General features: G+C 31.7%; 30 protein-coding genes and 4 pseudogenes across 31 annotated transcripts; 14 read left to right on the forward strand and 20 right to left on the reverse strand.

The window, feature by feature from the left end:
- Positions 1–7,977: 7,977 nt before the first annotated feature.
- LOC126549179 (histone H2B-like) lies at positions 7,978–8,472 on the reverse strand. Its single transcript, XM_050197741.1, has one exon. It carries the CDS (start codon positions 8,400–8,402, stop codon positions 8,022–8,024), a length of 381 nt encoding a protein of 126 aa, XP_050053698.1. The 5' UTR covers positions 8,403–8,472; the 3' UTR covers positions 7,978–8,021.
- Positions 8,473–8,776: 304 nt separating this feature from the next.
- LOC126549188 (histone H2A) lies at positions 8,777–9,242 on the forward strand. Its single transcript, XM_050197748.1, has one exon. It carries the CDS (start codon positions 8,817–8,819, stop codon positions 9,192–9,194), a length of 378 nt encoding a protein of 125 aa, XP_050053705.1. The 5' UTR covers positions 8,777–8,816; the 3' UTR covers positions 9,195–9,242.
- Positions 9,243–10,787: 1,545 nt separating this feature from the next.
- On the reverse strand, positions 10,788–11,224 carry LOC126549192 (histone H4). Its single transcript, XM_050197751.1, has one exon. The coding sequence runs from the start codon at positions 11,142–11,144 to the stop codon at positions 10,833–10,835; it is 312 nt and encodes a 103-aa protein (XP_050053708.1). The 5' UTR covers positions 11,145–11,224; the 3' UTR covers positions 10,788–10,832.
- A 155-nt stretch (positions 11,225–11,379) lies between these two features.
- On the forward strand, positions 11,380–11,897 carry LOC126549175 (histone H3). The gene has a single exon (XM_050197737.1). It carries the CDS (start codon positions 11,439–11,441, stop codon positions 11,847–11,849), a length of 411 nt encoding a protein of 136 aa, XP_050053694.1. The 5' UTR covers positions 11,380–11,438; the 3' UTR covers positions 11,850–11,897.
- A 3,025-nt stretch (positions 11,898–14,922) lies between these two features.
- LOC126549172 (histone H1A, sperm-like) lies at positions 14,923–15,657 on the forward strand. The gene has a single exon (XM_050197734.1). The coding sequence runs from the start codon at positions 14,979–14,981 to the stop codon at positions 15,603–15,605; it is 627 nt and encodes a 208-aa protein (XP_050053691.1). The 5' UTR covers positions 14,923–14,978; the 3' UTR covers positions 15,606–15,657.
- A 2,173-nt stretch (positions 15,658–17,830) lies between these two features.
- Positions 17,831–18,356, reverse strand: LOC126549176 (histone H3). Its single transcript, XM_050197738.1, has one exon. It carries the CDS (start codon positions 18,278–18,280, stop codon positions 17,870–17,872), a length of 411 nt encoding a protein of 136 aa, XP_050053695.1. The 5' UTR covers positions 18,281–18,356; the 3' UTR covers positions 17,831–17,869.
- A 1,709-nt stretch (positions 18,357–20,065) lies between these two features.
- Positions 20,066–20,560, reverse strand: LOC126549196 (histone H2A). Its single transcript, XM_050197756.1, has one exon. It carries the CDS (start codon positions 20,496–20,498, stop codon positions 20,121–20,123), a length of 378 nt encoding a protein of 125 aa, XP_050053713.1. The 5' UTR covers positions 20,499–20,560; the 3' UTR covers positions 20,066–20,120.
- A 286-nt stretch (positions 20,561–20,846) lies between these two features.
- Positions 20,847–21,340, forward strand: LOC126549182 (histone H2B). Its single transcript, XM_050197744.1, has one exon. The coding sequence runs from the start codon at positions 20,920–20,922 to the stop codon at positions 21,295–21,297; it is 378 nt and encodes a 125-aa protein (XP_050053701.1). The 5' UTR covers positions 20,847–20,919; the 3' UTR covers positions 21,298–21,340.
- Positions 21,341–26,710: 5,370 nt separating this feature from the next.
- Positions 26,711–27,205, reverse strand: LOC126549183 (histone H2B-like; annotated as a pseudogene).
- A 282-nt stretch (positions 27,206–27,487) lies between these two features.
- Positions 27,488–27,984, forward strand: LOC126549185 (histone H2A). The gene has a single exon (XM_050197746.1). The coding sequence runs from the start codon at positions 27,552–27,554 to the stop codon at positions 27,927–27,929; it is 378 nt and encodes a 125-aa protein (XP_050053703.1). The 5' UTR covers positions 27,488–27,551; the 3' UTR covers positions 27,930–27,984.
- Positions 27,985–29,108: 1,124 nt separating this feature from the next.
- Positions 29,109–29,557, reverse strand: LOC126549191 (histone H4). The gene has a single exon (XM_050197750.1). It carries the CDS (start codon positions 29,475–29,477, stop codon positions 29,166–29,168), a length of 312 nt encoding a protein of 103 aa, XP_050053707.1. The 5' UTR covers positions 29,478–29,557; the 3' UTR covers positions 29,109–29,165.
- Positions 29,558–32,393: 2,836 nt separating this feature from the next.
- Positions 32,394–33,128, reverse strand: LOC126549173 (histone H1A, sperm-like). Its single transcript, XM_050197735.1, has one exon. The coding sequence runs from the start codon at positions 33,070–33,072 to the stop codon at positions 32,446–32,448; it is 627 nt and encodes a 208-aa protein (XP_050053692.1). The 5' UTR covers positions 33,073–33,128; the 3' UTR covers positions 32,394–32,445.
- Positions 33,129–36,153: 3,025 nt separating this feature from the next.
- LOC126549174 (histone H3) lies at positions 36,154–36,670 on the reverse strand. Its single transcript, XM_050197736.1, has one exon. The coding sequence runs from the start codon at positions 36,610–36,612 to the stop codon at positions 36,202–36,204; it is 411 nt and encodes a 136-aa protein (XP_050053693.1). The 5' UTR covers positions 36,613–36,670; the 3' UTR covers positions 36,154–36,201.
- A 2,124-nt stretch (positions 36,671–38,794) lies between these two features.
- On the reverse strand, positions 38,795–39,274 carry LOC126549184 (histone H2A). Its single transcript, XM_050197745.1, has one exon. The coding sequence runs from the start codon at positions 39,232–39,234 to the stop codon at positions 38,857–38,859; it is 378 nt and encodes a 125-aa protein (XP_050053702.1). The 5' UTR covers positions 39,235–39,274; the 3' UTR covers positions 38,795–38,856.
- Positions 39,275–39,574: 300 nt separating this feature from the next.
- LOC126549178 (histone H2B-like) lies at positions 39,575–40,073 on the forward strand. Its single transcript, XM_050197740.1, has one exon. It carries the CDS (start codon positions 39,649–39,651, stop codon positions 40,027–40,029), a length of 381 nt encoding a protein of 126 aa, XP_050053697.1. The 5' UTR covers positions 39,575–39,648; the 3' UTR covers positions 40,030–40,073.
- A 2,568-nt stretch (positions 40,074–42,641) lies between these two features.
- LOC114130143 (histone H1A, sperm-like) lies at positions 42,642–43,391 on the forward strand. The gene has a single exon (XM_027995048.2). It carries the CDS (start codon positions 42,706–42,708, stop codon positions 43,291–43,293), a length of 588 nt encoding a protein of 195 aa, XP_027850849.1. The 5' UTR covers positions 42,642–42,705; the 3' UTR covers positions 43,294–43,391.
- A 1,857-nt stretch (positions 43,392–45,248) lies between these two features.
- Positions 45,249–48,573, forward strand: LOC114130141 (synembryn). Its single transcript, XM_027995047.2, has 12 exons — positions 45,249–45,383; positions 45,594–45,766; positions 45,847–45,986; positions 46,102–46,220; positions 46,418–46,616; positions 46,679–46,790; positions 46,867–47,048; positions 47,140–47,272; positions 47,349–47,586; positions 47,652–47,796; positions 47,855–47,974; positions 48,055–48,573. The coding sequence occupies exons 2-12, from the start codon at positions 45,686–45,688 to the stop codon at positions 48,194–48,196; spliced, it is 1,611 nt and encodes a 536-aa protein (XP_027850848.2). The 5' UTR covers positions 45,249–45,383; positions 45,594–45,685; the 3' UTR covers positions 48,197–48,573.
- Positions 48,574–51,001: 2,428 nt separating this feature from the next.
- On the reverse strand, positions 51,002–53,106 carry LOC114130145 (mitochondrial dimethyladenosine transferase 1). Its single transcript, XM_027995050.2, has 5 exons — positions 52,831–53,106; positions 52,526–52,722; positions 52,311–52,468; positions 51,438–51,591; positions 51,002–51,373 (listed from the first exon to the last, which is right to left on the reverse strand). Exons 1-5 carry the CDS (start codon positions 53,104–53,106, stop codon positions 51,112–51,114), a joined length of 1,047 nt encoding a protein of 348 aa, XP_027850851.1. The 3' UTR covers positions 51,002–51,111.
- A 17-nt stretch (positions 53,107–53,123) lies between these two features.
- On the reverse strand, positions 53,124–53,387 carry LOC114130146 (cytochrome c oxidase assembly factor 3, mitochondrial). The gene has a single exon (XM_027995052.2). It carries the CDS (start codon positions 53,385–53,387, stop codon positions 53,124–53,126), a length of 264 nt encoding a protein of 87 aa, XP_027850853.2.
- Positions 53,388–55,332: 1,945 nt separating this feature from the next.
- On the reverse strand, positions 55,333–60,667 carry LOC114130147 (heat shock protein 75 kDa, mitochondrial). The gene is made up of 15 exons (XM_027995053.2): positions 60,414–60,667; positions 59,795–59,866; positions 59,628–59,701; positions 59,333–59,551; positions 59,095–59,258; positions 58,848–59,031; positions 58,621–58,783; positions 58,445–58,558; positions 58,239–58,308; positions 58,016–58,163; positions 57,571–57,698; positions 57,316–57,506; positions 56,989–57,220; positions 56,862–56,934; positions 55,333–55,521 (listed from the first exon to the last, which is right to left on the reverse strand). The coding sequence occupies exons 1-15, from the start codon at positions 60,529–60,531 to the stop codon at positions 55,420–55,422; spliced, it is 2,052 nt and encodes a 683-aa protein (XP_027850854.1). The 5' UTR covers positions 60,532–60,667; the 3' UTR covers positions 55,333–55,419.
- A 4,417-nt stretch (positions 60,668–65,084) lies between these two features.
- On the reverse strand, positions 65,085–73,788 carry LOC114130139 (alpha-crystallin B chain). Of its 2 annotated transcripts, XM_027995044.2 has the most exons (4): positions 73,378–73,788; positions 73,080–73,106; positions 68,500–68,701; positions 65,085–65,896 (listed from the first exon to the last, which is right to left on the reverse strand). In XM_027995044.2, the coding sequence occupies exons 1-4, from the start codon at positions 73,563–73,565 to the stop codon at positions 65,702–65,704; spliced, it is 612 nt and encodes a 203-aa protein (XP_027850845.1). In that variant the 5' UTR covers positions 73,566–73,788; the 3' UTR covers positions 65,085–65,701. The 2 variants fall into 2 exon arrangements, with proteins under 2 accessions (XP_027850845.1, XP_027850846.1); XM_027995045.2 differs by lacking the exon at positions 73,080–73,106 and having other exon boundaries at positions 73,378–73,783.
- Positions 73,789–84,595: 10,807 nt separating this feature from the next.
- Positions 84,596–87,346, reverse strand: LOC114130144 (alpha-tocopherol transfer protein-like). The gene is made up of 6 exons (XM_027995049.2): positions 87,148–87,346; positions 85,836–85,992; positions 85,515–85,767; positions 85,338–85,448; positions 85,116–85,224; positions 84,596–85,004 (listed from the first exon to the last, which is right to left on the reverse strand). Exons 1-6 carry the CDS (start codon positions 87,260–87,262, stop codon positions 84,853–84,855), a joined length of 897 nt encoding a protein of 298 aa, XP_027850850.1. The 5' UTR covers positions 87,263–87,346; the 3' UTR covers positions 84,596–84,852.
- Positions 87,347–92,730: 5,384 nt separating this feature from the next.
- LOC114130140 (histone H1-like) lies at positions 92,731–93,670 on the forward strand. Its single transcript, XM_027995046.2, has one exon. The coding sequence runs from the start codon at positions 92,865–92,867 to the stop codon at positions 93,579–93,581; it is 717 nt and encodes a 238-aa protein (XP_027850847.1). The 5' UTR covers positions 92,731–92,864; the 3' UTR covers positions 93,582–93,670.
- Positions 93,671–98,399: 4,729 nt separating this feature from the next.
- LOC126549180 (histone H2B-like) lies at positions 98,400–99,049 on the reverse strand. The gene has a single exon (XM_050197742.1). It carries the CDS (start codon positions 98,974–98,976, stop codon positions 98,596–98,598), a length of 381 nt encoding a protein of 126 aa, XP_050053699.1. The 5' UTR covers positions 98,977–99,049; the 3' UTR covers positions 98,400–98,595.
- A 301-nt stretch (positions 99,050–99,350) lies between these two features.
- Positions 99,351–99,822, forward strand: LOC126549186 (histone H2A). Its single transcript, XM_050197747.1, has one exon. The coding sequence runs from the start codon at positions 99,391–99,393 to the stop codon at positions 99,766–99,768; it is 378 nt and encodes a 125-aa protein (XP_050053704.1). The 5' UTR covers positions 99,351–99,390; the 3' UTR covers positions 99,769–99,822.
- A 1,005-nt stretch (positions 99,823–100,827) lies between these two features.
- LOC126549194 (histone H4) lies at positions 100,828–101,732 on the reverse strand. Its single transcript, XM_050197753.1, has one exon. The coding sequence runs from the start codon at positions 101,595–101,597 to the stop codon at positions 101,286–101,288; it is 312 nt and encodes a 103-aa protein (XP_050053710.1). The 5' UTR covers positions 101,598–101,732; the 3' UTR covers positions 100,828–101,285.
- Positions 101,733–103,103: 1,371 nt separating this feature from the next.
- On the forward strand, positions 103,104–103,624 carry LOC126549189 (late histone H2B.L4-like). Its single transcript, XM_050197749.1, has one exon. The coding sequence runs from the start codon at positions 103,168–103,170 to the stop codon at positions 103,537–103,539; it is 372 nt and encodes a 123-aa protein (XP_050053706.1). The 5' UTR covers positions 103,104–103,167; the 3' UTR covers positions 103,540–103,624.
- Positions 103,625–105,255: 1,631 nt separating this feature from the next.
- Positions 105,256–110,608, reverse strand: LOC126549197 (histone H3-like; annotated as a pseudogene).
- Positions 105,878–106,328, forward strand: LOC126549193 (histone H4). Its single transcript, XM_050197752.1, has one exon. The coding sequence runs from the start codon at positions 105,970–105,972 to the stop codon at positions 106,279–106,281; it is 312 nt and encodes a 103-aa protein (XP_050053709.1). The 5' UTR covers positions 105,878–105,969; the 3' UTR covers positions 106,282–106,328.
- A 2,409-nt stretch (positions 110,609–113,017) lies between the features above and the next one.
- Positions 113,018–113,591, reverse strand: LOC126549190 (late histone H2B.L4-like; annotated as a pseudogene).
- A 619-nt stretch (positions 113,592–114,210) lies between these two features.
- LOC126549177 (histone H3) lies at positions 114,211–114,743 on the reverse strand. Its single transcript, XM_050197739.1, has one exon. It carries the CDS (start codon positions 114,672–114,674, stop codon positions 114,264–114,266), a length of 411 nt encoding a protein of 136 aa, XP_050053696.1. The 5' UTR covers positions 114,675–114,743; the 3' UTR covers positions 114,211–114,263.
- A 219-nt stretch (positions 114,744–114,962) lies between these two features.
- LOC126549195 (histone H4) lies at positions 114,963–115,304 on the forward strand. The gene has a single exon (XM_050197754.1). It carries the CDS (start codon positions 114,963–114,965, stop codon positions 115,272–115,274), a length of 312 nt encoding a protein of 103 aa, XP_050053711.1. The 3' UTR covers positions 115,275–115,304.
- Positions 115,305–116,730: 1,426 nt separating this feature from the next.
- Positions 116,731–117,208, reverse strand: LOC126549187 (histone H2A-like; annotated as a pseudogene).
- A 344-nt stretch (positions 117,209–117,552) lies between these two features.
- On the forward strand, positions 117,553–118,017 carry LOC126549181 (histone H2B-like). The gene has a single exon (XM_050197743.1). It carries the CDS (start codon positions 117,575–117,577, stop codon positions 117,953–117,955), a length of 381 nt encoding a protein of 126 aa, XP_050053700.1. The 5' UTR covers positions 117,553–117,574; the 3' UTR covers positions 117,956–118,017.
- The last annotated feature ends 26,162 nt before the right edge of the window (positions 118,018–144,179 follow it).

Below are 144,179 nucleotides of genomic sequence, written 5' to 3' on the forward strand. Positions count from 1 at the left end.
AAATTTAGAATAAAATTTAATATTATTTTATTAAATTATTTACTTTAATAAAATATTCTATGATGACTTATTAGTTATTACATTTCGAAAACTATTGTTATTAAATTGGACTCATCCTTCATAAAAATAAAGATTATCTTATATCTATAATAGGCTATAGCCGTGTAACTCAATTCTCAAGGTTAAGAGTTACAACAGTTACATAAAATTGGTTTTATAATTTGTAGTTTTGACAATTTAAATAAACTAAACAAAACGCGTTTATTATACTATTTATACTGTCCTGTTTTCAAAGTAAAAAATCTGTCAATCCTATTATTGCATGTATCAAAATAGGTACTTATATCAGGGTTGTATTTATAATTTTGCCAACTTTACACAAATGTTACACTTTGTACCTATTCATGAAACGCCACTCTTACTTTAAAGTGTTAGTGTAAGCCCGAAGCCGTAAGGTTATCATTTTTTATTTTACTTATTAAATCAATCCAAAATGTTTTATATAATTTATGTGAAACATCTTACCATTTCTCCAGGGGAAACTACCAGTCTTCACATCATGTTTTTTTCAAGAAAGCTGAAATACCACGCATATTAGGTATTATAAATATACAACGATCAACTATTTGCGTCCCTACGTCATACGTTGATAAAGTTAAAATTAAAGGACCATGAAACAAAAAAAAATGACTATGGTTCAATTAATAGATAATTAGTTAATATAACTAACAGTGGTACTAAAATGTGTATACGTCGATTTATTAAGGCGCTAGAGCAAAAGAGAGATTGCCGTGTGACGTCACAAGATCACACGGCGCGGCGGCGGCGTATACTTTTACACAGGAATCGCCGAAGCGGTCTTTGTTATTTTTTTATATTTTTTGTTATATTCAACAAAAATTAAAAATTAAGACAATTATCATAAGTCTGTGGGTCTTAATAAATGTTAGTGTACGTTTTGTCGTTTTACTAAATTTAAACGTACGTAATTAATTTTTATTACCTTTATTAACTATGATATTAGAATTTAGAATAGAAATTGATGTAATATTATTTTGATATTTCACATAAATATATACTTTTATATAGATGATTAGATGAATATAATATATTTATTGTTCTAAAAACTAAAAATAACACTTAACATTTTGAATATAATTTATTACAAAATAACATAACATAACATATAAAATTAAATTGTAAATCTCGAATATCTTTTAGACCGTATTTCTTCAATATTTGGTCTTGGTATTGGAGCTATGGACTTAGGAATTTCAATTTCTTCTGGTATTGTTATGATATTATATTCGTTTGTTTTTTTTTTGGCCAAATCGAGTACTTTTTCCATAATTCGTTTTCGCCAATCATTATCAGTACGCTCATATACATTTTTTATTGTGTATTTCCCTAACGGTTTCGAGTATACCATTTTATCACCTACTACTTGTTTATTTGTATTGTAATTATGGTCCAATATAGCCATGATGGATCTTATGTACATGCCTCTATATTTCAGATGAATTCGTTTTGGCATATATTTTAGCCTTACATTATGATAAGATTCCAAGCGGCCAGTATGCACAAAATGTTTTGCATGTGGCAAATCTTTTATAAAATCTTTGGCAGTTATAATTTTTTTTAATGCATAGTATGATTCATTATCGGATTTTAACCATAATTTTTTATTTATTTCTTCGTCTGTTAATGGATCATGATCGCATGTTTTTGTTACTCCATTTTCTTCCCATTCATGTTCATTTTTTATGTGATGTAGTAGAGACGTGAATTTTTCAACTAATAATTGACCGTCACCTTTGCAGTTTTGTGAAGCCCACCAAAGATGATTATTAATACTACTTTTCCATAAATATGCATCTTCATGTTTTTTTTCTAAGGTTTTCATTTTTTTCATCAAACTTTTAGATAGGTGCCACACATCAAATTCATGTTGTATTTCAGGATGTTGTGTTCTAATGTAAAAGCGAATTCCTTTATGACGATCAGTAAGAAACAATTTAATATTAAAATTTTGGTTTTTGGTCAGATCATCAAGTAATAATTCACAACCTTTTCTTTCTAAGTCTCCTTTTACCATACCTTTTTGAACAAGTTTAAAGTCGACTATTTTTCCACTACGTAAATCCATTACTGAATAGATACAATACTTGGCGCAAAAGCCTGGTGAGTCATACTGCCCATCTCCGGCTAACCAAATATCATTTTCTGAATTTTTAATACTGTCAATAGTACTTTTCTTTTGATTTTCCCAAATATTACAGATGACTGGTCCAGTATAACACTTAATTATTTTATCATAAACCGGACGAGAAAAAAATGATAGTTTTAATGAATCACAGAAAGCTACCATTTGTGTGTACAGAATTCCGGATAAAGTCAAAGCAGATCCAATCAATATATTTCCTAATGGACGTTTATTACTCTTATTTTGTGAACGCCAAATTAATTTATGGTTTCTATCACATATAGTTATAACAGATAGTAATGCACCTTGGATATAATGTTGGATGGATACAACTGTTGAATTACATTGACGGCAACGATTAAAAAGTGGCAATAAACAATCCCAAAATACAAAAAAACAAGAATTATCTTCTATATTTGATGATGGTTTTTGCTGTGTCTGTTTACATTCATAAATTTCTTCTTCTTCATATTCTTCTTCTTCTTCTTCTTCTTCTTCGTACTCTTCGTACTCTTCTTCTTGGTTTTCTATTTCAAAAGATATGTCATTTGTAGGCTTATAAAATGTGTAGCATTCATTGCCTAAATCACACTGTACTCCTTTATCATTCAGATTATCACTGAAGTAAATACAATTTGGATCATCAATATCTAGTACACTATCATCTTCGGAATCAGATTCATTAAAATTGTTTATGAAATTGTCAACTTTTAATTTTTTTACCGATGTGTTTGTTGAATTTTGTTTTGATATAATATTTTCTTCGTTTCTTTTTCGGGATATTCTTATACTTCGAGGTGTTTTGGGTCTAAAATCATCGACTTTGTAAATAGTTGGAATAGAATCGGAATTTAAATATAACCTTATTTTTTCATTTGGCAGTAGCTGTTTTTGTAGTTTACTCGATTCTGTAAAATCTTTTTCTTGAAAATGTTTTGAACATATTCTAGATCCACTACCCGGGACAAAATCTTTACGTTTACAAAACACTAACCATTGTTTAAATCTAAGTGGTGATTCATTTCTTTTTGGAAAACTATAAAAATGTATATTTTCAGATTGGCTGCAAGTTGCCCTTTTCTTATCATTATTTGAATTGCATCCAAATACAGAACAAAGAACCATTTTACCCCTAAAATAAATTACACCATTTTGTTTTAATGTGAATAATTTTTAATTTTAATGTATGTACTTTAATATCAAAACATAAAATATAATATAATATTAACCGATATATGGTTATAACTTATAACTTATAGGATATAAAGATAATATTATAAAATAGGAACATACCTATATATTAAAATATATATATATGAATATTTTATATTTAAAAATTTATTTATAAGAAGTGTTCTCATTAATATTACAAAAATTGAAATATTTATATTTTATATAATAGTTTATTACATAATTATGTATGATAATAAGCTTATAATATAATATGTTTACAGTGTACATGATTTATAACCAACATAACAACCGTCTTGTTCCGGATATTTCTGCCGAATTTTATTTACAACACACGATGGAATAACAATACGATTACCTATATAAAACCAAAAATTTAATCAATTGTATTTATACGTTCCTGAACATATTTAAAAGCATTAGTTAACATATTATTGCATTATATTATCAGTGGACTTATAGTCATCCTACCTTTTCCTATAGAATTCCATGAGTTTATCCAATAAGTAAATTGTTTATAACAAATATACCTCCACATCTTATTTGTTGGTTGTGATGAAGATAACGTTTTTTTTTTGCTTTTATTTTTCGATTTAACAATGATTTGTTGTCGTGTAATATTGAGAACCTAATAAACGTAATACAAAAAATAGAGGACAAAATTAAAAAACTGAATCTACTTTGTATTATGTAGGTACCTAATCTATGACTTACTTCTTCATCTAAAATAATTTTTGAAAATGAGCTTATCTCCGTTATACATGTTTTTTTGTTACTATGTAGTAGTAATTTATGTAATTTTTCCAACTCAAAACAACAAATACACTCTTGGTCAGTACTAAACCTAATACATTTATTACATAAACACCAATCGTTTACATTAATTTTTGAACGACCCTCTAATTGTTCTTGTATATCGGGTTCATTTCTACCAGGCTGAATATCAGCCATATCAATATCGTTCACAGAGGGCTCAAAACTATATGGACGTATTGACATATTTAAATATTTGTAATACACTGTCAAAAACAAATAACAATTTTTATAAAACATATTTTGCTTATATGAGAACACTTCTTATAAATTATAATATAATATAACATAATATAGGTAAGTACTTATACTTATTTCAACTTTATATAAAATATATATGTAATTATCAAATTATTATTATTAATAAATAAAATAAAAATGTTTATAATTTATAATACATTAGTACATTACTTTACCTCGTAAAACAAAATTCCAACGATGAAAATTCGAAGTTTAAAAATATGTCCGTTTACAAAGACGTATAAACGTAAAATGCGGTTGATCGACGTTCGTAAACATAGAATAAGTCTTATTTTAGATAAAAACACAATTAACCAAATAGAATATTTGTATAGGCATGTCTATTCATTGTTGTGTTTACGAAGTTATTTATAATATAATTGAATATAACAAAAGTTATAAATAAATAATCTAGACCGCGTTGGCGATTCCTGCATAAAAGTATACGCCGCCGCCGCGCCGTGTGATCTTGTGACGTCACGCGGCTATCTCTCTTTGGCTCTAGCGCCTTAACGAATCGACGTATACAAATTTTAGTACCACTGTTAGTTATAGTAATTGACTAACTATTCATTAAGCCAAAATCATTTTTTTGTTTCATGGTCCTTTAACTCAAATTTTATAAATCGGAAAGAACTACTGATGACACATTATCGATTTGCTATAAAACACAATAAGTTATCGTTATGGAACATTGAATATTTCTACGTATTGATCACGGAGTAAAATATATCTCAGTATGTGGTATTTACCAATAATACGATATAATATAATATAAATATTATCATGTAAAAAGCGAATAGGTAATTATTAGTTCCATGAAATCTTTGATCCGAAAAAAAGCGAACCCATTATCAAGTTATTAAATAGCAACACCATAGATTGTATTGGTACAATAAATATGATAACGATTTAACCTCTATCCATTTTAATTCTTTTGATGTACCTAATTTAAAAAATACTTATTGTTACCTGATAGGGACGAGACTTGAAATTGTTTATTCATTATGAATACCTATTATTATTTATTTATTTTACATAATGTTGTATTAATATACTAATACATAATGATCTACTCAATGACAATGCATACTACAACTTTACAACTACTATACGTCCTGATCTTGTTATTTGTGTTTAAACTTAAAATTTCAACCAAAATTCCATAATTTGTTGAAGTTGTATGCAGAATTGGTACATAGCTAATAATTAATAAAGCTGCTTCACTAAATTTTTCATCCATTATCGTTTTGATTATTATTGAGTTTTTTTTTGTAATTTGGTTACTATATTATCCTAAGTAAGAATGATGTACATTTATGTAATTTATAGATTATGATGTAGGTATTTCAATATTTATCTAGTGATTATACATTGATACTATATTTGCGCATACAAATTACAATTTAGAAGAGAATATAATTTATAAGGCAAAAACACTCGTTTTGTTATACTACCAAAACATGCAATTGAAGACTGTCTTTTTGTTTAAATAGATTCTGCCCAAAAACGCCACATTATTTAAAATTCTATATTTATAAATTTATAACACATTATTTTAATTGTACACATTCATTATAACTTATAAGAAATTAAAAACTTTTTCTAAAATTAACATTTTCATTTTAATTATGTATTTGTATGAATGTTTTTTTAAAACTCGTTTGGTTTTAGCTTTGGTATAACTCTTTTTCTTAAAATTAACTGTTAAGTAGCCCCTCTCTACAGTTATCACTTCTTCTGACATTTCAATTGTAAAATTTGTCATACTCCCATGATTTAAAGTGAAGAGCATAAAGATATTGGTATTTTGGTAGGTAAAATAAATTAATAAAAAAATAAAAAATAAAAAAATAAATTCTTCTTTCCCGTACTTTCAATAATATTAATAAATTATACCCTGCAATATTAGAGCAAATAATTCAACATTTTTTTAAAGCTATTGTAATCATGAATGTCACTTCATTGAATTTATTTTGAATTAAAAATCTAATACTATAAAACTACATAAATAAAATTTATTGTGTTTTATTGTTACTTTGATAGTTGATAGAAGTTAGGTTTTTTTATTTTTATCATATTGTATGATAAATTATATAATGCATTTAAAATTGTTATTCTTTTACTTTGTAACATGTTGTGACTTAAGGTACAAACTACAAACACATTTGAAATTTATTTTTTCTCTGGATCATCAGTAAATCATGATATAAATTACAAATAATAAATATAAAATGAATATGTGCTGCCATCTATAAACTTGCGTTTCTTCATTCAACTGTGATAATAATATTATGTAAAATAAATAGGTATAATATATAAAAAAAGGTACATATTATTTTGTATTACAATGCCAATAATATTATGTAAAAAAAAAAATAATGTATATATAGGTATACCTAACATTAATTTCATAGTCGTTTTCTTGAATCGAAGTATATATTTTTATAAAAGGTTTTTAATCTCTTTTGAACGGTTTTGAGTTTTGAAGAATTTGTTATGGACACAGAGCAAGTTCTATCGACAATTTTTTTTTTGTTTTTGGTAATCAATGTCCAAACCGATGGGCGTTTTCTTCCATCCTCCAACTAAATGGTAAAATCAAATGTTCCGTGAGACAATAAATTCTACTAACTAGTTACTAATGAGTAATGACCAATGGCACACAAACACAACATTTGATAACAACAGTTAATACTATTATAATATGATAGAAATATTCATTATCATAATAATTAAATATTTATAACAAATATTATTTTATTACATCGGAAGTATTACCATAAATTAATTTGTAGGTTGTTAAAAAAAAATCAACTTAGAAAAGACGCGACATTTGCAACATCTTTTGTTTGACTATTTAGCGATACAATATAGAAATATTTTGAAATATTCTTAACGGATTAATGACACTTACTTTAATTTATATTTTTGAAAAAACAATATCCAAACAACTCATATTTTTAAACATAAATACTATAGAAAACGGCAGCGAGCTTCACCTGATGGACGGATCACTCATCAGTCTATATGGGATCCATAGTGTACCAATACCACTACATCAACTATTTAAGAGACCACTATAATACACCCTACTAAATAAGAAAAGCCAACTAGATAACTCTAAATATAATATAAAAGTTGGATGTTGCTACCACAAAAGGGTTGAAATCCTGTCATAGAAAATTAATATAAAAGGTATGTGATTCACGTAATTATTAATTATTATAATAGACCAGTAATTACTGTGACTTGATTATCGGTATGATAAACATTATTAAATATTAATTAATTCGGTTGATCTCAGGAAAAATTGTTTTAGGAGGGCGTATATTGTTACAATGTATAAGGTGTTTTGAAAGTAATTGATAAGACGGTAAGATCAGTTTTGGTGTTTTAATAATTATTCTTATGAGCCAATAATTATTTATCAGCATAATACTCATAATCAAGAAATATAAGGCGCTTTAACCTTTATAAGTGGTAAGTAAATTTATCAGACAGTGTGGAAAGTGAAAAATGTTGTGGCCCTGAAAAGGGCCGTTTTAGTAACGTGATAATTGGTCAAAATAAATTATTTGGAGCTGGTGTATTTGGTCACTGCCTTAGTTCCTTCACTGACGGCGTGCTTGGCCAATTCACCGGGCAACAAGAGACGGACGGCGGTTTGGATTTCCCGACTGGTGATGGTCGAGCGCTTGTTGTAGTGGGCAAGGCGACTGGATTCGGCAGCGATGCGTTCGAACAGATCGTTGACGAAACTGTTCATGATGCTCATTGCCTTGGAGGAGACACCGGTGTCGGGATGTACTTGTTTCAACACCTTGTAGATGTAGATGGCGTACGATTCTTTCCTCTTTGGCTTGCGCTTCTTGTCGGATTTGGCGATGTTCTTTTGAGCCTTGCCGGACGACTTCTTCATAGCTTTTCCTGCGGATTTTCCTCCTGGAGCCATTTTGATTGGTTTTTGGTTTAGGGCGTTTGTTCACTGTACGAAGGTAGATACACGAATGATACCGGTGGAGTGAAAACGACGGTATATATTGCTAAAACTAGGTGATACGTCGTTCGTTCATTGGCCATAATGTAACAAGTATGACGGAACAAACAGTACTCAACATCGTTTACAAATGTAATAAAAATAGTACTTTCTTCACAATCTAATATCATGATAATGATGATCAAAAACGACATGGTTTTGTTGTAGTTGCAATGCATTCGGTGTCATTTTATAGCGTCATACTGTTTAAAATTGTCCAATTGAAATAATATTTTCCAGTTCTCGACTATATAATGCGCTGTCGTGGCAGTTTCAGCACACACAGTTTACGTACGCATTACTGATCAGTCGTATATCGAAGCTACTATCATGAGCGGAAGAGGCAAAGCAGGCAAATCCAAAGGAGGTAAATCCAAGACCAGGTCGTCCCGTGCCGGACTCCAGTTCCCGGTCGGTCGTATCCACCGTCTGTTGAGAAAAGGAAACTACGCCGAACGTGTCGGAGCCGGAGCACCGGTATACTTGGCCGCCGTCATGGAATATTTGGCAGCTGAAGTTTTGGAGTTGGCCGGTAACGCTGCCCGTGACAACAAGAAGTCGCGTATCATCCCCAGACATTTGCAATTGGCCATCAGAAACGACGAGGAATTGAACAAATTGTTGTCCGGTGTTACCATCGCCCAAGGTGGTGTATTGCCAAACATCCAAGCTGTTCTTTTGCCCAAGAAGACCGAAAAGAAAGTCTAATTTTCTGTTACTCCACTATATATCTCTAATAAAACGGCCCTTTTCAGGGCCACCAAATCACATGCACAATCTCTTACTTTTTATTTTGTATTTTCTCATACTGTTAACTGTTGAGTGTGGTTTATACTATTAGTGTAAACTATAATTGTATTATTAGATCATTGTAAACATAGTATACCTACCCACCTTGTAATTAAGTCATTAAGGTAAGACCATATTATCTACTCATCTATTTTTAGTACTCAGAGGCGTGAAAATCGAGCCTCACGATGATCATTGTGCATGCACAATTTTACTTATTTAATAGTCGCGTACTTACACATCTGTGTGTGTAACTAATGTTATCAAAGTTGAAAGTATCAATTCAGAGGCGACGTTAAAAGGTGGCTCTCTGACGTCATCGAAATAATGCCGCCGCCTGAAATATGAGGGTAAACAGGGCGATTCGCCAGAAATGTTAGAGATATTTTTCTTTTAACGAGTGATTTATTTAAATACAAAGTTTTTAAATTATTGAATATTATGTTATACTTATATATCCATATTTTCAAAATACATTTTGTATGCCATTAATAGTTATTTGGCAAAATGATATAAATTTTTTCAAAAGAGAACCGTACTTTTTACTGTAAATACTAAATTATTGAGTAGATGGCATTTTTAAATTTTAAATAGATAAATATATGAGTCGAGATTCTAGCAAGTATGTAGTTTTCAAGTTATAAATGTTTATAAATAGTCATTGACAAACATTTTAAAGGTTTAGGGGCAACGATGCTTAGAAAAATAATATAGTAACTGCATTTATAGGTATAAATTAACTAATGAACTAATATTGTGTAAACATTGTTAAGTGTTAACAGGGTTTGATAACCAATAAGTACCTAAGTAATTATACTAAACATTATCCATTTTATATTTGAAGTAAAATCATTAATGTTTTGTTTATGATCTGAGTGGAGTGTACTTAGAAATACTTACTAATGACTTACTAATATAGATGATCGAGTATAAAATTGGTAAGATGATGGTGGGCGGTCAACTTCACGGACATATTGTTAAGCTCAGGTTATTATATTAAAGGTACCTATTACAGGAAAACGGTGCCTATCATGATGACCAAACTATTAGGCATACTTCTCGAAGAATGTTTACAATAAGTTATTATCATGATAATAATTTATACAGGTATTTGCTTGCATCATATTCGGCAGTGTATTAAAGTAAATGGTGGATTGTTGTTCAAAAACTAATCAGAAAGTATACCTCGAACCTTTAAATACCTTTAATAAGTACCTAAAATTATGTGTATAATTATGGGTCCTGCTCGTATATTCTAAAAATAAAAATCACTAACCAACAAGCGGGTGACATTTATTTAAATGGTATTGCATAGACAACCTCTTTCTACCTATATTGTAAATTATAGAATAAAATACAATATTAGTGTTTAGTACCTCGATAAAAACTTTACCCGACACAATTGAAAAATGTATAAAGCATAAGTTTGTACAACTACTACAGTGGTTAAATTTAAATAACAACGACAGGAAAGTGGAGTTTCTTAAAATTAATGATAATATTTGGTGGCCCTGAAAAGGGCCTTTTTAAAGGATTGTGTGTGTGTGTATGAAGCGTTTAACCTCCGAAACCGTACAAGGTACGTCCTTGACGTTTCAGAGCGTAGACGACGTCCATGGCGGTGACGGTCTTCCTCTTGGCGTGTTCGGTGTAGGTGACGGCATCACGGATCACGTTCTCAAGGAATACTTTTAAGACTCCACGGGTTTCTTCGTAGATCAAACCGGAGATACGTTTCACTCCTCCACGACGAGCTAACCGACGGATGGCGGGCTTAGTGATTCCCTGGATGTTATCACGCAAAACCTTACGATGACGTTTGGCGCCTCCTTTTCCAAGACCTTTTCCTCCTTTACCGCGTCCGGTCATTTTGATTTTATGTAGTTTCCAACTTAGTGTTGCAAGACTTGCTGCTATGAACGCTGAACGTTGACTGATGCCCGGTTCACAAACGCCGTTTTATTTATGCGTTTTACGGCGCGCGCACGGCCAATCGAAGTGCACCATTCCAATTCTCCCACCCATCGGTTGTCGTTCACGCGCCGGCCAATGAGAACCGCAGATACGAATACGTTTCGTGTATAAATACTGGTGGTTTTCGTTGTGTCGAACAATCAGTGTTTTACAGTTTGACCGAGCAACAGCTACTATCATTATCCAGAAATGGCACGTACCAAGCAAACCGCCCGTAAATCCACCGGAGGCAAGGCCCCAAGGAAACAGCTGGCCACCAAAGCCGCACGTAAGAGCGCACCAGCCACCGGCGGAGTGAAGAAACCCCATCGTTATCGTCCGGGAACAGTCGCTCTCCGTGAAATCCGTCGTTACCAAAAGAGTACCGAACTGTTGATCCGCAAATTGCCGTTCCAACGTCTTGTCCGTGAAATCGCCCAAGACTTCAAGACCGACTTGCGTTTCCAGAGCTCCGCCGTTATGGCTCTGCAGGAAGCCAGTGAAGCATACTTGGTCGGTCTTTTCGAAGACACCAACTTGTGCGCCATCCACGCCAAGCGTGTCACGATCATGCCAAAGGACATCCAATTGGCTCGTCGTATCCGCGGAGAACGTGCTTAAACAATTATTATTATTATTATTATTATTACCTTAAAACGGCCCTTTTCAGGGCCACCACAAATTTTAAATTTATGCTTAACGTCCTCTTTGCCGTTATCATTCTATTCTCGATCATCACTTTTCTTTAATATTTTTTAATGAAACATAACTTATAAAAATACAATACCACTTAGTGCAGCTTACGAATTGTGTTTATTAACCGACAACATAAATAACGTAATAAATAATACCAACTTATTATAATATAACTAATTATTCATTACTACTATTGACTGTTGTAATTTTCAAATCGAAATCAGACATAAAATTACAGCTGACGGGTTTTCAATTTTTCATGACATCTTTTCATCAGTGGGGGCGCCTGAGTCCTGGTAGTTTTATATAAATAGTAGTACGACCAATTGGTTAATAAAATAAAAATTTCAAATATCACTGATATGGATGACGAGACAAGTACTTGGACTTCACAATCATAGCTGTCGGTCGGAAGTTCTTTAGCTATTAATCTATCATTAAACGTAGATATCGAACATTTCGGTTCAAACTTGTCGCGATGTAAATACAAAATCGCAGGTTGTCGCCGAAAATATCATTCGAATCAATATCATAATATTATTACCTATCATTCGATTATAATATAATCGATTTTATTTCAATAATCGAAATATCTTGGTTATGTTCATCCTTAATAATAAGACAGTTATAATACGGACAACACTTTTTTTTCACGAATATTATAAATACACTTATTAAATAACGAATACCAAATTTCATGAAGATAGGATAATTTGGTAAGAAGTTATAAGGTTGTAGGGTAGTCAATACAATAACCAAACTAATAGCAACCAAAATTCCAATCGTAAATCTCAAAATGTCTGTTTGAGCACCTTTTTATTGACAAAAGTGCTACTTAAACCTTCAGCAGAGTGTGGGGTATAACAGTAAAAAATTTCAGCCAAATCGGTTCAGTAGTTTTCTCGGTTAGCGCGGTCGTAGAAAACCCCTTACAATTGTATATAATAATATTCGTCATATAAAGATAGGTCGATAAAGATATGGACTACAAGGTCTATGGTTGCATATAAAAAAAATATCAGCGTTGATAATAATTTTAACTATGAAGATAAGTAAAAATAAATATAAAATATTATCGATTTAGTTATTGAATCATTTGAAACTTGAATTGACTAACCCTGGGCATTTCAATACCCATTAACTTTATGACTACTGACTAGGTCCCTCACTCTCTAGTGGTCTAATACTTCCAATTTGTATTTAATTTTACTGTTGAGACACTGCCATATTACTACAATTTTTTTAAACGCCGTATTATTTCTTAGTTTAGTCACAGATTACTAGGTATCAAAAGTATGGTCTGAGAAAAATGAAAAACATAAAATACTAGAATTTTTTGTATTACATTTTATATACTAAGTTATATATTATTGCAACTTAACAGTACCTATTAATTTAACTTCTATTATAATATAAAAATGTTGATATAATATTTTTCAAATATTCAGCTTTCTATTATCATTGGAGCACGGATTTGTATGCACTAAATGTATCGAAATATGCCAAGTAAAAAATATGCAGTAAAAATCATAAAAATTGTTTTTATTTATAGAAAATTCACAAATTAAACAACTTACAATCATTTTATTAATTACTTAAATAAACTAAGTATATAAGAAATTGTAGTTTAATATGCAATATATTTCAAATTTTGTAAAAATATACAGAAATATACAAATAAAATTTCACCATTAAATTAAAATTATTATGGTTCGTGCGGATAACTGAAAAAAAATCTAAAAAAGGAAAAAATATGCAATTGCATAGAAATCCGCGCTATAATACTATCATTAATAGTGCCATTATCGCACTTGTAAGTTTATGTACCTACCTTGGAATACCCATGGGTAGTGAATGGTTAATGAGTTGAGTTATCTTTAGAGTTCACGTAATACTTATGTTTGTTTTATTAAACATAATCAATTGTGTTTTTACAAATTTGGCTACGATTCTACCAGAAAGTCATAAAAACAGTTCAGAAAACAAGGCACAAAACAGACCCCTAATTCTATATATAATAATTTTATTATAATTTATAACCCGTGTCCAATTCCACAGAAATCAAAGATGAACATTTAAAAAATGTGTTTCAAATCATTAAATTAGATCAGTCACGGATTTTGTAGTGAACAAATAATGTTTTGAATTATTCTGCAATAAATATAATAGGTACCTATTTATTAATAATTTATTATTATGTACGGCACTAAATTAAATTATTGTCTGGATTGGAATTTAGCTGCATTATAATAAACTATTACAATAGTGTTGTCTAGAACAGAAAAATGTTTATAAATTAATTTTAATGAAAATATATTATACTTGGTTTTAAGGCGTACAACCATTATAATGTATCAGGTACTAAACGATTGGTGTTGTAAAAAAAAGTTATATAGGTAACTACCTATTTTGTTTATTTAAAATCGAGTTTTGACCAAAATCCTTTTATAGTGTATAATTATAATTATTTTTTTAAGTTGAACACTATTAAGACTAGATATTTTATAGGTAAAGTCTGCCACGTAACATTTCAATGGTAGAAACGTTAATGACGCCGTGCCGAAAGACTAACCCAAAATCGTCAATTTTGAAAAGCCACCGTTCGTCGACATATGGATCGATTGTCAATCTGCAAACACCCAGGTGTTGGGAAACTCGTATAGAATGTGTTCAAAGGGGTTTTGTACATTTTAATTCGGTTTCAGTCATACGGTAGACCATTAAACATGGTGTACGAAAATCCGGTCGGAAGCGTGTGAATAACGATCCATGGTGGTTTTTTGATACCGGATAGCGTTGAAAAAGTTATGAGATATCATTTGAAATTTAGTTGGCTTTCCGGAGAACTCAAAACGAGATTCGTACGACGATTATTTGCCGAGAAATCGCGAAAAACGTTTGTACAACCGTAACCGCGTCGACGACGCGAATCACAGTGGTTTACTAGTCGGTACGGTACGGTGTATATAGTCGCGTACCATTTCGTTCGATAGCCATACGTAAATCTTTAGTGTTTTCTGAGATATTACAACTTACAAAATCAACTACGCCAACATGACAGACAACGTCGTCGTTTCCACTCCAGCACCAGTTGCCGCATCGCCAGCCGCGAAGAAATCCCCGGCCAAGAAGAAGGTGACTGCTGCTTCTAAAGCGAAGAAGCCCGCAGCGACCCATCCTACCACATCGGTGATGGTCACGTCTGCGATCAAGGAGCTGAAGGAGAAGAAAGGTTCGTCCCTGCCGGCCATCAAAAAATACTTGGCAGCCAACTACAAAGTCGATCCCGCTAAGTTGGCACCGTTCATCAGGAAATTTTTGAAAGCCGCCGTCGCTAACGGCACTGTCCTCCAGACTAAAGGAACCGGAGCATCTGGACACTTCAAGCTGCCAGTGGCCGAGGTTAAACCTAAAAAGAAAACTGCTGTGGTCAAGAAGAAGAAGCCAGTCGTTAAAAAGGTCAAAGCCCCGGGAGCTACAAAGAGGAAATCAACGTCCGCCAAAAAAGTAAAACCCGCAGCCGGCGAACCAGCAGCTAAAAAAGTCAAGAAAGCAGTTGCTGCTAAACCTAAGGCCACCAAGCCGAAGAAGTCGCCTGCTAAACCAAAAAAACCGGCCGCTGCTAAACCCAAAGCTAAGAAGACTCCAACCAAGAAAACCGCAGCCCCCAAGAAGAAGTAAATTATTGCTGTTAATTGCCTTTTGCCCTTTAAAACGGCCCTTTTCAGGGCCACCAATTTACATAACATTCTAAATTTACCTAATAAAACAACCCCTTCAAACGGAGATCGAGAACACTAGCAAGCGAACGCGTTCTGTTGTATAAATTTTGTTTTACTCTAATTTACTGTTGCTCTCCCCCTTGGTTGTGTGTTAAGCAAAGTGCAGTAACTTGAATACCATTGAGTTAGCATTGTAGGTACATCGATTATACACATTTTCTATACTAGTGTTACTTGTAATTTGTATTTAATCGTTTTATATTTTTCCGATTATAAATTATTTGCTTATGTATTCGCAAATTTTTGTAGTGAACGTTATTATTTTTTATACAGATACTAACCGTAAAATTTAGTTACCGCATTTTCACCTTGTAAAAAAAAAAATAAACGGCATAATGTTGCAAAGTAATAACTTAAGGGAACTTTAATAAAATTCATATAATAGGTCAATCAAAGTATACTGCCCTCCTAGTTTAAATTACTTTGTTAATTCCCTTGTTTAGTGCACAATGCACCTATCGAAATATCGTGCTTATAAATAAAATTAAATAAGGTATAAATCTATTTTGTTTTTACTGATAAGACGTGTGATAGTAATAAACATATTAGTTAAATAATTAACACAATATAATCAAATGGTAGTAGTTAGTACCACGGTATCTGATCAATCTTAATAAATGTTTCTGTTCATAACTTTTGGCCTAGGTATGACGTTTTAGGTATGATTATTACTTATTAGGTATTATGTACATTGAGAGATTATTTTACTAATGGAATAAGCAGTATCTCCGTTGTATATTCTCTAAGAATGTATGTACATACTGTGTTTCCCTAGTATTTGACAATATTTTGGTCGTATCGAAATTTTATAATGTTTTTTTAAAAACATTTCTAGTAGAGTTACGGTGTTTTTCCCGAGGAAATAAAGACACAAAATTATGTAATCATACCGGATATGAATTAACCTCAATTTTGAAACTTCGGCACTTTGCTTGTTCCACTGAGTACACTTTGTACTTTATTATTATAAATTGACACTGTAATGGATGTGTTGAGCTGATGAAACATTGTTATGTACTATGTAATAAATTGATGTTTTTCGTCGTTATTACATGCTGTACGAATCAGAACATTTTAAAGAGTCTAACGATAATGTTCCAGCTCATGTTGTGCAGTAGTATGATTTCCAGATGTTTTCAAAAAAGACAGGAACGTGAGAGGACTTGTATGGATCATAAAAAGCATGTCATTTTGAAGGAGATTAAAATTTACAATCTTAGGTTAGATAGATAATTTCACTTAAAGTTTTTAATTTTTATATTATTTTTTATTATTGGTCGTGCCGCACATAAACATAAATTTGTTATTTAAAAATCATATTGTAAGACATAAATAATAATTATTATTACTGATATAACTGTATCAGTAAATAGTCGGAAACTATATTAAATAGTCTTACTTTTGAATACGTCTTTGTATTTCAGTATTTCTCACTTATCATTCGATTATTTATATTGTAAACATTATAATAAACCAGTTCAAAGCAATGTTAAATGTCTGTTGTTTAGTATTATTCTATTTTTCAGGTATCGATAACTATAGGCGCGCGAGTGTGCTATTATGAAAGGGGACCCGTACCGTCGCATCGATAGACCAAGTTGGTGAGATAATAATATTACAGTTCTGTATTATTGTTAATTTTTATAAAGTCTATTGTGGCATCGCGACAAACATGTCATTCCGTCGCCTGATTTTATTTCATATGACTATATGAAAGAATAAATACTAAATAGTACGTTATTTACAATCCACATATTATCATATCATTTTTCGAGAAGCTTTTTTTTTTATTATTATTTAGTATAATAGCGTAGTATTAGTATAGCGTTAGTATATTTAGCGAATTAAAAATGATTGTTGTAATTCATTCGGCGATAAGTAGGTACTGATATTATCATTAAACATTTGATTATTCCCCATCATTAGTTGGCGAACCGGCAAGTTAGTATATTATACTTATATTACATACAACTATACAAGTTTTATCTGTCAGGTTAAAATTTTTTGTTACATAATAATATTATAGTAACATTAATTAAATTTTATAAGTATTTAAATTATACAACCCTAAACACGGTGATGCTTAATTTTAAGTCTGATAGTATTTGACAATTTGTAGTGGCCCTGAAAAGGGCCGTTTTAGGGGATTACCAATCAGACGGTTTAAGCACGTTCTCCGCGGATACGACGAGCCAATTGGATGTCCTTTGGCATGATCGTGACACGCTTGGCGTGGATGGCGCACAAGTTGGTATCTTCGAAAAGACCGACCAAGTATGCTTCGCTGGCTTCCTGCAATGCCATAACGGCGGAGCTCTGGAAACGCAAATCTGTCTTGAAGTCCTGGGCGATTTCACGCACAAGCCGTTGGAAAGGCAATTTGCGGATCAACAGTTCGGTACTCTTTTGGTAACGACGGATTTCACGGAGAGCGACTGTTCCCGGACGGTAACGATGTGGCTTCTTCACTCCGCCGGTAGCTGGTGCGCTTTTACGTGCGGCTTTGGTGGCTAACTGTTTCCTTGGGGCCTTGCCTCCGGTGGATTTGCGGGCGGTTTGCTTGGTACGTGCCATTGTTGGGTGATGATTGTGTGTTGCTCGAACGAACTGTAAAACACTGATGGTCCGTTGCAACGAAAACCACTAGTATTTATACACAAAACGGATTCGTATCTGCGGTTCTCATTGGCCGGCGCGTGAACGACAACCGATGGGTGGGAGAAATGGAATGGTGCACTTCGATTGGCCGTGCGCGCGCCGTAAAACGCATAAATAAAACGGCGTTTGTGAACCGGGCATCAGTCAACGTTCAGCGTTCATAGCAGCAAGTCTTGCAACACTAAGTTGGAAACTACATAAAATCAAAATGACCGGACGCGGTAAAGGAGGAAAAGGTCTTGGAAAAGGAGGCGCCAAACGTCATCGTAAAGTGTTGCGTGATAACATCCAGGGAATCACCAAGCCCGCTATCCGTCGGTTAGCTCGTCGTGGAGGAGTGAAACGTATCTCCGGTTTGATCTACGAAGAAACCCGTGGAGTCTTAAAAGTATTCCTTGAGAACGTGATCCGTGATGCCGTCACCTACACCGAACACGCCAAGAGGAAGACCGTCACCGCCATGGACGTCGTCTACGCTCTGAAACGTCAAGGACGTACCTTGTACGGTTTCGGAGGTTAAACCATCATCCGCCACACACACACACACCATCTTTTATAATAAAAAGGCCCTTTTCAGGGCCACCAAATGCACCAATTAGTCTTTTTTTTTTTTATTATTTGTTTTAAATATTTCAATAAGCAAACTATACATATTTTCGTTGCTTCGCTCCGCTACTAAAGTATTCTTACTCATGTTTACACGCTATAGTATAATACGTATTTAAAATTTATCTTATGTAACTGTGTATACTACAGACGGACCAAATTATTATGTTATTAATTATTATAAGGTTATATCTACCTATGTGTATCGTTTTAGTAATTTTAGCAAACTGATTGGCCGAACAAATACATTCGGATAAATTTTGATTGCCTAATGCTTACGTTGGTGTTAGTTCGTGGTTAATGTTTTTGGTGTATAGATGATACTCCTGACATATCTCTTCCATATTTGTATTTTGCACCACCCTACATTGATTTTTTTTTTTTAGAAATTTTATTAGAATTTTTTTTTTTTAAAGACCCAATTTGATTTCCTTTTTAATTTTGGACCAACTCATTTATTCACTGATACTATTTCTTCTAACGAAAAAATATCGAATCGGTAAACGGATGGATAATTATTTAACATATTAATAACTTTATTTTTCATTAGCTTCTAGAATCACAAAAAGCTTAAATCTTTTTTGATTATTCGTTACTATTTTTATTTATTTGTATACTTTGTTTTTGTGAATTGTTTAAAAAAAAACCCTCTACCACAATCTTTTAGCATTTCTGAACAATGAGAATATTATATTAAATGTTTTAATAAGTTTTTTTTTAATGAGCTATTAATAACTCATATTTTGTATTCTTTTTTTTTTTAGTGTAACACAAATTTATTATATTCTGTATAATATTGTGTTCTATGTACAAAATTATATTTATTTGAAAAATAATTAATTACATAAACGTAAGTTTGTGAAATAATGCAACACAGACCGGTGTGAGTTAACAATTTTATAATACCTGGTAAATGTACATAATGTCTAAAAGGCCCACGATTGAAATTTTATGATAAAAACAAATTCACAATTATTTTTACGTTGTCTGGAACGCAATATGATTCAAATAAAATCATTAAAAAAAAAAAAAATCAGTAATATCTATTAGAAACAGGGCTATGATATAACAAAAATATTTAATAAAATTGGTGGCCCTGAAAAGGGCCTTTTTAGTAGAAAATAGGAAGAATCACAGTGGAAAAATAAATTTAGACTTTCTTTTCCGTCTTCTTGGGCAAGAGAACAGCTTGGATGTTTGGCAACACACCGCCTTGGGCGATTGTCACTCCGGACAACAACTTGTTCAATTCTTCGTCATTTCTGATGGCCAATTGCAAATGTCTGGGAATGATACGAGATTTCTTGTTGTCACGGGCAGCGTTACCGGCCAACTCCAAAACTTCAGCTGCCAAATATTCCATGACGGCGGCCAAGTACACTGGTGCTCCGGCTCCGACACGTTCGGCGTAGTTTCCTTTCCTCAACAGACGATGGATACGACCGACCGGGAACTGGAGTCCGGCACGGGACGACCTGGTCTTGGATTTACCTCCTTTGGATTTGCCTGCTTTGCCTCTTCCGCTCATGACTGTAATTTCGTTCGACGACTGTGTTGAACTGTATTTCAAAACTGAATGATACTCTAATCGGGCTGGACGTTGCTTATATAGCCGTGAATTAGAGAACAATACTGCGATTGGACCGATTCGACCGTTATGACGACACTACACAACACCGTGTTTGCTTTACAACTACTACTAAACGGTGTTGTTTTTTATCAACATATTGATGATGTTGTTAGTGGAGAAACTATTATTCTTAACGATAACACACACGCTGATGAATTCAATTTATTCTGTTATACTCGATAAATTTTCGACCAATGAACAAACGACGTATAGCGCTTGATTACTAATATATACCATCGTCTTTCCGTGTCAACGCATCATTCAGATATCGTCTGTCAACCGTTACGCTTACAACGAAAACGCAGAATAATATTCTAAAATGGCTCCAGGAGGAAAATCCGCTGGCAAAGCAATGAAGAAGTCCGGCAAGGCGCAAAAGAACATCACCAAATCCGACAAGAAGCGCAAGCCCAAGAGGAAAGAATCGTACGCCATCTACATCTACAAAGTGTTGAAACAAGTACATCCCGACACCGGAGTTTCCTCAAAGGCCATGAGCATCATGAACAGTTTCGTCAACGATCTGTTCGAACGCATCGCCGCCGAATCCAGTCGTCTTGCCCACTACAACAAGCGCTCGACCATCACCAGTCGGGAAATCCAAACCGCCGTCCGTCTCTTGTTGCCCGGTGAATTGGCCAAGCACGCCGTCAGTGAAGGAACAAAGGCAGTGACCAAATACACCAGCTCCAAATAATTTGTGTTGACCACTTCACGTTACTAAAACGGCCCTTTTCAGGGCCACCACTTCTATACATAATTACCTACCTCTATAAGACGACTACCTGAATACCTGATAAATCATTATTTGATGATATGTATTATATCTATTGCTCTCGTAGTATTATAGGCACTAGGCAGTACAAAGTAAAATTATTCAAGTTTTATTTTATCCTCTGTCATTTTATGTTAAAGACTAAAGTAAATAGTATTATTCATGTCATCTTCTAAAATATTAATTATTTATATTTTTTTCAATATTACCATTGTTGATTTTTTCCAGTAAATCGCTTATAATGGGATATTCGTTAATCCCTTACCATAATTCATTATGAACAATTTGAAAAACACAATTAGGTACTCATACAGTATTAACCTAACCTGTGAGTCACAATGGTACATAATTTTAGGTATAACCACAAAGACGACAGTTGTAGGCAAGCTTAACCAGTAATAAACATGTTTATTTATCATTTTAATAAATTCAAATAATAATAATAGTTACAAATTTTATAAAACCCAAAATACCTACTTAGTTATCTAGTGTTTGAACTTAAAATAAAAAAATTTTTTTACCAATAATAACACGATAGATCAGCAATTTCGAAAAAGGTGATTTCTTCTTGATCCAATACAATGAATATTTTGTTAAAATTTCATCATCAAATACTCTAGTTATTATTATTCGTACACTATTTCCCAAATCTTTATTCCCAACTAATAACGACAACTTACTAACCTATAAACAATAATATTTATTTTTTTAGTTACAAACCGTATCTGATAAATTATTATATTTACCAACGACATTCTGAAATCAGTATCTTGAATTTTATTTTCAATAGCTAAGAGTTCGTGATGATTTGTTACTGGCATAAATGATTCAATGTCAAAAATAACTGCAGATATAGGAGTAGATAATGATTTTGTTTGAATATTATCCATTAAAACTTGTACATTTGATTGAGTTATTTGATTAACATTAACTAAACCACTAATGTCATATTTTATGTGAGTTAATGTATTTATCACAAAAGTTTGAAAATCTGAAAAATATATTAGGGACTTATTTAAAAAAATAACAGTTCACTTCATTTTTTAATAAAACAATTTAAAAGTCACCTGATGTGGACATGTTAATACAGCGATTATCTCCTGCAGTGCTTAGGTTTACATTTTCAATAGTAGGAACTTAAAAAATTGTAATAAAACATAAAAATACTAAAAATACATAACTTAATAATTATAATATTTTAAATTTAATAAAGTACTAAAATTATAATAATATTGATGTTAGGAAATTGCTGTGTGGGTATATTATTATAATATTGAATACAATTTAATTTAATCCTAAATAAAACGGCTGCATACGAATTGTGTCCCTAATATAAAAATTGCGATTTGTGACATGCTAATTGCGTCCCGGGTTTTCTATACCACTATACTTATTGCGTCCCGCAAAATACCTACATAGTAGGAAGCATAGGTAGCATACACCAATGCTTTATAAGTATATTATTCGATTCATACTTAATAGAATTTAAAAATGAAACTTTTATTATGCATTTTTTCAACTTTTTTGGTTTTTAAAGAATTATTGGTATTTTTTTTTATATATTTGTTCCTTGGAATTATAAAATTTTTAAAAATATACATTAAATATAAATTGTTTTAAATGTTTTATTCTGTCTCATAAATTAGTTATTTTTATTTTTACGAAGACCGGTTGATTGTATCATTTGTATCTATCTATACCAAATCAGTGGCGTATTTAGGATTTTTTTCTAATTCAATGCAATGTAATTTGTATGCAGCCGTTTTATTGCCGTGTGGGTATGTAGTTATCAAATGTTATAATAAGTTTTTTTTAAATTAAATTTCACTTATAAATGCCAGTGGACTTACCAAAATTTGAAGTTCCTCTAGTGAAACTGGATCGATAGGGTTTTTCTTTTTTCTGTAGTTTCGTATGTTTCGTTTTAATGAATTTTCGACCGGCATCCTTGCCTTAGTATGGCATCTATAATTGTGAATTGTGATACCGCTTCAGTATACATCTTCGACGGATTAGCTCCAGAACACTTAGCAGTCTAATTAATTTTGTTTATGGCTTTTGTAATCTCGATTTTTGATTGTACAGCAGGATGTTCATGTTGAACTTCGAGAATGGGGTCTGTTTTATTTAATGAGGTATGGAGAATAGCTGGACAATTTAGAGAACTCCTTTTATTAGATTTCCATGTGTAATAATTTTTTCCTGCGTGTTTCATTACGTACATATAGCCATTGAACGCTAATTTGTCTTTGCCTTTATTTGATTCTAAAATTTCCATAATTAATCACAAAAACTTTAATGTTTTAAAATTGATGTTTTATTAGACGTGTACACTATGTCATAACTAAATAGGTAGGCAGTCAACTAAATAATAACTATAGCCACTACTCACTAGCTGGTAATACCTATATTATATTATTATTAACTATAACAAAATGATGCACATGTATGATGTATCTGTATTATCTAGAGTTTAGACAGTCTAAATAAGTTAGATTTTGTATCAAAATCCTATATGATATGTACAATATAATGTAATGAACAACGTAAGCTGTAGATGCCTTTTTTATCTTAGTGGTATCTCTAATAATATAAAATATTATCTTTATATGGTTAAATACTTATGCATTTTATACACACCCATACACACACACACCCCAACAATACTTTCCTAAAACATACCTAGTATACAGTTATTTACAGTTTATACTTATATTCTATTCTACTGACAAATATTTATTTGATATTTATTTTATACGCTATATAAAACTAATTGGTGTCTGATTAATGATTATAAGTGAGTACTCGTAGAGTTGGTAGTCGAATTTTAGTGTTCACTTAATTCGAATAGTGTCGTAAAAAATGCCAAAAATTAAACCGTCCGACCGTTGTCGATTACGCGCTTATGTACAATTTTTTCAAGTTTAAGTAATAACAATATTATTCATACACAATACTATTATCATCCCGTGGTTGGAATGCATTGTTGAGGGGCATAAACAAGAAAATAAATTTTACGAAATATGTCAAAATCGTAAAAATGTACATGTAATTTTGTAGTTGATAATTCATGAAATTGTTTGTAAATTTTATTTTATTTTTAGATTCTGAACGAAGTGATGAATGTATTGATTTTACAATGATGTGTGTTTTTTTTTTTTGTGTCTGTGTACAGCATAACTAGTCAACAATACAATACAAGGTTCCTTGTGAGTTGTTTTTATTGTAGCTAAAAAAAATTAAAAATCGTTAGTCACAATTTTTTTTTATAAGAGTTTATAGTTCAAATTTTTACAAAATCTGTCGAAAACTCGAAAATTTGAAAGTAATTTTGAAGTTGAAAAATCATAAAATTTTTTTCTTTTATAACTAAGTTTTGAAAATTTGGTACAAGGTTCTCCATACATTTTTAAATTATACCCTTGGCTGACAAATCATCTTCGTTCAGAATCGTTTTTCGTATACAATGATACCTATCATTGCATTCAAATTTAACCTACCCTAGTCCGAGGTCAACCCCAACCCCTAATGTACAGCAGAACGGTACCCACTTGCCCGCTTTTTTTTATTTTTTACCGAGTGTTGCTCTTTTTTAAATTTAACATTAAGTTTTCCTTCATAAATAGCTTAAGAGAAAACTCGAAACGTCATTATAGGTAGGGAAAATTTTGTATACGTTTGAGTTTTAAAGGTTTACGAAATTGCGTAACTATAACGATTTATCCTCAAACGATTTTAAATATTTGTTATTATTCAAAAAGTATATGTGTACTTCTATGTATCCTGAATTATTTATGTTGGTATTTTCTATACATGATTTAATTTTATTAATATTTCGTTTATTTTAATGCTATTTGTAGGCATTTGAAATAATCGCTTTTATTTATATCGATAACATTTTTTTGGCTTTATCAAAATACTTGAAAATTTAATACAAAGTTCCACATAAATAAGCCTATTATAACTATAGTGATTCAAAAATTATAAGAATACATAGATGTGCACAATTTTTTCTTTTTTTTAACGTTTGAAGTTCAAATATTGACAAAATTCAAAAATTTGCAAATTATTTTGTAGTTAAAATTCATGACAAATTTTGTATAAGTAGCTTAAGAGTTGAATATTATTCGATAAAAGATTTTCTATGAGTTTGGATTACAATAATTATAAAAGAAGGGCTTTTTTTATTTAGCTGACTAAGTAATGTGTATATAGACCGCCACTGTTGGTGTCTATTCTTTATGGGGGTTAAGTAAATTTAGTACGTTTTGGCAAACAACTGAAAACAGTATATTTTGATTATCCAAAAACCATATTTAAAAAGATTTATTTTTGATTACCCACATCAATTAACCAGAAGACAGCCTATGTTTATATTTTTATTGGCGTCAATCAATTTCTCGACGTTTTTCTCTAAAAGCCATTTAAAACTTGATTTTGTACATATTGGTTTTCTTTTCACCTAATCACCTCTCAATTATACGACATGATAGGCAGAGGGATACTGACCACTAAATCTATGCTGGAAATCACGGTCCAAATTTTTGTTTCATATTTTTAAATTTGTATTATAAATTAATTATATTTAATTGTATTATACTATTATATTATTATATTAACAGGTTGTATATACATGCAAAAGGTAGGTTACAATATTTAAATTCATGTTCATTGTACATTTAACAAGTGCATTAATTTTTTTTTTATTTAATATTTTTAATTTTTTTTTAGAACGGACTTTATGGCTATTAATTAATATTTGTACACATATGTTTTTATTAACATCAATATTTTTTTATTTTAAGTTCAAACACTAGATAACTAAGTAGGTATTTTGGGTTTTATAAAATTTGTAACTATTATTATTATTTGAATTTATTAAAATGATAAATAAACATGTTTATTACTGGTTAAGCTTGCCTACAACTGTCGTCTTTGTGGTTATACCTAAAATTATGTACCATTGTGACTCACAGGTTAGGTTAATACTGTATGAGTACCTAATTGTGTTTTTCAAATTGTTCATAATGAATTATGGTAAGGGATTAACGAATATCCCATTATAAGCGATTTACTGGAAAAAATCAACAATGGTAATATTGAAAAAAATATAAATAATTAATATTTTAGAAGATGACATGAATAATACTATTTACTTTAGTCTTTAACATAAAATGACAGAGGATAAAATAAAACTTGAATAATTTTACTTTGTACTGCCTAGTGCCTATAATACTACGAGAGCAATAGATATAATACATATCATCAAATAATGATTTATCAGGTATTCAGGTAGTCGTCTTATAGAGGTAGGTAATTATGTATAGAAGTGGTGGCCCTGAAAAGGGCCGTTTTAGTAACGTGAAGTGGTCAACACAAATTATTTGGAGCTGGTGTATTTGGTCACTGCCTTTGTTCCTTCACTGACGGCGTGCTTGGCCAATTCACCGGGCAACAAGAGACGGACGGGGTTTGGATTTCCCGACTGGTGATGGTCGAGCGCTTGTTGTAGTGGGCAAGACGACTGGATTCGGCGGCGATGCGTTCGAACAGATCGTTGACGAAACTGTTCATGATGCTCATGGCCTTTGAGGAAACTCCGGTGTCGGGATGTACTTGTTTCAACACTTTGTAGATGTAGATGGCGTACGATTCTTTCCTCTTGGGCTTGCGCTTCTTGTCGGATTTGGTGATGTTCTTTTGCGCCTTGCCGGACTTCTTCATTGCTTTGCCAGCGGATTTTCCTCCTGGAGCCATTTTAGAATATTATTCTGCGTTTTCGTTGTAAGCGTAACGGTTGACAGACGATATCTGAATGATGCGTTGACACGGAAAGACGATGGTATATATTAGTAATCAAGCGCTATACGTCGTTTGTTCATTGGTCGAAAATTTATCGAGTATAACAGAATAAATTGAATTCATCAGCGTGTGTGTTATCGTTAAGAATAATAGTTTCTCCACTAACAACATCATCAATATGTTGATAAAAAACAACACCGTTTAGTAGTAGTTGTAAAGCAAACGGTGTTGTGTAGTGTCGTCATAACGGTCGAATCGGTCCAATCGCAGTATTGTTCTCTAATTCACGGCTATATAAGCAACGTCCAGCCCGATTAGAGTATCATTCAGTTTTGAAATACAGTTCAACACAGTCGTCGAACGAAATTACAGTCATGAGCGGAAGAGGCAAAGCAGGCAAATCCAAAGGAGGTAAATCCAAGACCAGGTCGTCCCGTGCCGGACTCCAGTTCCCGGTCGGTCGTATCCATCGTCTGTTGAGGAAAGGAAACTACGCCGAACGTGTCGGAGCCGGAGCACCAGTGTACTTGGCCGCCGTCATGGAATATTTGGCAGCTGAAGTTTTGGAGTTGGCCGGTAACGCTGCCCGTGACAACAAGAAATCTCGTATCATTCCCAGACATTTGCAATTGGCCATCAGAAATGACGAAGAATTGAACAAGTTGTTGTCCGGAGTGACAATCGCCCAAGGCGGTGTGTTGCCAAACATCCAAGCTGTTCTCTTGCCCAAGAAGACGGAAAAGAAAGTCTAAATTTATTTTTCCACTGTGATTCTTCCTATTTTCTACTAAAAAGGCCCTTTTCAGGGCCACCAATTTTATTAAATATTTTTGTTATATCATAGCCCTGTTTCTAATAGATATTACTGATTTTTTTTTTTTTTTAATGATTTTATTTGAATCATATTGCGTTCCAGACAACGTAAAAATAATTGTGAATTTGTTTTTATCATAAAATTTCAATCGTGGGCCTTTTAGACATTATGTACATTTACCAGGTATTATAAAATTGTTAACTCACACCGGTCTGTGTTGCATTATTTCACAAACTTACGTTTATGTAATTAATTATTTTTCAAATAAATATAATTTTGTACATAGAACACAATATTATACAGAATATAATAAATTTGTGTTACACTAAAAAAAAAAAGAATACAAAATATGAGTTATTAATAGCTCATTAAAAAAAAACTTATTAAAACATTTAATATAATATTCTCATTGTTCAGAAATGCTAAAAGATTGTGGTAGAGGGTTTTTTTTTAAACAATTCACAAAAACAAAGTATACAAATAATAAAAATAGTAACGAATAATCAAAAAAGATTTAAGCTTTTTGTGATTCTAGAAGCTAATGAAAAATAAAGTTATTAATATGTTAAATAATTATCCATCCGTTTACCGATTCGATATTTTTTCGTTAGAAGAAATAGTATCAGTGAATAAATGAGTTGGTCCAAAATTAAAAAGGAAATCAAATTGGGTCTTTAAAAAAAAAAAATTCTAATAAAATTTCTAAAAAAAAAAAATCAATGTAGGGTGGTGCAAAATACAAATATGGAAGAGATATGTCAGGAGTATCATCTATACACCAAAAACATTAACCACGAACTAACACCAACGTAAGCATTAGGCAATCAAAATTTATCCGAATGTATTTGTTCGGCCAATCAGTTTGCTAAAATTACTAAAACGATACACATAGGTAGATATAACCTTATAATAATTAATAACATAATAATTTGGTCCGTCTGTAGTATACACAGTTACATAAGATAAATTTTAAATACGTATTATACTATAGCGTGTAAACATGAGTAAGAATACTTTAGTAGCGGAGCGAAGCAACGAAAATATGTATAGTTTGCTTATTGAAATATTTAAAACAAATAATAAAAAAAAAAAAGACTAATTGGTGCATTTGGTGGCCCTGAAAAGGGCCTTTTTATTATAAAAGATGGTGTGTGTGTGTGTGGCGGATGATGGTTTAACCTCCGAAACCGTACAAGGTACGTCCTTGACGTTTCAGAGCGTAGACGACGTCCATGGCGGTGACGGTCTTCCTCTTGGCGTGTTCGGTGTAGGTGACGGCATCACGGATCACGTTCTCAAGGAATACTTTTAAGACTCCACGGGTTTCTTCGTAGATCAAACCGGAGATACGTTTCACTCCTCCACGACGAGCTAACCGACGGATAGCGGGCTTGGTGATTCCCTGGATGTTATCACGCAACACTTTACGATGACGTTTGGCGCCTCCTTTTCCAAGACCTTTTCCTCCTTTACCGCGTCCGGTCATTTTGATTTTATGTAGTTTCCAACTTAGTGTTGCAAGACTTGCTGCTATGAACGCTGAACGTTGACTGATGCCCGGTTCACAAACGCCGTTTTATTTATGCGTTTTACGGCGCGCGCACGGCCAATCGAAGTGCACCATTCCATTTCTCCCACCCATCGGTTGTCGTTCACGCGCCGGCCAATGAGAACCGCAGATACGAATCCGTTTTGTGTATAAATACTAGTGGTTTTCGTTGCAACGGACCATCAGTGTTTTACAGTTCGTTCGAGCAACACACAATCATCACCCAACAATGGCACGTACCAAGCAAACCGCCCGCAAATCCACCGGAGGCAAGGCCCCAAGGAAACAGTTAGCCACCAAAGCCGCACGTAAAAGCGCACCAGCTACCGGCGGAGTGAAGAAGCCACATCGTTACCGTCCGGGAACAGTCGCTCTCCGTGAAATCCGTCGTTACCAAAAGAGTACCGAACTGTTGATCCGCAAATTGCCTTTCCAACGGCTTGTGCGTGAAATCGCCCAGGACTTCAAGACAGATTTGCGTTTCCAGAGCTCCGCCGTTATGGCATTGCAGGAAGCCAGCGAAGCATACTTGGTCGGTCTTTTCGAAGATACCAACTTGTGCGCCATCCACGCCAAGCGTGTCACGATCATGCCAAAGGACATCCAATTGGCTCGTCGTATCCGCGGAGAACGTGCTTAAACCGTCTGATTGGTAATCCCCTAAAACGGCCCTTTTCAGGGCCACTACAAATTGTCAAATACTATCAGACTTAAAATTAAGCATCACCGTGTTTAGGGTTGTATAATTTAAATACTTATAAAATTTAATTAATGTTACTATAATATTATTATGTAACAAAAAATTTTAACCTGACAGATAAAACTTGTATAGTTGTATGTAATATAAGTATAATATACTAACTTGCCGGTTCGCCAACTAATGATGGGGAATAATCAAATGTTTAATGATAATATCAGTACCTACTTATCGCCGAATGAATTACAACAATCATTTTTAATTCGCTAAATATACTAACGCTATACTAATACTACGCTATTATACTAAATAATAATAAAAAAAAAAAGCTTCTCGAAAAATGATATGATAATATGTGGATTGTAAATAACGTACTATTTAGTATTTATTCTTTCATATAGTCATATGAAATAAAATCAGGCGACGGAATGACATGTTTGTCGCGATGCCACAATAGACTTTATAAAAATTAACAATAATACAGAACTGTAATATTATTATCTCACCAACTTGGTCTATCGATGCGACGGTACGGGTCCCCTTTCATAATAGCACACTCGCGCGCCTATAGTTATCGATACCTGAAAAATAGAATAATACTAAACAACAGACATTTAACATTGCTTTGAACTGGTTTATTATAATGTTTACAATATAAATAATCGAATGATAAGTGAGAAATACTGAAATACAAAGACGTATTCAAAAGTAAGACTATTTAATATAGTTTCCGACTATTTACTGATACAGTTATATCAGTAATAATAATTATTATTTATGTCTTACAATATGATTTTTAAATAACAAATTTATGTTTATGTGCGGCACGACCAATAATAAAAAATAATATAAAAATTAAAAACTTTAAGTGAAATTATCTATCTAACCTAAGATTGTAAATTTTAATCTCCTTCAAAATGACATGCTTTTTATGATCCATACAAGTCCTCTCACGTTCCTGTCTTTTTTGAAAACATCTGGAAATCATACTACTGCACAACATGAGCTGGAACATTATCGTTAGACTCTTTAAAATGTTCTGATTCGTACAGCATGTAATAACGACGAAAAACATCAATTTATTACATAGTACATAACAATGTTTCATCAGCTCAACACATCCATTACAGTGTCAATTTATAATAATAAAGTACAAAGTGTACTCAGTGGAACAAGCAAAGTGCCGAAGTTTCAAAATTGAGGTTAATTCATATCCGGTATGATTACATAATTTTGTGTCTTTATTTCCTCGGGAAAAACACCGTAACTCTACTAGAAATGTTTTTAAAAAAACATTATAAAATTTCGATACGACCAAAATATTGTCAAATACTAGGGAAACACAGTATGTACATACATTCTTAGAGAATATACAACGGAGATACTGCTTATTCCATTAGTAAAATAATCTCTCAATGTACATAATACCTAATAAGTAATAATCATACCTAAAACGTCATACCTAGGCCAAAAGTTATGAACAGAAACATTTATTAAGATTGATCAGATACCGTGGTACTAACTACTACCATTTGATTATATTGTGTTAATTATTTAACTAATATGTTTATTACTATCACACGTCTTATCAGTAAAAACAAAATAGATTTATACCTTATTTAATTTTATTTATAAGCACGATATTTCGATAGGTGCATTGTGCACTAAACAAGGGAATTAACAAAGTAATTTAAACTAGGAGGGCAGTATACTTTGATTGACCTATTATATGAATTTTATTAAAGTTCCCTTAAGTTATTACTTTGCAACATTATGCCGTTTATTTTTTTTTTTACAAGGTGAAAATGCGGTAACTAAATTTTACGGTTAGTATCTGTATAAAAAATAATAACGTTCACTACAAAAATTTGCGAATACATAAGCAAATAATTTATAATCGGAAAAATATAAAACGATTAAATACAAATTACAAGTAACACTAGTATAGAAAATGTGTATAATCGATGTACCTACAATGCTAACTCAATGGTATTCAAGTTACTGCACTTTGCTTAACACACAACCAAGGGGGAGAGCAACAGTAAATTAGAGTAAAACAAAATTTATACAACAGAACGCGTTCGCTTGCTAGTGTTCTCGATCTCCGTTTGAAGGGGTTGTTTTATTAGGTAAATTTAGAATGTTATGTAAATTGGTGGCCCTGAAAAGGGCCGTTTTAAAGGGCAAAAGGCAATTAACAGCAATAATTTACTTCTTCTTGGGGGCTGCGGTTTTCTTGGTTGGAGTCTTCTTAGCTTTGGGTTTAGCAGCGGCCGGTTTTTTTGGTTTAGCAGGCGACTTCTTCGGCTTGGTGGCCTTAGGTTTAGCAGCAACTGCTTTCTTGACTTTTTTAGCTGCTGGTTCGCCGGCTGCGGGTTTTACTTTTTTGGCGGACGTTGATTTCCTCTTTGTAGCTCCCGGGGCTTTGACCTTTTTAACGACTGGCTTCTTCTTCTTGACCACAGCAGTTTTCTTTTTAGGTTTAACCTCGGCCACTGGCAGCTTGAAGTGTCCAGATGCTCCGGTTCCTTTAGTCTGGAGGACAGTGCCGTTAGCGACGGCGGCTTTCAAAAATTTCCTGATGAACGGTGCCAACTTAGCGGGATCGACTTTGTAGTTGGCTGCCAAGTATTTTTTGATGGCCGGCAGGGACGAACCTTTCTTCTCCTTCAGCTCCTTGATCGCAGACGTGACCATCACCGATGTGGTAGGATGGGTCGCTGCGGGCTTCTTCGCTTTAGAAGCAGCAGTCACCTTCTTCTTGGCCGGGGATTTCTTCGCGGCTGGCGATGCGGCAACTGGTGCTGGAGTGGAAACGACGACGTTGTCTGTCATGTTGGCGTAGTTGATTTTGTAAGTTGTAATATCTCAGAAAACACTAAAGATTTACGTATGGCTATCGAACGAAATGGTACGCGACTATATACACCGTACCGTACCGACTAGTAAACCACTGTGATTCGCGTCGTCGACGCGGTTACGGTTGTACAAACGTTTTTCGCGATTTCTCGGCAAATAATCGTCGTACGAATCTCGTTTTGAGTTCTCCGGAAAGCCAACTAAATTTCAAATGATATCTCATAACTTTTTCAACGCTATCCGGTATCAAAAAACCACCATGGATCGTTATTCACACGCTTCCGACCGGATTTTCGTACACCATGTTTAATGGTCTACCGTATGACTGAAACCGAATTAAAATGTACAAAACCCCTTTGAACACATTCTATACGAGTTTCCCAACACCTGGGTGTTTGCAGATTGACAATCGATCCATATGTCGACGAACGGTGGCTTTTCAAAATTGACGATTTTGGGTTAGTCTTTCGGCACGGCGTCATTAACGTTTCTACCATTGAAATGTTACGTGGCAGACTTTACCTATAAAATATCTAGTCTTAATAGTGTTCAACTTAAAAAAATAATTATAATTATACACTATAAAAGGATTTTGGTCAAAACTCGATTTTAAATAAACAAAATAGGTAGTTACCTATATAACTTTTTTTTACAACACCAATCGTTTAGTACCTGATACATTATAATGGTTGTACGCCTTAAAACCAAGTATAATATATTTTCATTAAAATTAATTTATAAACATTTTTCTGTTCTAGACAACACTATTGTAATAGTTTATTATAATGCAGCTAAATTCCAATCCAGACAATAATTTAATTTAGTGCCGTACATAATAATAAATTATTAATAAATAGGTACCTATTATATTTATTGCAGAATAATTCAAAACATTATTTGTTCACTACAAAATCCGTGACTGATCTAATTTAATGATTTGAAACACATTTTTTAAATGTTCATCTTTGATTTCTGTGGAATTGGACACGGGTTATAAATTATAATAAAATTATTATATATAGAATTAGGGGTCTGTTTTGTGCCTTGTTTTCTGAACTGTTTTTATGACTTTCTGGTAGAATCGTAGCCAAATTTGTAAAAACACAATTGATTATGTTTAATAAAACAAACATAAGTATTACGTGAACTCTAAAGATAACTCAACTCATTAACCATTCACTACCCATGGGTATTCCAAGGTAGGTACATAAACTTACAAGTGCGATAATGGCACTATTAATGATAGTATTATAGCGCGGATTTCTATGCAATTGCATATTTTTTCCTTTTTTAGATTTTTTTTCAGTTATCCGCACGAACCATAATAATTTTAATTTAATGGTGAAATTTTATTTGTATATTTCTGTATATTTTTACAAAATTTGAAATATATTGCATATTAAACTACAATTTCTTATATACTTAGTTTATTTAAGTAATTAATAAAATGATTGTAAGTTGTTTAATTTGTGAATTTTCTATAAATAAAAACAATTTTTATGATTTTTACTGCATATTTTTTACTTGGCATATTTCGATACATTTAGTGCATACAAATCCGTGCTCCAATGATAATAGAAAGCTGAATATTTGAAAAATATTATATCAACATTTTTATATTATAATAGAAGTTAAATTAATAGGTACTGTTAAGTTGCAATAATATATAACTTAGTATATAAAATGTAATACAAAAAATTCTAGTATTTTATGTTTTTCATTTTTCTCAGACCATACTTTTGATACCTAGTAATCTGTGACTAAACTAAGAAATAATACGGCGTTTAAAAAAATTGTAGTAATATGGCAGTGTCTCAACAGTAAAATTAAATACAAATTGGAAGTATTAGACCACTAGAGAGTGAGGGACCTAGTCAGTAGTCATAAAGTTAATGGGTATTGAAATGCCCAGGGTTAGTCAATTCAAGTTTCAAATGATTCAATAACTAAATCGATAATATTTTATATTTATTTTTACTTATCTTCATAGTTAAAATTATTATCAACGCTGATATTTTTTTTATATGCAACCATAGACCTTGTAGTCCATATCTTTATCGACCTATCTTTATATGACGAATATTATTATATACAATTGTAAGGGGTTTTCTACGACCGCGCTAACCGAGAAAACTACTGAACCGATTTGGCTGAAATTTTTTACTGTTATACCCCACACTCTGCTGAAGGTTTAAGTAGCACTTTTGTCAATAAAAAGGTGCTCAAACAGACATTTTGAGATTTACGATTGGAATTTTGGTTGCTATTAGTTTGGTTATTGTATTGACTACCCTACAACCTTATAACTTCTTACCAAATTATCCTATCTTCATGAAATTTGGTATTCGTTATTTAATAAGTGTATTTATAATATTCGTGAAAAAAAAGTGTTGTCCGTATTATAACTGTCTTATTATTAAGGATGAACATAACCAAGATATTTCGATTATTGAAATAAAATCGATTATATTATAATCGAATGATAGGTAATAATATTATGATATTGATTCGAATGATATTTTCGGCGACAACCTGCGATTTTGTATTTACATCGCGACAAGTTTGAACCGAAATGTTCGATATCTACGTTTAATGATAGATTAATAGCTAAAGAACTTCCGACCGACAGCTATGATTGTGAAGTCCAAGTACTTGTCTCGTCATCCATATCAGTGATATTTGAAATTTTTATTTTATTAACCAATTGGTCGTACTACTATTTATATAAAACTACCAGGACTCAGGCGCCCCCACTGATGAAAAGATGTCATGAAAAATTGAAAACCCGTCAGCTGTAATTTTATGTCTGATTTCGATTTGAAAATTACAACAGTCAATAGTAGTAATGAATAATTAGTTATATTATAATAAGTTGGTATTATTTATTACGTTATTTATGTTGTCGGTTAATAAACACAATTCGTAAGCTGCACTAAGTGGTATTGTATTTTTATAAGTTATGTTTCATTAAAAAATATTAAAGAAAAGTGATGATCGAGAATAGAATGATAACGGCAAAGAGGACGTTAAGCATAAATTTAAAATTTGTGGTGGCCCTGAAAAGGGCCGTTTTAAGGTAATAATAATAATAATAATAATAATTGTTTAAGCACGTTCTCCGCGGATACGACGAGCCAATTGGATGTCCTTTGGCATGATCGTGACACGCTTGGCGTGGATGGCGCACAAGTTGGTGTCTTCGAAAAGACCGACCAAGTATGCTTCACTGGCTTCCTGCAGAGCCATAACGGCGGAGCTCTGGAAACGCAAGTCGGTCTTGAAGTCTTGGGCGATTTCACGGACAAGACGTTGGAACGGCAATTTGCGGATCAACAGTTCGGTACTCTTTTGGTAACGACGGATTTCACGGAGAGCGACTGTTCCCGGACGATAACGATGGGGTTTCTTCACTCCGCCGGTGGCTGGTGCGCTCTTACGTGCGGCTTTGGTGGCCAGCTGTTTCCTTGGGGCCTTGCCTCCGGTGGATTTACGGGCGGTTTGCTTGGTACGTGCCATTTCTGGATAATGATAGTAGCTGTTGCTCGGTCAAACTGTAAAACACTGATTGTTCGACACAACGAAAACCACCAGTATTTATACACGAAACGTATTCGTATCTGCGGTTCTCATTGGCCGGCGCGTGAACGACAACCGATGGGTGGGAGAATTGGAATGGTGCACTTCGATTGGCCGTGCGCGCGCCGTAAAACGCATAAATAAAACGGCGTTTGTGAACCGGGCATCAGTCAACGTTCAGCGTTCATAGCAGCAAGTCTTGCAACACTAAGTTGGAAACTACATAAAATCAAAATGACCGGACGCGGTAAAGGAGGAAAAGGTCTTGGAAAAGGAGGCGCCAAACGTCATCGTAAGGTTTTGCGTGATAACATCCAGGGAATCACTAAGCCCGCCATCCGTCGGTTAGCTCGTCGTGGAGGAGTGAAACGTATCTCCGGTTTGATCTACGAAGAAACCCGTGGAGTCTTAAAAGTATTCCTTGAGAACGTGATCCGTGATGCCGTCACCTACACCGAACACGCCAAGAGGAAGACCGTCACCGCCATGGACGTCGTCTACGCTCTGAAACGTCAAGGACGTACCTTGTACGGTTTCGGAGGTTAAACGCTTCATACACACACACACAATCCTTTAAAAAGGCCCTTTTCAGGGCCACCAAATATTATCATTAATTTTAAGAAACTCCACTTTCCTGTCGTTGTTATTTAAATTTAACCACTGTAGTAGTTGTACAAACTTATGCTTTATACATTTTTCAATTGTGTCGGGTAAAGTTTTTATCGAGGTACTAAACACTAATATTGTATTTTATTCTATAATTTACAATATAGGTAGAAAGAGGTTGTCTATGCAATACCATTTAAATAAATGTCACCCGCTTGTTGGTTAGTGATTTTTATTTTTAGAATATACGAGCAGGACCCATAATTATACACATAATTTTAGGTACTTATTAAAGGTATTTAAAGGTTCGAGGTATACTTTCTGATTAGTTTTTGAACAACAATCCACCATTTACTTTAATACACTGCCGAATATGATGCAAGCAAATACCTGTATAAATTATTATCATGATAATAACTTATTGTAAACATTCTTCGAGAAGTATGCCTAATAGTTTGGTCATCATGATAGGCACCGTTTTCCTGTAATAGGTACCTTTAATATAATAACCTGAGCTTAACAATATGTCCGTGAAGTTGACCGCCCACCATCATCTTACCAATTTTATACTCGATCATCTATATTAGTAAGTCATTAGTAAGTATTTCTAAGTACACTCCACTCAGATCATAAACAAAACATTAATGATTTTACTTCAAATATAAAATGGATAATGTTTAGTATAATTACTTAGGTACTTATTGGTTATCAAACCCTGTTAACACTTAACAATGTTTACACAATATTAGTTCATTAGTTAATTTATACCTATAAATGCAGTTACTATATTATTTTTCTAAGCATCGTTGCCCCTAAACCTTTAAAATGTTTGTCAATGACTATTTATAAACATTTATAACTTGAAAACTACATACTTGCTAGAATCTCGACTCATATATTTATCTATTTAAAATTTAAAAATGCCATCTACTCAATAATTTAGTATTTACAGTAAAAAGTACGGTTCTCTTTTGAAAAAATTTATATCATTTTGCCAAATAACTATTAATGGCATACAAAATGTATTTTGAAAATATGGATATATAAGTATAACATAATATTCAATAATTTAAAAACTTTGTATTTAAATAAATCACTCGTTAAAAGAAAAATATCTCTAACATTTCTGGCGAATCGCCCTGTTTACCCTCATATTTCAGGCGGCGGCATTATTTCGATGACGTCAGAGAGCCACCTTTTAACGTCGCCTCTGAATTGATACTTTCAACTTTGATAACATTAGTTACACACACAGATGTGTAAGTACGCGACTATTAAATAAGTAAAATTGTGCATGCACAATGATCATCGTGAGGCTCGATTTTCACGCCTCTGAGTACTAAAAATAGATGAGTAGATAATATGGTCTTACCTTAATGACTTAATTACAAGGTGGGTAGGTATACTATGTTTACAATGATCTAATAATACAATTATAGTTTACACTAATAGTATAAACCACACTCAACAGTTAACAGTATGAGAAAATACAAAATAAAAAGTAAGAGATTGTGCATGTGATTTGGTGGCCCTGAAAAGGGCCGTTTTATTAGAGATATATAGTGGAGTAACAGAAAATTAGACTTTCTTTTCGGTCTTCTTGGGCAAAAGAACAGCTTGGATGTTTGGCAATACACCACCTTGGGCGATGGTAACACCGGACAACAATTTGTTCAATTCCTCGTCGTTTCTGATGGCCAATTGCAAATGTCTGGGGATGATACGCGACTTCTTGTTGTCACGGGCAGCGTTACCGGCCAACTCCAAAACTTCAGCTGCCAAATATTCCATGACGGCGGCCAAGTATACCGGTGCTCCGGCTCCGACACGTTCGGCGTAGTTTCCTTTTCTCAACAGACGGTGGATACGACCGACCGGGAACTGGAGTCCGGCACGGGACGACCTGGTCTTGGATTTACCTCCTTTGGATTTGCCTGCTTTGCCTCTTCCGCTCATGATAGTAGCTTCGATATACGACTGATCAGTAATGCGTACGTAAACTGTGTGTGCTGAAACTGCCACGACAGCGCATTATATAGTCGAGAACTGGAAAATATTATTTCAATTGGACAATTTTAAACAGTATGACGCTATAAAATGACACCGAATGCATTGCAACTACAACAAAACCATGTCGTTTTTGATCATCATTATCATGATATTAGATTGTGAAGAAAGTACTATTTTTATTACATTTGTAAACGATGTTGAGTACTGTTTGTTCCGTCATACTTGTTACATTATGGCCAATGAACGAACGACGTATCACCTAGTTTTAGCAATATATACCGTCGTTTTCACTCCACCGGTATCATTCGTGTATCTACCTTCGTACAGTGAACAAACGCCCTAAACCAAAAACCAATCAAAATGGCTCCAGGAGGAAAATCCGCAGGAAAAGCTATGAAGAAGTCGTCCGGCAAGGCTCAAAAGAACATCGCCAAATCCGACAAGAAGCGCAAGCCAAAGAGGAAAGAATCGTACGCCATCTACATCTACAAGGTGTTGAAACAAGTACATCCCGACACCGGTGTCTCCTCCAAGGCAATGAGCATCATGAACAGTTTCGTCAACGATCTGTTCGAACGCATCGCTGCCGAATCCAGTCGCCTTGCCCACTACAACAAGCGCTCGACCATCACCAGTCGGGAAATCCAAACCGCCGTCCGTCTCTTGTTGCCCGGTGAATTGGCCAAGCACGCCGTCAGTGAAGGAACTAAGGCAGTGACCAAATACACCAGCTCCAAATAATTTATTTTGACCAATTATCACGTTACTAAAACGGCCCTTTTCAGGGCCACAACATTTTTCACTTTCCACACTGTCTGATAAATTTACTTACCACTTATAAAGGTTAAAGCGCCTTATATTTCTTGATTATGAGTATTATGCTGATAAATAATTATTGGCTCATAAGAATAATTATTAAAACACCAAAACTGATCTTACCGTCTTATCAATTACTTTCAAACACCTTATACATTGTAACAATATACGCCCTCCTAAAACAATTTTTCCTGAGATCAACCGAATTAATTAATATTTAATAATGTTTATCATACCGATAATCAAGTCACAGTAATTACTGGTTTATTATAATAATTAATAATTAAGTGAATCACATACCTTTTATATTAATTTTCTATGATAGGATGTTTTGAAAAGTATGTACATTGTGTACAAGGGGAGTGGGACTACTATCAAAAACTCCTCAAAGATACATAATAAAAAGAAAATGTCAATCATGCTTATGATAAATTCAAAAATACAAACTGATTCTTATATAATAATAAGAAGGCTAGGCAATAATAAAAGATGCAATAACAAAAATTATGAAAATAAAAAAATACAATCAAGTGTGTTAGCCCATCATTACATTCTGAGGAAGTAAAACGTCTTTCATAAGTATTGGAGTCCGTGAACTTATAAGTGAACAAGGAAGAAAGTGAGAAAAATTATCGCCTTAATCCGCTCGACCACTCCATCCCCCCAGTTAACATTAATATTATATTCCACATTATTGTTTATTTGTGAACGTTTACTCATTATATAAACGGCACGCTGTGTTTTATACTATACTGTAAGAATGTATATGTTTTACTGTATATTATTATGTTTCTATCGCACTTTTACCCAAGCATTTATACACCATATCTGCCATTTCGTTTTCTCGTGACGTTTCATTTTTAGTGACGATATTTTTTCCACCCATACTTCAAGAAAGAAATTTTACTTTAAAAATTAATAGATTTACGTATATAAAACTGGCATCAAACTCCTCTGAAAGATAAATTAACTTAACACTACAATTACACGGTGACCTTTACAATAGTTGACACCTTCGGTACAGCAGAGCATTATCCACTTTTGTCCATTTTTTTTTTTTTTTAATTTTGTCGAACTCAATTATACACTCTCTACAATCTATATTATCATTATTAACAGTGCGTGAATACCTACAAAATAATAAAAATAAATATTTATGAATATTTTATTTTATTATATTTTTATGTCTAAAAATAAAATATAATATATTTTATATAATTATATAATATTTGTTTTAATATATTAAACAAGTTGAGTAGTAGACAAACGTTTTAGGGGTTATCCTTGTATCAGTTGTAGCACTCCTCTTCGCTCAGCAAAACAGTAATTACTTACAGTTTATAAACTTCTCAATCTTAATTTAATTTAAAAATAAATAAATTAAAATGATAATGATAAAAAGTAGTAACTAACATAATACTAATATTTATAATGTCTACAACATACTATAATCCTCGATGTAAACAATTGCTTCCTAAAAAATACTATTAAAGATAATCTAAACAGTAATGTAAACTGATAACTTAATAATATCAACTAAACACATACTACGTATAAAATTAAATAGTAATTATTTAAATAATGAAAACAGGCTTGAAAATTATTTTTGTTATTTTAATATACCTAACAAAAATATATTAATTGTAATATTTACAATCAAAAAAAATTGGTAAGTCAATTTATAATATTATACTAAGAACATTGTCTAATTTATTAAGTCGATAATTTATTAATAAAAATTATAATAATTTATTTATTAAAATATTTAGTTAGTAATATATCATAGTAATTGTTGATAATATCTGAATTTACAAAATTGTCGCAAACATTTATCCTTATAAAATATTTAGATTTCAAGTAACTTTTTCGGTAGGTAATTAGTTATAAGGTACCCATTATCTTATTTTAGTTTTGAAACAATTTTGTCAATATTAACCTCTCTCGTTAATTGTTAATACTAGGTAAATACCTATTTTCTGTAGTATAATTTGATTTAAAATAAAATACTCATTCTAAACAATGTGGTTTGTGATTGTGACCACCTAAAATAAATAACAACTACTGTACCATTTAATATGCTATGATTTTAATGCGTAATAGACAACTAACATCCTGATTTTGGAACGGCCTAGTTCGACTCGGTTAAGACATAACTCTATACAGTTTTCACTAGATGATCAGAAAACACTTAATTATTAATTTAAATTATAAATTTTATGTTTATTGAATCGATCTCGACTTTAAATCACCGGAAACTCGGGTGTACCACAAACTACACGGATATGCAGAAACAACTGCCTACATTTCACAAACAACGCGTTTTCGATCAGAACCAAGTATATAGTTACGTTGAGAATAGTATGGAGATTCCAAAAAGTAAAATTTTGATGAAAAAAAATTGTTTCATAATTAGTAAACAACGAAATACTAAGGAGAGTCGCAACCGCGTAAACGAATTCGATTGGAACGTGTTTACTAGTCGGTACGGCGCTGTGTTTATATTACGAAGCCATGACGCCTCAATGCGATATCGTATCAACGAGTTTACAGTATCAACTCGCTACCCTTCACAGTATTTCGTTTAATTCAAGAACAATCAACATGGCAACAGCAGCAGTTCAAGTACCGGCGATCGTCGTCGCACCGTCACCGAAAAAAAAGCCTGCAACAACCAAATCATCTTCCGCCAAATCTGCTGCGCCGGCTCACCCGTCTACCGCAGTGATGGTAGTCGCCGCTATAACTGAGCTGAAGGAAAAGAAAGGTTCATCGCTGTCGGCTATCAAGAAGTATATAGCCAACAACTACAAGGTGGACTCCTCCAGACTAGCTCCATTCATTCGCAAGTTTTTAAAAACTGCCGTTGTCAAGGGATCATTGGTGCAAACCAACGGTAACGGAGCCATGGGCCACTTCAAGCTTCCCGTTGAAGTGAAGAAAAAGCCCGTCGTTAAGAAACCAAGTGCTGCCGCAGCCGCCAAAAAGAAGGTTGTTAAAAAGCCAACCTCCGCCGCAGTAACGCCGAAGAAGAGGAAGCTAACCGCGAAAAAAGCTGCTACTTCAACTGAGCCTGCTGCCAAGAAACCAAAAAAGTCATTGATCAAAGCTAAAAAAATAGCCGTGGTACCCAAACCACCAAAGGTCAAGAAGACTGCAGCTGTTAAGCAAACGAAAGCTCCTAAACAGTAACATGGTAATTAATCGATCCCCAGGAAATAATGTGTAATGTAAGAAATAAGAATGTAAAATATTCTGCCTTTAAAATGGTCCTTTTCAGGACCTCCAAATTATTAAACATTTAATTCTTAATTTATTCCCCTCCGCCACAAGGCACAAAGTAGCTCGAATGGTTTTTAAATTTTTTGTAATATCTTTAAAACAATACTTTATAGTATTAATACAATCAGTGACAATTTTTAAATTATTACTAAAATAACTATACCATCTACACCGCGCCAAATGTGTTTATACCTATTTTAAATCTATAACAAAAACAAACAATGCGTGGTTAATGTTAAATAACAATAGATCACTTTGATGTAAAAACTAAATAATTGCATTGCATTGCTTATATGACGGCAATGTGCCTATAAACTCGTACCAGGCGTTAGCCTATGACGAGTGGAATAATATGTAAATAAGCGTTATTATTGATAATAAATACTACCAACCCTAATATTAATGGTAGTATGAACAAACAACACATAATGAGCTGCATTGATTAATTACACTACCTAATTTATTTTCCTTAACTGTTTCCATATCAAAAATGTGACATATACAAAGAAAAAACACAATATTAATTTAATTAAGTAATTTTCCCATATTTACGTCAATTATTTCTAAGTTTATTACTGAATACAGAGTGAAATTTTAGTATTTTTTTAAATAGATACTTTATAGTTTTTTTTACCACTTTCTGTTTTGTATATAAATATATACATATTAGAACGGTCTCCGAGTGCAAAGATGAACTGAACGGGTTATACACTTGTACCTACCCTACGCCCTACATTACCACATGGTACAGGTAAGACTAGTGGCGCAAGTGATTAAAACACAATTTATATTTATTATGTTTATTATGACGAATATATAACAGAAAACCAGCTTCGAATTTTTGTTATTCTTATAACGTAGTACTAATTTAGGCGAAATGGTCGATATTATTATTTTTTTTTCTTTTAAATTCTGAACGAAGCTAGATTAATTTTACAATGTGTGTTTATTTTTTTGTGAACACAATAATAAAAAAATAAATAATAATCGATAAAAAGCATTGTTGAGGCTTATATAATATTTGTCACTAACCTATGAAGTAATTTTTATAAGCTAAGTTGGTCAAAGACAATAACGTTATTACTTATTACATTGTATTTTCTTGTATTTACCATTATCCTTAGTACCTACACAAAATTGAACAACTCAAAAACTACTCTTTTACATTTTGTTTTTAGTTACTACTTAGACCGTTTCACATCTCTGCAATACTGTATTACTGTAATTTAATATACGTTTTAATATTTTCAGTATTTGCGAATATTATATTTATACTACATACCTACCTAACAATTTTATTGATTTACTTATGAGTATAATTAATTTTAAGGAAGATATAATTAATTTTAGTTATATAACTAAAAATATGTATTTGTTATATGGTTTCCGGGGCTATAAAGTTTTCATTCGCTGCGTTGAAGATAATATAATTAACAAATACTAACTACTACGTTGTATTTAAACTGTAAATGTTAATATCACAATTGATAAAAAATTAATTTAAGGGCATGTAAAAACTAACTATATAGTTTGTCGTTTAAAATTAATAATATTAGAACAAATCTATTTTAACATCGGACACACTATGAAAAAATAAATTTTAATTCTAAAAAACATAGTTTTTATTAATATTTTAAGTATATATTTAATTAAGAACTTATACCTTTATTGGATATAAAATGACATTTTATAAATTTATAAAAAATATATTATTGTATCAAAACTTGGTTAGTATTTTTTATTTTTAACTAGGTAGTATTTTAAACCGTGATCCTGGTTGTATATTTTATATTTTATCTAAGACCGTGGCCGTAATCGTGATCTTTAGCGGTAGTGATAACTGATGATAAGAATATCGAGTGATTATAATAATAATAATAATAATATTGTCAGTTAGTAAGTACTAAGTTATCGGTGTTCGGTAATAATCGGCATTCAGCTTTAGTACTTCAGCAGCAAAATATAAACTATTATTGAAACCAGAAACACACAAGCAGAAAGTTGGTTTACAGTACCTAATATTGTATTTAATAATATTAATGAACGATGCTAGTATAATATAATATGATAATTTAGTTTCATAAATATTAAATAATATAATTAGTTTCAATTTTGACGACCTATATTATTTATTCATTTGACGAACAGTTTTTCAATTTTCAATTATTAAGACTAAAGTATTATTGAATTGTTATTATCTCTTTAAATAGATTTATTTCGAAGACAATCTAACGTGCACCCTCCATTTTTAATGTTAGTCATATATTTAATTTCATGAAGTTAAATATATCTAAAAACAACTATGATATCAGAAATTAATGCAGCTATTAAACAAAACGATTTCCAACGCATAAAAGTCTTAGTTGAAACTGTTATTGAAGAAGTAAGTTAACAATATATTTCTCATTAGCTGTAGGTAGTTGCTTATTTGGTGTATAATAATTTTTGTATATTTGATTACAGCACACAAATACATTTAATTTTGATGCCTTTCATGCTGACAATACTTTCAAACAATTATGGGAATCTATGTTCCTATGTTTAACAGTGGAAAGTTACAGATGTATCCATAAGCAATGTTTAACGTGCATTCGGCTCCTAAGGTAAACCTATCTTATAATAAAAGAATAATACATTACTGTCCACCTATAATTAGCATATTATTGTATTTTAACTGTATTAAAAATTATGTATATTATTGTTTATTATGGTTTATAGCCGAGACAAAACACATTTGAAAGATATTGTGATTGAAAAACATATAAACATTCTACTTCGTTGTGCTAATCTTGTTGATAATACATTATGCATAGTGATCACAACTGAAAATACAGATAGTAAGTTACCAAAACTATAATATTATATTAATTTAACAATGAATTACAGTTTCTACTCAGTACCTACCTAATAAATTTAATAGATTTTAGAAATTATAACAAAATAAAGTAATATTTTTTTTTAATAATGTATGTTAAAAATGTTTTTATTTTACCGTATTTCCTAAATAATTATATAATATGATTCTGTCCTACAGTTATCGTAGAAGGCCTAAAATGCTTGTGCAATATAGTTTATAATTGTGACACTGCACAAGAAGTATGCTGTTCTAATAAAACTGTTGACTGCATCATTCTTAGACTACGAACATATTTTGAACAGAATATTCCATATGTCATAAAATATTTTGACATTAAACTTTTATTTCTTTTAACAGCATTTAACAAAGACATAAGGTAAGCTTTAATACATACTTAATGTTTATTTTTCCATATACTTATCAACTGTTTTATTTTAGATTAAAAATCACTGAAGAATTACATGGTCTCACATACCTAACAGAAGTCTTAGACAATATATTACGTGGCACTATTGAAGATTCATCCAAAAACAATTCATCTAGCCTACAGGTTAGGTTATTCATCTATTGAAAAAAAATATCTATATATATATATATGTTAATTACAACATGAATAATGTTTGCAGGAAGAAAATGTGTTGCTCAGCTGTGAAATACTGAAAACTTTATTCAACTTGACTGTAATTCCAAGAAGTGAATCAACTGTGGAAGATGATTATTCTATTTGGATTAGATTGATTTCCATATTACGTGATTTATTAGTCACCTCAAATTTTGTCATCCCATTATTTCAAGATAACATTATTTGGTATTTTATTAAATAGAGTATTTAAAAATAAAATATTTTTTTATAAATGTTTAAAATAATATGTATCATTTTTTTTTTTTTTTTTTTTTAGCAATGTTATAAATTTATTAACAAATGCACCACCAACTTGTTTAGATCAGTTGTTAGTTAAAAGTCATTGGTGTGAATTTGATGCTTTAAAAGTGATAGTGAATTTTCTTGATAATAAATTGTCTAATACAGAGGTATTTACTATCTAAATATTTTATTGTACATTTTGATATTATATTACGGTTATTTTCTTCGTTACAATGATTTTAGAATCCAACATATGAACATATATCACCAGCTTTAATGGTATTATTAAAAGGATCTAGGTGTATCGCAAAATTCCGTTGTGAAGTACGACAACAAATTTTACCTCCATTGAAGGATGTTATCAATCGACCTGAACAAGGAAAGACATTGCGTAATAAGTTGTGCCGTTTGCTCACTACTCCCAATGTGAGTCTACGTGACTTGGTTGCTGAACTGTTATTTGTCTTATGTAAAGAAAATGGTACAAAACTAATCATATTAATTGCTCTATAATATTATTATCGATATAATTTAAATAATTTTTAGTGGGTCGTATGATCAAGTATACAGGATTTGGCAATGCAGCTGGTTTATTTGCAAATCGAGGATTACTTTGTAAAACTTCAAATCCAGATTACTCTTCAGACAGTGAAGATAGTGATACAGAAGAATACCTAACATACAAAGACCAGTTAAATTTCTATTTTAACTTACACATGTACCAATAATATGAATATTATTTTGTATAGGATAAATCCAGTTCTTGGTTGTTACGAGCCACCAAAACCTAATCCGTTCGAATGCATGTCTGTTGAACAACAAGAACACGAGGTTATGCAGTTGGTTTCTAAAATGGATAAACTCACCAGGTATTTAAAAATTATATTATTATACTATATACTCTTCCTAATTGTATAAAGTCTATATTATTATAAACTATTTATTTTAGGGAAGGAGTAATACAGCCATGTAAAATTGGAGATGATGGTCGACCAAAACCTATTGAACATGTCCTTCAACTTCAAGAAGAATTAATGAATCATTTTACCAACATAAAAAATAAAGATGGACCAGATGATGAGAGTGATTAAGTCATTAAATATTAATTAAGTTAGTTATTAATTTATTTTTATTTATTATTAACAGACTTGTAGTCTAACTTTTTACTCGTAATATTCATTAGTTATTATTAGAAACCTGTATAAAATACTAACTCTAAAGTATAATTTACGTGTTCACGTCTGGTCTCTCCAGATTTAAAATTTGAGTCATTTTAGTCTGCCATCTAGTAAATTGTATTATGCACATATTGAGTAGTGACGTACTATTCATTATTTTTTTTTAATATCACAATTTTGAATTTTTGTTACACATTATTTTTATATACTTAATATATAGACGATTCTTAATGTAAGACACTCGTTGTTTCTTTCAATTAAAGACAAATAAATGTTTTTATAACTGAACACTCAAAATAACTAAGATGTGTTAACAAATTTAGTTCATTATTACTTATTTTGAAGATAAGAAAATATTGATGTATACACATTATAATATTGAAACCAAGGTGGACGTATAGAGGTGTAATCTTGTATCATTATGATAGTTAGCCGAAAAAAGTACACCACTTGTAACTGCCACTGAGAGCGCTGACTACCCAATGAGGGCTCAAACATATTAAAGTTAGTTTGGGGCATGGGCACTTCAGCATTTATTTTTACTTAATACTTAGTATATTTAGTAATAACAAGGGCTATGGACTTGCCTTAATATAATTAATATTTAAAATTTTAAATAGTGTTACTTAAAACATGTTTACATATTTTAATTATCTAAATAATAATTTTAAGAAGTAGGTATCTTTTTATATTTGAATTTTAAACTTAAGTACCTAGCTAATTTATATTTTCATAATCATTACTATATTGTATTTTTGACATTTTTGTAAAAAATTAAATTTCAAGCCACATTTGTTCAGATTATGTTGTGTAGGTAGGTCTACTTAAATGAGTAACTTAAAAAGAGTGCACTAGGATAATATGATGTAAATATTGTTACTATACACAAAAATTTGATAGATATTTACATTGAGTATAATAATACTTTAAATATTATATATAATAATACCTACCTAGTATTTTAAATATATATTATAGTAATAGCCAAAGGTACATATGATTCATAGAATAACTACAATAATGTTTTTTAAAAAATAAACATATCAAGACTATGAGTCTAAGGAGAGGTTGTAGCAAATCAAGGAAATAATAAATTTACCATAACTTTGATTTATATGTAATATGACAATGGTTACAATTAATAATAATTTTTAATTATAACATATTAAAGGCAGCATGTGATGCTGCATGCATCTATTCCACTAACCACTATTCCTCTCAAAAATTGCGAGTAATTATTAGTAAGTATACTATTGAAGATAGATTTATGTTAATTAAAATTCATTTATGTTATTCATTATTATATTATTATATTTTTATGACTTTGCAAACATTGTGCATCATATTTTCGTATAGAAATATGAACATTTTGAGCCTTCATCAGGTAGGCAGCGCCCCCGGTAGAAATCACAAGTGGTGTACATTTTTTAGTCAATTTACAATCTAAGTGTTTACACCTCTATACATCCACCTTGATTGAAACAATGTACACAGTTAAAGTTTAAAAGTGCTATACACTAGCCCACGAGATAAGTATACATACTGAGTTGCTGATTATAACTAGACAAATTGTCAGTAAACATCAAGTTGATTATAAAATTAAGTCTTACAAAACATGAATACAAAATCTTAATAATATTTTATTGAGGCACATTTTACTTCTCTCATGGACTAAAATATATAGTCTTGAGCAAATATTTATGGTATATTTCTTCATCTTTTCAAATTTTTACGAAATTACTAATGAATACTTATAGACCATTGGTTCAATGTTCAATACTTATACATAAATATTTTCTATTTCTTTCATAATAAGAAAAAAAAGATGTTTTCAATTTAAAAAAAAAAAATTTCAATAATAAACAAAATATCAGAAATTGAATGTTAACATAAGTGTCTTTAATTAAAAAAGAAAAATCTTCATATACTTATATAATTTAGTTTTTTTCCACTTTAATACGTCATTATTCTTGGTACTCACTTCACTTTTCAAATTTAATAAACTTTAAAAGTTTAAAATCTTATATGATATATATTATTATTTAATAAGTAATACTTGCTTATACAAATAAAATATCCAAAATGTTATGCATCTGGGCATAAAATTTAAAATGTTTAGTTAATGAAAGTATTTTCATTGCACTCAATATTATACTCACAGAATTGTACACTTGATGTAAACTTTATATAACTTTTTTCATTTAATGTAATATATTTTGTGAATTATAAATAACAAATAATTCTTGTTTTGTTTCACAATTATTAATTGATTAAAATGCTTACAGTTACTAAAAATTTTACAGGGTTCAATAGATTGCATTAAAATGTTATTTAATAATAATATTGTAGTACACCAATTACATACTTTAAATTGTGTTCCTTATAATTTCTTTAAAAAAAATAATGAATGTATAGAAATAAACTATACAACAACCAGTGAACAATAAACATTTGTAAATGACTAAGACCCAATTCTATCTCAAAAAATGTTAATTTAAATTTAATAGTATAACTAAAAGAAAATTGTTTTTTTAATTTCATTTTAATAAACTATTAACTATTGTTTATCTTATCTAAATAATCAAATAAATATACTTATATACATTAATCTTCTTTATAGAGATATTTTTAGTTTCTGTCATTTTTTATACTTATCTTTTTTTTTTTATTTTAAATATTTTATACATGATCTCATTCTATTTTCAAAGAAAAACACAATTTATTTCTCATAAATATAATTTAATTTTAATATATTTTATGAAATAAAAATATTTAAACAATATTACTAACTACATAAACTACTGTGTCATGAAATAACCACATTGTACTTAATACTCATTTATCGATATAATATTTTCACTGCTATCTGAATTATTAATTTTAACATCTGGCCAATTTTCATCTGATTTCTGCTCACGGTAATTATATTTCATGTAATCTGGTTTTTCCTTACATATAGACATGTATGCCTCACAGATACGACCGAATTCACTGACAGTTAATTGGAATGGTCTTGTGCTTGGTTCTATTGCTGCAGCAATTAATAATTCACTAGCCAGTTGTTCTCTGACTGGTTTTGGAAACAGTGTCCTTTATAAAATAATTCAAACAAATAATTATATCCATTTTATTAACTTAAATTTAAATTACTCACTCAACACCTCTAATACAATGTTTTTGCCTGTAACTAAACACAGATCTGATAACTTTTTCAATTATGTCGAATGGCAAATTAATAATTGGTTTTTTCAGAGGTGTAAGACGTACAACACCCACATCAACATTTGGTTTTGGAATAAATGCTCTACCTTAAAATAAAATCAATATTAATTTAATAAACTTTAACAATTGTTCAGTTTCTTGGTTAACTTACAGTCAGATTTTAATTGTTAAAAAGCAATTTATATTTCTAATTTTAAAATTTCGAGCATAATACTTCATTAAATGTGTTTATCAATAATACTGAACAATTTGGTTCTATTTTTTATTTACAATAATTTGAATTTTCAATCTTAGATTAACTAAGTACTTGGTGTAATAGTTTGCTGGATAATACAAAAATGTCTTACAATAAATCTCTAATAATGCTATAGATTGTAATTCATTAAATGAAGATTCTGAACAAAGATTAATATAAGCAATAACGGTGAGTGATTAAGAAAATAATCAAAAATTCAAAAGAATAAATTATGATAAATTTAATACACGTACTCATTGTTCTTTTTTTAATATATGAGAACTATCTTGCCATTCAAATTGTTTTTTAAAAGTTTTAATTATTGTTATCACAACACGAACTATTCAATATTACATACATTTTACCTAAAACCATTATTGTTAGTAGAAAAATATGTAATGCTTAAAAATCAAGAATTGATGGCTTTTAGTTTAACACTATGAATACAATGTCAAATGATTTTAAATAAAAACATTTGTTGTTTTTATAAGAATATAAGACTAATAGTTAGAGATTTATATTGCTTAAAAATTATCATGATTAGTATGAATAAAACAATGGTAATTTTACCTGGAATATTAAATTTATGTTCAACCCTACACCAATTTTGACACATAACCGAAAGCCTACTTCTTTCTTTAGTCATAATGGGAGCTACCATTCTTTCAGCCACTTCTTTTTGAAACGTTAATGTCATTCGTACTCGACCATACCTCCATGCACTTTTCCTAAAAATATAAATATATTAGTGAAAATTAAAAATAGGAATAAAATATAGGTATTACCTTTCAGATATAGCTTTTAACCATCGTATAATAAGTGGTGTAGACACATTAAATGGCAAATTTCCAATTAGATGAATTTGTGGACATTTATCTTCCCATTCCATTTTATTATCTTCATTGAACATTTGTTCTAAATTAAAATTCATTACATCCCCAAATATTAACTCTAATGGTACTGGCGATGATTCGGCTAATAGCTGAAACACGTTATGATATAAGTTGATTTTATTATATTCTGACAAATGCTGAGTAAGATATGATATAAATTATTAAATTATAAAAGATACTTAAGTTGAGATACTAACCTCCAGGGATGGTGTAAATCGTTTATCTTTTTCAATTATTAATACTCTGGAGGGCATGTTTTGAATTATTGATCTAGTTATGTTGCCAGGACCAGGCCCAACTTCACATACTTCACAGTCCTTAACAGATCCTGCTGATCTGACAATGCGGCTAATTAATCTTGGTTCCATTAAAAAATTTTGAGAAAGCTCTTTCATAGCACGTAATTTATATAGTTTAATTAAATCCCTAATGCTAGGTAGGGGTGGCAGCCGGATAATCTGGCTTACTGACATAATGAGTTTATAATTTATTATTGTTTAACAGTTACTGCAGGTTCTTCGAAATCATCCAAAAATGTTTCCTGTTTTATTGAATAAATAGAATATCCGTAAATGCTCAACGTAATACCGCCAAGTAATAAGCCTGTATAACGAGAGTTTCTACGCATACGGTTCAACCTGGTGGCACGGATCAGATTTTGACGTTCAACAAATTTAATCTGTTGTAGTAATCTTTTATCGATTTCACCGTCTTTCGTGAAATCAACTTTGGGCATCTGATCACTATTAGCCATAGCAAGTTGAATGAATCAGCTTACTTGCTTTCTATGAAAATAATACAAAATTATTAAATTGATATTAAATTTCTTCATAATATAGTAACAAATTTATTGACCAATAATAATTAGTTAGGAACATAATACCACAAGATCGATTACATAATTTATAATAACAATCTATTATATAATACAACTCTGTTATTGGAATTATTTACTTAACTTTTTTAAAATTTAGAACCTATAGAAAGTATAAAATATGAAAAAATATTATACAGGTAAAGATGATCAATTATGCAATTTCGTAACAGTGTGCAGTAGCCACTAAAATGAAAATTTATGTACATCCTAATCACCCATTTATGTGGATGATAAAAAATGAAAAAAATCTTAAATAAATATAACGTCTTTACCTGTGCAATACTTTTGTAATCGGCGGACACTAATCTCTATTGATTATCAAATAGGTATTATTCAATATTGTAATCAATGTCCAATAAAAACGTGAATTTTATTCTATGAAAAAAACTCGAGAGCAATAATTATAGCAAGAATTATAACAATTCATGCCTATTAAGATCGACGTTTTGGTGACTATAGTTGAACATGAAACGTGCGAAGTTCGAAATTGTTAACTTATACAGTAAAATTGCACAACAGAGGCAATGCAGTAAATAAAAATATTGAACATACAAATTATAACCAATATGCCATATGGTGTGGAATCTGATAAGAGAATTTCTTCCAAAATACAAATTTGATAAGAATTAAATAAGAAAAAATAGTAATTGTAGAATTCATAAATGCCAATGTCGAAAACTAAAAATCCCTCCACTCATATTATAACCAACTTAATAATAAAAAATGTCTGGAATAATAATCCCAAATTAATTTTTTTTTATTATTAAATAACAATAATATATTTAATGCCTTATTAAAACGTACAATTAAATGTATAAAACATGTTATCTATGATCTATCCCTGCGAGTTCGACTTGGAAAATAGAAACGAGTTTTTTTAATGCTAAATCAGTTGAATTGTTTACATATATCATTATTGAATAATGACAACTGACGCTACCGGTGACGTAGGTTTAAAATTAACATAATATATTATATTAATATAGTTGTTGCCACTCAATATATTTCATAATAATACAAGTCTGTTCTCCAGGTAAAAAATTAAGCAAATAAAGTACATTAAAATAATATTCAGTAAAACATGAAATATTTTATTATAATATATTATTTATATTAACAATGTCAACATAAAAATGTTAAATGTAATAGTTTTTTTCCAATTTAATAACAATACTTACATTTTGTTATTGTTTTATGAATAAAATTATAAAAATTATTATTTTATAAATTGAAATGAGTCAATCAAGATCTAAAAGATCTAACATAAATCATTCATAATAATTTTGTTAAATTTATCTTTTGTATGCCACCTGTTACAATATCAATAGGATATTGAATAATTTACAAGATAAAGTATACACGTAATTTCAAAATCCAATTTACATTTTTAAAGCAGTTCAATTTGTGGTGGTTTTCATTGATAAGCATAGGCGAAACTACGGGTCAGGCCATGGCCTTACCTAATAAATACTGGCTGAATATCATACTACTATACCCACTTTGTAGTTAGTAGAATTTAAAATAAAAATTTAAACTTTTTATCACTTGATAAGCATAATATGTAAAATTGTAAATTGAAAATTTTCTAAATTAACAATTAAAATGATCTTTAATGAAAGTCAAAATATTATTTGTATCTAGATGAAGGCTGTTACTCTTGTTTTAGTATATTCTTCCAGACCATATAAAATGCTAGCTATTTATTGTATTTAAACATGATATGTACCTAGTTAATCATCAAACATGTAATGTATAATTATAGCTTATAAGTAGAAATATTTAATATGATAAAAGAAGGAATATTGTTAAAAAATCCACATAATTACTAAAAAAAAATAATAATTATATATTACTTATTTCTAATAATATTTACAAAATTATAAGGGTGTTTCACTACATAACCAACAATTTAGTATTTTTCAACCACTAATTCTAGAATATGATTCATGTTGGACACCAATTTTCTGGAATCATTGATGAGGCCCGCTGTTACCATGGAATTACTGTACAACTAGGTAAACAATACACATAAGAAGTGAATAAGATTAAATATATATGATATTTACAAGACAAACTTAAATAAATAACATAATATAATATGTAAATCTTGTCTAGAAAGTATAGAATAATATTGGAATATTTATAAACCATGATATAGAAAGATTTTTAATGTCTTTAAGAGATTAAAGAATATTATCAAATTATACATACATAATATTAGTTATTTAATAAATGAAATATTGAAAACATTGTTACAGTTTATTTGTTTATAGTTATGAATTTATGATATAAAATGATGTAAAACCAAAACTAAATAATAATAATAATTATTATTATTATTACCAAGTTAAGATCTAACAGAACAATATTCATTAGTAGAATAATATGGGTTCAGAGAAAACAGAGAATTTTTGAAAGATTTTTAGATACGACTGAAATGATTAACAATATTACAGTATATCAACTATCAAGTAAAATAGGGATTTGAAACCAAATGGTATTTAAATCGTTGAAATTATATGCTTATGAAATTAGATAAATTTAAATTCTTTGGTTTGTATTTAACTATTTTAAACAGTCCAACAAATATATTATACTACTTCAAAATGTATAATACATTAATATGTATAATATGTAAATTTTAAATTATTAATAACATAAACTGGGTAGCATAAATACTATTTAACATACCATAAATTAATATTGAGCTATTGGTTTTAAGTGAATCATTAAATGAATTAATTAATATGATCTGTCAATTATATCCAAAATTATACATTAAAAATGTTTCAAATATAATACTTCAACTCTTCACTATAATATAAATAAAAGACATAATACACATATGTAACATATACTTAATAATAGATTCCTAAATTTAAAAGTGAAATAAAATATATTATATTCAAGTAAACTGTATAGATGATATAGTTTAAATCAGGCACCGGCAACCCGCTGCCCTTAGAACTTTTTACTGGGGCCCTCCAAATATATTTCATAGTGTTTAAAATTTCAATTTTATGGCTTAAATTGTTATAAATAATATTTAATCATAACTATTATATAACAAACACTTTTTAATTTTCTCTACTAATGTATTTAATTAAAATTTTGTTAATAAGGACAACCGCAATATTAAACACATAATATAATTGTTGCTATCTGTAATTAATATATATTATATTTTTTAATATTTTAATTTTGTAAGCGGCTCTCTATAAAAAACTGAAACAAATTATAGCTCGAGTGATGATTTACATCATACTTCAAAATGAACTTTGATTTATTATACTTCATAAAAAAATATGAATTACTAATTTTAGATTTAAGACATTGTAAGATATATTTTACCTGTTCCACAATTAATTTAGCCAATTCTGGATTTGAATCTTTAAGTGTATGCAATTTTTTTATGACTGCATGTCTGAAAGTAGATAGATGTTAGATACAATTACATAAAAATGATAAAATAAAGTACTTAGGGTTTAGTTCAAGTTGAGGCTGAAGCACTGAAAATAACATCTCGTCATCCATTTGTTTTAATTGAGTTTTAATGAAATGTCTAGCAGCTGTCATGTCATCAACAGTGATTACACAAGGATGGCTTTCTAATTGTCCAGTAGTTTTTACTTTTTTCACTTTATTACCCAATACGGATTCAATCCAAGGTAATAAAGAATCTAATTGTAACTGACTTAAACTATCAGCTCCTATAATACAGACATTTTATGAACAATCAGTGAAATTAATATTCGTAAAAATTTTTTATAGTTTTACTCGAATAACTAATGAGAATATAACCAACCTAAGTCAACTGCTTGAGAACTTTGGCTATTAGCAGCATTAATTTCTTTTTCTACTAAAGTGAGTTTGACATTCTTGAATGTTTTTACTTGATATAAAACAATTTCATCATGTGATCCATAACAATAAATAACTTCAATGTTTTTCTTTTTTAATGCTTCTATATACGGTGAACTTTCTGCTAAAGTGCGGCTATAACAAATTATTTTGAAATTTTAAAGATAATAATTATATTATATTAATAATGTAATATTACTTAGGAGCAGATAAGAAGTAAATATCGTTTTGACCTTCTTGTCTTCTCTTCATATAATCTTCAAATGATGTTGTTTCACCAGGTTTAGTATATGAAGATTCATATCTTAAAAGACCAGCAAGCTCTTCCTGTAGAATAATAACATTTTATTGTTTTCAATTATAAAAACTTCTTATGACTATTTTTTTCATTATTTAATTTATTTAATATCTTAGTATACATTAGTATTCATTTTCTAATCAGTAATACTTTGTTTCTATTGACAATTATTGATATAACATCACAAATTTAAGATTAATTTAAATAAATAATGATACAAATATTTAAACCACAATTTTGAATATAAATATAAAATTTGACACAATAAATGTTATAGCTTTGTATAGATATATAGCTTCACTCTGATTAGCTATAAAAAATTAGACTCAAATAATAGAATACATACTCGTTCTTTGGGGTCATCACTTGTTACAACTCCTTCTTTGATAAACACACCATAATCCTGATAAAAATTCATGTATTCATCAAGATCTTTCACAGATTTATCATGTAAAAATTTAATAATTTTATTGGTCAATAATTGATTCAATTTTCTGAAAATATAATAAAAAAATTATACTGAGGTTGAATACAGATATTATATTTTATTAAGAATATGTAGTTTGTACCTAAGTAATGAAGAGTTCTGTAACATTTCTCGACTTAAATTTAATGGTATATCTTCTGAATCAATAACACCTATAAATATTAATATTAACAATTTAACTTTGTTATATTTAAGTATTGTAGTATTAAAAAATAAAAATGAATATTGCAATAGAAGAATACCTATAATATAACAATCAATAATCATTATACTATTTTCTAATGTTACCTTTTACAAAACGAAGCCATTTGGGTAATACATTTTCAGCTTCTTTTTTAATCAATATACGTCTAGTATAAAGTGAAACACCTTTAGTTGAACTATCATAAAAATCAGTCTGATCTATAATAAATAAAATCTATAATCATCTTATTTCTATCATTGCTTTTACTTATAATTAATACCTGGTGCTAGTTCTGGAAAGTATAACAATGCACGCACTTGAATTGGAGCTTCAGCAGAATAATGCAACACAAATCTTGGTCTATCATAAGTGTTTGCTACAAATTTGTAAAATTCATCGTGTTGCTCTTTGGAAATGGATTTGGGATTGAGTAACCATAATGGCTAAAAAAGTTAATAAGTTAAATAGAAAAATAAATTAACATTGAAAAATATTAAAATGTATTACTTGTATGGTATTAATTTCAGAACCATTTAACTTGATTGGAGAATTCACAAAATTGCTGTATTTGTTAATTACATTACGAACAGTTTCTTCTGAAGCATATTCGCGACAATCTTGTTTAAGATACATGACTATTTTTGTACCCCTCTCTATATTATCAGATTCTATTATTTCATATTCATTAGTTCTAAAACAAATTGTTCAGTGTAAGTAAACTTCATAATTTAACATGAAGATTTAAAAACAATACCCATCTGATTTCCATAAGTATCCAGTGGCATGAGGGTTCATAGATTTAGTGAAAACTTCTACTCTATCAGCTACCATAAAACAACTATAAAAACCAACACCAAATTGACCAATAATTGATGATAAATTTGTTGATTCACTTTGTTGAATATTTTGTAAAAATGCCTAAACAAATAAAATGAATCAATCTACCTCAAAGTCATTCTTATATTTATTATTAATTATATAAAAATATATACTTTGGAACCAGACTTAGCAATAGTACCCAAATTTGAAATCAACTCTTCCCTAGTCATTCCAATTCCTGTGTCTTGAATTGTTAATTTGCGGTTTGTCTTGTCAGTAGTTATGCTTATATCTAAACTTCCTAAGTCATGCGATTCGCCAGCTTTTAAGCTAACATAACGTAATTTTTCCAACGCATCACTAGCATTTGAAATCAATTCTCTGATAAAAACCTAAATTTTCAAAATATTTTATAAGAAAAGTTCTAACATAAAATTATTTTCTACATTGATATAAAATATCTCATACTTCTTTTTCAGAATATAACGATTTGGCAACAATATCCAACAGCATACGTGTCTCCGCTTGAAATTCCAATTTTTCTGAAAAACCCATAAAATTATTGATGGTTTAAAACTTGTCTTAAAAACTATCTATTTTATCCATTGTCTTATAAGACCATGATCATATCTAACCTGCAGTTGGATTTTTTTCATTCACACTATCATCCAAACTAGGATTAGCTGCAAAATTTCTAATGGGCACACCTATAAAAAATAATTAAATAATATTATAGGGCAATACAAAAATCTCTAATCTAAATAAAATACAGAGGTTTAAGAAATATACTAAGAAAAATTACCAATTTCCTATTTGTATCTATTCACACCCTATAGAGATCTATACATGAAAATAATACATGATGAGGCAAAAAGTTACTATTAACAGTGGTTCTACCTATACCCTAACTCACTCAAATCCACTTATTTAATATTTGGTTACAATAACCATCACTGGCAATTCTTCTCGTCACCTTAAGTACTAATGGTGCAAAGAGCTATTATATACAATCCTACATCAAAACAATAAATGTATATAAATATAAAACAAATAAAAAGAAGATGAAAGTGCCATCAATGGATGGCTTCTTCAATTAAGTTTTTCAAGTTATATTTTTTAGTTTTACATGGCTCATACTCATATTGTACAGGTATAGGTTATGTATGAATTATAAAGAAAAAATAATAATAAATAATATATATGTCATATTAGTAGTTATGTCACACAAGTAAAATGAATTTTTAGTTGGCTTACTCGATGACAATAACACATTACTCGGTCTAAAATTGTATATTTGTCCGGAGCTCCTAAAACGCCAAACATTTCTGATGAGTTGATTTCTAAACAATTTAACCGCTGCCATTGAAGACATTTTATGTTCAGTTAAACTACTTAATAAGAAAAAATATTTTGATATTAGTTACTTCATATAAGTAAATAGATACTTAATATTTTGAGCACAACGTGATTTTACAGATTTTAATCAAACACTAAATAATTAAATAACTAAATAATAATTATTATCTTTTTGACTTTAAACCGGTAAACGAGATAACCATGGTTATAGTTGTTATCAGATAAAAATGCACCGGCCACGATTATAAAGAATCGTGCTAGTGCCTAGTATCAGCAATCAACATGTCAAGAAGTTATGATTTTTTTATAATTATTTCTTCTTAAAATACGGTGACTGATCAAACAACTGCCTCTTAACAAGGTTAAGATACTTTTTCTAATATTATATATTATATCTATGGTAATAACTAATAAATAATAAGAATAAGTATTTATTATTTACCATACAACAATAATTAATAACCTAAATCAAAATACTCTATACTCATATAAAGTATTTTCCTAATTATATAGCAAAATGCATAATATGTAAAATGTATGATACACCACAATTCCTAGAACGGTCTTAGATTATTCCTAGGATACAATCACAGAACTACAAAATGAACAGGGCCTATTGTTGGTACCTATATTTTTCAAAATAACACATACACATTATTTACATTGGTGATTGATCATTCTAAAATTAGCATGGGAAAAAAACAAAAAACCGCTTATTTAAACCACGATTACTTCTAGATCTACTCCTATCACATATTAACGGAGATAAAAATGATTCTAACCATTAAAAATACATAATAACTTAATATTGTAACCACGATTTAAGATACTCTATCCTAACTATCGATACTATTTTAAATCGTGCAATTCAGTCAATAAAATGATTATTTTAACCAAGATCAATGATAAGTTAAAATAAGAATAATTGACAAATTATTGGATTTAATCATTTTTTGTTTAGATTAACACTAATATTTACTTTATCACGTAATCAAAATTTTGTTAAAATAATTTAGTTATTTAATTTTCAAGCAAGATTCAAATTATGTACCAATAATTATACATGGTTTGATAGGCCCTCTTTCTATGTCTTTTTTTTTCAAAAGTGTTTCCATTTTTAATGTTGTTTCAGTAATTTTTATTCCATATTTAATAAAAGATTTTTTTCCGTTCTCATCTCTTGTAACTTTCTATAATGAAGAAATTAGAAGTTCTAATTTAGAACACTGTGTAACAACTAGGTGACAATAGTAGGTACATGATTTATATTACAAACAGCAAATAGTTTTTTTTTTTTTAGAATTATAGACCATTTAGGCCCTTTGCTAGCCAATATTAAATTCTTCCACTCCTTTCTATCATACGCATGATTTAGGTTTCCATGCTCCTATGCCATAAGATTATAAGACGATGTATTCTTAAATTAAATATTTTTAATTAATAAACAGGCAAAATTTATAGTATAGGTCTATACTCTATAATATAGCCCATATAAAAGTATGTACACGATTTGAAATGGTTAAACAGTGAATACTCTGCAGATATTGAAGAGATGAATGTTGCCTCGTTAAAATCAAGAAGAAAAGTATCCAATATATGAATGAAATAATCATAATATAGATACGGTACAATTATAGGTACTTGAAAGTTGAAAGTTGAAATACACAATACATGGTTGTCGCACTTGAATTCCAAGTATATATTTTACGATCTTTTCAATAATGATATTGCTGATATTGTTTAATATTAACCTTTATATAGATTATAGATACCTACTACCATTGATTAAAAATATTTATAATCAATGCTACTACCTACTAAGTATGGAAAATACTCTTGCAAGGTACTATTTATTATTAAATAACAAATAAACATTATTGAATTTACAAAGGAATTTTCGCTCAATGTAACATTTAATAGTGAATAAATAATAATAAAAAACATCATTGAATCCACATTCATCGCTCATTCGCTCCCAAACACGTTCAGAATTTAAGATAGGGGTATCCATGCTTGATGAATCACATAGGATAAATATTATATTACATACCTAAATACAATAAATATTTGTATTTATTGTAAGCTTGTTTGAAAACACTATACATACTTAGAACATAGGTACTATTGTCTACACAGATTAATAAGAAGAAAATATGAGGGTAACACATTTCCCATAAGAGTACCCATAAAGGTACATAGGTAATATAATATAATATTAAATATATGATTCATATTATACTTATACATATCATAAATCATAATAATACGAGGGACGTTATACCCGCATGTGTTATATATTCGTCTTACACAGCTAGGACATAGCAAAATATTATGTTCGTACACCAATTTCATTAGTGTGTGTTAGTATTTGAGTATTTATATTAAAATGATCAATGAATTGACCTATTTTAAAATATTTATATTAATTTATTATTATCTAGAGCTTCATATAAGCTCTTATTGAAATTATTATTTTAGAGTAAGTTATGACCTTTTTGAAACCGTACATTTTAAAATAATCATAATTTACTTAAAAATAATAATATCAATAAAAATTAAAAGGCTACATTGGACCCTAAATAATAATCTTACCTTTAAATTTCATAGTAGGTCAATCCACTCTAATATCAAAAATAACAGAACCCTATTGAAAATTTGAAACTGATGAACGAACATTTTCCATATCGTCTGGATAGCAGAGACAACACATGTAAGTACGATAGGTATCCTCTTAATGTTTAGATTATGAGCGGAGCGATGAATATATTGACTTTTCGATGATGTATTTTTTTTTTTTTTTGTGAAAAAGTACACATTAAATATAGTAGATAAAATATTTGGGTTTCCAAAAATGAGGGTGGTTTGAGATATTAAATTTATTTATAATTATATCTAGTTTGTACTTTAGAGAGGTCAAGTTTAAACATTTTTCAAGTACTTATTTTAATAATCCAGAAAAACTAAGAAAAATTAGGGAAAACGGAAATTTTCACGTAAATCTAATTTTCGATAAAATTGATTTTTTTTTAATGTAATTATTGCAGAAGCTCAAAATTTTTTTTTTATATTTTAGAAGTTAAAATTTTAACGAAATTCATCAAAACCACAAAAAATTTCAAACTATATAAAGTTAAAAAATCATAATATTTTCTTTTTGTGTGTATAAGTTTTAAAAATTTTATACAAAATGCTTTATAAATAGTTCATGCATCATGCTGTTATACTGAAACTATAAAATCTAAAAAATATTTAAAGGTAATTAATTTTATAAACATTTTAAGTTCCAATTTTTACGAAATATCAAATAATTTATTTAAGCAACAAATAATAAGATAATGATTTTGTTATAATCTAAAAGTATTATCATAAAGTATTTATAATCAATGGTATTATTCATGGAAACTTAAACTTTTATATTTTTATGAATTTTACTAAACGCAATAATATATTATATAGTATTATACTATACGTCTATAGTACTCACTACTTTATACTGTACTTATTTATTAATACTATCTTTTTATAGGTACTATACTACTATATGAATCTACTTTTACTGTTTGATGGTATTTACAGAAATATGTTATTCAATTTTGTGTTATATTAGTTGATATAATTTCAAATTTGTAATAATTTTATTTACAATTTTATATATTAATCAAATGCAATACTTTCGAAAAAAATCATATCGACTTATTACAACACTAAAAGTAAAATAAATGACTTAAATACTTTAGCTACATTATAAAAATCTATCGCTAAATCGGTGATATAGGCTGATTAGAGAAAAAAGAAAATAAAAGCTGATAGATCGTTTCCGCTTATAATTATACATTTTTCATAATATATAATTATATTTTATTGAATTCAAATTAAAACACATAGAAATTAAAATAGTGACCCACTCGAAACCTCATGTACTACAGAGCAGCATTACCTATAATTTTTAATTTTTTTGATTTGTATTAAAAATAATAGTATTATAATTAAATATAATTTTGAAATGGACATTTTGTTATTATTTTTTTTTCATATATATTATATTTTAGTGTACTATACACAGTTGTTCGCCTTATTACATTTCATCATGTATGTATTATGTCTTAACGATGTATTATGTTGTATTATACACAGACCGAGTGTGGTCTATATAAATTACAAAATATTTTTTGATAAAATTATAACTTCTACATATATCAGTTATAATATATACATCATCTGAAATTTCATATTAAAGTTGGTAATTTTCAAATAAATATTTTTTCAACAGATTTTTAAAGGGCACAAGGGAAAGATAATAGGTACTAGTGGTCTAAGAAGCACTTATTAAGAAATATTCTATTTTCGTGTTTTGTGCACTCGTAAAATAGTTTTGTTACTACTTTCTAGATTGGGCGTTGAACGTGGTCCAAAAAAACCAACCAAGGCCTGAGACGGCGGCAGCAGTTCTAAATGTGTTCCAGAGGCTTCGGTGATAATTTTAGAATATTTGGTGTGCTTCCTGTCACGAAAGCATTTTAGCATTTGAAATTGACTATAAGCAAGAGAAAAAAAATCAAACACGTCATGAAAAAAGGCAAATAATTTATATTAGTATAGATAATTATAACAATAAAAATGTAGTAATAATTATTAAAATACAATTTTTGTTTGTTTTCTCAATCGAACGGAATATAATATATATTTATATAATATGTTAATGAACATTAGCCAATTAATTGCACCTATTTTCTTCTTTTATTATCATGGAAATATAATATATTATTGTATAAGATATAATATAAAGTTGTGTACTTAGCTAAATATATTATATTATTATGTGTATAAAAATATATTCAATCTTTAATGCAGTGATTACAGAAACAATTATTGTAGGAACTAGCGTAAATTATGTTTTGACAAATATTATTATGGTGTGCAACGTGATCGCGTTGTATAAAGCTCTATAATAAAACATGTAATTTTAACGTTGTTTATATAGATAACATATATATATATATATATATATAAATAATATTGTATGGTTTTTTTTTAAACATTGGAAACAAAAAATCATAATGACTTATTGAAGGGAATTAAAAACAACATTATTTTTTTCAAAAATTAATTAATTAAAAATTAAGATATTAAAATTAAAATTAAAACGTTTATGCATTCTAAAAGTGGTTCACTAGATAGAAAAACAATTAATGATGCGAGATTGGAATCAATTTATCAGGCCCTCCTAAAGCAGGCAACGGTGCTTCAACAGTTAACACGCCGTCTTTGCTAAGAGATGATTTGATCGCTTCCGGATTGGTACCTTTTGGAAGTAAGAATTCCCGGTTGTATTCCCTGTACACCGATTTTGAATCTGATTTTTCTTCATGCTTGGCATGTACCTTAACAAATAAATAATATATTATCAGACAAATATTTAAAAATAATATAATATCATTATGAATTTATTATATTTTGTCATATTTGTATAAGTTATTATAATGACACCATCATGAGTAAAATAGTATTACTTTTATAATCTTATAGTATAGTACTTCTTTTTAAGTTATATAAATATATAATAAATTAATATTATAGCCTATATATTATAAATAGATAAAATATAATTTGTTTTATAAATTAAATTATTTTATAGTCTTTTAGATTGTTTTTGCTATTTGGTTAAGTTCAGTTATGCATATTGTTACTTTTGATATTATCCTTATATAAATATGTATATAATAATAGGTATTTTTAAGTATCAAGTTTTTGATGACAATATTGAACTTTTTTACAATTTTTTTTTTTTTTAACAGAGACTGTCCAAATACTTCTTCTAGTATCCCCACGTTGCCTATTTTTTTTTTTTTGAGTTGATGCAGAAGAGACTATTATACTTAAATCTTATGGTTTTCGGCGAAGGATATTAATAGTTTGCATTTCAATTCAAAACTAGTAAAATAAGCTAGTACCTAATAGCTATATGTAAAATAAAATATCCTATTTACATTGTATATATAAAACTATTTAAGTTTAAATAGTTTAAAATTCAACGTATTGAGAGGTATTATAATACTTCTAATCGAAATAATATGTTTAAACTGTTTAAAGTATACATTTTTCGAAATCCAACCATTAAGAAGATCGAGTTAAATAAAATTGGTTCAGTGACTTTTCGTTAAAATCATTAGAGCGTAATATTACTATGCTTTTCTCATAAGTCATAGTATAGTAAATTATTTTATTATATTTGAATAATAAAATTTAATATAGATAGTAAGTAATAAGTATATTGTCTCTCGATTTATGTATATTAAAATTATTATACCTATACTGGAATAATAATTTATCTCTATATTTTTAAACTGATTTACGATAAGAAACACATTGTATAATTAATACAATTAGATATATGTAATAGTACAATTTATTTTGTCGTATAACTATTTATTATTATCTACTATATATAAAATAATATATTAACGCCTTAATATGCAATTTTTCAAACTATACTAAAAATGCAATACAAAATATAGCAACTACAGTTAATATTTATAAGTTTATAGTCAAACAGAATAATTAATAAGAAGCTTAAATTATAATTCATAGGTATTGAATATATTTATATAATTATTTTATTAAATGATTAACATAGTATTTCTAAAAAAAATAATAATTTAATAATCGAATCCCTTATTAGTTATGTCATCCTTTATGATAATAGCGGAATATTATGTTTTACAGGTTTTTTTCATAATATTATTATATTCGTGTAGGAATGTAACGGAGTGTAATTATATAGTATAGTATTTAATACATGGATGCAATGTGTAGGTAATACTTGCATCTTGCACACGAGATCATTATTGGTTCGAAGGCTTTTAACCATGTATGGAGTTTATCGGGTGTAGACAAGGTCGATTAAGGCGTGGGTCGTTTTCAAGTATGTCTGTGCCATGTGTACGTGAGTGTGTGTGTTTATTTTTTTTTTCATATAAATAAATGGGCACTCCCTTCTCTGTAGGAGAAAACTTTATAATATTATATTTAAATATAGTATAATATATACTTAAATATACATTGGAACATTATGCTAGCTATTGAAGAACTTAGAAAACGATAAATCAACATATTCGAACAGGTACCCTCGATCTGGTGTAAAAAATCAATTATTGAATTCACAAGGTTTCAAAAATACTTTTATAATATTATATTATATTATAATATTATATTAATATTATATTATATTATAATATTATATTATATAAAAAAATATGTTCTATAACAATAATTATTAGTACATAAACGTATATATAAGTAATTATGTACCTATATCGATTTTTTTCGAAGCTTCATAAAATAAAATTTTAAAAATCTGTCAAGGCCGTCAACGTACACATGACATTAAATGTGTGAAGGTCTTGACAAATCATCCGTGGCTGATTTAAACAATTATACCTACCTACGTGATTATATTGGCAGTGCGTTTTAGTACACCGCGTTTTACGCGTTACGCCATTATTGCAGGTGTATAGGTGTTATAGTGGAAATCTAAGCTAAAAGCTATTATTATACAAATTCGTTTCCGGCTTTAAAAGTTGTGGTCCATACACTACACAAGCAGCAAAGCACTTCACATGATCCTCTAAATATTTAATTTAGTTATAGTACTCCAGCCCGTACTACGGTGTATACTGTATAACAGAGAAATGATAATACTTAATACTTAGCAGTGTATAATTTTAATATAACCGGTTTCGAAATCATCTCGTTACGCATCGTGCTTGAAGTTTATATAGAACACCCGCAATGTGTATACATGTATGCGTACGTCGCATCCGGTGCGATTGTTTTATATTTATGTCGTACACTCATACCTATCTTGAAATCTTGTTCGTTGTATGATTTGACGGTAATAGTGATAATATCATATTATTTTTTAAAACATTATAGTTAACTGTGTGCCGCAGAACACAATCACGTGAATTTTATTATTGACACATACCAATAGTTTGTTGTCGACTGTTTTGACGACGATTTCCTCGGGTTCGTATTGACTGACGTCGAATCTGAGTTTCAACATTTTGTTGTCGCCATCCTCTTGAATCAACGGCGAATTGATGCTTTCAACCCAACCGCTAGGCGCAGCCCCAGTTAGTCGGCTAGCTGGCAAATCGCTGTGGTTCGACGAGATTGTGTTCTGAGAGCTGGAAATAATCAAAACAATTTAAATTAAAAAAAAAGAAAAAACCAAAACAAATTCAAATAATTTTAAAACCACATGCGTACAAAATAATAATAATAAACAAAATGCTTAAGTGTCATAAATGTACAACGTGCGTAAGATATTTTTTAGAGACTTATTAAGTGCGATAATTATTCTTAATAAGATATTAACTATGTAGACATTCCTGACAAAACAATTCAAGTTTTTGAACTATATTTATTATTAGATATGAAATCAGAAAAAATACTTGTATATAAAAACAAATTATGGCTCGACTAAAATCCTTGTGAAATAAAACGGCTTGTACATAACCATTAATCATGATTCATGAATCATGACAAATATTTTATACTCAACGTATTTTGTACTATTATGCGTTCCTATATGATTTGGTTATATATTTTCTTATTCTCTTGTGTAATTAATTAACTTAGTACTATAACATTAATTCATCGTTGTTTTTATACCAGGATCAATACTTCAATAGTACATTTTTTCCAAGCTATTCGAGGTATTGCAATTTTGAAATTTTCATAAACTACCCTTGCTATTATACAATATACATTTTATACATAATAAGATTATCATTGCAGTTTTACAGTTTAAATCAACAAATATTTCTTTGAAATTAACAGAACATTGAGTTTATACAAATCAATGAATACAAGTAATAACAATTCTGATTAGGTACAGAACTATGGCATACTGATTACTGAATTAAGACTTTTAATTTTCTGTACATAATTTTAAATGTCAATAAAGTAATTCTAGTTCAAACAAGCGGTAATAATGATCCTTCTAGTTTTTACATTTAAATAAAATTATTTTGAACAATTTTTGTTTAATGCCCATTGACGAACCTATATGTATTTATATATAATATATAATATATTAAATAGCCTATTATTTGAGAGCAACTGTAGGTTGGAATGAAATTTACTCTTTCTCGATCAGTTGCTATTCAACTGTTAATTTAAATATGCCCACTCAAAATATTTTTATTTTTTATTTTTCAATTTGGTGTTACGGATGAACTACGAGGTCAAATAATTGTATATTTATACGACTTCTTTTATACTTACTATAATACCAACGAATCTATATGCTAGAAGCAATAAATAAACTTAGAAAAAACGGAAAAGTGACCTTTTAGAAGGTGATAAAAACCTTTGCGTAAGAAAAATGAGGGTATAATAACATAGATAGTATATTTTAGCTCGTAAAAATAGCATACATATTAAATATTTATAGGATGTTTTAAATTAATTAACGATAACAATTAAATATATAAATGGATGTGAAATAAAAAAAATTATTGAAAAATAAATGAAAAATTACAACGTAATAAAATATAATGATGCTAAAATATATTGTAATAAGATACAACAATTTTATTTCATTACACAGATTATATTTAAATTATAAAACAGAAATGTGTACTAATGTAATTTGAATAGGTTGAACTTGTAAGTATATTTTATGTAAAACATATGTTTTGAGTGTAGGTATGAGTTGTGAAGTGGAATGTAAATTAGAGTTAATATTATGTTATATTGTTAAAAAAAAAAAAAATTACCTTGAAAAACAACATCTAACCAATATGCCTAAACATCCTATAAACAAACAGTGCAAAAAATACAATGCAGTTAAAAATGTAAACATATACCTAATGAATTTGATTAATGAAGTAGGTATTTAAATGTCATTTTAACGTGTGTATTGTACTTTTTTTTTAAATACATACTTTTTTAAAGCCATGGCAATGTATGACGCGTATTTCATATATCTAAGCTATTATGATTTTCTAATTGGGTCGTGGTTTAGAAACAACTTAAATATCACGCAAAGGTGTAGTAAATAATTAAACCCAAAAGAATTTTTATAGTCATTATTTTGAGAAACGCACAATAGACAACTGGCTAACAAAAAGAAAAAAAACAAAATAACATTTGACATTTATAAAATCCACACCGTTCCACAGTGATCACTACATAGTTCTATTTTTAGGTAAATGTGTACGCTAGAGAACATTTTTGTTCTTATTATATTAAATATACGTATAAGGTTGTCGTATTAAAAAACCCCAATGTTTTAAAAACGTTTTGAATATTTTTATTTGACAGGTTTTTAATTATTAAAAACCGTGTTAAAATAAAGAAAACATTAAATTCAATATCCCCCGGGGCTCTTACAATACACGCCATATTACGGTACAATAATTATATCGTGTTATTTTTGCAACAATCCTCAGCATGAATGTTGGATAATATGGAAATTAATTTAAAAGAAAATTCCGATACGATTCTGACGACGGATATTTGAAACTTAACACGCCATATTATTATGTATATATTATAATACGTGCATAATATGATATTATACGTTGCTATCGCATAGGCGCGGTTCCGTGACCACGATGCAATAAACTATAATATTAACATTGTAGACCTAAATAATATTATTTTGCAGTGTGGTAGTAAGTTAATAATATTACAGTATATAAGCATATTTTCTACGACGCTGCTGCCATCGCCGACATCGTCAAAGTATTATGATTTCTACTAATTCCTATAATAGCCTGCACCGACTTGGACTCGTATATTATTTATATACATACAATTAAAATAAAATATGCAATATGTGATAGTACACATATTGGACGAAATAAATCTTATTCGAGTCAACTATACAGAAAATCTATTCATTTTACTCATACTATACTTATATCAGTCATATCATACTAAGATTATAATACTAGCTAGGTATATTGGCGAAAAAATGTTGTAACTAAATTCGAACTCTCCTGTCGTTTAAAAAAAAAATATTCTGAATAGAGATTAGAGATGAAAAAATAAGCTATCATTATAACTTACGAATGAGATTAGGCAAAAACATTTTAAATACTTAAGAACTAACAAAAAAGTGGTAGATATATAAAGATTTTGTATTTGACAAACTCCAAATCTAGTTGAAATTGATACTTATAAAAATTTCACCGCGTGTGAGTGCTGTATAAGCTAAACGTGAGTCAGAAATAGCGAGCTTAGGCTATATAGATTTATATAGTGCCATTTCAACTATAACCGCAGTGCGCGTTACCGTTTGCGGGGAATATTAATAATATATACATCAATGAAATACGGAGTCAAACTGCAATAATTATTACCAATTGTGCTATGGTGCAATAATATAACGTGATTCCCATCACGACCTCCCATTGTTGTAAGCAAAGCCGTGCAGAACGAACGCAATCAATGTCAACCCGCAGATGATTCACTAAACGTTTTGTATAAACGAACACTCTTCTCCACACCATAACTTTATAATAACGATATAATATTGTTACCCACTAAGTTTTTTTCGAAGAACCATATAATATATACCTATGTAAGCTGATGCCTATATTATAAAAGGTATATCAAGGTGGCATACGCAGGTGGTTTTTTCGTTCCCATACGAATACCTACTTACGACGATCGTATTTTAAATTTCCAACTGATATTAAGATAGGTAAACATCACACTATATATATATATGTGCACACGACTACACGAGTTGAGACAGTCATCGTTGCATGTTCATATAAGTATCTGAGTGATAAGTGTATTTCAACCTACATACTATTATTATAATTTTAAGCATTAACACGATCATAAAATTAAATTTAACCATAAGCTATAACTGTACGTATTATATAGGTGTACCACGCAATATAATTTAATACATGTTTATAACTATACCTATATAAGTACTACTTTATCAGTGTAGTTGTAAGCTATTTGAACAAAATTGCAAAATTATTCAAGTTTAGGAGAAATTGTATTCAACGTACTCTAAAAACGTTTTTGAAATTTGAAGTATTTATATAATCAATTATGTAAATTTGTTTTAAATACTCGAATTAATGTTTTTTTTGTATACATTTACATTATTAAAAAAAATATTTTAAGTAATGAAGTACCTATTGATATTCACTAATTCCGATTTCAAAGCAATGTAATAATATTAATACTACTTAACTATATATTTTAACTAATAGACAATATTATAACATTATACAGTTATTATTTCACAGTTCATCAAATATTTAAATAATATTGAAAATAGTAAAATATTTGAAATAAAAATATAGATAGGTAATACTTTATGATTACATACAATATTCTTTTATATTGATTACTAGTGCTTTTAATAAATAGCTAAATATGCAAATTAAAATAGACAGTTTATTAAAAAAAATTGTGTTTTATATAAATACTATGAATTATGATTTAAACATTCTAAACCCTTTAAGGTGCTGTAAAAACAAATGCATAATTGCATGCCAATTTCAAAAATGATTATATTATTGTACTTACAAGGACTTTTCTTCCACGTGTGATGTCCTTTTTATAATATCGTACGACAAAAAAAATACAACAATTTATTAGATAAAAATATAATAGGTAGACAATTTTTTATTGGAAATACCGTTTTGATATCAATTAATGTATGTAATACAATAATCATACAGATATCAAAATCAGAAATACCAACGACAGATTTGATGACAAATCATATTATATTATAGGAACTTGCTCGAAAATACGAATAAAACAAAATAACAGATACCTACAGTTGGATAGATAGTATTTCATATTATAATATTATACTAACTTGGACGTGGTCTTGAAGAAGTTCGACTCTTTGTTCATGAGTTCGGAACGAAACTTGGTCATCTCGTCTTCCATTTTTCGCATTTCAGCGTCAAAACGCTCGCGGATGTTGCTGAATTCAGAGTCGATCACACTGAAGTCGCCCAACTTGATAGGGATGTCTCGCTTGACGCCAGTGTTGTGTGCCATTTATATTTTAGCGTGTGCAAAGAAAATAATCGATAACGGAACGGACGAGAGTTTGAAGGGGTAAAAATGCGACGGTAATAATATAAGATATTATATAATATCTAATATGATATAATAGGTAGGTGGTTTGTATGGCGAATTATATTCCGCTAAAAATCGACTGTTGTATGGACACGCGCCGAACACACTCAGGGTATGACTGACGCCAGCGGACCCGCGTTCGGTCTATATGAGTGGAAAATCGAACACCCACCATTTTCACGCGGATGCTGGTCGAGCGCGCACGCGCACGCAGTGTAGGCGACGAGAATAACTAAATGTGTATATAGGTATATTGTATTATAATATACGTGTAACCAAACGTTTATTACATATTATTACATTAGATGTTCCCTTTCCTTTATTTTGTCGTTTAGCTTCAATACCATTATTATTATTATTATTATTATTATTATTATTATTTTGTGTGTCTGTGTATTTGTACTCACGAAACCGCCGGTAAAAACGCGTGCGCGCTTCGTCTCGGCGGCGCGTGGGTGTTGGACGATTCGAGAAAAAAGTTCTAGAAATTTCCAAAACAATTATTTATACAATTTATGACTATTGACTATAGAGTAAATAAGTATATACTTACTAATGTTATATATATTTTTATTTTATTCAACCGTTCGATAACAATACGAATATACGATATATACTGCCGCCGTATATATGGTGTGGAACACCATATATATATATATATATATGTATGTATACCGGGCGTTACCATGGTGCACAAAATTATTGTACAAGAACTCTTGTAACCATAACACAGAAAATTTCCGATTGAAATTTAATATTAGTATGGGCTCAAGGATTATGTTTTAAAGATTTAAAATCCACGTTGTTGATATACAATATATTGATAGCAGATTACGAATTTCAATATTTGTCGAGTTCGAAGATATAAACTGCAAACATGAGATAGAATCATACGGTCACATAAATATCTTTAGTTTCCTGACAAAAATAAATTTATTTATTTATCAATTTCGAAATTTGCATTCATGAATAGATTATACAAAATAAGATTATATCGTACATTTTAGATTCTGATGAATGTATTAGTTTTATCATGATGTGTTTTTTTTATGTCTATTAAAATTAGGTATTCTATAAGAAATGGATGAGGTTTTGAAGATTAACCTTTTTTAAAATAGGAATATATTAAAAATTGATACAAAATCCGTATTGGGTTACTTTTAATTTTTATTCTAAAGTTATTATTATCTCAAAATCTTTTTAGCAGTTATTTGAATTAGAAAAGCTCAGTTCCTTTTTTCATATGTTGTTGTCTGAATTACATACCTACATAGTTATTTATCTAAAATTATTGTATGACGTCACATTTGTTTAATCTATTTTTACCTTACATTCATCATATTGAAATAAATTGCAAATAATTTTATCTATAATTACTATTTTACATAATTCCTTTGGCAAAAAATTATAAACTTTACATCATATTATTTACTTAAGTATAATTATTATTAAAGATTGATTTGATAAAAAAATTTAATAATATGTATATTGTACTTTGAATTTATACATAGATGATAAATTGTATAGAAGTATATTTATTAGTTTATTACATATGTATAAAAACAGTTTACTAATATTATATTAAATATTTCATAATTATTTTAAAAATTACATTTTTTTTTTGTCTACGATACTTTGTTGTATGAAAATTTCACTAGCTTCAGTGTAATATTATAGCTGTGTTAGGTACATAGCTTTAATACTGTATAGGTGTATTCTATTTAATATAATAGCAGAGAAACTTACATCATAAAACTGTTTTAGGAAATTTGGTTTTTAAATTGAAATAAAATCATATGATAATTACTAATTAGAATGTATATGAGTAATTTAATGTTGACTGAAAAAGGGTAACAATTTATAAATAAATTGAATTAAATTAGTAAAAATATTTTAAAACAGGTACTTACATTAATTTCTAACCAAAAATATTTTATTTAGTAATAATAGGTTTATCTTATATTTTTATTCGATTGAAACCATTATTTGGACCTAAATTTTGGCACAGTTTAAAATTAAATGTATCGTTAAGTGCACACTGCACATATTAATATATTAGTTCAAGGCTGTGTCTGTTAACATTAGCCACTAGCCACTAAATTAAGGTTAAATTTTATTATTTTAACGGAACAAGTATTTTTTTGTTTTTATTATTAATTGTACAGATATATCTTAATAAAGGTAAGCACTAAGCACATACCCAATTTAAATTTATTTAAATTGAATGTATTAATAGTCAGCTTATTTTGCTAATTCATGTTGGCACATCACACAAAGCTTTCACCCGGAAGTCATAATGCATAGCTAGCTGTTCACTAAATGCAAAATCAACTAGTGCTTAAAGAACTCTGCAATTTAAGTATAAATTCAAGTTAATTGAGATATATTAACTCTGAAATGTCCAAAGACCGCAATACGTCCAATTTTTAGTAATCAAAATAATGAAACATGTGAATATAACTTCTTTAGTACACAATGCTAGCTGGTGGAGTGTTACGTCATGATGGGGGTTTGAAATAATCAACTATTTCGTATAGTAACAAACTATGCCAATAAACTATAAATACTTAAAACATAATATTATATTCACCTATATAATATAACATATAGGTAATCCTAATATTTAATATTTTAATACATGTATTATGTAAAATAACTATATCATTAATTTTTTTGAAACAACCCTCATTTGATATCTGTATTTCTTATACAATAGACAATATTCACTATACACATACAAATTACAGTGTATGTACTTTTATTTGTATAAATACTCATTATCTTAAAAACTTATTAATGTTTTTGAAAATATTTTTTTTAACATACGTTTTTTGTTTATTATTTAAAGATAGGTACAACATTTTCTTGAAATTTTAATAAATAACAATTGAATTTCGAATAAGTATTTATAGTTTAGATAATACTATAAAATACAAATCATTGTTTTAAATAATTTTACTCGACGATGGGTAGAAAATAATTCATTCCATGCTTAGTTGATATCCACGTTAATATCACGATGTATATTATATTCAATGACGCTAGTCCGTTTTAGCGATCTCTCCCATTGTGGATCGCAAATTTCGTCGTTTTTAACCGACGTAATGTTTAAAATTACATTTCATTAGTATTTATAATGATAGGCAAAACTGATATTACATGTAGAATTTTATGAACGCTTGGAAACGCATCTAAATTACAAATATTAAGCGGACACGATTTTTATTTTTGCAGCATTGGGGGGGGGATTGAACCCACAAATCCCCCCTTGCGTACGGGTGTGAATAGGGGATGGTTTTAAATACGGTTTTGCTAACTACTTATAGTCTTCAACGGCAGGTGACGATCACGCTGCTGCTGCGGCTGTTGCCACAATGCGGTGACGTGATGCGTCATCAACTACATTGATGACTAGACAATAATCGCGTAAGGGTATCGATATGAAAGAGTCTGCAGTTGATATTTGCAGTGAAGATAGAAATACCCAATGGTAATTGTAAATGAATACCGATACGTAGACGTTGTATATCAGAGAAATATGAATTATAATATATTAGGGTGGGTGAGAGGAACATCTGCAGGGTAACGGATCCATTGCACAGCTGAATATATTTAGCCATAACCACTAAATTTGGTTTAAAATACGACGTTGTTGTCGAAACTAATATAGTATAGGTAGGTCGTAGCCCGTAGGTAGGTAGGTACCTATAGATATTTCGATAGATCTCTCGCGGTGCGAGTGCGCATGACGTCAACTATCACTCGTCTGTTTTCTGTGCGAATCGATTGTGTTCCGGTCACCGTCTTCCGTTTATAGAAATGTTTGTAGGATAGTGACGACGGCGGCATAACATACTATTTACTAATAATGTTATAGAATGGGGCGACGACCACGCAGGACGCGATAAACGAGTCTCCGACGGGCGGGCGTCATCAATGACTCATGCCATAATAATATTATTATGCCCGGCCAACACTTCTGTGACGTCACTGCGTGTTTTACGACCACATGTATATAGAGCGTCGTGTGTATATATATAACATATATATGCCAACTTTATGATTTTAGACCCTATACTGTGGCACTCATTGCAAGTCTTTTTGGATCTTTCAAAACGCACGTAATGAACAGGAATAAAATATACTCCATCCTGATACTATAAGATTATACATAAAAGAAAAAAAGAATCATCCTCGATCGAAAGATCACGACTTTCGATTATCATAGTGTAATTTGTTTCATCATAATTCGATGAATTTTTGGAAGGTGGTAGTCTCCTCGAAAATTTTAATTTCAACACGTCTCCAGACATGGCTAAATTTTTCTGTAAAACGAAAGCATATTTTATAATATCTTTTTATTAGGTATATACCACTGTCCACTATATACTCTACCAATTAATAGGTGAAATAGTTCATTTAATCGTAAGTGACTTGTATAATAGGTGCGTTGGATCAGATCACGTTGACGATCTATTAAAAATAAGCATGTTGAGTCACTTTTTCTTTACTGAAGTAAAAAAACAAAGTATAAATGTACCCACTTTTTTAAATGTGGGCATTTCATTTTATCAATATGTATGCTGCAGCAGTTCCCTAAGGTTATAAAACCAAATTTTGAATAAACCTAATTTATTTAAGATTTAACACTTTAATAATTGAACGAACAATTGCTAAATGATCGGCGACTGCATTAGAGGAAATCGTAGGTGATTTATATTTTTTGGCATTACCAACATACTGAAAATATAATATTTGTAAAGATATGTAGTTTATTGTAGACATTTTTCTCGTGTACATTTTCTCGATTTTATATGTTTTCACAAAATACGAGTATGACGAAAACGTACATCCTTTTTAGTTTTTAATCTGTTACACTTGTCTGGTGAAATAGATTTCATAAAAAATGATAGATAATTTCGATTTTATAAATATTGCACGATTGACCCCGCCCGACCACTAAAACGGGAATTATAGGTGTTACTTACCAGATATGCAGTATACGAGGTAATAATATATTATATTGATGCCATAGATTCATCTATAATAACATGCATTACAGGTATTAGGATTATTATCGACGATTTTTTCCGGTTTTTTTTATACTTCATTTTAAAACCTTAAATAGTATACTGTGTTACCGACTGCGTCAGCTCGCACTGTCCTCACCATGTAAATACTGCTTGAATTGACATTTTGTTTTATTGAGTTTTATTCATACGATTTGGTAAACTTACGACTTATCTACATAGTATATATATTATATTTTATGGGAAGCGGTAACTACTTTAACATAGCGTTGCTTAATTTCTCCATTGAGGTAGCCGATCGTCCTATTTTCTATTCTAGGCTATGGGTCCTTGGTCCTTTACTAATAATAGAACTTTGATCGGAATTAATTCCTATTAATATTTTACTGTTTATAGATTAGTATTCATACGAAATATACGAGTTCATTGATTTTAATACTGCTTATTGCTTATTGATTAGATTTGTTTGTGAATGGTCTACTAATTTGTGTGGAAATTTTTTTTCTTAATGTTTCTTCGATTTTAGTCGTGTTTGTTTGCCTAAATAGAACCATTGTTCAGATTAATATAGTTTGGATGGATTCAAATTAGATAATACATATGAATAGTAGCTAATGTTACATATTTTGACACCAGTACTTAATATAAATAAAAGCTCATTTTTTACAATATTTAAAAGAAAAAAACTGTATAATAGTACATAATAATAATACAGAGGCTAGGCATATTCATTTACTCTTACAATGTAGTACATTTTTTAAATTAATTTTAGTTATTATTATTTAGACACCAACGTTTTTTGATAAGACGTAGATAATTATTAGAGTGTGACTAAAGACTACAAACTTAAGAATAAACAATAAGTATACATTTAATTAATTTAATATTAAATTATTTGTCTGTAAAAAGTAAAATTCTTAATAAAAATTAATTAACTATTACTATTTATTTGGAACTAGAATGAATCCCTGTCAATCGCAGACAAATATGGCTTTATATGAATTTTATTTTTATCCAAGTATGTAAACATAATATTATTACAACAAAATAAAGTAAAATAATGGAACCTGATACAAGGAATTGTCAATTATTATTTATAATTCAAACTAGCTGTACATCAAATAAAAAATATAATCGTATGTAAAGATATTAGGTATATAAGTCACCATTGGTTAAAATATGGGTTTATTATAGATATTTAATAATTAACTTAAAAAAATTATCTTTTCCTTATACTATTATTTATTCGTTAACCAGTATCTACAGATAAGATTGTATGGAAATAAACAAAAAAGTCTAAATCTATAGTGACTTCAGTATTATATCATATCAATTAAACTAATGGGAAAAATGATGTAAGACTTTCCAAATATTTATATGCTTTAACTACAAATGACAAAATAAGATAAAGATCGCATTACTGTGTATTTTAATAAACCCAAAATACTGTACCTATTATACTTATTTATTTTAGTATTTATAACTCAAAGTATCAAATTTTATAAAATATGAACTTGTAAAGTTATACCAAAACGTCCAATACCATATTTGGCCATTTTTTAGGCTTTTTTTTAAAAAAAAAAAATTGTATATATAGGATCTATAGGTAATAATATAAATTAATTTGTACATTATATTATAATATCCTGTTAAAATATTGAAAAATAAAGTAGCTGCATTGAAACTGTAATACATAATTTTATTATAATTTACAGTGGCTTATGGAGATTTATAAATTTAAAACCATGCAGTTGAAAACATTTCATTAAATTAGCAATTTATCGATATACGTTCCAAAAATAATAAATTTGAAGGAAATGACGAGTTTTTCAATATGTAATATTGTAATATTTATAATGCATGTTATTAAAAATTATAATATATAGGTACATTGTAAATATATGGATATGAAAAATAACAAATGTTTAAAACAAATTGACATATTATTGACCAAAACCGTAATAGGTATATTTAGTATGTTGATGTTGTTCTGAGAATTGGATCATGTATCTGATATAATATCTAAAAATACTAAAAAATAGTTTATCCGAATTTGAGCATCAGCTTTATAGTCAACAAGGTTACTGTATAGTTATTTGTTAGATTTATAAAATAATAAGCTCTAACCTTCTCTTTTACATAAAAAGCTTATAATTATAATTGAGTTCTCATAAATTGCACGTCTTATGACTTTTAACACAGTATTTTCAAAAATATAAATACTAAAGTTCTATAAAATATGTATTCTATAAACAATATAAATTAAAATATAACACGCAGCTTAAGCAATCAGCTATAAAAGCTGTAAGATACATTTTTTCTGACAGATATCAAAACTATACCTCCCACGTATTAATATATGATATTAAGGTAAGTCGTTTTTCATGATTTTCTGGAAGACATCTGGGAACTTCCAAAAATAAACCATTTAAATTATTATTAGTGTTGAATTTATAAGCTGAATGACATACTTTTGGAACATCCCAAAAGTATTTACGCTCAAAACAAAACACGTCATTGTATAATATAAAACCAAAATTAAAAATGCAAATATGTTTTAAATAAATGCATATTAACTATAAAAATGTTAATTCATATAAATGTACACTTAACACTAGTATTATAACAAAACATAATACGTCATATTGAAATTATATTTTAGCTCATATTTCATCTATTTATTATTAATTTATTTATTGAAGCGGATTTAACGGTATTATTGTCTGGATTATTTAGTCCAATTTATTAACCGTACCTATGTGCATTATAATATTTCAATGGATCTTAATTATTACTTTACCAGGTTATAGGTTTAACGATTATTCGATTATCCATTATCCGATTTAATGTTTTAAGATACACTTTGCATGGATAGGAAGAAAAATTGCACATCACAGCCAAAAATTAGATAAATCGAATCAAATATAAATATAGTTTAATAACCAGCATTACATTTGAAATTTGGATCACACAGTTTTCAAGTAGTCCGTTCTAGACTTTTTATTTTTAAGTATAGGTAGTAGATATCATATAGACAATAATCTAAAATAACATTATTTTATTGCAGGTTTTTTTTGATTTTTTTAAACAGAAATACACAATATTTTATTTTTAAAAGTCGAATTTTGAATATAACAAACTTCAAATATTAATCTGTAAGTGAGTTAGCAATTAAAGTGCAATAGGTTTTGAATACATTTATTTTTTAAATTAGCTTTTTTATTCCTTATAGGGTTCTTTTGGCCTTATATAGGGTTAGAGATCTAGGTTTACAGATAAAAGTGAGGTAATTTTCTCAATCGCTGTAAGTTAATAATATTATTAATTCAACCTGACAATATTAATGTATTTAAATTTTGATTATATAAGTAGTTAGGTACATTATAGCATATCGTGTATAAGTGAATTTCATCCTTTAAAATGTGTGTACCTACTACACATCTGTACGTGATTGAAAGCGTGTTACCAGTAAATCACATAATTATGATAAATATTATATAATCTCATTAGTGAATGTAGTGATACCAAAATAGTCATAGGTATCTAGTACTTATATCAATATATCACGTTACGAATTTTATTATTGTTATAATGTTATTTATATTTTAATTTGTTTATGGCAGATTACAATTAGACATAGTATTTAAATTTAATAATACAGATCAAGTTAAATAGGTAAATGTAAATGTTTTTTTTTTTTTTTTGAATAAAAAAAAAATAATTATATTTTAAGATACAATAAGAGCTTTCATAGAATGGTTCACGATTAGTAATAACTCTCAATAAATTACGAATACCTATACATAATGATAATACCTATATATTAAATATATGGCTATATTGTAATTGTGTTAAAATATAATTTTGTAAGCTGTATTTAGTTGAACTGTTTACTATTTAGACACAATATAAATACATATTATACGAAAACGCTTACACGATTTAATGAGGATATTGCTATTTTTTTTCAGTTCATAAGTTATACAAATATGATTTATTTATTAATATCTGTATGAAATGTACCTATATTATAATAAAAAATCAACTTCAAACACAAAAATAGTTTAGTAGGGACGATATTAATTGAATCGTCTCGGCATACTAAATTGTTTGGTATTCTTATATTTTTTTCGTTTAAATGAGGCATACAGTAAATAGTAATTATAGTTGACAGTGATTTTTAAGGTATGAGTTCAAGTAACTTTGAACACTTTTCGTTTTTAAATACTTTAGCTTATACCTCGACATTGAAAAGTTATTTTTGTTGTTGATACTATTCCAAAGTCACTGTCCGATTTGCCAAATCTGTTTTTAGGTAAATGAGATATCGACAGTGGTTTTGAAGCCACCAAGTGTTCATTAAAATTTCCAAAATATCTACTCGTCGATCCAATTAAGCGATTGAATTGTAATTGCAGTTCACAATAATTGTATTTTATCGGTTTCGTTCCTATAAATGTCCAACAAACGATCGGCGGTTGAGAATATTAAATACATGTTAAAATAATAATATGAGTCAAGGGATTTATTTAAGAAACGACCGGTCAGAAGCCAAAGAGGTCTTGGTGAGTGAAAAATCTACCTACATTGACCATATATGGTGCGTGTGGATTTGTCCGGTAACCAAACAACGACTATTTTAGGATTAGTGTACCAGCCACCAGGCGCAACCAGTTAATGTGACACATTATTATTGCATTTAATTTGATTTTTAACCTTCGCGCATTTATAATAAATAATAACTACATTCAATTTATATACATGTATTAATTTTCTAAGATATTATGTATGTATTGTAATAAACAATAATTTAAAGTTAACAAAAACAAAATACTGTTAACAGATTTTTATTACTATTATTTTAGTTAAGAAATATAGATAGATCATAAATACGTGGGATTATATGTTATTCATTTCACATTAAATAAAAAATTCACTTCTTTAATGTTTGATTTAATTTATATAAAAACCCAGCAATCTTAATATTATATACACACTTACATGACTACATGAGTAGGTATATTATAGTAGAACATAGTGCATAATATACAAAAGCCGGAAAATGTAACGTGTAAAACATTTTATTAAATAACTTGTTGTTAGTTTATTATAATATACAAATCTAATAAAGTTATAGATTAAAATCTCAATTATTTTTAGAAATATTTAAAACGCAACACATTTATATCTGCAAGGTCGGTCGAGATAAACATTTCCGTTTATTATTCAAAAATACTTGATAGAGAATGAACATAATATATTATATAAGATAAATTAACCTACGTTGGTATCTATATATTTCTTGTTAATGCAGTACCTATACGTACCCTGTTGTGTGAGATTTAATAATATAATAATATTCAATTTACTAGGATAGCTATTATAGATATTTCGCGGTATGAGATATAATAGGTAACGTATTATAATAATATAGTGTAGAGTTACCTATTAATTGTTGTAAATTCGTTTACCTATTACTTATTAGTTATTAGTTATTACTTATTAGGTACCTCTTAGGTATACTATACTAACCATAGTTATATAATAATAATATTATTTAGTTTTACCTACTAATAAATGAATAAAGTAATTTATTATTATTTATATTTTATAAAACGTGATAAGTTTCTACTGTGATTTTGGTATTGAATTTTATACACAATAATATAAGTATATAACAAAAACTTTACCAATAATAAATAACAATATAATATGGGATAAAAATATAAAAATATTGTAAAATTCAAGAATGAATAAAGCAATTTTTAATTTTATTTGTACTAATTGATATTTTGTTATAGTTGGTTATTAAATTTCAATAGTACAAAAATTAAACAAATAGATACACCTACATTGCAATGAATAAACAACAAAAAAATAATAAATGAACGAAAACTATAAACAATTATTTTTATAAATTATAGTATAGTTACATGCATTTTAAATGTACTACTTTAGTGATAAAAGAAATAATCTGAATACCTATATATTTATGATGAATCAATATAAATAATTACTATAGTCTACAGCTATAAAATGTATAATATTATTAATATTTTAATGTATCCTATTATTTTGTGTACAACTGCTAAAAACTAAAACTTTTATAATTTGAATTAATATTCCATTTTTACTTTATAAGTATAATTTGTATCCCAAAACAAAAACAATTGATTTCAATCCAAATTCAAAGTCTTAAAAGAACCTTCAACGCCAAAATAGTCACTTTCTGTCTTTGGTTTACCCGGACGTTTTTGTTCATCTACTCTGTAATTTTCTTCTTCTAAGAACCATTTTCTCATATCTTTGACTCTTTCAAATGTATCATCTAATTTCATGCAAAAGATCATTTAGTAAAAAAATAACTTACTGACTACTGTTGATATATTATGCTTAAAAAGTTATGTATTTTTATAAAATCAATAAATTATTGACAAACCATTTATATTTTTTAGAGGTTGTCCACTTCCTCCGATTTCAATTGGCATTATTTCTTTTGGTATATATTCAAATATCGATTCGGGATCTGCAGTCGAGTGGTAGTACAACTGAAATAATATAACATAATTATATAAATGTATTGTAAAATATAATTTTTATATTAAAACATTGAATATTGTAAATAATTAATATAATATATATAAAAAAATAGTTAAATTACTTTTTCAGATAATTCTTTTTTCATAAAAGGTTTGGTCATACTAGTTATCATATCAATAAATGGAGCTGTATTTATTGTATGGATAGCTTTTAGACGAGCTGGCAGTCCATCCTAAAATTAACATTTTTAATAAGTAGCTAATAAAGATACTAAACAATTCTTCTAATATTGCCATACTTGCAAGAAATACACGTATTTTTTCATCATATTGATACCAAGACGACCGACATGACTAAGACTAAAACCTTTCATGTCATAAATAATTATAAGTCCGTTGAACGTTCCTGAAGTCATTAGCAACATATCGATCACCATACTTAGTGCTTTAATGAAATCAGCTAAAACAAACAATTCTGCCTCTACTCGTTTAGCGTATACAAATATAACTTTGCAACCATCTGGAGTTGATCCCGGCAATGCACAAAACGACCTAAGGAGTAATATACTTCTGAGTAAACAATCATTTTATTTTTTAATTTATATTTAGTTTTTTTTTACATGGTCTTAAATGCTTCCAACACAGATTTTTCATCGGTATCTCGCTTTGTGAATAATTCGGGTGAGTGAGTGCGAAGAGTGAAATACGACTCAATAGTTACTTTAGTCGGTTCCAACCGATAAAAACAGCTATGAAAAAATAGCACTAAAAGTTCGTCTGTAATTTTATTTTATATATTATAAATTAATCAAAAACTATTTAAAAATTAAAATGTATAAGTTACACAATTAAAATTAGATAAAACTGCAAAGATATTTTTTAATACGTGTAAATAACATTAAGTCATTAACACAGTATATGCAATAACTATAGCCTATAGTTATAAAAGTCTTTTAATAAATAAAAGTGGGCATCTAACATCAACTGTATTATAGTGTTAACATCACACTTGTCTCGCATTGCTCACCTAAGCTGTACAAGATAATTCTTGTGGTATAGATATTTTACATTTAAAAGCTACAGATGCGCTCATGTGCATAAAAGAGTTTTTATATTTTTAAAACTGAAATGTATAAAATATTTAATAGTAGGAAATTAATTTCACTCTTCTAAGGTTATCTTTAAATTCTGATACGTATTTATAGGTTTATATAACCAGCTTTCATGTTTCCAACTAAATGAAGAACTATAAATACAGTTGTATAATTTTTGGAATATTTAAACTATGAAATAATGAGAATAAATAGAATAATATTATAATAAATATAATAATTAATACTAGTGTCACAGTGACACACTGCATATCTCAACTTGCATATTTCAACATTGAATAAATAAATTAATAGCACTCATGAAACGTAAATAATATATAGGTACTGAATCTTTATCATAGAGGCTTAATAAACGTTTTGTTTAAATACTATCCAAGTCTTCTAAATTGTTTATGCTTTGTGCAAATTTCAAAATTGAGCCATGCAATTATGCAAACCACTAATCAGTAATCAGTTAAAGACTTTGAGTTACTAATAATAATTATTAATAATACATAGCTATTAAATATTTTAAGCATTAATAATGACAGATGACTATTGAACATTTTTATCATCAATGACACTATACTATTGTGCTTTAGCCTTTAGGTTAAAAAACGCATATGTAGAATACATCATTAAGCTTTTTACATATAATTTTCGAATCAAAGAAAAAAATAAAATGTTTTTAGTGTTATAACTTATATTATAAACTATGTTTCTTAATTTAAATTAATAACATTATTCTTGTCAACTACCTATATAAATACATAATACATTTTATACATCTATGTAGGTATATTTTTTATGTTACTTTAAAATAAATTAAGTAGGTACTTGCCAGTAACGAGTGGAAGGTGTGGTTGTTTGGATATCCATTCTCTGAGATGATTTAAATCATCTTCATTGAGTTCTGGGTTTTTTTTAAATTCATCTGGAACGTTAAAAAAATTCATTTTTACAGAATTACTGCTTTAGTAGATACTATACCAAAACTTCTAAAAATGTATACAATACTACAATAGAACTGAAATATTTTTCAATTACATTTTCGTTATATATTAAACATGGTGGACAGTAATTACAGACAACAATAAATATTATTTACAATTGAATACGCGGAAAAGCCTTGAAAGTTCCATTGCTTGTAACATTATAATATACTATTATTATAAATACAGGGAAATAGTCTATAATCTAACTTTTATAAAAAGTATAGCGTGATTCACCAAGCATGGTCACCTCTTTTTTCTTCAATAATGCAGTTATTTAAATTCTGATTTTTGAAATTTTTTTAATTCTTAAATATTATACTTATAAGGGTATAAAATTCTTGTGATATTTCATGTTACTATAAAGAAAGTGTCTTGAGGAGATACAATTTTCTAATCTTCAAATGAAAATATTCTTTTCTACATTAATTTTTTTAGTGGATTAATTTTTTGAAAATGTTGACGTTGGTTAGTATCAGAATTAAAATTTAAACAAATAATTTTTGAGTTATTTAATTATATATGTATGTACTAAACTTTTAAGGATAATAGTTTCATGATAATGAGTTTGAATATATAAAGACTATGGACATTGCGGTAATTTAAAATTTAATTTTTTTTCAAATTTAAATTAATCTATTTACATTAATAATTTAAATTAAATGCGAACAACGATTCTGAACGGAGATGATTTGTCAGCCTAGGATATAATTTCTAGTGGTTCTAATAAAGTAGGCATAAAAGGGGGCTTATGTTTTAATCGGCCTAAATACACCAAAATTTAAGTTCTTTTATAACTATTGTAAGCCGAACTTATGAAAATCTTGTATTAAATTTTCAACTCTTAGCTACTTATATCTACAAACATTTTTATAAATTATACCTACAAAAAAATTTGCAAATATTCATGATTTTGACGAATTTTTGTCAATATTTAAACTTCAGATGTTAATAAAAAAAAATGTGCCTATGTATTATTATGATTTTTGAATCACTATAAGACTAACTTATGAGGAACTTTGTATTAAACTTTCAAGTATTTTGATTATAGGCTAAACAAATTTTATTGATATTTATAAAAATAAAATAAACAAAAACGAACATTTCAAATATCTATAAATAGCATAAAAAAAATAAGCGAAATATTTCACAAATTAAATCATGTAGAGAAAATGCCAATCCAAATAACTGGTGAAATTTTCAAATATCTACGAATTATACTTTTTGAATAATAACAAATATTTGAAATCGTTTGAGGATAAATCGTTATTGTTACGCAATTTCGTAAAAATTTAAAATTCGAACGCACATACCATTTTTCCTAAAATGAAGTTTTTAGTTTTCACTATAGCTATTTGAAGGAAAACTTAAGGTTAAACTTTTTAACCTTAAATATAAACACGAAAAAATCGTGATTTTGACTTATTTCGTAAAAATTTGATCTATAAGCGCTTATAAAAAAAATTATGTCAAACGATTTTTGGTTTTTTTTTTTTAACTCAAATAAGAACAACTCATAAAGAATCTTGTATAACATTTTCAAGTTTTTTTGATCATCTAAAAATTTTTTATCGACACTTCAAAAAAAAAATTCTCAGAAAAATCTGCAGTTGTCTATAAATAGCTCAAAAAATATTTGGTGAAAATTTCAAGTATTTACAGTGATTAGTTTTTGAGTTACAACCATATAAAAAATCGATTTGGTCAAAAACTGGTTTTGCGTAAAAATTCCAGTTTTTTCCACTTTTTTTTTGTTTTCTCGAGTTTTTTGAAAAATGTTGGAAAATGTTTACTTTTGAGTTTTGACCTTTATAATGCACCAAGGATATTCATTTTGCCATCGGAAACCACCCCCGAAGTTTGAAATTGAATCACTATTTCGACAAGTCATGCAACACACATCATTGTAAAATCAATACATTCATCACTTCGTTCATCTTCAAAATCTAAAACGATTAATAAATACAACAAATGCAATAGAAGAATATAAAAATAAAAAAATTTCAACAATGACATTTTAAAAAAAAGTAAGTATAACAATTATTTGAAATAATAAATAATTAATAGTGCTATAAGAAATATTTAGCTTTATGTATACATAAATGTATAAATTTAATTTTAATATAAAATATGTAGAATAAATTATATTATATTTAATTTAATTTCAGAAATCAAAGTATAATCTACATTTATTACTATAGGATTCAGATAAAGGTACGTAGCTAATGTTTAAAATATTATATAATATTATAATACTTTTTTTTTTCAATTTTGAACCGACAACTGGGAGGGGACCGCTTCACATAACTTCCTCCCGGATATATACTTATAAAATATTGTAATAATGTGTGCTTAAGCCATTATATCTTTTTTAAATTTAAAATATATAATAATTGTTAGTTATTGAGGATAAGAATAAGTTATAACTTATACATTATGATTAAGACAAAATATAAAGATAGGATATTACACACACACACATACACACTCAAACATATACCTAAATATTTTTATCAAGTTACAAAATCCTGGATTTTTATTAATTCTACAATAATTTATCAAAATTAATTTTATATTAGCACTGAGATAGACAAGATGATATACTGGAGTGAGGACTCGCTATTCTTACAATGATACAAAAAACGAGCCGTCTCGAATCCCGCTTTCTCCATCATCGAAGGGCAAAACATTTCATTTTTACATACGATGGACGTATGAAAACCTATAGATAAATTTATTGTAATTAAAAAAGAAAAAAATAACACACATTTAATAACAGTATAGAATATTTATTATTTATACAAAAGTACAAAACAATTGTATTTACATATTATGTATTTCTTCTGTGCATGTGTATATCATTAAACTTCTCTGGAGAACTGTTAAAAGCAGGGATTTTGAGATTTACAATGGACATTTTTGTTTATAAATGGTTGCTCTCGGTTATAAATAAACAAAAATTAATAAACATTTTAGTCTAATATAAAATTACATATTATTTAAGACAATTTTTGTCGGGTCAACTAGTTACTATAACTGATATAAGACTGTTAAATACATTTAATCGACAAGGTGGCAGTATCTTATTATTTTATCAAAAAATAGAAATTAATGAATACATTAAAACCATAATGATTATTATAATTCAAAATTTTAAGTATAATCTTCACAAAATTATAATTTCAAATGGCAGGGGACTGAATTAATAAATACCACCAATATTGTATTCTTGCTGATCATTACCTACCTATATTTTTAATTTTGTTATGTAGTGGCAGCTGATGGTTTATTAACTTTTTACTTTTTAGTAGTATGAAATATATAATTTACTTATATTGACATTTGAGCAAATATTTCAGCGATTATGAATGAAACTAAATCATTATTTACAATTCAATCATATTTTCCTGTGTAAAAATGAAATGTTTTGCTCTTCGATGGTGGGGGTAACGTCAAACGCACAGATCTCTGTATAATATATAGAAGTTTATGATCAAACGCGACAGCTCGTTTTCACCGCCGAGTCCACGCTCCGGTACATCTTATATTCTTATCTATCTCAGTGCATATTAGTGTACTGTGCACTAGTGGTACCATTATCATTAAAAGTCCTCTATACTTATTGACATATTTTTATTACTGTACCAAGGTCATGTAAAATTCGAATCAGACATATACCTACGGCTATTGTATAATTACATTTTTTCACAGTATCATGGGCTTTTTTAAGTTATAATTATACAGTTTACTCGTATGAATCGTACTTATTAAAAAATTGAAGTACATCATTTTTTTTCAAGTGTACAAGTAATTTATTAACTCCTTTCAATTCCTTATTCACAAATTCAAATTTATTACTAAATTATTACTAGAAACTAGATATAAATAATTATATTATACTTATCAATGTGATATTGACCGTTTTTAAGGAGTTTAGTATAGGCAATAATTTTAATCATGTGTTTTTAAGGTATAAATATGTGTATAATAAATTATAAGAAGGCGTACATTCTTATGTAAATAATTGAAAATATTTGACAAAACACAGTTTTAATTAATTTCCCAAAATAGAAAGGTATTGAATAAATGCATAGGAAACGGAATAAGAAGGAGTAGTTATTGCATAACAGATTACTATAGTACCAGACTGTATTTTGATGTCAAAATTATTTGCTATCTAATATTTAATTTTATTTATGACTAATTAGTTATTTAATTACTATTTAGTTATCTATTACAATATTAATTACAAATGAATGAAATGTTTGTTAAAAATGGTTATTGTCAATGTCTTTATAGGTATGTGAATATTACATAATAATACAAAATATGCACATACCTATTAATAAAATATTTAAAAACTTACAATATGAAATTCATTATATTATTTAGTATACGCTCCTGTCCACCATCGAAATTCGACTTCATAAGATGGACAGGGAATATTCAGCTGCTTTTATTGAAAATATCACGAACACCACCAATCATACGTATACTGAATTAATATCTGAGTAGTACAATTAATCTATAATTTTTAAGTGCACAGTTTGCCAATACAATATACTATATTAATTACTATACATATTATATGAGAAGATGTGACATGTATCAAATCAAAATAAAATATGTTTGAATTCAGCATAAATTATTAATTTTTAATATTTATGATTATAAACTAATAGACGAAATAAAAGTGAGAAACATTGCCATAATCAAATTAATTAAATGATTCTATTTGTTATCAATGGTATGTTAATAATTTTGAAAATGTAAATAATATTCAGCATAATATTAAATAAAATATACAATACCTATATACTATAATATTACAGATACGTTCTACGTGGTACATAACTTACTAAACTTAAACTGAGAAAATAAATGATAATAGCGATAATACACAGTTTCATACAATATAGAATCGTTTTGGGTAGAAAATCGACATTAGAAAAATTGATCTCCATGATCACCGATAACAGAGACCGTTCAAAAAACGATTAACAGCTGGTACAGCTCGAATTCAGAATATCACTGTTTGGTTGGATATTGATGTATCATCGCGGATCGTGAATAACTACTATGTCTTTAATAATATATTGTGCAGATTATGTTCGTCCTTTGATTTTTTGCTCAATATTTTGATCTTAGTTTAAATAGATAAGACAAGTACCAAAGGCCACAGTCGTAATGAAATAATAGTTTGCACAGTGAACAGTACAACTTCCCGACACACAATGTCGTTGTTTTCGAAATCTTGATAGGTATCGTCAGTTTTATGAAAACGTTGATTTCGATTTTTACAGCATTTCGTTGTCGAGTAAGCGAATCGAAGACGAACATAATAATTAATAGGTATTTACAACCAATCATATGATTTCAATTGGTATTCGTTTACTAATCGGTACGGCGAATGCTTTATATTCGGCATTAACAAGTCCTAGAACACCTTATTTATTCTAGTTCTTAATGATTTATTGTTAATTATTATTTTTCATTTATTAATATTAATTGTTTGTTGTTTACTTTTTGATTGTTTTTTTTCATTATATAATATTTACCAGTAAACATGACGGAATCTGAAGATTCGGTGTCCACCAACGCTTCACCAACTTCATCACCTGCTTCCTCACCTGCTTCCTCACTTGCTTCCTCACCGACCACTTTGCCTAAGTCACCTGTTAAAAAGAAAGAAGTGGCCGTCACCGTCCAGAAGCCCACCCTGGCACATCCGTCTACTGCTGTTATGGTGACCACGGCTATTAAAACTTTGAATGATAAAAAAGGTTCCACTCTGCAATCTATCAAGAAATACTTGGCCTCAAATTATCAAGTGAATTTGACCAAGTTTTCGCCATTCATCTGTAAGTATTTGAAAACGGCCGTCGCGAAGGGCAATTTGATTCAGACGAAAGGCTCCGGTGCCTTGGGTAACTTCAAACTGCCGATTCAAGTGAAAAAACCCGCCGTGAAGAAAAAGAAAGCAGTAATTGTCGCCGTCCCTGCTGTAACTAAGAAGAAACCGGATGCAAAAAAAACAACAGCTGTTAAGACAGCGACGTCTGGCAAGCGAAATTCTATCGAGGGAACAAAATTGAATGCTAAGAAATCTAAAAAAGTAACAACGTCTGTTGTCAAACCGAAATCCAAAACAGTGAAGAAGGTAGTTACCAAGAATTCTCCAACTAAACCAAAAAAGGTAGGATCAGCGGCCATAAAATCAAAAACTTCAAAAGTTGTGGTGAAAAAGACTCCAGTAAAAAAAGCAGCACCCAAAAAGAAATAGACCAAGTTAGTTAATTATACCTACCTATTATAATGTAAAAAATATTGAATGTAACAATTTTTAAAAAGGTCCTTATCAGGACCATCAAATCATTTTTCTTTACCTCTATTTTTCAGAACTCGGCATATCTAATGCAAGTATCAATAAGCCCTAAATCCAATTATTTTATTTTATTGCAATTTATATTTTCAGTTTTTTGTATTTACTCCTTATGTTCTTTTTATTTTTTAATTACATTCAAGGTACTATAATATTATAATCAGTCATTAATCATTATCTATCATACATAAATACATGATCAAGAAGAAATTAAACTGTCCGGTAATGACAAAGATAAGCACCCTCTTAGATCATTGTTTAAGGTAGACTAATTAGTCATGTTCATATTATATTATAACATTGAAAAAATTGCACTACAATAACTATTATTTTTTGAATTATAGCTACTGATACAAATTAATTTACATACAAAGAATTTTGTGTTCAAATTTTAAAGTTTAGGTACGAATATAAAACATTTTATAAATTGTAAGTTAAATAATTTTGTCAAATTTTTGAAATTTTGAGAAAATTCGTTAAAATATTACCTTCAAACGCCTATTAGACTATTGTAGATTTATACATCTTTTTTTAATTACCAATAGAAAAAACTTAAGATGAACATTGTACAAAACTGTTTTTGATCAAATAAAAATTCTTTTGTTAAAAAATAATAATTAACTTAAACAACAACTAGAAAATTTTAACTGTATAAATATTTCAAAAATAATCAAAATATCAAAATTATATTTTTTACATACCTAAAATAACTAGATTATTGTAATCGAATTTTAAAGTGTAGGTACCTATGTCTTACAAATACAAATTATACCTCCTGAAATTTTGAATATCTTGCTACCTTCCATTACCAGGTAATTATATAATCACCTTTAATTTTGTTTACTTTTACAATACCAACAACAGTTTTCACCGTGTTACAGTTGTTGTAAAAACAACGTATTTTTACGTAATTAACATAGTCATTCGTCGGAATTATATTTTAAACACTTTTAGTAGATTAGTTAGTGACTTACAGTTACAAATCGAAAAAGCACTCTGATTACAACACTTTTCGAACGCACACGGGGTATAAAAAAGGTAAAGTTCAAAGCAGGTTGCATTCGGAATATCGTCACAAATTTTGAATACAATTTATTTTTTCATGATCGGATATTGTTTAAAGTATTGTAATCATGTTATCGTAACAACCACGTTGATATATATTTTTTTTTAATCATGATTTTAAAAACATAAATCTATGATTCATAATTTTTCGCCGCAACGAATAAATTCGAGTGTCTTGTTATGTTTATTGACGATTTTTGTTTTTAGAGATTAGTATTTTTATATAAATTTTTTTTTTGTCAGATTCAATATAATTCGTTGGTATTGGTGCTTGATATTGTAATTTATAAGAACGCACTATACTCGTAGACGATTTTAAACTAAATATGTAATAAATACCAATACCTATTATCCAAATTATTTTATATATGAAAAATTCGATAGCGTTTTACCATATTTTAATAATTATTCTAATACTTCATTTTATCATTTTATCCGTATTCCGTATTCCGTATTCCGCTATGGTCACTTTTGTTAATTAAACCGTGTCAAAAATGTATAACTAATAATTTTACCATAGGTAAAACATAAAAGTTACATAAATACTACGGTAATAAATATAAGTATAAATATTAGCGTACCATTATAGCAAAATGTCAACCTATAATAATTATTAATTAGGTGCCTACATATTACTATACAATTCAGTATATGAAAATATTATTTATTAGATTTCAGAAATATTCGTGGAAAAACATTATCTTTGTTCAACAGTTTATCATAATCGTCGGTCAATACTATGCAATTTAAAGAAATATCAAAAGGTATTTCCGTAACAGATTTAGAACATCAACATTATAATATAATTTATCATCACTTCAATAAACTAGAAATAGGTTCAATTATAATATAATTAAATTCTTTTAATATACTTATCATTCTATACAATATTTTGTAATTTTGTCGTTTAATGCAAAGCAATCGACCATTTTGTATTATTAATTATTTTATTCCATTATTAATATTGGTTGATTATGTAATATTTATAATTTATATTCTGAGACCCCACACTCAATTATTTTATCTTATAATCTATGTTAGACTTTGGATTATTATGCTATGGGTATCTGTATTGTTATCTTGATCATTTTCAAGCAATATTCACGACCGGGTCGAAAGCTAAATAAAAAAAAAAAATGGAAAATCCAGTGATCGCAACCGTCGTATAATCGGTTGTTCTTAAAACGGTCATGACGGTCAAATAAAAAGGTACCTATCAGTAATACTTAACAGGAAATCGAATAAAACAAATACAATGCAATTGAAGATAATATGTCCGGTCATGCACCTTTATGGTTTCAGAAACGACAATTGATATAAAAATGATAAACCTAATATTTACAATTTACATAATATTATCTGTGTAACCATACCTGGAAATGGGAAAAACACATTTATTTGATAACGAGTTCATTATTTAGTTTAGGGAATAAGACGTAATAGCAACATTGAAGTTGTTTAACAAGATTATTTATGCCGATGGAAAATCACACCTATAAGAAAAGGTAATCAACTCAACAATATTCTTTACAGTCGTCTTACTAGTAAAAATTGACGAATGACAATGTTCTGTATGGTAAATTTAATCTAAAAAAAATATATATTTCGCTTTCGAACCGCTGTTGCTCAATAGGGCGTTCAGAAATGAACCCCCTGATCATCCGTACAACAAAACACCTTGACTGGGCACAATGGCCATAAACAAAGATAAATAAAAATAACTATCTCACCATCATATTCATCAAAAGAGCTAATCCATCCAGTCATAGGCTCACGCCTGGAACCGGAAAATAGGCCAAACCAGGCCGTCATACAAGCAAAAGCAAAAAGCGGTTGCTCAAGTCATTCATTCTAAGATCACTACTGTCTGGCTCACTACAATAAACGTTCGATAATTACCAGCCGGGAAATCCAAAGAGCTGTCCGACTTCTATTACCCGGTGAATTGGCTAAGCACGCCGTCAGTGAAGGACTAAAGGTCGTTACTAAATACACCAGCTCAAAGTAATCAACATTGTTATGGTAATTAATTATCGTAAAAATCTAGATGGATTAAAAAAAACTAAAAAGGCTCTTTTCAGAGCCACCAATTTTTGTTTTGTTTCCATTATTGGCCATAATTTACCACAATTTAATTTTAATAATTTGTACAACCATAAGTGTGAATATGCAATGATATGCAATAAAAAATCAATGCTTTATGACTAATGACAAGTTGATAATCAAAGTATAGTTTCACCAAAATTTACTAATATTGGTGATTAAAATTATTTGTGTCAAATATGTGTCATATTTATTAGTTATAATATGAGTATTAATAGGTATACTAATATGACTAGTTGTTTATAGAAAATTAACGCATTATTTTTTTATGTAGATTGTAGGTCATTGTAGAATACATAGTATGACAATATTATGTTCACTAATGTTTATGTAAGGAGTTTTGACACACGATTTCTACAGCTCAATTAATGTGATTTTATTAATTACACATTCAAACTACCTCCTTACAAAAATTGCTCCACCAGGTGGACACTAAGAGTTTTATGATTTTGGCTGCCTAACTAACTGCTATACTCAAATATTGTTCAATGCATTCTGTCTTACGTGTTTACTCTTTTTCCTCATATAGTATATACACTCAATGTTTTCAGTTATAGGTATTCTTACTAGTTATGGACAAAAACATTGATTAAGAGTTAAGACTTAAGATCAGATACCGTGATACTAACTACAACCATTATATTATTGTGTTAATTATTCAACTAATATTTTTATTATTATCACTTATGTGTATAAAATATATAAATTATACCTTAATTTATTTGCATGATACTTCAATAACTGCAGTGTATACTAAAAGTGTCATTGTATTAAATTTAAATTTCCATAAACGCGTACCTAGGTATTATTAATTATAATAAAAAGTATATTTATGGAGATACTGAATTTTGTAGTATATAATTCTTCCTTTTTATCGTGTTTTATAGTGTAGACTACGAGGACATTAAATGGCCCTTATTAGGGCTACAAATTATTGAACTTTATTTTGTTACAATAGCGAACTGCTTATACAGTGTGTACTTCCGTAGTTAAAGTAACTTCTCAACGTATATACTGTATAAATATCCAGTAATCATACTTAAAACGGATTTGCAGTATCTATATATACTATCAATGAATAGTCGCGATTCGCGGTATTAATTAGATACCTATACGTTTTGTACATTAGATAAGATTAGTACACCAGTCTACTAGTAAATGTCTATATTATTTTAATATTTCAACATTCACCAATTTCGGACATAATATAGTATACGTATAATAAATTGAATGTATGTGTAACCATTATAGTGGACATTTCTTAATTCTCTGTCTGTCCTATATAATGGATGTTTCGTTTCAGATTATGTTGTTTGAGTTTAGGGTGTCCATCAATGTGGCTTTAATTTGTTACATTTTTATTTATTCAACTGAATAGGGAAATAACAAAACATTAATTTGGAGTTGCTGTACTCGGGCATTTTATTACGTTTTTGGTCAATTTACCAAGCAATAAGAACTGTCGGGGTTGATAATTAAATTTTCTTCTCAGTTGAGAATAGCATTGAATATTAATTTATATCCACAGACAGTTAAAAAAAAAACGACTCGTTCCTATTTTCGTTTTACGCGTAGTGTGTACTTTAATTATGGAAACTAATTTACAAGGATTTTCAGACATTAAAATTGGTGTGTGATGATAAACATATTTATACTTTTATAGTTTTAAAAAAATATTGGTGGCCCTAAAAAGGGCCTTTTTAAAGGGTAATAGTAGTGGTTTAATAACCGGTAGCAGTAAACAACATTATTTGGAGCTGGTGTATTTGGTCACTGCCTTAGTTCCTTCACTGACGGCGTGCTTGGCCAATTCACCGGGCAACAAGAGACGAACAGCAGTTTGGATTTCCCGACTGGTGATGGTCGAGCGCTTGTTGTAGTGGGCAAGGCGACTGGATTCGGCGGCGATGCGTTCGAACAGATCGTTGACGAAACTGTTCATGATGCTCATTGCCTTTGAGGAGACACCGGTGTCGGGATGTACTTGTTTCAACACTTTGTAGATGTAGATGGCGTACGATTCTTTCCTCTTGGGCTTGCGCTTCTTGTCGGATTTGGCGATGTTCTTTTGAGCCTTGCCGGACGACTTCTTCATCGCTTTTCCTGCGGATTTACCTCCTGGAGCCATTTTGATTGGTTTTTGGTTTAGGGTGTTTGTTAACTGTACGACGATAGATACACGAATGATACCGGTGGAGTGAAAACGACGGTATATATTGCTAAAACTAGGTGATACGTCGTTCGTTCATTGGCCATAATGTAACAAGTATGACGGAACAAACAGTACTCAACATCGTTTACAAATGTGATATAAATAGTACTTTCTTCACAATCTAATATCATAATAATGATGATCAAAAACGACATGGTTTTGTAGTAGTTGCAATGCATTCGGTGTCATTTTATAGCGTCATACTGTTTAAAATTGTCCAATTGAAATAATATTTTCCAGTTCTCGACTATATAATGCGCTGTCGTGGCAGTTTCATCACACACAGTTTACGTACGCATTACTGATCAGTCGTATATCGAAGCTACTATCATGAGCGGAAGAGGCAAAGCAGGCAAATCCAAGGGAGGTAAATCCAAGACCAGGTCGTCCCGTGCCGGGCTCCAGTTCCCAGTCGGTCGTATCCACCGTCTGTTGAGAAAAGGAAACTACGCCGAACGTGTCGGAGCCGGAGCACCAGTGTACTTGGCCGCCGTCATGGAATATTTGGCAGCTGAAGTTTTGGAGTTGGCTGGTAACGCTGCACGTGACAACAAGAAGTCGCGTATCATCCCCAGACATTTGCAATTGGCCATCAGGAACGACGAGGAATTGAACAAATTGTTGTCCGGTGTTACCATCGCCCAAGGTGGTGTATTGCCAAACATCCAAGCTGTTCTTTTGCCCAAAAAGACTGAGAAGAAAGTCTAAATCCACGCGTCGTATAATACTATACATAATAACTTTATAAAACGGCCCTTTTCAGGGCCACCAATTTAATTTCAAATTTATTTTTTCCTAAAATTGTGGCTTGAGTTAATACCTAAATGACACACAATTAATGTAGTTTAATAGTACATTATATTTTGAACCTAGCATCATTATGTGTTTAACGGTTTCCTAGTTTTTATCTGCCACCCCCTAATTATAATTGGGTTAAATACTTAAATGTTATTGTGTTAACTTTACTGTTGTGTAGAAAAATCACCTGATATCTTGAATAAACTGTTACCTACAACTAACCTAACCTACGAGTATATAATTTTAAAAGATAATATTGGCCAATGGGTAATTCAACACGGCACACTATATTATTGAACACAAAAATTACACTTATACCTACTAACAAGAACAACATGATTACATATTTATTTTGTAAAATTTAATATCCGCCCTCTTGCACGAATTAAATAAATGATTGGTGTTTGCGCCACCGTAATAGTAGGCCTAAATTCACTGTCACATCACCACCGAGGCACCGACACACACACACACACACACACACACACACACACACACACACACACACACACACACATACACACACACACACACATAACATGTTGAATTATTTTTTTTTTTGTTTATCTTTGTTTAATTGTAATGTGAATTATTTAATATAATATTATGCAACGATACCTTATCGTCTGCCGCCAGACCCTCGGCCGTCGTCCATCGTATTATTATAATTAGTTATCGTTTCGCTCTCCAGCGTTTATGCAGTAACGCGGTTTTTTTGCCGTGCGATAATCGCCGAGTTAAATTTTATAAGTTGTATTTAGTGGGCACGAATTGCCACTTTTTATATTTTATTCTCCGTGGACGCGAATCGCCAACGTTTTATTTTATTACACCTTTATTGTATTGTGTGCGCCAATCGCCAATTTTTATATTATTATTTATTACAGTGTATAATCGCTATGTATAATGTGAGCGCTATCTAATTTGTTATTATTGTATTTCGTCGGCGCTTATCGTCACGAAAGTTACTTATGACTATTATATTGTGAGCGTAAGTCAGTCGCCGTATTTATTTTATTCAATTTTGCGTGTATTATTTAAATTATTTCGTGTATGTGTGTGTGCAATTATTTATATAGGCTAGTTTAGGTAGCAGCTGGCCAGCCGAGCACCGACAAAATTGTGAGCTATTTTATATTATTGTTTTTATTATTAGTTGTGCCAAACCGGCAATTTAATTTATTATATATTTTTACCTGTAATGTATTTTCACGCTTGGAATAGAATATTATCGTATATAGATGGGTATAGTCCCGTATAATATTTTTCTTCGATCACAAGGTAATGACTCGATTTTAAATATCGTACTGCTGAGAGAATTAATCATGAAAATGATAATAAAAGAATCAGGAAGGCTATAATTAGTGGTAGTAGTTGGTGGCCCTGAAAAGGGCCTTTTTAGGTTATATATAATATATTTATAGTGATTAACCTCCAAAACCGTACAGAGTTCGGCCTTGTCGTTTAAGAGCGTAGACAACGTCCATAGCAGTAACGGTCTTTCTTTTGGCGTGTTCGGTGTACGTAACTGCGTCACGGATCACGTTTTCCAGAAATACTTTCAACACTCCACGGGTCTCTTCGTAGATCAAACCGGAGATACGCTTCACACCTCCACGACGAGCTAACCGACGGATGGCGGGCTTGGTGATTCCCTGGATGTTATCACGCAACACTTTACGATGACGTTTGGCACCTCCTTTTCCAAGACCTTTTCCTCCTTTTCCGCGACCAGTCATGGTAATTAATTTGTTGAATACGTGTTAGTGGTTACTACGAGTATACAGATGAGAATTATTGAGATATATGGTAACTCATGGTCCGACAACGCAGTATTTATGCTATCGATCTCACAGATCCTGCACCGAGGGGTGTGAGATGCCACACCCCTCGGCCAATCAGACGTTAGCCACCCTTCAAATATCGTATAAATAAAGGATGTTTGACTCGCCGAGGATCATTGTGTGTACATTTCTTCCAAAGATAAGTCGTGGTTAAAAATCATCCCTGTTGCGGCATACAAATACAATGGCTCGTACTAAGCAAACCGCCCGAAAATCGACCGGAGGAAAGGCTCCCAGGAAACAGTTGGCAACCAAAGCAGCACGTAAAAGCGCTCCCGCCACTGGTGGAGTGAAGAAACCCCATCGTTATCGTCCTGGAACAGTCGCTCTCCGTGAGATCCGTCGTTACCAAAAGAGCACGGAACTGTTGATCCGCAAATTGCCGTTTCAACGTCTGGTCCGTGAAATCGCTCAAGACTTCAAAACCGACTTGCGTTTCCAGAGTTCCGCCGTCATGGCCTTACAGGAAGCTAGTGAAGCTTATTTGGTCGGTTTATTCGAAGACACCAACTTGTGCGCCATCCATGCTAAACGTGTTACGATCATGCCAAAAGACATCCAGTTGGCTCGTCGTATCCGCGGAGAACGTGCATAATTGTGTATTTGTGTATATTCATTTCTTTAAAACGGCCCTTTTTAGGGCCATCACACACCTCAGTCTTATTAAGAGAAAATATTTTTTGTTTTTATTGTACTTAAATGTGGGTACACAGTTTTTTTAAATTTCCTCGCATTTAATATAAAAAAAGATGACCATATTTTTCAATGTATAGAACGCGAGATTTTTGAAAACCTACAAAAGGTGCTTAGGACGGAAGAGGTTGGGAACACTGTATTGTGTAGTGACCTACTGTACGTCCGAGGTCCACTCGATACCTATAATTGTACTACCGAGCGACGAGCGTTATCCATTTTATTTTAATGTTACCTACGTATTTTAATAGGAATAACATATTACTAAATATAATATCCTCCACTATGTGACTCGTGCAATGTACTTTTAACGGTCAATCACATCATTACAGAATGTCAAAAATATAACCAATATCGAAATCAATACCACATCTCCGAACAAATTTGTCAAGCACTTGGACCAAACCCACAGGACGAAAAAACCTAATTTTATTCTTAAAAAAAAAACAGAATTGTACAATTTAATTTAATGTAATCATGTAAATACTAATACTAACAATCTAACCAAAAAAATCTGTACCAATGGCCTAGTTGTCGATGTATATTTAGATCAATAAAATATATATTATTTTTATTTATCAACGAAGAACAACATGGTTGCTAAACCATCGACAGGTGCACCGCGAGATTAAACACAATCACATTTAATATTCACTGGCGAACGGATCGAACAGCATTTCCGATTTTTCTTATAAATACCGAGTCCATTACCGTCACCAATCATTCATTATTAATATCATCAACTATTTAGTAATATACGTGAACAATTAAAATGGCACCTGGTAAGGCGATGAAAAAGTCACCGGGTAAAGCACAAAAGAAAGTGGTCAAGTCTGGTGGTGTCAAAAAACGCAAAACCAAGAGGAAGCAAACGTTCGGTATCTACATATATAAAGTGCTGAAACAAGTGCACCCTGACTACGGCATCTCGTCAAAGGCCATGAGCATCATGAACAGCTTCGTCAACGACCTTTTCGAACGCATCGCAGGCGAAGCCAGCCGTCTGGCCCAATACAACAAGCGTTTAACGATCACCAGTCGGGAGATCCAGACGGCTGTCCGCCTTTTGTTGCCTGGTGAATTGTCCAAGCACGCTGTCAGTGAAGGGACCAAGGCTGTCACAAAGTACACCAGCTCCAAATAATAAATGTATTAATGTAAAATATTGTAATAGGTAACTTTTAATTTTCTCACCAACAAAGTGATCAAAACGGCTCTTCTCAGAGCCAAAATATTAATACTCGATAGACGCGCACGTTACGATGCAGTTAGTAACATTCCTCAGATCTCACCACAATATTAATTTGTGTAAACAAATAGGTACGTAGGGTATAAACTATTGACTAATAATATTTACTAATACTTAGTTTTCAAATGTGGAATTTAGCGAAACCGACCGTAAATACTATGTATAGGATCACGCTTTAAAATTAAAATATTATAAAAATTAATTTTAGAGTATAAAATTATAAAAATTTAGGTAAACGTTATGCTGTACAGTGTTAAATTTGAATTCAATGAATAATAACAATAATTTTCTGAACAGAGACGGTCTGTCAGGCTATATTACCAAATACCAAGTAAAAATAGTATTGTATAAATTATACTATATTACCTACAAGGCTGGGAAAGTTAACGATTTTTTTTTAACTCGTTGAGTTAAGTGATTTTAAAATAAATAAAGCTAAGTTAAGTTAAACGTTAACTTAGAAAAAAAAAATAGTAATTTAACTTAGTTTAAAGTTAAAATTTTGTAATTTTCAAAATAAAAAAATCCAGACACATAATAATGTTTATTAGATAGTTTTTCTTTACGCTCAAGAAAATTAGTGGAGAAATTTAAAATGATACATCAAAGTATTAACTAACTATCAAAAAACCTTCTTTTCTAAAAACCTCATTCAAAAATGTTCATTATTCTTTGGACGAAAATGAACTTATTTTAGATATTTTTGAATAAAATTAACTTGAAGTTAACACGTTAATCTTAAGAAAAGTAACTCATTAAGTTAAAAGTTAATTTGAAATAAAAGTAACGTGTTAATTAACTTAACGTTTCAACTTTTAATTCGTTAATGTCCAGCCTTGTCCATATAATATTAGTATCATAATATTTATATTTAAAAAACATTCAATAATGTTACTATAAGTCATAAGGTGCTGTTATCGTATTTTCGGTTTGAGTATTTAATATCGTTAAAAACTGAGAATTCAAATGTACATTATAATTAATATATAATAAATAATAATACACAATAATATTATGTTTTTTTACTTTGGCGATGACGCGACGCAACAACATTGTGTCCACCGCAATGAGTTTTTATTGTTTTTTAACAAAAACTAGTTATATTAATTGAATATTGTATGTGTTATCTGGAACTGCGATTAAATTATGTACCGTTTCATTATCATTACGTCATAATTGTTTTACATAAATCTTGACAACATTAAATATTAATATTTCCAAAATATGAACTCCAGGTAGGTTAGGTGTACAAATAAAAAAAAAGATTGAATTGTTTGATTTGAATTTTACATCGATATTAGTTTATATATAACTAGATTGACTTAATAACAGATTATAATTTATATTCAATTTAAATTGGTTTTGATTTTCATATCATGGTTCTTAATCTGATACAACTTATACATTCAAATACCATTATGATATATTTGCATATGTTAGTGGCAGCAATAGATATTAATGATAACACTAAATTATTATAATAAATTACAATAACTTATTATTGTACATTTGATGAGATGATAAATTTTTTAAATAAAAAAACAGATAATGGAATTGGGGGCCCTGAAAAGGGCCATTTTAAATGGATGTTTTGTTTATATATTATGAGATTTAAGCACGTTCTCCGCGGATACGACGTGCCAATTGGGATGTCTTTTGGCATAATCGTGACACGCTTGGCGTGGATGGCGCACAAGTTGGTGTCTTCGAAGAGACCGACCAAGTACGCTTCGCTCGCCTCTTGCAATGCCATGACGGCAGAGCTCTGGAAACGCAAGTCGGTCTTGAAGTCCTGGGCGATCTCACGCACAAGGCGTTGGAAAGGCAATTTACGGATCAACAGTTCCGTGCTCTTTTGGTAACGACGGATTTCACGGAGAGCGACTGTTCCCGGACGGTAACGATGTGGCTTCTTCACTCCTCCGGTGGCTGGTGCGCTCTTACGTGCGGCTTTGGTGGCCAACTGTTTCCTTGGGGCCTTGCCTCCGGTGGATTTGCGGGCTGTTTGCTTGGTACGTGCCATATTTGAATGATGATAGTAGCTGTTGCTCGGTCAAACTGTAAAACACTGATGTTTCGATGCAACGAATACCACCAATATTTATACACAAAACGGATTCGTATCTGTGGTTCTCATTGGCCGGCGCGTGAACGATAACCGATGGGTGGGAGAAATGGAATGGTGCACTTCGATTGGCCGTGCGCACGCCGTAAAACGCATAAATAAAACGGCGTTTGTGATCCGGGCATCAGTCACCGTTCAGCATTCATAGCCGCAAGTCTTGCAAGTTGCAACGCTAAATCTAGAAACTACATAAAATCAACATGACCGGACGCGGTAAAGGAGGAAAAGGTCTTGGAAAAGGAGGCGCCAAACGTCATCGTAAGGTTTTGCGTGATAACATCCAGGGAATCACCAAGCCCGCCATCCGTCGGTTAGCTCGTCGTGGAGGAGTGAAACGTATCTCCGGTTTGATCTACGAAGAAACCCGTGGAGTTTTAAAAGTATTCCTTGAGAACGTGATCCGTGATGCCGTTACCTACACCGAACACGCCAAGAGGAAGACCGTCACCGCCATGGATGTCGTCTACGCTCTGAAACGCCAAGGTCGTACCTTGTACGGTTTCGGAGGTTAATTTCCCAACTATGAAGATCTCAACGTTTTTAAAAAGGCCCTTTTCAGGGCCACCATATATATATACATATATTATAATAATATGGAGGAGATGCTGTCTATGTGTGGAACGGTCAAACATATGACTATACACTATCAATCGACATTTGTCTATTCAAAGCCCGTTTACCGTCGCAACAATATAATAATATAGGTATAATATGAGTTGAAATTCATTCAGTAATCAGTTATTTTACGTCATACTTGATGATAATCAAATGACAAACGAATTGATATCGAATCATGGGTGTTGTTTTATTTTAGATTTAGAAATAAATTAGTTAATACTTATTATATTAACATTTTAATGCCGGCTGCTCTGAAAATCTACACTAGTCGTGAATCAGTGAACGAAATAACGAATCATATTCATCCACTATTGATATAAGATATTTGATATTCGTAGTCGGTCAAGATTCAAATGAAATTAAGAACAAAATTAATTTTGTGGACGATTCGTTCTAACTATCCGAATCTGAATCGTTCGCGAACGACCTATCCCTGGGAAGTGAAGTCTTATGAGGATGGTTTAAGTTTTGCTTAGGGTATAACAAGTAAGTGTATATAATATTATACGAGGCGCATAAATCCACAACAGCTTAACCCACAAAAGTGCTTTTATACAGTACGGGCAATTAAAGATTGACTAATTTTCAAATTTTTTTTTTCTTATAAAATCCACTCATAGAAAATAATAAACTCACTATAATGTATATAAATCCTTGTCTTTAAAACGAGTTATAAAGCATAGGGTTAGGCCATTCAATATTTATTATACCTATACAATATCAAGTGGGTTAGGCCGGCTCATTGAAAATGTGTTACTCACTTAAATCTGATTATTTTAATAAAATATTAACTTGATTGTACTGGTTTCAATTTGTATTATACAATTAAAATATAATTGATAGTTGAAATATGTTTTTATGATTATAATATTTTTATCATATGATAAAATTAGTTTTCTGAACTTAGTGCAAAAAACAAATACAATTTTAATAATTTCATCATAACAATATTACACATGCCACATTTGAATTTATTTCTATACTCATTTTCTTTAATCTGTTTCTCTTAAACATATTATATAAATATTATTAAAAGAAAATTATAAGATTTTATTTTTCATCAAATAACTAAAATCAACAAGAAACTCAATAAAAAAAAAAAATATATAGTAAAATTATCTATTTACAATATTTTGTTAAGAAAAACAACTCAGATCTTTCAGATTAATAATAATTATTGATATCACATTATCAGTCTTCTAAAATTAATTAGAAATAAAAACAAACCAATAACACTGGGTGAAAAACTTAAATAATATAAATGATAGAGAACTTTTATAAACATTTATAAATTATAAATGTAAATTTTATAATATAATTTAAAATCATATACATTTTAATAATAATTATAATTATAACATATTATTTTTAAAAACCAAATTTTTATGGTTGCAAGTTACTTATTCGATTTAGGTCCATCTCGCTGAAACCCATTTTACCGACAAAAAACCAGTTTTACACGGATAAAAAAAATCCCAATTGGCCGAATTTTATTTTACCAAATCTCGTTTTACCGAAAAATATAAAAATGTCCAATCAAGAAAAATACAAGCTTTTTATGATTCTGCCAAATATCAAGTGTCCAAAATTATTAGAAGTGTATTATTTTTACATAAAGACATTTGGCATTTTACGATCTGATCATATTTTTGAATGCTCAAACATTATAAGTCCAAAAAAAATGTGACATGCAATTATTTGCGTAATATTATTCATTGTTTATAATACCTAATTTGACTTTTGATGTTTAAAAATTGTAATAATTTGATTAATAAATATGTTCATAAAATACTTTTATGTCCGTAGCAAGATATAATTACAATTGCCATTTGTAATAAGTCCATTCTAATTCCACCAAAAAATTACTTACTAGTTTTAGTTGAGTTAAGTTAGTAAATTAATATTAAGCAGTAAATTAAACACCTGCATATTATCAAGTTTACACCAAGTTAAAACTTAAATTTAAAAATACTAGGTATTAGAAAAATAGTAAAACTTTGAATGGCTCTCCTGAACATTTTGATATTTGTGACATATTATGTTTGGCCTTTTAGCCATCGATATATTTCAATATCAAATATTATAGTATAGTATTATATATTATATATACCTATATAGATAATAGATTAGGTATATAAATTCCGTTATCTTATCGATGATAAAGTTACGATACTACGAAAATAATAAAATCTTAAATCTTACATAGGATTTTACGCACAGTCACAGTATTTAGTCTGTAGTTACCTTTGCAGTACCTATATATTACACAAATTTAATCGAAGTCTAATAATTTTTCTTTTTAACAAATACAATTTTAAAACTGAATATGTCTTAGTATAAAATCAATTCGAACCGTGGAGACAAAAATTTGTTAGTAGTGGATAGTTATATACATAGGATTGATAAATGTAAAGGAAATAATGAATACTATAATAAATGTATTGACAACTGTGGAGGACGAGCAATAATAAGGTCACAAACGACTGCAATAATATCAAAAAATCATAATCATCCAACGCATGGAGTCGAATTGGCGCAACGTGGATTTCGAGAGATTCTAAAGGTAAAAATATGAAAACTATAAATGTAAAAAAAAAAAAATTCCATTCTTTTTTTTCTATTTCATATCTTTTTTGATTTTCAATATTGTTTTCTAAGCAACATTAAAAATATATTTAAAATTTTTTTTTAACTTTTTACCGGTGTACATCATTTAGGGCCATATCGGCGTTGTTATCGGCGACGCGCGCCGGTGGCGACGACGACTGCATGTCCGTACATAGAAGTAATATAGGTACGATTGTGCAAATTTTAAAAATTCAAAAATATTTAAAAAAAAAAAATACTTAAAAATTGTATTTGTTTTTTGCACTAAGTTCAGAAAACTAATTTTATCATATGATAAAAATATTATAATCATAAAAACATATTTCAACTATCAATTATATTTTAATTGTATAATACAAATTGAAACCAGTACAATCAAGTTAATATTTTATTAAAATAATCAGATTTAAGTGAGTAACACATTTTCAATGAGCCGGCCTAACCCACTTGATATTGTATAGGTATAATAAATATTGAATGGCCTAACCCTATGCTTTATAACTCGTTTTAAAGACAAGGATTTATATACATTATAGTGAGTTTATTATTTTTCTATGAGTGGATTTTATAAGAAAAAAAAAATTTGAAAATTAGTCAAATCTTTAATTGCCCGTACTGTATAAAAGCACTTTTGTGGGTTAAGCTGTTGTGGATTTATGCGCCTCGTATAATATTATATACACTTACTTGTTATACCCTAAGCAAAACTTAAACCATCCTCATAAGACTTCACTTCCCAGGGATAGGTCGTTCGCGAACGATTCAGATTCGGATAGTTAGAACGAATCGTCCACAAAATTAATTTTGTTCTTAATTTCATTTGAATCTTGACCGACTACGAATATCAAATATCTTATATCAATAGTGGATGAATATGATTCGTTATTTCGTTCACTGATTCACGACTAGTGTAGATTTTCAGAGCAGCCGGCATTAAAATGTTAATATAATAAGTATTACTAAATTTATTTCTAAATCTAAAATAAAACAACACCCATGATTCGATATCAATTCGTTTGTCATTTGATATCATCAAGTATGACGTAAAATAACTGATTACTGAATGAATTTCAACTCATATTATACCTATATTTATATTGTTGCGACGGTAAACGGGCTTTGAATAGACAAATGTCGATTGATAGTGTATAGTCATATGTTTGACCGTTCCACACATAGACAGCATCTCCTCCATATTATTATAATATATGTATATATATATGGTGGCCCTGAAAAGGGCCTTTTTAAAAACGTTGAGATCTTCATAGTTGGGAAATTAACCTCCGAAACCGTACAAGGTACGACCTTGGCGTTTCAGAGCGTAGACGACATCCATGGCGGTGACGGTCTTCCTCTTGGCGTGTTCGGTGTAGGTAACGGCATCACGGATCACGTTCTCAAGGAATACTTTTAAAACTCCACGGGTTTCTTCGTAGATCAAACCGGAGATACGTTTCACTCCTCCACGACGAGCTAACCGACGGATGGCGGGCTTGGTGATTCCCTGGATGTTATCACGCAAAACCTTACGATGACGTTTGGCGCCTCCTTTTCCAAGACCTTTTCCTCCTTTACCGCGTCCGGTCATGTTGATTTATGTAGTAGTTTCTAGATTTAGCGTTGCAACTTGCAAGACTTGCGGCTATGAATGCTGAACGGTGACTGATGCCCGGATCACAAACGCCGTTTATTTATGCGTTTTACGGCGTGCGCACGGCCAATCGAAGTGCACCATTCCATTTCTCCCACCCATCGGTTATCGTTCACGCGCCGGCCAATGAGAACCACAGATACGAATCCGTTTTGTGTATAAATATTGGTGGTATTCGTTGCATCGAAACATCAGTGTTTTACAGTTTGACCGAGCAACAGCTACTATCATCATTCAAATATGGCACGTACCAAGCAAACAGCCCGCAAATCCACCGGAGGCAAGGCCCCAAGGAAACAGTTGGCCACCAAAGCCGCACGTAAGAGCGCACCAGCCACCGGAGGAGTGAAGAAGCCACATCGTTACCGTCCGGGAACAGTCGCTCTCCGTGAAATCCGTCGTTACCAAAAGAGCACGGAACTGTTGATCCGTAAATTGCCTTTCCAACGCCTTGTGCGTGAGATCGCCCAGGACTTCAAGACCGACTTGCGTTTCCAGAGCTCTGCCGTCATGGCATTGCAAGAGGCGAGCGAAGCGTACTTGGTCGGTCTCTTCGAAGACACCAACTTGTGCGCCATCCACGCCAAGCGTGTCACGATTATGCCAAAAGACATCCAATTGGCACGTCGTATCCGCGGAGAACGTGCTTAAATCTCATAATATATAAACAAAACATCCATTTAAAATGGCCCTTTTCAGGGCCCCCAATTCCATTATCTGTTTTTCTATTTAAAAAATTTATCATCTCATCAAATGTACAATAATAAGTTATTGTAATTTATTATAATAATTTAGTGTTATCATTAATATCTATTGCCTGCCACTAACATATGCAAATATATCATAATGGTATTTGAATGTATAAGTTGTATCAGATTAAGAACCATGATATGAAAATCAAAAACCAATTTAAATTGAATATAAATTATAATCTGTTATTAAGTCAATCTAGTTATATATAAACTAATATCGATGTAAAATTCAAATCAAACAATTCAATCTTTTTTTTTATTTGTACACCTAACCTACCTGGAGTTCATATTTTGGAAATTTAATATTTAATGTTGTCAAGATTTTATGTAAAACAATTATGACGTAATGATAATGAAACGGTACATAATTTAATCGCAGTTCCAGATAACACATACAATATTCAATTAAATAATAACTAGTTTGTTAAAAAACAATAAAAACTCATTGCGGTGGACACAATGTTGTTGCGTCGCGTCATCGCCAAAGTAAAAATACATAATATTATTGTGTATTATTATTTATTATATATTAATTATAATGTACATTTGAAATTCTCAGTTTTTAACGATATTAAATACTCAAACCGAAAATACGATAACAGCACCTTATGACTTATAGTAACATTATTGAAATGTTTTTTAAAATATAAATATTATGATACTAATATTATATGGACAAGGCTGGACATTAACGAATTAAAAGTTGAAACGTTAAGTTAATTAACACGTTACTTTTATTTCAAATTAACTTTTAACTTAATGAGTTACTTTTCTTAAGATTAACGTGTTAACTTCAAGTTAATTTTATTCAAAAATATCTAAAATAAGTTCATTTTCGTCCAAAGAATAATGAACATTTTTGAATGAGGAGGTTTTTAGAAAAGAAGGTTTTTTGATAGTTAGTTAATACTTTGATGTATCATTTTAAATTTCTCCACTAATTTTCTTGAGCGTAAAGAAAAACTATCTAATAAACATTATTATGTGTCTGGATTTTTTTATTTTGAAAATTACAAAATTTTAACTTTAAACTAAGTTAAATTACTATTTTTTTTTTCTAAGTTAACGTTTAACTTAACTTAGCTTTATTTATTTTAAAATCACTTAACTCAACGAGTTAAAAAAAAATCGTTAACTTTCCCAGCCTTGTAGGTAATATAGTATATATTATACAATACTATTTTTACTTGGTATTTGGTAATATAGCCTGACAGACCGTCTCTGTTCAGAAAATTATTGTTATTATTCATTGAATTCAAATTTAACAACTGTACAGCATAACGTTTACCTAAATTTTTATAATTTTATACTCTAAAATTAATTTTTATAATATTTTAATTTTAAAGCGTGATCCTATACATAGTATTTACGGTCGGTTTCGCTAAATTCCACATTTGAAAACTAAGTATTAGTAAATATTATTAGTCAATAGTTTATACCCTACGTACCTATTTGTTTACACAAATTAATATTGTGGTGAGATCTGAGGAATGTTACTAACTGCATCGTAACGTGCGCGTCTATCGAGTATTATATTTGGCTCTGAGAAGAGCCGTTTTGATCACTTTGTTGGTGAGAAAATTAAAAGTTACCTATTACAATATTTTACATTAATACATTTATTATTTGGAGCTGGTGTTACTTTGTGACAGCCTTGGTCCCTTCACTGACAGCGTGCTTGGACAATTCACCAGGCAACAAAAGGCGGACAGCCGTCTGGATCTCCCGACTGGTGATCGTTAAACGCTTGTTGTATTGGGCCAGACGGCTGGCTTCGCCTGCGATGCGTTCGAAAAGGTCGTTGACGAAGCGTGTTCATGATGCTCATGGCCTTTGACGAGATGCCGTAGTCAGGGTGCACTTGTTTCAGCACTTTATATATGTAGATACCGAACGTTTGCTTCCTCTTGGTTTTGCGTTTTTTGACACCACCAGACTTGACCACTTTCTTTTGTGCTTTACCCGGTGACTTTTTCATCGCCTTACCAGGTGCCATTTTAATTGTTCACGTATATTACTAAATAGTTGATGATATTAATAATGAATGATTGGTGACGGTAATGGACTCGGTATTTATAAGAAAAATCGGAAATGCTGTTCGATCCGTTCGCCAGTGAATATTAAATGTGATTGTGTTTAATCTCGCGGTGCACCTGTCGATGGTTTAGCAACCATGTTGTTCTTCGTTGATAAAATAAAAATAATATATATTTTATTGATCTAAATATACATCGACAACTAGGCCATTGGTACAAGATTTTTTGGTTAGATTGTTAGTATTAGTATTTACATGATTACATTAAATTAAATTGTACAATTCTGTTTTTTTTTTAAGAATAAAATTAGGTTTTTTCGTCCTGTGGGTTTGGTCCAAGTGCTTGACAAATTTGTTCGGAGATGTGGTATTGATTTCGATATTGGTTATATTTTTGACATTCTGTAATGATGTGATTGACCGTTAAAAGTACATTGCACGAGTCACATAGTGGAGGATATTATATTTAGTAATATGTTATTCCTATTAAAATACGTAGGTAACATTAAAATAAAATGGATAACGCTCGTCGCTCGGTAGTACAATTATAGGTATCGAGTGGACCTCGGACGTACAGTAGGTCACTACAATACAGTGGTTCCCAACCTCTTCCGTCCTAAGCACCTTTTGTAGGTTTTCAAAAATCTCGCGTTCTATACATTGAAAAATATGGTCATCTTTTTTTATATTAAATGCGAGGAAATTTAAAAAAACTGTGTACCCACATTTAAGTACAATAAAAACAAAAAATATTTTCTCTTAATAAGACTGAGGTGTGTGATGGCCCTAAAAAGGGCCGTTTTAAAGAAATGAATATACACAAATACACAATTATGCACGTTCTCCGCGGATACGACGAGCCAACTGGATGTCTTTTGGCATGATCGTAACACGTTTAGCATGGATGGCGCACAAGTTGGTGTCTTCGAATAAACCGACCAAATAAGCTTCACTAGCTTCCTGTAAGGCCATGACGGCGGAACTCTGGAAACGCAAGTCGGTTTTGAAGTCTTGAGCGATTTCACGGACCAGACGTTGAAACGGCAATTTGCGGATCAACAGTTCCGTGCTCTTTTGGTAACGACGGATCTCACGGAGAGCGACTGTTCCAGGACGATAACGATGGGGTTTCTTCACTCCACCAGTGGCGGGAGCGCTTTTACGTGCTGCTTTGGTTGCCAACTGTTTCCTGGGAGCCTTTCCTCCGGTCGATTTTCGGGCGGTTTGCTTAGTACGAGCCATTGTATTTGTATGCCGCAACAGGGATGATTTTTAACCACGACTTATCTTTGGAAGAAATGTACACACAATGATCCTCGGCGAGTCAAACATCCTTTATTTATACGATATTTGAAGGGTGGCTAACGTCTGATGGCCGAGGGGTGTGGCATCTCACACCCCTCGGTGCAGGATCTGTGAGATCGATAGCATAAATACTGCGTTGTCGGACCATGAGTTACCATATATCTCAATAATTCTCATCTGTATACTCGTAGTAACCACTAACACGTATTCAACAAATTAATTACCATGACTGGTCGCGGAAAAGGAGGAAAAGGTCTTGGAAAAGGAGGTGCCAAACGTCATCGTAAAGTGTTGCGTGATAACATCCAGGGAATCACCAAGCCCGCCATCCGTCGGTTAGCTCGTCGTGGAGGTGTGAAGCGTATCTCCGGTTTGATCTACGAAGAGACCCGTGGAGTGTTGAAAGTATTTCTGGAAAACGTGATCCGTGACGCAGTTACGTACACCGAACACGCCAAAAGAAAGACCGTTACTGCTATGGACGTTGTCTACGCTCTTAAACGACAAGGCCGAACTCTGTACGGTTTTGGAGGTTAATCACTATAAATATATTATATATAACCTAAAAAGGCCCTTTTCAGGGCCACCAACTACTACCACTAATTATAGCCTTCCTGATTCTTTTATTATCATTTTCATGATTAATTCTCTCAGCAGTACGATATTTAAAATCGAGTCATTACCTTGTGATCGAAGAAAAATATTATACGGGACTACCCATCTATATACGATAATATTCTATTCCAAGCGTGAAAATACATTACAGGTAAAAATATATAATAAATTAAATTGCCGGTTTGGCACAACTAATAATAAAAACAATAATATAAAATAGCTCACAATTTTGTCGGTGCTCGGCTGGCCAGCTGCTACCTAAACTAGCCTATATAAATAATTGCACACACACATACACGAAATAATTTAAATAATACACGCAAAATTGAATAAAATAAATACGGCGACTGACTTACGCTCACAATATAATAGTCATAAGTAACTTTCGTGACGATAAGCGCCGACGAAATACAATAATAACAAATATGTAGCGATTAGCGCTCACACTGTAATAATATAATAATATAAAAATTGGCGATTGGCGCACACAATACAATAAAGGTGTAATAAAATAAAACGTTGGCGATTCGCGTCCACGGAGAATAAAATATAAAAAGTGGCAATTCGTGCCCACTAAATACAACTTATAAAATTTAACTCGGCGATTATCGCACGGCAAAAAAACCGCGTTACTGCATAAACGCTGGAGAGCGAAACGATAACTAATTATAATAATACGATGGACGACGGCCGAGGGTCTGGCGGCAGACGATAAGGTATCGTTGCATAATATTATATTAAATAATTCACATTAGGTACAATGAAACAAAGATAAACAAAAAAAAAAATAATTCAACATGTTATGTGTGTGTGTGTGTATGTGTGTGTGTGTGTGTGTGTGTGTGTGTGTGTGTGTGTGTGTGTGTGTGTGTGTGTGTCGGTGCCTCGGTGGTGATGTGACAGTGAATTTAGGCCTACTATTACGGTGGCGCAAACACCAATCATTTATTTAATTCGTGCAAGAGGGCGGATATTAAATTTTACAAAATAAATATGTAATCATGTTGTTCTTGTTAGTAGGTATAAGTGTAATTTTTGTGTTCAATAATATAGTGTGCCGTGTTGAATTACCCATTGGCCAATATTATCTTTTAAAATTATATACTCGTAGGTTAGGTTAGTTGTAGGTAACAGTTTATTCAAGATATCAGGTGATTTTTCTACACAACAGTAAAGTTAACACAATAACATTTAAGTATTTAACCCAATTATAATTAGGGGGTGGCAGATAAAAACTAGGAAACCGTTAAACACATAATGATGCTAGGTTCAAAATATAAATAATGTACTATTAAACTACATTAATTGTGTGTCATTTAGGTATTAACTCAAGCCACAATTTTAGGAAAAAATAAATTTGAAATTAAATTAGTGGCCCTGAAAAGGGCCGTTTTATAAAGTTATTATGTATAGTATTATACGACGCGTGGATTTAGACTTTCTTCTCAGTCTTTTTGGGCAAAAGAACAGCTTGGATGTTTGGCAATACACCACCTTGGGCGATGGTAACACCGGACAACAATTTGTTCAATTCCTCGTCGTTCCTGATGGCCAATTGCAAATGTCTGGGGATGATACGCGACTTCTTGTTGTCACGTGCAGCGTTACCAGCCAACTCCAAAACTTCAGCTGCCAAATATTCCATGACGGCGGCCAAATACACTGGTGCTCCGGCTCCGACACGTTCGGCGTAGTTTCCTTTTCTCAACAGACGGTGGATACGACCGACTGGGAACTGGAGCCCGGCACGGACGACCTGGTCTTGGATTTACCTCCCTTGGATTTGCCTGCTTTGCCTCTTCCGCTCATGATAGTAGCTTCGATATACGACTGATCAGTAATGCGTACGTAAACTGTGTGTGATGAAACTGCCACGACAGCGCATTATATAGTCGAGAACTGGAAAATATTATTTCAATTGGACAATTTTAAACAGTATGACGCTATAAAATGACACCGAATGCATTGCAACTACTACAAAACCATGTCGTTTTTGATCATCATTATTATGATATTAGATTGTGAAGAAAGTACTATTTATATCACATTTGTAAACGATGTTGAGTACTGTTTGTTCCGTCATACTTGTTACATTATGGCCAATGAACGAACGACGTATCACCTAGTTTTAGCAATATATACCGTCGTTTTCACTCCACCGGTATCATTCGTGTATCTATCGTCGTACAGTTAACAAACACCCTAAACCAAAACCAATCAAAATGGCTCCAGGAGGTAAATCCGCAGGAAAAGCGATGAAGAAGTCGTCCGGCAAGGCTCAAAAGAACATCGCCAAATCCGACAAGAAGCGCAAGCCCAAGAGGAAAGAATCGTACGCCATCTACATCTACAAAGTGTTGAAACAAGTACATCCCGACACCGGTGTCTCCTCAAAGGCAATGAGCATCATGAACAGTTTCGTCAACGATCTGTTCGAACGCATCGCCGCCGAATCCAGTCGCCTTGCCCACTACAACAAGCGCTCGACCATCACCAGTCGGGAAATCCAAACTGCTGTTCGTCTCTTGTTGCCCGGTGAATTGGCCAAGCACGCCGTCAGTGAAGGAACTAAGGCAGTGACCAAATACACCAGCTCCAAATAATGTTGTTTACTGCTACCGGTTATTAAACCACTACTATTACCCTTTAAAAAGGCCCTTTTTAGGGCCACCAATATTTTTTTAAAACTATAAAAGTATAAATATGTTTATCATCACACACCAATTTTAATGTCTGAAAATCCTTGTAAATTAGTTTCCATAATTAAAGTACACACTACGCGTAAAACGAAAATAGGAACGAGTCGTTTTTTTTTTAACTGTCTGTGGATATAAATTAATATTCAATGCTATTCTCAACTGAGAAGAAAATTTAATTATCAACCCCGACAGTTCTTATTGCTTGGTAAATTGACCAAAAACGTAAAAAATGCCCGAGTACAGCAACTCCAAATAATGTTTTGTTATTTCCCTATTCAGTTGAATAAATAAAAATGTAACAAATTAAAGCCACATTGATGGACACCCTAAACTCAAACAACATAATCTGAAACGAAACATCCATTATATAGGACAGACAGAGAATTAAGAAATGTCCACTATAATGGTTACACATACATTCAATTTATTATACGTATACTATATTATGTCCGAAATTGGTGAATGTTGAAATATTAAAATAATATAGACATTTACTAGTAGACTGGTGTACTAATCTTATCTAATGTACAAAACGTATAGGTATCTAATTAATACCGCGAATCGCGACTATTCATTGATAGTATATATAGATACTGCAAATCCGTTTTAGGTATGATTACTGGATATTTATACAGTATATACGTTGAGAAGTTACTTTAACTACGGAAGTACACACTGTATAAGCAGTTCGCTATTGTAACAAAATAAAGTTCAATAATTTGTAGCCCTAATAAGGGCCATTTAATGTCCTCGTAGTCTACACTATAAAACACGATAAAAAGGAAGAATTATATACTACAAAATTCAGTATCTCCATAAATATACTTTTTATTATAATTAATAATACCTAGGTACGCGTTTATGGAAATTTAAATTTAATACAATGACACTTTTAGTATACACTGCAGTTATTGAAGTATCATGCAAATAAATAAAGGTATAATTTATATATTTTATACACATAAGTGATAATAATAAAAATATTAGTTGAATAATTAACACAATAATATAATGGTTGTAGTTAGTATCACGGTATCTGATCTTAAGTCTTAACTCTTAATCAATGTTTTTGTCCATAACTAGTAAGAATACCTATAACTGAAAACATTGAGTGTATATACTATATGAGGAAAAAGAGTAAACACGTTGGATTTCCCGACTGGTGATGGTCGAACGTTTATTGTAGTGAGCCAGACGACTGGATTCTGCGGCGATGCGCTCGAATAGATCGTTGACGAAACTATTCATGATACTCGTGGTCTTGGAAGGAACACCGGTGTCGAGGTGTACTTGCTTCAACACATTCAGCCATTTCGTACGATTCAAAACACTACGGATTATCTATAGTTGAAGAATGTACGAATGAATAATATTATGTGAATCACGTAAACAGTAGTTATACGTAATAAAAAATATCAGTGATGTCTTTCACTTAGTTGTTAAAATACTATAATGATGGTTGTATAAACTATCTCATTTATGTATATTAATTTTTGTAAAAAATAGTAATTTTTTCACAATTATATTTCACGACAATGCCGAATGAAATTAGCACATTATAATGGTAAATGTTTAAAAAACGATGTTATTGTCATACTATTCTTTTGAACCAATGGGACAATTTCTTTATGATTTAACTATGAATACATACATTTTAGAGTTTACGCCATTCATTGTTTGAAGTATGTTTGATATCTCTTCCACAATATTATCGTGTAAACAGCTATCACAAGTGTACGTAGTAACGCTGGTAAGTGGAAGAGAGGTAAATCCAAGACCAGGTCGTCCCGTGCCGGATAGTTTCCGGTAGGTCGTATCCATCGTCTACTGTGGAAAGGAAACTTCCAACTACACCGAACGTTTCGGAGCTGGAGCACCAGTGTACTTGACCACCGTCATGGAATATTTGGCAAAAATTTGTTTCAAACGATTTTTATGTTTTAAACGGGGTTTTTATGTTTAAACATGTTTTTATAATAACATGATAATTTGTGTATAAAACGTTTTAAACATGTTTTATATTATGTTTTAAACGTAACTACACATTTAAAATAAAAGTCACATTTTTAAATTCAATTATTAATGTAATTTTTTACTAATTTAATGCGTTTTAATATGAGTTAATTATCTAGTTCTTGTATGATGTACGTGTGAGTTTGACGTTAATAAATAAATACATTATAATAAATACTAAATATTAAATAAATACTTTGTATTAGACACTATGCCACTAAGGCATATTATACGTTACCTATTAATAGTAGATCACGGCGGACCCTGTAGATCACATGCCTGGCCAATGTTGAAACTTGTATAAAAGATATTTTGGCGGCAGTAAGCCATAACAATATTAGGAAACAAAGCTATAAAATAAAATTAAATTTTTTCATTTAATCTATATATTTTTATAAGAATTTATTCTTATTTATTTATTTATTAATTATTTAATTGTGTCACTTAATATATTCATACAATAGAATATTTTATAATATGATTTTTAACTATCAAATATGCTATAAATAAATATGGTTTAAAAATATAAACATATTGTTGCGTACAAACCATTAGGGCCGTTGCTTAACACATTTTAATCGCAAAACTTGTTCTGCGCGACGGCAGAACAGACGCTCGCCTTTTTGCAGCCCCACCGTCCGCCTCCATAGATGCCATCACGCCGACGACGGCGTCGTTACGTGCGGATATTACGATCATAACGAAAAAATGATATATTGCATTTTTTAATATAATAAGTCCGTAATTTCTAGTGCCGTTGGAACTAGGACTTCATATAAAAACACACATGCTAACGGCTGTGAATTTATTTATGTGTTATGCACTAAGTGCTCCCCGTGTCGCCGGATCTATCTGATCGGAACGAGGTGTCGACGTCGACTGCCGGAATCCTTCCTGTATCAGTACGAGTCGCCTGGGTCATGTGAGGTAGACTTGTCATGTAATTATTTTATACCATTTGCGAGCATACCCGTTAATATTATTATTATAAATATTACCCTATACTTGAATTATTATTAGTTGTACCATTTTGTGTCCATTACGATTTTACGTAACATATATTATACTTATTATTATTATCCTCATTATTCAGAACTGTTCTTATTCTCTTTAGTTTTAAGCCCTACTTTTCCAATATATATTAAGAAAACGTTGTCAAACTCCCTGCTCGTGCTTTAGGGATTGGTTCGTTACACATATATATATATATTATATATAATTATATAAAACATTTCAATACATTATAATATGGTACATTGGTACATATTAGTAAGAGGCTTTTTTTCCAAGGATTTTATTTCGGCATTTTTTTCCCCTGAGGTTTTAATTCCCAGATTCATACACACATCGGTTGTTAAAAAATGCATAAGCAAAACAAAAATTATAACCCCAACAAAATATTAATGGAGACGGGGAAAACCCTTATTTATAAATCTGTAGATGAAGCGAATGCGAAATAGATTTCCTCAAGAAATTAATATATTATATTATTAACAAGACTAAAAATATACAAGCCTTAATGATATGACACTGAATATGTCTGGTAAGCTAGGAGTTTAAACTAATAATTATTATTATAAGATATGAATTTACAAATTCACTTGTTTTGTTTTTTTTTTTACGTATGTGCTCAACGACTTCGTCATTAGTATAAGTTTTGATATTGCGTCGATTATTCTTTTTGATTTTTGATAAACAAGCTGATTCGCGAATCTTGATTTCAGCCTCTATTAATTTTGTTTGAATATTTTATTTTATTCAAAAACTTTGTATCATAAGTACGAAGAGTATAAAAAGTATGAAAATCAAATCTCTATTATTGTGAGTATGCATTTTTACCTTATAAGTTATCATTTAAAAGAAAATCATGGTAGATAATAAGATTTGATCAACAAAATATTTGTTACTATTCAGCTTTCAAACGGATATGTTCAACTAACAAAATTAAATTATCAATTCATAATTATCTTAATAAATGACAAACATTTTAACATTTTGATTTAACTTAATTAATAATTTTATAAATTATAATATAACATTGTCATAGATAACAATATTTAACAAAATTAGATATTTGATCAATACAATAAATACAATACAATATTTCATTAATATAAAAATATATTATTTGATTAATACGATCAAATAATATTTGATACCCAAGTCATAAGAAATTTGTTGTCAAGACTATTATATTATTATTTCAATAAAATCATAGAACGCTTGTTTTACTATAAAATATATTTATAACTAATAAAATAATCTATTTCAAAATAGGTATAATATCTTTTAAATAAAATGTGTGATCACATTAATTAAAATTATAATTGTAACAATAAGAAAATACTATGTGAATTGCAATTTTCTTATTTAGTATATATTTTCAAATCATATGAAATATAAATAAATATAATTATATAAGCACAATAATGTAGGTAGGTATAAAAAGAGTATTTATTAAATATACAATAACATAAATAAGTTAACATAGAAATAGGTATACAATATAAATAAATATAAATTAAAATAGGCAATAATTTATTACATTGACATAGCGTTATGAAGAATCATATCCACAAATAAATAATAGGTTTAATATTCAATTATAGGTTTATAGCTAAATACAATAAAATTAAATTATATACCTAGTTAGTAGTTAGGCACCCTACTAAATTACACAATTAATAAGTATTTTTACAAGTATAATACATATTATTATTATTTTATGTATAATATCTTTCATTAAATTAAAATACATATATATTTACAACTGAAAAATGATCCTTTTAGGAGCGTAATAAAATTTAAAATTTTGTATACATATTTAATTATAACTAGGGCTTGGAATTTGTAGGAGTTGAATATTGTTCTGTATGCTCTCAATTTATAGCAGACCAAGCTAGAAATCCATTATGTACTTTAAGGAGTTTAACTACAAAAATGAAAAATACATTTTTCTTGCATACTTTGTCAATTTTAGAAAAAAGTGCATACTTTTAAATTTTTGTATGTTTTTTATGCATATTTCTAAATTTCTATAGAATTTTTATACTTGTTCAATATTTTCTAAAAAAAATTGATGTTTTCTTCTAATAAAATAACTCATGGCAAACACAATGATAGAAACTATGGGAAGCCTAAGTCGAATGATTTGACAATCAGTGCAACGCCGGAATACTCCAACTATTGCCATGGATTGTTAACAGTGTGAGGTCTGATACAATGCCGGAATCCCGGAATATTCAAACTATGGCACCACTCACTCGTCTGACAAGCTCAGCTGAGGTGTCCGTTTACCTGCACTGCGTAAGTCTGCCCTGGTTGGGTTTTACTACAATTCCGGTACTGTGTTCTGTTACAGACTTGATAAAGTTAGTTATTGCATATTTAACATTTTTTCATGCATATTTTGCCTTATTCAGCTACTACAACTTCCAAGCCCTAATAACTATATTTATATCATTTTATTCTAAAGAATTTAAAGCTTAATTTATAACTTCAAATATACATATATATTTGAATATATATATCTAGAAATTATTGCATTAATGTTGAATGCACACACAACTTGATTCTGTTTATGCATATAAATATTACATAGTTTTTAATTTACAATTAGATTATACATTAATATGTTTAAAAAAAAAATTAGGTGCACTGTCCCAAGTATTGGGGCACTAATTGTTCCAGGCTAGACCAGAAATTGAAGTCTGTGCACATTTATGTGTACGTTGTAATTAAATTATTATAATTTAAACCATATTATAAATAGCATGTAGGTACCTAGTATTGTTCATTCAACATATATATATTATTATTATATATATAATACAATAAATAGGTTAATACTAGTAGCTATCACTATAATATGTTAACTAGGTACATTGAAATATTCATTGTGTAAATTATATACAAACATATTAAATGCAAATATGTACTTATATTAATATTAAATTATTTGAAATTATTTTCAAAATCAAAAATTAATTGATTTAGTTTGTTGTAATTTAGTTGTATTTTATTGGGCACTCTAAGTTAAATAAATGTTTAATCTTAAAACACAAATAAATTACTTAAAATGTACAATTATCTCTTTTGGTTGTAGTAAAATACCAACAACCAAAATAAAGAGTTGAATTGGCAATTTAAGTCAATATCAAGAAGTTATAAATTTTTCAGCCAGGGTTACAGTTCTAAAATGTACAACAAAAGTATTTTGTAAATCTTTGATTGAATATTAAATATTTTTCTCTCCTTTATCATCCACAATGACTTATTTTAGAAGTTGGAACAAATAATTGACACAGCCCCAGCGCCTGCACCTTTTCTCATCCGTACACACTGCCACTCTGATCCACACAGAAGAATAAACTGAGAAGACTGTGGTAGCTCATTGTTACGAGGCTGGCATTCCAGCTTCAAATCCTGTACCGTGAGAAATTTTTTCACTTAATCCTTGATAAGACACGTTAAATGGCTCCCTGCTGGGACCACTTGTTATGCATCTGAAAATATATGATGTGATTAGTTTCAAATATTATACAAAACAACAAAAGAATAACCTTTTAAGGGATTTTTAAAAATATGATTGTAAATTAATAATTATTATGAATTACTACTTTCATATGAATTTTCAATAGTTTACATCTTTAAATTTTGTTTTAAAAATGTATATACATATAGGAAAAGATAGACTAATTTAAAAAGGGAGAAGTCCAACCTGGGAAGGTGTTCACACAGGGATTTTGTGATTAAACGATAGAAATTGTTGTTTGTAAATGGTTACTATTGCTTTTAATTTTATTATTATTAAATAATTAAATACTAATTTGTCCGATATATTTTCAATGGGTGTCTTTGGATTCGTCTTTTTATTTTTTGGAATCACTGTCTACAGTGATAATTGATAGCATTAATTGTTGAGTTATTAAAAATGCGTATAAGGCACTCAAAGTTTTAATTGGATTTGTGAGTTACATATTGCTTAAAAAAAGTTTGTATGTTTTTGGTATTCTTTTTTTTAATGTTTTGCTAACATTTGTCTACTGCATTTCGTGTTTCGTGAATATTATATTAATACTGATATTTTATTCCAACATTTTTTTAAATATAGATACTAAACGTTTGTCATTTTTACGTTAAAAATATAAAATTTGATTATTGTTGTAATTGAAAACATAAGTTGTCATTATAATATTCAATTTACATAATAGTTAATTATTTAATAATAAAAAGATTTTTCTACTTTTAAAAACTGAGGGTGGGGTCCGAATCCCTAGACCCTTCCCCCAGTTATGGCCTTGCTTACTATTATTTATTTTTGATACTGATCATAATTAATAAAACTTAATACTTGCATGTATCTAGCAACTGATTATTTAACAAAGTCATTTAAATATAAATTTAATAAAAAAAATTAATTTTACATACTTATCGGTATCTCATTGCCATTTTATAGTTTTTTCGCTCTCTCATTTTCTAGGTTGTGACCTTTAGACTTTCATTTAATTTATGGTTGATACTTCAACTACAATGACGCTCAAGTTCCAGAAGACTACAATTTTCATGTTTAATTTGGTTTAAAATTAATTTTATATCTTCTTCAGAATCTATTATAAATTGTAAAAATAATATTTTATTTATAATAAATACTATTGTATGTACATATTTATATTTTTAATATATTTACCGTAGGTATTGGTCCATTTACTAAAATTCCTAATTTTAGTTACTTGATTCATTGTTTGAATTTTGTTAAAATTCTTTGAGATTAACCTGCTTGTTATTAGAGCTCCAATTTTATTGCAATATTTAAAATATTATATCTTTCACTTAGGTGGTTGTCTTGATTGATTTTTGATGAAATAATGTTCCTATAAAATAGTTTAAATAATTAAATATAATGTATGTGCTTTAATAATTATTCATATCAAACCTTCAGTTCAGATGGAAAAAGTTACTGTATTTGCAGGTTTGCAATATTTTCTGTCAATGCCACACATATTAATATTTTGAATCGTCCTAACTTTCAATAATGTTTTGATTATTTATTTTTTTATACATTAAAGTTATAAGTTAGCATACAAAGGGCCCGAAGTGGATTTAGTAAAGTAACGACAAGTGTAAGACTCTTGTGTTTGAGGTTCTACTTGTTTGATTTTTTTTCTTTGATTTGATCAAATATTTTTTTCGAGGTGGATATCTTTTGTAGAAAACTGTATAATCACTAAAACATATTAAGCCGTGAGACTATGATCTTTAGTACAATTCCCAGTGTGTGTAATGATCTTAACCACATTTTACACACTTTGACAGGTGACAACAATAATTGCAGGTACGACCATATGCTTGACTTTTATGACACTTTGTGGTAGATCGTTAAATTTGATGTGTGGTTACACGCAATAGATATACTGGATACAATCATTCTATAAATTATTTTATGAACGAAGACGAAGAGTAGGAAAACAAATGTAAAGTTGTCAATCCAGTGTAATATCATAATTGTAGTTTATGTTACCCAGTGTTAGACGATGTGCATTGTACATGATGAAAAAAACATAGTATTAAAACAATATCAGTAGTTGTAACGGAGTACGACATAAAACGGTCCTTTTCAGGACCACTAACAACCAAAAAGCACACTCAACAGTGTTAAACGCAATTCCAAACGGTAGGTTCTACACAATAAGAGTTCAACATTACGACGAGGAAAAACCGCATCGAGCTTATGACAACTATCAGGCAACGATGCGATGATGACTCGTCATACCAACAACTTACAACCAATCAGCAACAACCTTGACAATCTAAATGTGTATATATACCAGCACATCTCCAAAACTACAGCTCAAGGCTCCTGTCTTTCGCCAACACTATATCTAGCTTACACTAACGACGTCCCCCTCAACCAAAACGCCCGGCTTTACTTATTCGCCGACGACACAATGTTCACCGCCACGAATAAAAACCCCAAAAGAGCAGCCATTCAATTACAAAAACAACTAAACATAACACAAACCTGGTACGACAAATGGCGCCTCAACATCAATGCTCAAAAAACGGTTGCGGTCATGTTCAACGGTTATAAAAATTTCGCTTCACATCACCTGAACATAAACGGTCACCAAATCCCCTGGTCTCCTACATCAAAATACCTCGGCGTAACCATCGATCGAAATCTAACATTCTCAGCACATATCAAATCAACGGTCAAGAAAGCCACCGCTGTCCGCGGCATGCTCTATCCGGTCCTCAACCGCTCCAGCCCCATCCCCATAAAAACAAAACTCAATATACTACAACTGTATATTAAACCAATCCTATCTTACGCCGGTCCGGCGTGGGGACCACTAATATCAAAAGCAAATTGGCACAAACTCGAAGCCGTCCAGAACATCGGCCTCCGTACCATTACCTCCTCCCCATGGTTTGTAACAAATAAAATTATTCTATCTTCAACTCGTACCTCCACCATCAAACAATCAATAATAACTAACAGTAAGAATCTATTCCACCGGAACACATACTCAACTTTCGCCCACATCCGCAGTCTCGGATGTGTAACCTATCAATCCACCTTAGCTACCGACACAACCTCAAAATCCACCAAGCCCTACCCGCTCTTATGGTGTAACTCCAACTAAAAATAATTCACCGCATATTACTCAACTCGTCATAGGCAAACGCCTGGAACGAGTATATAGGCACCTCGCCGTTATATAAGCAATGCAATGCAATGCAAAACTACAACCCCATCACACATCATCCGGCATCCGTCCGCGACAGTCCGTCTTCGCTGCGTCTGTCACGCCGTACGCCACCTCCCACGTGACCAGCGTCCTCAACGCGATCCCGCCGTCGTCAGACCGCGCTCTGGCACCGCCACGGTAGCATTATCCGGCTCCCTCCCGTAACCTGACGGCACTAACTGCCCGCACGACACAGCGGCCATCTACTCGGCACGGCGACCAAACCAGCCGAAAGCCGTCAACTCCAGTCCAACATGGGCGCACACCGCGGTGGACGCAAGCACGCGAAGAGGCCAAACCCCTCGCCGCCTCCCACGGATCACAAGAAACAAAAACAACAAGGTCGCCAACGCAGTGCACCTCCCTCCCCTATGCCGACCGATTCTGACTCCATCTCCAGCGACTCTTTTGAAAGCAGCTCTGCTACTAGTCAATGTTCACGCTCCACGTCACCTACTCCTCCACCCCAAACCATCCAAAAGGACCGCATCCCACCTATAATCGTGAACCCGACCCACTGGGCTTCGGTCGCACCCTCGATCATGCCTTCATTCACCCAAGACCAACTCTCAGCCAAGTTCAGTCAGAACAACATTAAGCTCCAAGCTGTGGACACAACCACCTTCCGCTCAGTACAAGCCGTCTTGGAAAACGCCAACATACCCTTCCATACCTTCTCACTGCCGGCAGAACGCCAGCTCAAAGTACTACTCAGGGGCGTCCCTAGCTACAACACTGAGGATACCGTAAAATCCGAGCTCGAATCACTAGGATACACCATATCGCATGTGCGCCAATTCCTGAAAGACGGAAGGAAGCTGCCGATGTACATGGTGTGTCTCCCTAACACCCAATTAAGCAAGAACATCTTCAACCTATCCAGTCTATTCTACTTAATCATTCGCGTAGAGGCATATAAAACATCAGGACCATCCCAGTGCTTCTCTTGCCAAGGCTTCGGACACTCTTCAGCTAATTGCAAGCACCAGCCAAAATGCGTGAAATGCGGCAATGACCACGCAACCAAGTCGTGTACCAAAACTCCTGATCAACCACCAAAATGCTGCAACTGCAATGGCGAACACACGGCTAACTATCGTCAATGTCCCGCCTACATCAAAGCTACCTCTGCAAAGAAATCCAAACCTCATGACATCACTCCGCCACCAGCTACTCAACCAACATCCATTCCACCCACTAGCTCCACGCAACTCACCTATGCACAGACTCTATCGCCGCCCAAATCCCAACTAGCTCCACCAATTCATCCGCTAAGCGAAATTAACACAAACCTAATTGATATCCTGAATCACGCCATATACCAGATATCTACTGCATCAAGTTTCAAAGACTCCATCCTGTCTGCAATCTCGGCCATCGTCTCACTTATAAACCAAGATGGACGTACAACTTAAAATTCTCTACTGGAATTGCCAAGGTCTAGGCAACAAAAAATCAGAACTCCTCCATTTCGTTCGACAACACAAAATCCAAATCATCCTACTCAGCGAAACTCACCTCAAACCCTCAACGTCTTTCAAACTCCCAAACTACCACATTTATAGAAACGATCGACCCACTCCTCCTGTCCAGTCAAGATGTGCCGGAGGCACAGCGATCCTAGTAGCCAACAAGCTTATTCACTACGAAGTCCCCATCCAGACGAACTCTCTGGAAAACACTACCATCCACATTCAGTTAAACAACCGAGAGACCAGAATCTCGGCAATTTACAAAAGGCCTATAAACCCACTTATGCCATCTGACGTGGATAATCTCCTGGACACCGACCTTCCAACAATTCTCGCGGGCGATTGGAACGCCAAACACCCGTTTTGGAACAGCCTAAGAACAAATGCTGCTGGCTTGACACTTCTTAATCACATGGAGGAGAATGACTACCTCATTGTTGCTCCAGATACCCCGACCCACCACCCAGACCAGCGCCATCATCAACCTGACGTTTTAGATATTGTAATACTGAAGAACAATCGCCTACAATACGAACTCTGCAATTTCTCAGACGAACTCTCGTCTGATCACAGTCCGGTCATCCTAACCCTTCGAGGCAAGCCATCGTTCGACCCACCAAACCAACAGAGGCATGTTACAAACTGGCCAAAATTCGCAGTCGATCTACATTTTACCATCCCAAGTCCGAATCCAACCATCAACTCAACTTCGGAACTCAATCAAGCGATTGATAACTTTACCACTACTGTCCAGGACGCACTGTCCAAAAATACTTCTATCCTCACCAACCAACCAAACCAAACACGCATACCAGACAATATCCAGCTCGAAATCACTAAAAAGAGAAGACTACGGAGGGCCTGGCAAACTACCCGGAACCCAGAAGCCAAACACAGATTCAATAATCAGACATCAAAAGTCAAGAGGCTCATCCAACTCCATAGAGCCGCCGAATGGGACTCATTCCTTGGTAAAATAAGACCCGGAGACTCAAAAATATTCAAAATCAACAAATCTCTAATCAACAGTAAACCTCCAAACCACCCATTAAACGGCCAACAAGGACCAGTCTTCGATTCCCCGGGGAAAGCTGAACTCTTCGCTGCTAACCTAGCCACACAATTCAATTGCCCGGATGGAACTCCAGCCACTAACTTACTAGTCGCCAGCTCAATCCAAATTCTAAACACCTCACCAAAACCACCAATTCAGCCGGTCTCTCCAGGAGTAGTTAAAGACATCATTAAGCGACTTCCACGCAACAAAGCGCCGGGACCCGACGGCATTTCCAACACGGCTCTCCGTCACTTCTCTGACAAAACCATCCTGGCACTGACCAAAATGCTCAACTGCTGCCTAAGATACCAACACTTCTCCACTCCTTGGAAAGCATCCACTGTGATTATGATACCGAAAACAGGAAAAGATCTCAAAAATCCAAGCAGCCACCGACCTATAGCACTCATTAATTCAATGGCCAAGGTCCTAGAAATAATAATCCTGATTAACCTGAAAAAAGTCTTATCCACTTCTATCCGACCCGACCAATATGCCTTCAGATCACAACACTCAACGACCAACCAACTGACGAAAGTAATCGACCACCTGGCCAACACAACAAACCGAGAAGAACGAACAGCGGCAGCATTCCTGGACTTCGAGAAGGCGTTCGACAAAGTGTGGCACGACGGACTACTGCACAAACTACTTCAGCTACACGTTCCACCTTTGCTCGTCAGACTGGTACAATCATTCATTTCCGACAGAACATATTCAGTCCGAGTCGGATCCGACTTCTCAACACCACGAACTCCAATTGCAGGCGTCCCCCAAGGTTCTTGTCTCTCGCCAATTCTGTTCATAGCATACATAAACGACATGCCCTCTACACCTGGAACCCTGACAAACCTCTTTGCTGATGACACCATGTTTATGGCAACCAGCATGGGCATGCAGCATGCAGTGGACAAACTTCAGGCACAAATTGACGTCACCCTCCCTTGGCTCCAAAAGTGGAAGTTGACTCTGAACACCGACAAAACCCTGGCAATAAAGTTCGGGAGAAAAGGACTTAAAAAATCGACTCCATTAAAAATCTACAACCAGGAGATCAGCTGGAAACCTGCAGTTAAATACCTCGGAGTTTACCTCGACAGCAGACTTCGATTCAATCGGCACGTCATGGAAACCGCCCAAAGAGCAAGACGCACACGAGCCGCACTGTACCCCGTCCTCAACCGACTAAGTCCAATTCCAGTTCGAACAAAGCTCAGCATATACCAGATGTACGTCAGAACTATAATCACCTATGCCGGCCCAGCATGGGCTGCACTCATATCAAATGCAAACTGGAGACGCCTGGAAGCAGTACAAAACATTGCCCTCCGAACAATCACAGGTTCGCCCTGGTTTGTCCGGAACTCCGTAATTTCAAAATCCAGCCAAATTCCATCGATTCAATCTACTATTACTCAAAATTCAAAAAACATGTTCGTCAAGCTCCAGCAATCTAACTACAGCCACCTACAAAACATAGGCAAAACGCCCGGTCCACCCGAGCGCAACAGAAACAGAAATGGCGAACTGACCAGGCGCACATAAAACACCTCAACCAATCCACCTCCTACTCTGAGTCATGGGGCAGACCCCCCCGAAACTCAGGCAAAGGACAATAAGTCCCTCCTATCGTGCAATGCAAAAAACTACAACCTAACTAGAAAATCACACGGAAAGGAAAAAACAGTGGCAGTTTTCTTGGATGTGGCAAAAGCCTTCGACCGCGTTTGGCACCAGGGACTCATCTACAAATTAATGAATGCAAACATCCCCCATCCACTAGTAAAACTAATAGATTCCTTTCTTAAAGATCGTACATTCCAAATCAAAATAAATGACCACCTCTCTACATCACGGAACATCGAAACTGGTGTCCCCCAGGGGTCATGCCTGTCACCTCTTCTGTACCTAATTTACACTAATGACTTCCCCACACAAAGTCCTGTCACAGTAGCCCTGTTTGCTGATGACACACTTTTGTACGCGAGCAACCACAACTATAAATACGCTGTGTTAGCTTTACAACGCCAATTGGACACCACAATGCACTGGTTTACCCAGTGGAGAATCCAAATCAACGTATCAAAGACGGTTGCAGTAATTTTCGGACCTCATTCCCTAAGCTACAACATGAAGCTAAACATACAAAACCAGTACCTGGAATGGAGCCGTCACGCTAAATACCTAGGAGTGACCCTAAATTACAATTTAAAATTCGATAAACACATAAGAAACACCTTACAAAAAGCGCGTGGTGCCAGAGCGGCAATATATCCGGTCTTGAATCGTAACAGCGCGCTCCCACTACTAGTCAGGTTATCAATATATAAAATATACCTAAGGCCGATAGTATTATACGCGGCACAAATTTGGAGACACCTCATTGGCCAACACACGTGGACCAAAATCGAAGCCTTCCAAAACATAGCTCTACGTACCATGACCGGCGCCCACTACCTAACCACAAACAGAAACCTGCTTAACTCTACGGGCATTCCGCCTCTCAGAAGTGAAACCCTGAACCTAACGAGGTCCCTGGGACACAAGCTATCTCAAAGCAAATACCCTCACCTAGCACGACTAGCATAGACACATAAAATACTAAATCAGTTATCCACCTCAAACAGAGTGAAAAGGCTTAGCCTGGTGCTCTACATAGGCCACCGGCCGTTCAACCAAAGCAAATTGCAAAATTGCAACTACAACCAATCATTCCGTTCCCAACTGTTGTCCAGTGAACACGTCCACTACGCCGTAAATAAACGTAAGTATAACCTAACCGTAAGTAAACCCAAAAAATTCTTCGACCACGAGGCAAGTGCACCCGAGTGGTTCACGCAGCCGGGTCTCGCTACGAGCGTATCAAAACAAACCTCCACCAAAGCACGACATGACCAAGAGGAAAAAGAAATCACCAATCCCATCAGCAAAAAGAGGTCCTCAACCTAAATCATCGACCCCATCCTCCGGAACCATGGACTCTGAAGATAGCTGGTCCAGCAGCCCATCATCAACATCACGCTCTCCAACACAAGATCTACCCCAAAACAAAACGTATAATACCGCTGCCAACAAAATTAAAACTTCCCGCATACCTCCCATTTTCGTCCAAACTTGCGCTACATACCCGTGGAGGCAAATAGCGAAAGCCATGTACACAATCCAAGGCCTTGAAGAAGTAACTGCCAAGACCACATCAGTACCACTACAAATCCAAATAAACTGCCCTGAAGAGTCGTCCTTCAGACTCGTTCAACAATTCATGACCACTAACAAAATCAATTTCCACACATTCGCTCTACCCAAAGAACAATCTCTCAAGATTGTAATCAAAGGTGTTCCATTTGACGTCACCGACGATGAACTCATAGAAGAACTCCAAGAGATGGGCTTCAAACCAAACTTTGTCAGAGCTTTTGTCAAAAACGAAAAGAGACTCCCAATTCACATGGTTTCCTTAAAACGCACAGAAAATGTCAAAGAAATCTTTGAAACAACCGAACTATTCTACGTCCGAGTCAAAACAGCGTCATTTAAGTCATCAGGTCCCGCCCAGTGTTTTTCCTGCCAACGTTTTGGCCACTCGTCACTCCAGTTCGGACCTCCACCCAGATGCGTAAAATGCGGAGAACACCACCCTAGCAAAGAATGTAAAAAACCGAAAGAAGACAGCCCAACCTGCTGTAACTGCAACGGCAAACATACTGCAAACTACAGGGGCAGCCCCTACTATACTAATACCTGCAAAGAAAAGACTAAACACTCCAGAGACGTAAGAACCAAACTCATTCAAAAATCCACGTTGGAAGTACCATCAACACATACACCAGTAGCCACGGCCTATGAAACAAAAGTAAAATCATACGCGAGTGCAACAAAACATCAAACAGAACAAACCGAACTCATAATTGACACATCAAAGCTCTTACAAATAATTAGAGACCTCCTTACCACAGCTCAAAAATGTGAAGACGTAGCATCAAAAAATGCAGTCATCACAACAGTCCAAAAAATCATCAACACCATACCCACATCCCATGATGAATGAACTCAAAATCATCTCATGGAATTGCAACGGCATCGAAAACAAAATACCTGAACTCACTGCATTCGTAAAACAAAACAAAATCGACATAATCCTACTTGGCGAAACCCGACTAAATCCCAAAACTAAAATATCAATACCAAATTATCATATATACCGAACAGACCGCCCAAAAACACCAACCTCTCCCTCTTCAGGAGGCACAGCAATCCTAATACGGTAAAATATAACCCACCAACACATCACACTTCCAACCACTGTAGAATCTACCACAATACAATTGAAACTTCAAATACTGCAGGCAGAAAATTACTTCACCACTCAGAGGCAAACAATTACACAATTGTTGCCCCTGATTCACCGACCCACTACCCATATATTCCAAATCACCGACCAGACGTCCTTGACATCATACTACTAGATCTACCATCAATTCAGTATACGGTAATAAATCACAATGACCTGTCGCCAGACCACAATCCAATTCAATTAAACTTAAACGTGTCACCAATCTCAAGCAACCCACCAAAAACACTAAAGAAAACTAACTGGGCTAAATTCAAAACAGAACTCTCCCAAACAAAAATCGACCGCATCCAAACACCGGAAGAAATTGACAACAAAATAGAAAATCTAACAACCATCATTCGAAATGCACAAGAAAATGCTTCCTACTCTTTCAAACCAAAACAAGTCGTATCCCAACTTCCCGATGAAATAATACTAGAAATAACAACCAAACGACAACTTAGGAAAATGTGGCAAACCACCAGAGACCAGAGAATAAAACGTCTATACAACGCCCAAATTGCATACGTTAAAAATTTGTTAAACAAGCACAGACAAACGCAATGGGACGCATTCACAGAAACGTTGAACTTCAAAAACAAATCACTATACCAACTAAACCGTCGTCTCCTCAAAAAGAAAGCCCCAGACACGCCGCTACAAACAATCACTGGCCACAAAGTATTCGAAGCTGACGAAAAAGCAGAACTATTCGCAGACACCATGGAAAACCAATTCACAGGAAATACAGGAATCGACTTACAAGAAGTAAACGAAATCATTACAGAAATAAATCTAAATCAGACTTCATCAAACATCTACGTCAATCCAAAGCAAGTACTAGACATCATCAACAAACTACCAAATGGCAAAGCACCAGGATATGATAACATATCGAACACAGCACTCAAAAACTTACCAAGCAATATTATCACGCAAATAGCACATATATTCACGGCATGTCTTCGGATTTCCTACTTCCCCAAGATATGGAAGAAGGCCACAATCGTCATGATTCCTAAACCAGGGAAAAACCACTCCATCCCAGAAAACCACCGTCCAATATCTTTACTTTCAACCATTTCAAAAGTCTTTGAAAAGATTATCCTAAGAACTCTACGCATATACATAAAACCTCGGGCGGAGCAACATGCATTCAGAGAAGGCCACTCAACCACCACACAACTCTTCCATCTTTTCAAGGAAATAAAAAATAACCAAAAACAAAAGAAATACACTGCTGCAATTTTTGTAGACATGGAAAAAGCCTTCGACCGAGTCTGGCACGATGGTCTAATATACAAACTAAAAACTAATACTAAACTTCCAATAAATATAATAAAACTAATCAAATCATTCCTAGCAGACCGCTCTTTCCAAGTACGAGTAGCCGACCAGCAATCAACGACAAGACAAATACAAGCAGGAGTACCGCAGGGTTCCTGCCTTTCACCCCTACTCTACATCCACTATGTAAATGATCTTCCACTTCTCGATAGAATACAAACATCCATTTTTGCAGATGACACCATGTTCCACACGGCCCACCAAAACAGAAACTACGCAATATGCCAACTACAAAGACAAATGGACCAGACCTCGACCTGGATAGACAAATGGAGACTTAGATTAAACATAGACAAGACCGAAGCCATTATATTCGGAAGAAAACAGGAAAAACATCTTCGACAAATAATAATAAAAAACCAAGAAATCAGGTGGAAAAACAAAATAAAATATCTCGGCGTCACAATAGACAAAAGACTAACAATGAACGAACACCTTAAATCCATAATACACAAGGCAAAAGGGGTCAGAGCCTCGCTCTACCCTTTACTAAACCGAAAATCGCCAATCCCATTAAGAACAAAAATACAATTGTACTCAATCTATATAAAACCAATCCTCTTGTACGCAGCAGTTGCCTGGGCGCCCCAACTTAGCCAATCCAACTGGCAGAAGTTGGAGGCTGTCCAGAGCATAACGCTGCGTACAATCACAGGAGCATTCTATCTAACAAACAATGAAGAATTAAGAAGATCGGCAGATGTCCTGGCCATCTCCGAGACAGTCAAAATAGCAACGTCAACATTTATGCACAGGGCCTCCGTGTCGAAATTTCATCACATCCGGGCTTTGTCCCAATAAACCACGGAATAAACAATAGATAAATATACATGAAACAAGAGAGAGAAGGCAAGACCCTGGTGCTCTATATAGGCCGTAGGCCGCCCCACAAAGGCAAGACCAAGACTAAGAAACTACAACCACACATCATTAATCACACACATTCGTCTTCCAGTGTTCATTCCGCGCAGACGTCGTTACATCCCTACAGCGCTACATCAACACCTGGAAACCACGGGCGCCCGCAAAGGCGGTGCCAACAAAAGGAATCGGACTCCTCCAATAACCGAACCGAAGAAACCTCGCAACGGGACCTATTCACCGACACCTCTACCGGTAACCAACAACCGGCAACAGCGTGCTGAACCACCATCGCCTGATCCATCAGACTCCGAATCACTCTCGGGTGATTTATTTGTTTCTTCTGACTCAAACTCTCAATCTACCAGTGAGCATTCGGACACCGTTTCTCCTTCGTCACTAAAATCAGGTAAGACTACTACTGATTTTAATGATACCACCCAATCTACCAAACCAAATTCTGTTGTACCGAAAAAAGCTAAGATTAGTATACCACCGATTTTCATCAAAAACTCCTCTGATTGGCGCAGAGCTGCACCAATTGTTTTTAATAATTCTGACCTCTCCCCTGAAACTGTTTGCGCGCAAGCTTCCTCAGATGGATCCATAATGGTGAAAACTCGTGAACCAACACACTACAGACAACTTCAAAAAATCCTACTAGAATTGAAAATAACTTTTCAAACTTCGAAACTGCCTGAAGAACGAACCTTAAAAGTCGTACTGAGGGGCATCCCCATTGATATTACTCCTGATGATCTAAAAAGCGAACTAGAATTATTAAACTTCGATGTCAAACTTGTCAAACGGTTTGGTCCACCCAGCAAACCCATGCCAATCTGTCTAGTCATACTTGGAAGTGGTACAAACTCTAAAGAAATTTTCGAGCTTAATGACCTATTTTACATCAAAATCTCAAGACCTATAAGCAATCGGGTCCCTCACAGTGCTTCGCGTGCCAACGAACTGGCCATGGTTCCTCAAACTGTACTCATCCCCCCAGGTGTGTAAAATGCTCAGGCGAACACCAAGCCAATAAATGTCCGAAAACCTTAGACCAAGAACCTACTTGCTGTAACTGCGGTGGGCGGCACACCGCAAACTACCGCGGCTGCCTATACCTTACCCAAGCCACAATCGCAAAGTCTGCCCAATTATCCACCAATCGTGCAATGCCAACCCTCCCAGCACCAGTCACACAACCAAACAATACAGATCTCAAAAAAATGGACTACGCTACAGCAACCAAATCCAAGGAAATTATCAACAACGAATAAATCATAGGCCTGCTAACTGATCTCATCACGGTCATATCTACAACAAATGACCCCAAAGAAATGCTGTTATCCACAATAAAATCCTTCTTGACCCTCTTCGGTAAACAAAAATGAACACAAATCTAAAAATTTTACATTGGAACGCCAATGGCATTTCAAAACGAATAAACGAACTCAGTGCTTTAGCCTCTTCAATCAAACTTGATATTATTTTAATCGGTGAAACACATCTAAAATCAAACTTGACCCTCAAAATCCCAAACTATTGTACTTACAGAAACGACCTGCCGCCTAGGCCGGGCTCTAAAGCCCATGGCGGCACAGCAATTTTGATTCATCGTAATATTATTCATCAAACAATTCAAACAAATACCAAACTCCAATCTACTTCCATTCTAATTAAAATAAACAACGAAAGCTTGCTTGTTTCCTCGGTCTACAAATCTCCCTCGGCTACCTTGGACCCTTCAGACTTGGATCTTCTCATAAACAGTGCAGACAACTTCATAATTGCTGGTGACTTAAACTCTAAGCACCCGCTTTGGAACAGTCGTAAAACCAACTGTGCAGGAACGGTATTATACAATCACCTACAGCAAAACAATTACTCAATTATTGCACCGGACACGCCAACCCATTTTCCAAACTCAAACAAATACAGACCAGATGTACTTGACATTGCTATTGTCCGCACCTCTTTATTAATCCAAATCACTAACCTCAATGAACTTTCGTCAGATCATAATCCAATTCTACTAGAGCTATCTGACTCACCAATTAAAACCTCCCCTCCATCGCCAAACCTCTCCATCAATTGGAAAAAATTCTATCACATTCTTAGTGCAGAAAAAGACAGTGTCAATCCCTCTACAAACACCAAGCAAAGCATTGACAGCACCATCCAAAACTTCACAAACTCAATATAATCTGCATTAGACAATAGCTCTTATGTCCGAAATTCTAAAAAGCACCATACAGTCATTCCTACTGAAATTCAGCTAGAAATCTGCGCCAAAAACCGCTTACGCAGAGAATGGCAACGGACTCGTGACCCCCAGACAAAAAGGCTACTTAACTCAAAAATACTATGTATTAGACTCATGCTCCAGACCTATAAACAAGATGAATGGGACAAATATCTGAACTCCCTAAATCAAAATGAAAAATCAATATACAAACTAAACAGAAACTTACTAAGAAAGAAACCAGCCAGCGGACTAGTACTAGACCCAGCGGATTAGTATACTCAGCTCAAGAAAAAACAGAAATCTTTGCAGACTCTCTTGAACGACAGTTCACTACAACTCATGGACCAAATCTCCCGGAAGTAGCAGCCAGTATCTCAACACTCCATAAATCAGTCATAAATAGCTCATCCATCTTCACTACTCCGGGTACAATCCAGAAACAAATTGATATGCTCATAAAGAACTAAGCTCCTGGATGGGACCAGATAACAAACACAGCCCCAAAATTTTTGCCTAAAAACAAAATATTAGAACCGACTAAAATCATCAATAGCTGTTTCAAACTTTGCTACTTTCCTAATATGTGGAAACTTTCTCATAATATTATAATATCAATCCCAAAACCCGGCAAAAATTTCCAACTACCGGAAAGCTACAGACCTATAGCTCTCCTCTCATCCTTGTCAAAAATCTACGAGCGTTCAATTCTCTTTCACCTACAAAGTTCGCTGTCTGGTAAAATAAGAGAGGAACAATTTGCCTTCCGGCAGAACCACTCCACAACCCTCCAGTTAACCAAACTCATAGATCATTTCAGTGCCAACCTTAACCAGGGAATAGAAACAGCTGCAGTTTTCCTCGATGTCGAAAAAGCTTTCAACTGCGTATGGCATGATGGGCTTCTTCACAAAATGATGAAAATGGACATCCCTTTGCAACTTATTAAAATAATTGAGTCCTTCCTATCAGATCGAACGTTTTCCGTCAAAATTGAGAGCCAAAACTCATCACTAAGAATAGCAAGGGCAGGAGTACCACAAGGCTCGTGCCTCTCCCCTACGTTGTTCAACATTTATACAAATGACATGCCCACAGAGCCAAAAGCCCATGTGTCACTGTTTGCAGATGACACTATGTTTTACAGTTCAAATCACAATGCGGGATTCGCAGCGCTCCAACTCCAACGCCAATTGAACATAGCCTCAGAGTGGTTCAAAAAGTGGCGCCTTCGAATAAACGAGGCAAAAACCACTGCAATCCTCTTCGGTCGTACACGAAAATTGAACATCAAACTCGTAGTAAACAACATCGAAATCCCTTGGTCAAATAACGTGAAATATCTCGGAGTTACAATTGATTACAAGCTCAACTTCTCCAAACATGCTGAAATGATTGTCAAAAAAGCAACCAAAATGCGAGAATTCCTCTACCCAGTGCTTAACAAAAAATGCCCAATCTCAGCTAGGACGAGACTAAATCTCTTTAAAATGTACATACAACCAATCCTAACCTATGCCGGTGCATCATGGGCACCATTCATTAGCAGATTCTCCTGGAAGAAAATTGAAGCTGTCCAAACTATAGGTATAAGAACCATCCTAGGTCAACCGACCATAGTGCGAAACTCGGTTCTCCTCAACACAGCTGGTTTCGATACTATAAGGAACACCATTAAAAATAATGCCGCAGCAGTGTTTTACCGTTGCTCCAAGTCACAGTACAACCACCTCAGAACCATAGGCCAGATCATACCCCCACCACTTGTATCAAGATTTCCACAACGCCCTAGAGCAAAACTCTGGGCACTCAACTAAAGAACCCAACCAAATCATTCAGACATCCTGCGACTAGCAAAGGCTAACAGCCTGGAATAGTTAAATAGGTGAAAGCCGTTCGACCGAGTAGTAAACTACAACCAAAGATTACCTCCGACGGTTCCGTCCGCATCAAACTCCTTCTACTGACCATTTCCGACTTATACAAAAAATGCTTCGCGATCAATCCATAACCTTTCACACTTTCACTCTCCTCGAAGATCGTACCCTTAAGGTTGTAATAAAAGGCATACCAATAGATTATTCCGAAGAAGTCCAAAACGAACTCTCCGATCAAGGTTACGACATAAAGATGGTAAAAAGGTTTGGAAACACAACCACACCTCTGCCTATCTGCCTTGTAACCCTAGCTAAAACACCCTCATCAACAGAAATAATCCTTATTTTACCTCTCTGTTAGAGTTGAAACCTATAAGAAAACAGGTCCAGCACAATGCTTTTCCTGCCAACGCTTCGGACACGGATCACAAAACTGCGGACACCACCCTCACTGCGTAAAATGCAGCGGTCCCCACCTAGCTAAACCCTGCCAGAAAACCAGAGACCAAAATCCCCAATGCTGCAACTGTGGCGAAGCCCATACTGCGAATTTCCGTGGCTGCCCCTACTACCAACACATTCTCGCACAAAAAACCCCAACAAGCAACACCAAACACCAAACCTCCACACTTCTTAAATCTAATCCCCCAGCACCCACACCAGCAAACCTAGCCGGTAACACCTACGCCGATGCTATCAAAGGTAACCATTCATTCAAACCAACCAACACAGAAAACAAAATAAATATTTCAGACGTCCTAAACTTATTATCCAACCTACTTACAGCTCTGGCATCAAATAAAGATGTTACAACAATCATGACGAACACCATTAACTCCTTCATCACCATTCTCTCACCACTCAACCATGAATAACGCACCCTTGCGTATCATATACTGGAACGCCAATGGCATTAAAAACAAAACCGAAGAACTGAAATACTTACTCAAGAAAGAAAAAATTGACATCGCCCTAATCGGTGAAACCAAACTCAAACCAACAATCAACTTCAAAATTACAAATTACATCATCTATAGAACCGACAACACACCCCGAACCGGTTCCACCGCAAACGGCGGCACCGCAGTCATTATCCACCGTCGCATTGTCCACCGCCATATAAATATTAATACCTCCATGGTCTCAACGACTGTTGAAATTTCTATAGGTTCAGACCTGGTCCACATATTCGCTGTATATAAAAAACCTCAATCACCATTAGCCGTAAATGACCTTAACCTCCTAACAAACTGCGACTGGTACATAATTGCTGGCGACTTAAATGCTAAACATCCGCTGTGGCACAGCAACTGCATAAACCCGGCAGGACGAGCACTATACAACCACGCCCAAAACTCGGACTACGTCGTTGCCGCTCCCTGCACCCCAACCTTCTTCCCAAGCATCCCTGGACACCGTCCTGATGTACTGGATATAGCTCTACACAAACTTCCTCAACACCACATCGAAATCCACAACCTCAACGAACTATCGTAGGACCACAACCCCGTACTACTCATTATATCAGAAACACCAGTGAGTGCATCACCACCTAGCACAAGCCGCAAAGTAAACTGGCTCAAATTCTCCGACTCAATTGGAAAACTAAAACTGAACTCCAACTCTCAGTTCGACACACCAACCAAAATTGACTCTGCTCTTCTCCATCTCTCAAACGCAATCACAGCTTCAGTAGAATCGTGCTCCTTTGAAACCTCTAATCGCTACAACGACCGATTCCCCAGAGAAATAATTGCTGAAATTTCTGCCAAAAATCGTATCCGCCGTGAATGGCAACAAACTCGCGATCCAGCTATCAAACGACAATTAAACACCAAAATCAAATTTATAAAAACAATCCTAATAACCCGTCGACAGGACGAATGGGACAAATTTTTAAGCTCATTGGACACCAAAGACAACTCCATTTATAAACTAAATAAAAAACTACTAAAAAAACCCACAGTCCCTCGCCCACTCACAGGACCAAACTCACTTCTATATAAAGCGAAAGATAAAGCGAAGCTTTTCGCCAATACACATGAAAAACAATTCACCCTAAACCCGGGTCCAGACTCTCCAGAGGTCTCAAACTTTGTCAAGAACCTACCATCTACTTCTCCTTCTAACTGCTTCACAACTCCTGGAACCGTTCAAAAAATTATCAAAAATCTCCCTAAACGAAAAGCCCCGGGGTTCGATAAAATCACAAACACAGCCCTAAAATTCCTACCAAAGTCGGTAGTTTTGTTATTAACCCGAATATTCAACGGCTGCTTACGATTAGGATATTTTCCAAAATCTTGGAAACGTGCTACAATTATCACCATACCTAAACCAGGTAAAGACTATCAACTACCAGCCAATCACCGTCCTATATCCTTACTCTCTTCCCTATCCAAAGTTTTCGAAAAGGTCATCCTTATGGAACTAGCCGCCGTAGTAGGTCCTAAAATCAGACCAGAACAGTTTGCCTTCAGAAGCCACCACTCAACGACCCATCAACTTCTAGGCCTAGTCGACCGCCTTACAGTTAACGCCAAAAACAGGCTAAGAACTGCAGCAATCTTTCTGGACATAGAGAAAGCGTTTGACCGTGTCTGGCACTCAGGCCTACTGTACAAACTTCACCAACTCGAAACGCCAGCACATCTAATAGCTATCATACACTCTTTTCTCACGAACCGCAGCTTTGTCGTCCGCGTCGAAGATTCAACATCTACCCCAAGAAGTATACAGGCAGGAGTCTCCCAGGGCTCCTGTCTCTCACCAATATTATACTCGGTTTACACAAACGATATTCCACTAAATCAAAACGCCACCCTCTCTCTTTAGCTAGAGGTTCAAGGTATAACCGTACACCACACGGTTGGATTGATGGGCTTACTTTTCAAGACTGGTTTTTCCTTAGTTTTTTACCCCATGCAAAACGATTACCTGGTAAGAAAGTGTTAATAGGGGATAATTTATCTTCTCATATTCAGCAAGAAGTAATAATTGAATGTGAGAAGAATCAAATTAGTTTTGTTTGCCTCCCTAAAAATTCAACTCATCTCACTCAACCTTTGGATGTTGGTTTCTTTCGACCACTCAAACAAGCTTGGCGTTGTACATTAGACAAATGGAAGAGTCAAAATACTAGAATCAAAGCAATTCCGAAAGCTTCTTTTCCAAA

Source organism: Aphis gossypii, chromosome 1, assembly GCF_020184175.1.
Source record: "Aphis gossypii isolate Hap1 chromosome 1, ASM2018417v2, whole genome shotgun sequence".
In the NCBI taxonomy this organism is placed as follows: domain Eukaryota; kingdom Metazoa; phylum Arthropoda; class Insecta; order Hemiptera; family Aphididae; genus Aphis; species Aphis gossypii.

Bases quoted from the DNA above. Each gene is read 5' to 3' on its own strand.
- LOC126549179 (XM_050197741.1), bottom strand. From the start codon at position 8,402: ATGGCTCCAGGAGGAAAATCCGCAGGAAAAGCTATGAAGAAGTCGTCC.
- LOC126549188 (XM_050197748.1), top strand. From the start codon at position 8,817: ATGAGCGGAAGAGGCAAAGCAGGCAAATCCAAAGGAGGTAAATCCAAG.
- LOC126549192 (XM_050197751.1), bottom strand. From the start codon at position 11,144: ATGACCGGACGCGGTAAAGGAGGAAAAGGTCTTGGAAAAGGAGGCGCC.
- LOC126549175 (XM_050197737.1), top strand. From the start codon at position 11,439: ATGGCACGTACCAAGCAAACCGCCCGTAAATCCACCGGAGGCAAGGCC.
- LOC126549172 (XM_050197734.1), top strand. From the start codon at position 14,979: ATGACAGACAACGTCGTCGTTTCCACTCCAGCACCAGTTGCCGCATCG.
- LOC126549176 (XM_050197738.1), bottom strand. From the start codon at position 18,280: ATGGCACGTACCAAGCAAACCGCCCGCAAATCCACCGGAGGCAAGGCC.
- LOC126549196 (XM_050197756.1), bottom strand. From the start codon at position 20,498: ATGAGCGGAAGAGGCAAAGCAGGCAAATCCAAAGGAGGTAAATCCAAG.
- LOC126549182 (XM_050197744.1), top strand. From the start codon at position 20,920: ATGGCTCCAGGAGGAAAATCCGCTGGCAAAGCAATGAAGAAGTCCGGC.
- LOC126549185 (XM_050197746.1), top strand. From the start codon at position 27,552: ATGAGCGGAAGAGGCAAAGCAGGCAAATCCAAAGGAGGTAAATCCAAG.
- LOC126549191 (XM_050197750.1), bottom strand. From the start codon at position 29,477: ATGACCGGACGCGGTAAAGGAGGAAAAGGTCTTGGAAAAGGAGGCGCC.
- LOC126549173 (XM_050197735.1), bottom strand. From the start codon at position 33,072: ATGACAGACAACGTCGTCGTTTCCACTCCAGCACCAGTTGCCGCATCG.
- LOC126549174 (XM_050197736.1), bottom strand. From the start codon at position 36,612: ATGGCACGTACCAAGCAAACCGCCCGTAAATCCACCGGAGGCAAGGCC.
- LOC126549184 (XM_050197745.1), bottom strand. From the start codon at position 39,234: ATGAGCGGAAGAGGCAAAGCAGGCAAATCCAAAGGAGGTAAATCCAAG.
- LOC126549178 (XM_050197740.1), top strand. From the start codon at position 39,649: ATGGCTCCAGGAGGAAAATCCGCAGGAAAAGCTATGAAGAAGTCGTCC.
- LOC114130143 (XM_027995048.2), top strand. From the start codon at position 42,706: ATGGCAACAGCAGCAGTTCAAGTACCGGCGATCGTCGTCGCACCGTCA.
- LOC114130141 (XM_027995047.2), top strand. From the start codon at position 45,686: ATGATATCAGAAATTAATGCAGCTATTAAACAAAACGATTTCCAACGC. The intron at 45,767-45,846 runs GTAAGTTAACAA...ATTTGATTACAG, and splicing joins TTGAAACTGTTATTGAAGAA to CACACAAATACATTTAATTT. The intron at 46,791-46,866 runs GTTAGGTTATTC...TAATGTTTGCAG, and splicing joins ACAATTCATCTAGCCTACAG to GAAGAAAATGTGTTGCTCAG.
- LOC114130145 (XM_027995050.2), bottom strand. From the start codon at position 53,106: ATGTCAGTAAGCCAGATTATCCGGCTGCCACCCCTACCTAGCATTAGG. The intron at 52,723-52,830 runs GTTAGTATCTCA...AACGTGTTTCAG, and splicing joins GATTTACACCATCCCTGGAG to CTATTAGCCGAATCATCGCC. The intron at 51,592-52,310 runs GTAAAATTACCA...TTTTATTTTAAG, and splicing joins ACATAAATTTAATATTCCAG to GTAGAGCATTTATTCCAAAA.
- LOC114130146 (XM_027995052.2), bottom strand. From the start codon at position 53,387: ATGGCTAATAGTGATCAGATGCCCAAAGTTGATTTCACGAAAGACGGT.
- LOC114130147 (XM_027995053.2), bottom strand. From the start codon at position 60,531: ATGTCTTCAATGGCAGCGGTTAAATTGTTTAGAAATCAACTCATCAGA. The intron at 59,032-59,094 runs GTATTGTTTTTA...AATTTGTTTTAG, and splicing joins TACTTATGGAAATCAGATGG to AACTAATGAATATGAAATAA. The intron at 58,784-58,847 runs GTAATACATTTT...TAACTTTTTTAG, and splicing joins CTGAAATTAATACCATACAA to CCATTATGGTTACTCAATCC.
- LOC114130139 (XM_027995044.2), bottom strand. From the start codon at position 73,565: ATGGCACACAACACTGGCGTCAAGCGAGACATCCCTATCAAGTTGGGC. The intron at 73,107-73,377 runs GTTAGTATAATA...TATTATAAAAAG, and splicing joins TTCTTCAAGACCACGTCCAA to GACATCACACGTGGAAGAAA. The intron at 68,702-73,079 runs GTAAGTACAATA...GATTATTTCCAG, and splicing joins CACGTGGAAGAAAAGTCCTT to CTCTCAGAACACAATCTCGT.
- LOC114130144 (XM_027995049.2), bottom strand. From the start codon at position 87,262: ATGAATTTTTTTAACGTTCCAGATGAATTTAAAAAAAACCCAGAACTC. The intron at 85,449-85,514 runs GTATGGCAATAT...TGTTAATTTTAG, and splicing joins AATACGTGTATTTCTTGCAA to GATGGACTGCCAGCTCGTCT. The intron at 85,005-85,115 runs GTTTGTCAATAA...GCATGAAATTAG, and splicing joins ACCTCTAAAAAATATAAATG to ATGATACATTTGAAAGAGTC.
- LOC114130140 (XM_027995046.2), top strand. From the start codon at position 92,865: ATGACGGAATCTGAAGATTCGGTGTCCACCAACGCTTCACCAACTTCA.
- LOC126549180 (XM_050197742.1), bottom strand. From the start codon at position 98,976: ATGGCTCCAGGAGGTAAATCCGCAGGAAAAGCGATGAAGAAGTCGTCC.
- LOC126549186 (XM_050197747.1), top strand. From the start codon at position 99,391: ATGAGCGGAAGAGGCAAAGCAGGCAAATCCAAGGGAGGTAAATCCAAG.
- LOC126549194 (XM_050197753.1), bottom strand. From the start codon at position 101,597: ATGACTGGTCGCGGAAAAGGAGGAAAAGGTCTTGGAAAAGGAGGTGCC.
- LOC126549189 (XM_050197749.1), top strand. From the start codon at position 103,168: ATGGCACCTGGTAAGGCGATGAAAAAGTCACCGGGTAAAGCACAAAAG.
- LOC126549193 (XM_050197752.1), top strand. From the start codon at position 105,970: ATGACCGGACGCGGTAAAGGAGGAAAAGGTCTTGGAAAAGGAGGCGCC.
- LOC126549177 (XM_050197739.1), bottom strand. From the start codon at position 114,674: ATGGCTCGTACTAAGCAAACCGCCCGAAAATCGACCGGAGGAAAGGCT.
- LOC126549195 (XM_050197754.1), top strand. From the start codon at position 114,963: ATGACTGGTCGCGGAAAAGGAGGAAAAGGTCTTGGAAAAGGAGGTGCC.
- LOC126549181 (XM_050197743.1), top strand. From the start codon at position 117,575: ATGGCTCCAGGAGGTAAATCCGCAGGAAAAGCGATGAAGAAGTCGTCC.